This window comes from Oncorhynchus gorbuscha, linkage group LG16, assembly GCF_021184085.1.
Source record: "Oncorhynchus gorbuscha isolate QuinsamMale2020 ecotype Even-year linkage group LG16, OgorEven_v1.0, whole genome shotgun sequence".
Lineage (NCBI taxonomy): Eukaryota > Metazoa > Chordata > Actinopteri > Salmoniformes > Salmonidae > Oncorhynchus > Oncorhynchus gorbuscha.
In genome coordinates this window covers 37,079,836-37,224,014 of record NC_060188.1, presented here as the reverse complement: position 1 = coordinate 37,224,014, position 144,179 = coordinate 37,079,836, and the positions used below count along the sequence as shown (strand labels likewise).

At 42.3% G+C, this 144,179-nt stretch overlaps 4 protein-coding genes and 1 long non-coding RNA gene across 8 annotated transcripts in view; all 5 read left to right on the top strand.

Annotated features, from left to right (window-relative positions):
- Positions 1-19,391, top strand: part of LOC123999757 (BEN domain-containing protein 4-like) — a 21,968-nt gene extending 2,577 nt beyond the window's left edge. The window contains 2 exon segments of the mRNA XM_046305785.1: positions 15,730-15,958; positions 18,759-19,391. Coding sequence (XP_046161741.1) covers positions 15,730-15,958; positions 18,759-18,907 — 378 coding nt within the window. The 3' untranslated portion in view covers positions 18,908-19,391.
- Positions 6,429-12,489, top strand: LOC123999966. The gene is made up of 2 exons (XR_006832526.1): positions 6,429-6,823; positions 12,030-12,489. It is a non-coding gene; the product is annotated as an uncharacterized LOC123999966 (long non-coding RNA).
- A 13,899-nt stretch (positions 19,392-33,290) lies between the features above and the next one.
- Positions 33,291-63,826, top strand: LOC124000625 (rab11 family-interacting protein 5). Of its 2 annotated transcripts, XM_046307142.1 has the most exons (6): positions 33,291-34,049; positions 50,771-51,297; positions 51,559-52,180; positions 53,115-55,793; positions 56,743-56,893; positions 62,714-63,826. In XM_046307142.1, the coding sequence occupies exons 1-6, from the start codon at positions 33,670-33,672 to the stop codon at positions 62,972-62,974; spliced, it is 4,620 nt and encodes a 1,539-aa protein (XP_046163098.1). In that variant the 5' UTR covers positions 33,291-33,669; the 3' UTR covers positions 62,975-63,826. The 2 variants fall into 2 exon arrangements, with proteins under 2 accessions (XP_046163098.1, XP_046163099.1); XM_046307143.1 differs by lacking the exon at positions 53,115-55,793.
- Positions 63,827-80,780: 16,954 nt separating this feature from the next.
- LOC124000586 (sideroflexin-5-like) lies at positions 80,781-111,918 on the top strand. 3 transcript variants are annotated; one of them, XM_046307081.1, is made up of 14 exons: positions 80,781-81,002; positions 101,268-101,336; positions 101,716-101,793; positions 101,987-102,013; positions 103,646-103,700; positions 103,798-103,823; positions 104,113-104,139; positions 104,277-104,333; positions 106,536-106,601; positions 106,912-107,002; positions 107,896-108,011; positions 110,386-110,471; positions 110,769-110,886; positions 111,090-111,918. In XM_046307081.1, exons 1-14 carry the CDS (start codon positions 80,946-80,948, stop codon positions 111,165-111,167), a joined length of 951 nt encoding a protein of 316 aa, XP_046163037.1. In that variant the 5' UTR covers positions 80,781-80,945; the 3' UTR covers positions 111,168-111,918. The 3 variants fall into 3 exon arrangements, with proteins under 3 accessions (XP_046163037.1, XP_046163036.1, XP_046163038.1); XM_046307080.1 differs by having other exon boundaries at positions 80,782-81,002; positions 104,086-104,139; XM_046307082.1 differs by lacking the exon at positions 106,536-106,601 and having other exon boundaries at positions 80,785-81,002; positions 104,086-104,139.
- A 2,928-nt stretch (positions 111,919-114,846) lies between these two features.
- smyd5 (SMYD family member 5) lies at positions 114,847-127,301 on the top strand. Its single transcript, XM_046307040.1, has 13 exons — positions 114,847-114,972; positions 115,731-115,839; positions 116,057-116,196; positions 118,842-118,963; positions 119,229-119,298; positions 119,539-119,643; positions 119,943-120,005; positions 122,544-122,614; positions 122,723-122,829; positions 123,124-123,180; positions 123,327-123,421; positions 123,908-123,978; positions 126,203-127,301. Exons 1-13 carry the CDS (start codon positions 114,880-114,882, stop codon positions 126,333-126,335), a joined length of 1,236 nt encoding a protein of 411 aa, XP_046162996.1. The 5' UTR covers positions 114,847-114,879; the 3' UTR covers positions 126,336-127,301.
- The last annotated feature ends 16,878 nt before the right edge of the window (positions 127,302-144,179 follow it).

The following is a 144,179-nucleotide window of genomic DNA, read 5'->3' as shown; positions in this document are numbered from 1 at the left end:
AGTTTTGCTTCTCATTGTAAACATAAGAGTACATTAACTAATTAGCATTTATGCAACATCAGAAGAATGTTGTTTTTGACATTCCAGAAACCCGGTGACTGGTTTTGATTGGACTGCTCCCATACTGCCACAGGCTTTAGGGTTCGGGAGAAACAAAACCCTGCAGAGGAAAATGACTAGGACAGAGTAATCTACGTTCAGGACTGTTGTTGCCACCATGGAGCATCAGTCAGAATGCAAATGAGGAGATTACACAGGAATCCAGGTTTAGGAGTATCACACACACAGTGGGGAGGGTTTGGAATGGTGATTTTGTAGGGCTAGTAAGGCCGGTGGCAAGGTTACCAAGGATGTCTTAGGAGTTGTGGCTTATAAGGCCTTGAAGATAGGATGTGGATAACAAGGCTGTGGTAGTCTGGTAGAGAGATACAAAAAAGGACAAATTAGGAACATAACATTTAAATGTACAGACATTACAAAGTAGTGCCAGGTGACTATAGGGAATAGGCTTAACATACAGTGATTGCTCCACTAAAAGTTTTGCGATTACGCTGTGCGACTTTGAGGTAATTTGTGGTTTAGTACAGTACCCTGCGTCACCACTTCATTGCTCCAGACCAGCGCAAGGGTGGAGTTAGAGCACTGATTTTGCTTTTGGGTTCTACTGTGTCTCTAACTAACAATGAATGGGCGACATAAACCTAAATTGGAACTGATAATTGTGCACGACTTCAGTATTAATTACTAAAACTTTTGTTACACTAAGATTTTTATTATTTTGTTTTGTTAGGATTATTTTTATCTTACTGTAGTACTGTAGCCCACTCCCGACCACTCATGTTATACAGTGCCTGAGTGACGCAATGGTTTAAGACACTGCATAGCAGTACAAGCTGTGTTGTTACAGATGCTGGTTCAATATCTGTGCCGGCCTCAACTGGGAGACCCATGAGATGACTGTAGGTTTTTGGTTTCTCTCCCTCTAAAAACAGAAAGAAATTATTCTAAATAACAAACTGGCTTTATTTACAAATTAGTAACAATGTCTCACCCCATGTTCAAGAATGGCCTTTTTCACGCTCGTTTTACGTTATTTGAAAATATATATATATTTTTAAACAAAGCGATTATTATTATTATTAATTTAGAATTATATAAAAGCCCCTTGGATATTCTCACAGATATATTATTAACCAAAAGTTTTTAGAATGACACAAATATTCACTTCTTGATGACAGGGGGCAGTATTTTCACATCCGTATGAAATGCATGCCCAAATTCAACTGCCTGCTACTCATCCCCAGAAGATAAGATATGCATATCATTAGTAGATTTCGATAGAAAACACTCTGAAGTTTCTAAAACTGTTTGAATCATGTCTGTGAGTATAACAGAACATATGTAGCAGGCGAAACCCAGAGGAAAAATATATATTTTTTGAGGTCACTCTCTTTTCAATTTGGTTTCATTGGGAATCCAGATTTCCAAGGGACCTTTTTGCAGTTTCTACCGCTTCCAGTGCATGTCACCAGTCTTTAGAAATTGGTTGAGGTTTTTCCTTTGTGTAATGAAGAAGTAGCCCTGTTCAAAACGAGGGTCACTTCAAGTGTACTGTTTGTTAGAAGCGCATGACCAGAAAGGTAGCGTCAGTTTGTTTTCTTCCTGTATTGAACACAGATCATCCCGTCTTCAATTTGATCAATTATTCACTTTAAAACATACCTAAAGTTGTATTACAAAAGTAGTTTGAAATGTTTTGGCAAAGTTTACAGGTAACTTTTGAGATATTTTGTAGTCACAAGTTGGAACCTGTGTTTTTCTGGATCGAACGCGCCAAATAAATGGACATTTTGGATATATATCAACAGAATTAATCGAACAAAAGGACCATTTGTAATGTTTATGGGACATATTGGAATGCCAACAGAAGAAGCTCGTCAAAGGTAAGGCATGATTTATATTTGTATTTCTACGTTTTGTGTCGCACCTGCAGGGTTGAAATATGTTTTCTCTCTTTGTTTACGGATGTGCTACTCTCAGATTATAGCATTGTTTGCTTTGGTATCTTACATGTGTGATTTCATGAAAGTCTTGATTTTTATAGTAATTTATTTGAATTTGACGCTCTGCATTTTCACTGGCCTTTGGCCACGTGGGACACCAGCATCCCACATATCCCAGGTAATTTTCACAAAGTCTGCTGCCTCAGTTTGTATGATGGCAATTTGCACTCAAGAATGTTATGAAGAGTGATCAGATTAATTGCAAAGTCCTTTGCCATGTAAATGAACTGAATCCCCCAAAAACATTTCCACTGCATTTCAGCCCTGCCACAAAAGGACCAGCTGACATCATGTCAGTGATTCTCTCTTAAGTGTTGACGAGGACAAGGCTGGAGATCACTCTGTCATGCTGATTGAGTTGGGATAACAGACTGGAAGCTTCAAAAGGAGGGTGTTTGTAATCATTGTTCTTCCTCTGTCAAATATGGTTACCTGCAAGGAAACATGTGCCGTCATCATTAATTTGCACAAAAGAGCTTCACAGGCAAATTGCTGCCAGTAAGATTGCACATAAATCAACCATTTATCGGATCATCAAGAACTTCAAGGAGAGCGGTTCAATTGTTGTGAAGAAGGCTTCTACCGTCTCCTAAAGTTGATTCAGCTGCGGGATCAGGGAACCACCAGTACAGAGCTAGCTCAGGAATGGCAGCAGGCAGGTGTGAGTGCATCTGCACACACAGTTGAGGCAAAGACTTTTGGAGGATGGCCTGGTGTCAAGAAGGGCAGCAAAGAAACCACTTCTCTCCAGGACAAACATCAGGGACAGACTGATATTCTGCAAAAGGTGTATTGATGTATTGGACTGCTGAGGACTGGGATAAAGTAATTTTCTCTGCTGAATCCCCTTTCCAATTGTTTGGGGCATCCAGAAAAAAGCTCCTGTGTCATGCCAAAAGTAAAGCATCCTGAGATCATTCATGTGTGGGGTTGCTTCTCAGCCAAGGGAGTGGGCTCACTCACAATTTTGTCTAAGAACACAGCCATGATTAAAGAATGGTACCAACACATCCTCCGAGAGCATTCGACTTTCGACTCCCGTGCGTTCACGACAATTGTGAACTCGGAAAAAAACGAGCTATTTTTGAACTGTCATCCAACTCGGAATTCCAAGTTAAACTTCACATCATGACGTAGTGATCTTCAGGTTGTAAAGTCAGAGTTCTAAAAATATGCCAGGTTTCGGATTTGGAATTCCAAGTTGGATGACCGTTCAAATACATTTTTGCCAGTCGAAACTCATTTTCCCAGTTTCCAGTTTCCAGTTGTTTGAAACGCTGCGTTCGTCTCAGTGAAGTTATTTACGGCCACAGTGGTTATCTTAACTAACGTTAGCAGCTTTGCACACTCTTGTCATTCTCTTAACCAGCTTCATGAGTCACCTGGAATGCATTTCAATTAACAGGTGTGCAAAGTTAACAGCTCAAATAAGCAAAGAGAAACAACAGTCCATCATTACTTTAAAACATGAAGGTCAGTCAATACGGAAAATGTCAAAAACGTTGAAAGTTTCTTCAAGTGAAGTCGCAAAAACCACCAAATGCTATGATGAGGACCGCCACAGGAAAGGAAGAGCCAGTTACCTCTGCTGCAGAGGATGAGTTCATTAGAGTTACCAGCCTCAGAAATTGCAGCCCAAATAAATGCAGCCCAAATAAAAGTAACTGACACATCTCAATATCAACTGTTCAGAGGAGACTGTGTGAATCAGGCCTTCATGGTCGAATTTCTGCTTGGGCCAAGAAACACGAGCAATGGACATTAGACCAGTGGAAATCTGTCCTTTGGTCTGATGAGTCCAAATTGGAGATTTTTGGTTCCAACCGCCATGTCTTTCTGAGACGCAGAGTAGGTGAACAAATTATCTCCACGTGTGTGGTTCCCACCGTGAAACATGGAGGAGGAGGTGTGATGGTGTGGGGGTGCTTTGCTGCTGACACTGTCTGTGATTTATTTAGAATTCAAGGAACACTTAACCAGCATGGCCACCACAGCATTCTGCAGCAATACGCCATCCCATCTGGTTTGCTCTTAGTGGGACTATCATTTGTTTTTTTAACAGGACAATGACCCAAAACACACCTCCAGACTGTGAAAGGGCTATTTGACCAAGGAGAGTGATGGAGTGCTGCATCAGATGACCTGACCTCAACCCAATTAATTTGAAGGTGGGCTTTCCCTGTTGCATCAATATGTGCGCCCAGTGACTGGCAAGACATGGTCCTCCTCCTCTTTTTTTAATCAGCTCATGTTTAAAACAAATATAATTTGTAAAATCACCACTGGAGATAACTCACTACTATGACTGTTTCTCTGCTCTAGCCATTTTGTTTGCCTCCCTTTTGTGGTGTTGGCTTTAGGGATGATCAGTGAGATACACCTGCTGGAGCGCGTGCTACGGATGGGTGTTGCCATCGTGACCAGTGAACTGAGATAAGGCGAAGCTTTACCTAGCATGGACTTGTAGATGACCTGGAGCCAGTGGGTCTGGCGACGAATATGTAGCGAGGGCTAGCCGACTAGAGCATACAAGTCGCAGTGGTGGGTGGTATAAGGTGCTTTAGTGACAAAACGGATGGCACTGTGATAGACTGCATCCAGTTTGCTGAGTAGAGTGTTGGAAGCCATTTTGTAGATGACATCGCCGAAGTCGAGGATCGGTAGGATAGTCAGTTGATACTTTGTGGATGGGGCTCCGGAGTGGATGGTGGCTCCTACAGTGCAAACAGATGCAGGTTCGATACCCGTGCTGGCCACCACTGGGAGGCCCACGAGGCGGCTTTTGGTTTTAATTTAGAATCCTCCAATCCTCTATATGTAATTGTTGGCGGAGAGTCACATCATATTTTTCAATATACTGTAGGCGACATGAGTCTCGCTAGTATTGAGTAATGTGCTGTTAAAGTGGTGTAGGTCTTATTTATTTAAAGAGCATATTGCAGTTAGAAGCAATAGGATTTGAAGCAATAGCCTACAACTATTTTAGCACTGCTCTGAGACAAGCATAGGGATTGGTCTTGATAAATCAATTAGATTTTTATTTTCACTGAATCTCTGTTTGGGTATTGGTTAGACTACAATTATACAATTAGGTGTAGAAATGTTATACTCTTACTGCAACTGTTGATAAAAGGATATGTAGAAGGGTGAGCCGGTTAAGGATCGATTCAGACAAGGTGGTAGATTGTACGACAAGCGACAGGTTTATTCAGAGTAAAGATATCTGGTACAGCGTATATACGGGCCCCTCTGTTAGCTCATCAGAGACTAGCAAAAAGGAACCTTGCTAACAGTGAGTACAAGCTTCATATACACAACAGAAAGTAGGTTGATTTCTAGGAGATCGGATCTTCGGATTGGATCAGGCTGGGGTGTAGTCATCCGGCATTGGCTCTGTTGTCTGTCCGTCATCGTAGAATCCTGCCATGCCTGTTCTTGGTCGTCACACCATGTTCAGCTGAAAAGGAGATCTGGTGTGTGCGCTATCTTCAGTCACACAATGTTCGGCTGGGAGGGAGATTATGTGTGTGTGCTAGTTTGTCTCTAAGTCTAGGCTTTCTGCCAGTCTGTGGGTGTCTTATCTGGGTGTCCTCGGCAGCTATGTGTGTACTGTATGTGCGTCGTCCCTGTCTTCTGGGGTCAGTGTGTAAGAGCGTATGCGTCCCTGTCCTGTCCTCAAGAGTCCGTGTGTAATGTGTGTGCGTCCCTATCTTCAGTGGAGTTGTGGCCGAACTGCCGGCTAGCACCTGTGGCTAGGAGTATCCTGTTGTGTCAGTGTTCTGGATGATCTAAGTGAGTGTGTGTGTGAGAGATATCCTGTATGGGGCCCAACCTGTTTTACTATGAAAATACGTTGTCCCAGCTATAGTAGTGTAATGTCACCTACATAAGAATTAGCAGTCCTCTACACAACCTTTATTTAACTAGGCAAGTCAGTTAAGAATACATTCTTATTTACAAGGACAGCATACTCCTTCCTCCCATCAGGTAATTGAACCCTGGTCTCTTTAGCTAAATAGCCAAGTACTGTAGCCTACTCCTGACCGTCATGTTGTACAACGCCATATTTTCCATTCCATCCTAACGGAAACCCAGAGGGTTTTTGTTTTTCTTGGAATAGAAGCACCACAATTTAAATTAAATTAATTAAGCAAATACCAGTCAAAAGTTTCGACACACCTACTCATTCCAGAGTTTTTCTTTATTTTTTAATATTTTCTACATTGTAGAATAATGGTGAAGACATCACAACTATGAAATAACACATATGGAATCAGCTAAGAACAGATTCTTATTTACAAGGACAGCCTACTCCTTCCTCTTTCATCAGGCGGTTCCCGCGTGCGGCAGCCGGGCATTATTTTGCTAAACCGCCCAGACAATGTGGTTTGTAAACCAACCGAATGTAATATAATTCTGGTCACATGTTGACTCAGTGGCGCTTCTCCATGCAGGATGTAGGACGTGGGAAGGGGGAGGGACGCACACTTTGTAAACAGGAATAGCTGCATCGTCAGATTGTTGATGGATAGATACTTTCATATCTAACATGATCTAATGTTAACGGGGCTAGCTACCCTTGTATCAGGATGCATCGCTCCAGTCCGATTTGATTTATTTTACGACGTCAGCATGTCTTAACATGTGTTCTTTCGTTTTTGACCTCGACATTGTTGCTGGATAGATACGTTCATATCTAACATGCTAGCTAACCTCATATCTAGATGCCTCACTCGTGTTCCCGAGAGAGCAGCATACTGGTAAGTCAACTTTGCTTTCAAACTTTGTACTCCTGTAAAGTTGTTTTACATGCAGTCATACAAGCTAGATAGGTCGAAATGTAGTTTAAAGCCTGTTGTCATTCATTGGTTGTTTCTTTGGAGCTAGCTAAGCTATCACTAGCTAGCTAGGTGGATAATAATGTGATGTATAACGTTAGTAGGCTACAGTAACATTACAGTATTACTGAATTACAACAATATAGCTTTGTTACTACTAGTTGGCAAGTTGGTTGATTGTGGGGTGCAGTAGGCTAGCGTTGTTGTTGTTCGTCCCTTGACAAAATTATGTTAGTTTTGACTTGGTAAAATAAGTTAATGGTTGTGTGCACTCTCACTAGAAATAATTGTGTGGTTTGGTGGCAGATTTTCAAAGGAAAATAGGCATACAGTATATCATCAGCAATTCTCAAACATGTGAGATACACAGCTAACCCATATTGAATTTCATTCATAAATGTGGACACTAATTATTGTTAATATTCCAATTTTCTAGGCCCTCCGTTACCAAACCGGAAGCCCCCTGTTCCGAGCAGGAAAGACCAGAAAAAAAGTGTTGTTGCTGGATACTTTAATAGCTAACATGCTGGCGCTGCTAGCTAGCTAACCTCAAATTTGGAAGCCTCACTCAAATCAAACTGTATTTGCCACATGCGCCGAATACAACAAGTGTAGACTTTACCGTGAAATGCTTACTTACAAGCCCTTAACCAACAGTGCAGTTCAAGAAGAAGAACGTATTTACCAAGTAGGCTAAAATAAAAAGTAACACAGTAAGAATAATGAGGCTATATACAGGGGGCACCAGTACCGAGTCAGTGTGCAGGGGTACAGGCTAGTTGAGGTAATCTGTACATGTAGGTGGGGGTGAGGTGACTGCATAGGGAACAAACAAACAACAAGTAGCAGCAGTGTACAAGAGGGGGGGTCAATGTAAATTGACCGGTGATGATTTTTATGAATTGTATAGCGGTCTAATGGCTTGGGGGTAGAAGCTGTTGAGGAGCCTTTTGGTCCTAGACTTGGCGCTCCGGTACCGCTTGCCGTGTGGTAGCAGAGAGAACAGTCTATAACTTGGGTGACTGGAGTCTCGGACAATTTTATGGGCTTTCCTCAGACACTGCCTATTATATAGGTCCTGGATGGCAGGAAGCTTGGCCCCAGTGATGTACTGTGCCATTCGCACTACCTTCTGTAGTGCCTTACGGTCAGGATGCTCTCAATGGTGCAGCTGTAGAACCTTTTGAGCCCCCTGTCCCCAGCAGAAAAGTCCAGGAAACATTGTTGGCTTAAGGTACAACTTCCTATTGAGGAAATGTAAGACAACTCAATATATCGTATTTAGACATGAATAGAAGCATATACAAGAAACCTATCAAATGTATAAGCCCCTATTACATCAGCAGTTGTCACGAAGTGCTTAGACGGATACCCTGACTAAAACCCCAACGAGCAAGCAACGCAGACGTAGAAGCACAGTGTCTAGGAAAAACTCCCCAGAAAGGCAGGAACCTAAGGAAGAAACCTGGAGAGGAACCAGCCTCTGAGGGGTGGCCAGTCCTCTTTTGGCTGTGGTGGTGGAGATGATAAAAGAGTACAGCCATTTAGGCCAGATTATTCTTCAAGATGTTTAAATGTTCATAGATGACAAGCAGTGTCAAATAATAGAGGGTTATAAGAGGGTGCAATAGTTCAGCACCTCAGGAGTAAATTACAGTTGGCTCTTCATAGCTGAGCATTTAGAGCTTGAGACAGTAGGTCCGGTAGAGAGAGACCGGATCAAACAGTGGGTCTGGGACAAGGTAGTACCGCCGGTGAGGGTTCCATAGCTGCAGACAGAAACAGCAGAGACTGGATCAGCAGGACGACCAGGTGGACTGGAGACAGGGAAAGCCAGGAGTTGTCAGGCCAGGTAGTCCTGAGGCATGGTCCTCGAGCTCATGTCCTGCATCCTTTATTGAACTTGAGTGTAGACTAAGCCCTAGAGGTTTGTAACTTCACATGATTTAGCCTACTTGTCATTCCAGATCTGAATATTTGATATTCTTTTTACTGTACACTGTTGATAGTATTTTTTTCCAAAGCTAATCACTGACTGTCCTACTACAAGGATGTGGTCAGGTTGATACTTCTAAGTCATAATGACACATCAGATTCCAAGGACAAGTACAATGAGCAGTTGGGAAAATGAAGTCGGCTGCATGGGTTGTCAGATACACACACACAAACGTAATTACTTTGTTGAATTTATTATGGATCCCCATTATCTCCTGCCAAGACAGCAGTTACTCTTCGGGTCCAGCGAAATTAAGGCAGTTATGCAATTTTAAAAACATTACATTCACAACACATTAAATGTGTGCTCTGATGCCACTACTCTAATACCACATACAGTTGAAGTCGGAAGTTTACATACACCTCAGCCAAATACATTTAAACTCAGTTTTTCACAATTCCTGATATTTAATCCTAGTAAAAATTCCCTGTCTTAGGTCAGTTAGGATCACCACTTTATTTTAAGAATGTGAAATGTCAGAATAATAGTAGAGAGAATGATTTATTTCAGCTTTTATTTCTTTAATCACATTCCCAGTGGGTCAGAGGTTTTACATACACTCAATTAGTATTTGGTAGCATTGCTTTTAAGCAATGCCTTTAAATTGTTTTAATGTGGGTCAAATGTATCGGGTAGCCTTCCACAAGCTTCCCACAATAAGTTAGCTGAATTTTGGCCCATTCCTCTTGACAGAGCAGGTGTAACGGAGTCAGGTTTGGAGGCCTCCTGGCTCGCACACGCTTTTTCAGTTCTGCCCACACATTTTCTACAGTGTTGAGGTCAGGGTATTGTGGTGGCCACTCTAATACCTTGGCTTTGTTGTCCTTAAGCCATTTTCCCACAACTTTTGAAGTATGCTTGGGGTGTGTAATTGGAAGACCCATTTGGTCATTATGGCCAAACAGTTCTATTTTTGTTTCATCAGACCAGAGAACATTTCTCCAAAAAGTATAATCTTTGTCCCCATGTGCAGTTGCAAACCGTAGTCTGTATTTTTTATGCCAGTTTTGGAGCAGTGGCTTCCTTGCTGAGCGACCTTTTAGGTTATGTCGATTACAGAACTCGCTTTACTGTGGATATAGAGACTTTTGTACCTGTTTCCTCCAGCATCTTCACAAGGTCCTTTGCTGTTCTGCGATTGATTTGCACTTTTTGCACCAAAGTACGTTCATCTCTAGGTGACAGAACGCGTCTCCTTCCGGATCGGTATGACTGCTGCGTAGTCCCATGGTGTTTATACTTGCGTACTATTGTTTGTACAGATGAACGTGTTACCTTCAGGCATTTGGAGATTGCTCCCAAGGATGAACCAGACTTATGGAGGTCTAAACTTGTTTTTCTGAGGTCTTGGCTGATTTCTTTTGATTTTCCCATGATGTCAAGCAAAGAGGCACGGAGTTTGAAGGTAGGCCTTGAAACACGTCCACAGGTACACCTCCAATTGACTCAAAATATGTCAATTAGCCTATCAGAAGCTTCTAAGGCCATGCCATAATTTTCTGGAATGTTCCAAGCTGTTTAAAGACACAGTCAACTTAGTGTATGTAAACTTCTGACCCACTGGAATTGTGATACAGTGAATTATAAGTGAAATAATCTGCTTCCAAACAATTGTTGGAAAAATGACTTAAGTGACATTTAAGTAGATGTCCTAACCAGCTTGCCAAAACTATAGTTTGTTAACAAGATGTATGTTATCGTGTGTATGCATGTGTCTCTTCACAGTTCCCGCTGTTCCATAAGGTGTATTTTTATCTGGGGTTTTTTTTTCAATCTAATTTTACTGCTTGTGTGTGTTACTTGAAGTGGAGTTCCATATAGTCATGGCTCTATGTACTACTGTGCTCCTCCCATAGTCTGTTCTGTTTGGGTCAGTGTGTAGTCAAGGCATTGTCATAAAAAAAAAATATTTTGCCAATTTTTCAGATCTGCCAACCTGCTCGGTGGGTGACAGGTAACCGTATTTCCACCAAGCTATACCAGGCCTGGAGTGGCACGCTGGAACTTCCAGAGGCTTGTAGACCTGAAGCAGTGTGATGTGATTGTCAAACACACGTATACTCACTCAGTCACTCAATTTGTTTTGTTGTATAATTATTTTATCACGTCCGCTTTAGCCAACATCCACATAGTTTTTGGTGGTGTCTTAGGTGGAATTGTGTTAGAGCTGTCAAATTCACAAGCGGCTCCTGGCATTATACCTAAAGCTAATATTGCCACAGAGTTGCATTAACATTAATCTCATGCAACCCTGTTTACAAGTTAGAACACTGGAATATGAGATGTAATCTACACCTCGATTAGGCTGATAGAAATCCCAATTATTGCTGCTTACCGATTTGACAGATCCAATGCAGTTACACCTCAGACATCACCAAAACATCATGCGGGTGTTCAGCTATTGACGGTTAACACTTGATCTGGTTGAATCTAGGCCTTACACTCATTCAGGCTATTTTACAGTGCCTTGCAAAACTATCCAATTGAGAATTTGTGATATGACTTAAAGATTGCTGTACATCAGCGGAACCCATCCAACTTGAAGGGTGGGGAAAAATAATGCCTCGAAGAATGGGCAAAATCCCAGTAGCTAGATGTGCCAAGCTTACAGAGACATACCCCAAGAGACTTGCAACTGTAATTGATGCAAAAGGTGGCTCTACAAAGTATTGACTTTGGGGGGGTGAATAGTTATGCACGCTTTCTGAGTTTTATGTTGTTTTTTAAAACCGATTTCTTGTTTGTTTCACACACAAAAATATTTTGCATCTTCAAAGTGGTAGGCATGTTGTGTAAATCAAATGACACAAACCCCCCCAAAAATCTATTTGAATTCCAGGTTGTAAGGCAACAAAATAGGAAAAATGCCAAGAGGTGGTGAAAACTTTCGCAAGCCACTGTAGTAGTATGATTATTGTTAGTTAAGAAAATGGTGCCTCTCACTTTTAGATCTACCACCGCCAGCAGTTCAGCTGCAGTCTTCTGCTTTGGTATTTCATTTATCGGCTGCACCAGTTCCTATTACACAGGCCGTGGGGGGAGAAACTTTTGAGGATTCCCACCAACCAGATGTACACACAGACATGTTGTTGAGCTATATACTTACTGTCACTTTGTGCATTTCTCTTTCAGATCTGCCATGCACTCCTCCACTGACTGACAGCCTCACCCAGAAGTGCATACATTGGGCCTATCAAGACTGACAAAGCAGAGATGGGTGGCTGACAAGGAAAAATAAAACGTATACACACACACACTCATTATCCACAATGTAAATAAGTTGTAATTACTTGTTTATTTTATGTATGCTCCATTTTATTTGAGGATTGAAGATATCTACTCCTATATATCCATGATCAATATCTGCATAATTACTTTAAATATCTATCAAATCAACGTATGATTGATAATATTGTAAAATACTTGCTTAATGTGTACAGTTTTAGGAAATGTTGTGTGCTTTGTTGAAAAACACACATCTCTCACACACACATTAGACCCAATGTAAATAAATTGTAATAACTTGTTTATTTTGTCTATGCTCCATTTTATTTGAGGAGAATATCTGCAATAAAGTAGATTCACAGTTAAAGCAATGTCTTTGCTTTATTGGATATTTCTCAGAATACAATGTGTAACCAGAAGGAAGTTGGCAGACCTGCAACCATCTAGAGCTGAAAAATAGAGAGATGGGGGGAGGAAGAGTGCAGCTTAAAGGTTTATCATTAATAACCGACACAATTCTATAATTGATATATATTAGAATAATAATACATAATTGAGTGACCAGTAGTTACTGTGTTGTGATTGTTTAGTGTTTTATTTACTCAATGAAGTAGTGCCCCAAGGAGGGATTGAACCGTGTCTCAAAAGTATCAGAAAAGGTCACCAAAATTTCAGGTACAGCTATACATGACTGGCCTGCCCACACGACACGGGGATTCTTTAGCTAAATTGACCAGTACTGTAGCCTCATCATACAGCGCCATATTTTCTATTCCATCCTAACAGAAACCCAGAGGTTTTTTTTGTTTTTCTTGGAATAGAAACACTATAATATTAAGCAAATTAATTAAGCAAAATTTCTTAAAATCAGTCCCATATGGGTAGGTTGAACTTCTTACAATAAAATGTTTTAAATTCTGAAGTACAGCCACTATTGAAGGCTATCAAATGCTTCTAAAAGATGCCCTCTGGTGGTCAAACTAGCACTAATGATACCAGTGGTTGACACTTAAATAACGTGCCATAGAATTCTGCGGCACCATGCAAGCTGCGCCGCGGTATGCTGCAACTTTTAAAGGACGAACCACTGTACACTGAACAAAAATATAAACACAACATGCAGTGTTTGTCCCCTGTTTCATGAGCTGAAATAAAAGATCCCAGACATTTTCCATACAAAATGCTTTCTCTTTTTTGTGCACCAAATGTGTTTATATGCCTTTTAGTGAGCATTTATCCTTTGCCAAGATAATCCATCCACCTAACAGGCGTGGCATATCAAGAAGCTGATTAAACTACATAGGTTCACCTTGTGCTGGGGACAATAAAAGGCCACTCTAAAATGTGCAGATGTGTCACACAACACAATGACACAGATGTCTCAAGTTGAGGGAGCGTGCAATTGGCATGCTGACTGCAGGAATGTCCACCAGCGCTGTTGCCAGACAATTTTATGTTAATTTCTCTACCGCTTCAGAGAATATGGCAGAACATCCAACCGGCCTCACAACCACAGACCATGTGTAACCCACTCCAGCCCTGGACCTCCACATCTGGCTTCTTCACCTGCTACCAGCCACCCGGACAGCTGATGGAACTGGGTTTGCAAAACCGAAGAATTTCTGCACAAACTGTCCATCTCAGGGAAGCTCATCTGTGTGCTCGTCGTCCTCACCAGGTTCTTATCCTGACTGCAGTTCGGCGTTGTAACCAACTTCAGGCGCAAATGCTCACCTTTGATGACCACTGGAAAAGTATGCTCTTCTCCAGTTTCAACTGTCCTGGCAGATGGCAGGCAGCGTGTATGGCGTTATGTGAGCGAGTGGTTTGCTGATGTTGTGAACTTTGTGGTAGTGGGGCTATGGTATGGGCAGGCATAAACTACAGAAAAAATAGCATTTTATCGATGGAAATTTGAATGCAGGGACAATGTGACAATATCCTGAGACCCATTGTTGTGTCATTCATCTGTCGCCATCACCCTTATGTTTCAGCATATTAATGCACAGCCCCAAGGATCTCTACACAATTCCTCGAAGCTGAAAATGGCCCTGTTCTTCCATGGCCAGCATACTCACCAGATGTCACCCATTAAGCCTGTTTGGGATGCTCTGGATCAACATGTATGACAGCGTGTTCCAGTTCCCGCCAATATCCAGCAACTTTGCACAGCCATTGAAGAGCAGTGGGACAACATTCCACAATCAACATCCTGATCAACAACTCTATGCAAAGGAGATGTGTCACGCTGCAAATGGTAGTCACACCAGATACTGACTGGTTTTCTGATCCACGCCCCCTACCTTTTTTCCAAGGTATCTGTGACAAACAGATGCATATCTGTATTCCCAGTCATGTGAAATTCATAGATTAGGGCCTAATGAATTTATTTAAATTGACTGAATTCCTTAATATAAACTGTAACTCAGTAAAATATTTGAAATTGTTGCATGTTGCATTTATATTTTCGTTCATTGAGGGTTTGAGCATAGTCTGAAGGTAGGGGGGGACACTTCCACTTGCTGTTCCGTAGGCAAGCACCATGGTCTTGTAGTGGATGCGAGCTTCGACTGGAAGCCAGTGGAGTGTACGGAGGAACAGGGTAACATGGGAGAACTTGGTAAGGTTGAACACCAAATGGGCTGTGGCGTTTTGGATAAATTACAAGCAGGGAGACCAGTCAACGTAGAGTTGCAGTAGACCAGACGAGATATGACGAGTGTCTGGATTAGGACCTGCACTGCTTCTTGTGTGAGGAAAAACCCCAATTTAAATCATTTTAGAATAAGGCTGTAACATACCAAATGTGGAAAAAGTCAAGGGGTCTGAATTCTTTCGAATGCACTGTACTGTATATAGTATCAACCTAAAACTAGTGGCACAAGATGTGAATGTGCCATTCAAATCAGCTTCTCTAAAAAGGTTTTGAAAATATTATCTTGCATCTGTGTTGCATAACACCGCCTTTTCCTGGGAATCACTTAATGTTCTATTGGGCAATGGCTTTACAAATATTGGAATGTGTTATTGTTAGCTATATATCAGATGTGTAACACAAATAATGCTTTTGATTTAATTGAGAAATTGAAAAATATCATAGTTCTCCATTACACATTAAGCATGAAGTTAACGACCTTGTTCTAACGCGTGAATGACTGCACTTCTGAATGCTTTGAAAGTATGAATGCACTTTTCATTACCCTGTTAGTGTATTAGGGTTGGGATCAATTCCATTTAAATGTAGTCAATTCAGGAAGTCAACTGTAATCCAATTCTAATTTTCCTTTTCCTTTCATTGCCTTTCAACGAGGAAAAAAATTGATAATAAATTTCAGTTGTCTTCCTCAATTAGCTGAACTGAAATGGAATTTAACCCTAACCTGATGGCTCTATGGCAGCGTACTCAGAGCTCATAACTAAGTTGTACCATTCTCACCAGTACTGGAAGGTGGCACTTTAAATGGGATAAGAAATGGAATCAAACACATGGTTTGATACCATTCCGTTCAACCCATTTGAGACATTATGCACCGTCCTCCCTTTACTAGCCTCCTGTCATCCTCACCCTCTTCCGTTCTTCGTACCCCTCCTCAGGGCAGTAAAACAGCTCCTGGGGAACTACCCTCTCTTCTTCACCAACAAGCAGTGGGACGAGGCTGTCAACTCGTCCAAGAAGGACGGCCGGCGGCTGCTGCGCTACCTGATCCGCTTCGTCTTCACCACGGATGAGCTCAAGTACTCGTGCGGCTTGGGCAAAAGGAAGCGCTCGGTTCACCCAGGAGAGCCTGGACCGGAGAGACAGCCCCTCAACCCTGTCAAAGTCACCTGCCTCAGAGGTACTGGTGTTATTTCTACTGAAGAGATGTGTGCTAAAGCAACATGTATCCTACTAAAGAGATGTGTACTAAAGCAACAGGTATGGTACAGATATAGGATCTTAATTTGAGCCAGTTTGCTACAAGCAGGAAAATAATCCTGAACCAACAGGAAATGTGAATTATTATGTAGATTATGGACAATTTTGTAGGGGTTCATACAATTTTCATAAGGGAAAATCAAATCAGAAATTTCAAAGTGGAAATTACTAACTTCAAAAGCCTTTTTAAACCTCAAATACAGTACAAGTTTAAAATGTCATGCACTGCAGGAAAGTTCTACTGCAACAGGTGAACAGATTAAGGTCCTACATCTGTATTAACCCTAAAAGCACCAACAGGTTGTTGTTGTTTTTTACCCCAAATTAGTAATAATTGCAGAGACAATGTCTGTCAAGCAGTGACACTTTTTATTTTATTAACCTTTTGTTACACAATTAAATGGTTTAAATTAGCCAAAATAAGCATAATATTTATTTACGTGTGTCACACACATAAATAAAATCACACAATTCTAGTGAAATTTGATGTTGTATTTTTCATGTTTTGAACAGATTTCTTAAAATCAATTTCATCCATAGCCACTTGTTATGAACATTTGTCTGTTATTCATTTAAAAAAATGGTGTTTCTGTGATACTCAGAGGCGGAGAAACTGGCGATTGAGCTAATCTGACATACCGATACGACCTAAGAAGGCCACCAATATGGGCGATATTAGGCAGAGATTGTGGATATAATGACGAAAGGCTCATGTCTCCGCCCTAACAATTGGCAGTCGTTGTCCACAAAGCCGGAAGGCATGCAGGAGTAGGCAAGATCAGGTGGGAACATTTTAGCCAAAGAGAGGGCAAATACAGTTGAAGTCGGAAGTTTAAATACACTTAGGTTGGAGTCATTAAAACAAAATTTTCAACAATAGTTTTGGCAAATCAGTTAGGACATCTACTTTGTGCATGACACAAGTCATTTTTCCAACAATTGTTTACAGACAGATTATGGCTTTAGAAACATCTGATAGGCTAATTGACATAATTGACATAATTTGAGTCAATTGGAGGTGTACCTGTGGATGTGTTTCAAGGCCTACCTTCAAACTCACTCAGTGCATCTTTGCTTGACATCATGGGAAAATCAAAAGAAATCAGGAAAAAATTGTAGACCTCAACAAGTCTGGCTTATCCTTGGGAGCAATTTCCAAACGCCTGAACGACGTTCATCTATACGACGTTCATCTGTACAAATAATAGTACGGAAGTATAAACACCATGGGACCACGCAGCCGTCATAACGCTTAGAAAGGAGACGCGTTCGGTCTCTTAGAGATAAACGTACTTTGGTGCGAAAAGTGCAAATCAATCCCAGAACAAAAGCAAAGGACCTTGTGGAGAAGCTGGAGGAAACAGGTACAAAAGTCTCTATATCCACAGTAAAACGAGTCCTATATCGACATAACCCGAAGGCCGCTCAACAAGGAAGAAGCCACAGCTCCAAAACTGCATAAAAAAGCCAGACTACGGTTTGCAACTGCACATGGGGACAAAGATCGTACATTTTGGAGAAATGTCCTCTGGTCTGATGAAACAAAAATAGAACTGTTTGGCCATAATGACCATCGTTATGTTTAGAGGAAAAAGGGGAGGCTTGCAAGCCGAAGAACACCATCCCGACCGTGAAGCACGGGGGTGGCAGCATCATGTTGTGGGGGTGCTTTGCTGCAGAAGGGACTGGTGCACTTCACAAAATAGATGGCATCATGAGGTAGGAAACTTATGTGCATATATTGAAGCAACATCTCAAGACATCAGTCAGGAAGTTAAAGCTTGGTCATAAATGGGTCTTCCAAATGGACAATGACCGCAAGCGTACTTCCAAAGTTGTGGCAAAATGGCTTAAGGACAATAAATTCAAGGTATTGGAGTGGCCATCACAAAGCCCTGACCTCAATCCTATAGAAAGTTTGTGGGCAAAACTGAAAAAGCGTGTGCAAGGAGGCCTACAAACCTGACTCAGTTACACCAGCTCTGTCAGGAGGAATGGGCCAAAATTCCCACTTATTGTGGGGAGCTTGTGGAAGGCTACCCAAAACGTTTGACCCAAGTTAAATAATTTAAAGGCAATGCTACCAAATACTAATTGAGTGTATGTAAACTTCTGACCCACTGGGATTGTGATGAAAGAAATGAAAGCTCTCTACTAATATTGTGACATTTCACATTTTTAAAATAAAGTGGTGATCCTAACTGACTTAAGACAGGGAATTTTTACTAGGATTAAATGTCAGGAATTGTGAAAAACTGAGTTTAAATGTAGTTGGCTAAGGTGTATGTAAACTTCCCACTTCAACTGTAAGTGTGTGAACATCAGACACAACTCTAATATAAAATATATAATTTTGAGTTACAAGGTTAGTATACACGACTATTATCCAAAGATAGATTCCTCCATATCAAAACAGAAATTATGGTAAATGTTTTTAGTTTGTTGGCAACAAGTTTATTGACAAAGTCCTAACATTTCAAAAGGAGTTTTAAAAAGGGTTTCGAATTTCTGACATTTTTGACCCCTTGGGACGCTTTTAGGGTTAAAGGGCAACTTGGTATGCTAATAAAGGTACAGTATGTTTACTACAGCAACATGTACACTCCCAAAGAGATGTGTGAACAGATGTTTGCAAAATCTCATTGTTGATTATTCATTATAAAAAATAAAATAAAAATCTTAACAAATATTTACTTGTCTCTGTTTTACTCCTCAGACAGAGTTTATCCGAATGCACTGTGCCTCCAACCCTGACTGGTGGTTGCCTTCCGAGGAACAGATCAACAAAGTATTCAGTGATGCGGTGGGTCATGCCCGCCAGGGTCGGTCCGTGGGGGAATGTGAGAGAAATGACAAGATTATGTTATAATTATTTTATTGCATCAAATGGTTGCAACAGAATAGAGGGTTCTTATAACTCTATCGTGTCTGTGTGAACTGAAAGTGGGCCTCTGGGAGATTTAACACTGACAGGAGATTTTTTATGTCTGTTGGGTGATAAAACCTAAAGAGACTGCAGTTAATGTTTCTGTTCTATGAGATACCAAAGAGAGATGACTCCAGGGCCAGACCCTGGTCTCTACACAATTATATTTTTTTTACAGAAGATACTGTCTGCTGTGAATTATAAGTATCTTTCATACACATCTTAACCTTGTGACCCATACCATACATCTGTTGTTTGGCATGTAGACTGAAGGGGGTGTATCTTGGCTATAAAATACCTTTGTATCTTTGTCTTGGGGCTCTCAACGTCGACCAGCTATCATTAACATAGAGCACTCAATAGATTAACTTTATATGTGTGTGTTGTATTGACCTGCTCCCTTATTAATAAGTGAATAAAGATTTAGTTTAAATATAACTCTGACTTGTGTGATAAGTTTGTCTCTCCTCATTTGATAGTAAATAAATTAACCACCACACTGTCTGTGATTTATTTAGAATTCAAGGCACACTTAAATCAGCATGGCTACTACAGCATTCTGCATCAATATGCCATCCCATCTGGTTTGTGCTTAGTGGGACTATCATTTGTTTTTCAACAGGACAATGACCCAAAACACCCTTCCAGGTTGTGTAAGGCCTATTTGACCAAGGAGAGTGATGGAGTGCTGCATCAGATGATCTGGCCTCCACAATAGGTTAGGTCACAAATAGAAAGGTTAGTGTGGTTAGTATGAGTATTCGGATACCGCTCTAGGGTTACTAGCCACATAAAGCCTACAATTAATTAGACTAGGTCAGCACCGGTCCTCCCATAAAACCATGATTAATATAGGGTAGCCAGGCTATTTGCATCCCCTAGCATTAACACTTACTTAGTGTTTTAGTTTTTTCAATTTCAGAGGGATCAGTCTACATCTGAAGACGTTCAACGTGAGAGAGTGGTGGAACAGAGTTGTACAGAGGCCTGTCACACAGGGGGACAGGACCGCCCTTCAGAACAGGCCCTGGTGAAGTGTATCACGCTGCGTTGTACGAAGAACAGTCGTGTGTGTGTGGGCGGCCTCTGATCTCTGCCGGAGAGGAGCGTCAGTATATAAGAGGTGGAGCTGACACAGAAAGGGAGGAATATGAGCTGGCATGCACAGAGGGACACACCACAATCAGAAGGTACGTTGCAGAGGGGACCGTCCTCAGGAACTACGCGGATGTTCTAGCTATGCTGGTCAGGCTGAGACAGTTCTGCTGCCACCCTGACCTACTGCAGCTATGTGGGTGTTACATTTATTGAACATTTTTTAAACCTTCTGGAAACAAAGCTCGTTTTATATAAGGAGGATTGGATCCACCCAAATCATTATAATGCTGTGAAAGGATATTTTGAAACAAGTTTTTTTTGGGGGGGGGAAACAAGTTATTTTTGTTCATTTCACGTCACCAATTTGGACTATTTTGTGTACGTCCATTACATGAAATCCAGATAAAAATTTAAATTACAGGTTGTAATGCAACAATTACAGGTTGTAATGCAACAAAATAGCAAAAACGCCAAGGGGGATGAATACTTTTGCAAGGCACTGTAAAATAGCCTGAATGAGTGTAAGGCCTAGATTCAATCAGATCAAGTGTTAACCGTTGACGCCCACATAAAACGCCACGGGGGATGAATACTTTTGCAGGACACTGTATGATATAAAGAATGATAGTAAATAGCTTTGGAATACAAATTAAATTTGGGGAAATTTGGGGAAAAACGGCAAACTCAGCTCCGCCATTTGTTGAATCAGATGGCTCATTCATCACAAAACCCACTGGTATTGACAATTACTTCAATTATTTTGTACATTGGCAAGATTAGCAAACCTTGGCATGAGATGCCAGCAACAAACTCTGACACTACACAAGTATAACATATTAAATTATAGAAGACAAGCATTGTAATTTTGAATTACATAAAGTGAGTGTGGAAGCAATGAAAAAATGACTGTTGTCTATCAACAATTACAAGCCGCCAGGATCTGACAACTTGGATGGACATTTTCGGAGGTTAATAGCGGATGATAATTCTACTCATATTTGCCATATCTTCAATCAAAGCCTCATAGAAAGTGTGCACCATCAGGCCTGGAGGGAAGCAAAAGTAATTTCGCTACCCAAAAATAGTAAAGCCCCCTTTACTGGCTCAAATAGCTGACCAATCAGCCTGTTACCAACCAACTTTTGGAAAAAAATGTGTTTGACCAGATACAATGCAATTTTACTGTAAACAAATTGACAACAGACTTTCAGCACACTTATAGGGAAGGACATTCAACAAGCACAGCACTTACACAAATGACTGATGATTGTCTGAGAGAAATTGATGATAAAACGAGAGCTGTTTTGTTAGACTTACGTGTGGCTTTTGACATTATGGTATTATGGCTTTACGTCCCCTGCTTTGATAATAGCGCTGGAGGAGATGGCTGCTGTTTTACAGTCCCCAAACCAATTGTGCTATAGTGTGTTTTTTCACGTTATTTGTAACTTATTTTGTACATACTGTTTCATACATAAGTCTCTTATGACCGAAAAGGGCTTCTAGATATCAGGACAGCGATTACACACCCCGTACTGAAAGAATATTTTTTTCTTTAACAAGAAGGACGCAAAGGATTTACTCCAGACCCCCAACAAGGCCCTCATCCCTGTCATTCGCAGGAGAAAGAGACGAAGATATCGGGGACATAGGCCTGGTGCCTTGTAAGGATCCGACGGTGAGTGGGTAATCTTACCAAACCATAAGCAAACAGGAAAACACTCATCCAAAGGCGGAGCTCCTAGTGGACTTTAATGCAGGGAAACTTAAATCCATTTTACCTCATTTCTACCAGCATGTTAAATGTGCAACCAGAGGGGGAAAAACTCTAGATCACCTTTACTCCACACACAGAGACACGTACAAAGCTCTCGCTCGCCCTCCATTTGGTAAATCTGACCATAATTATTTTCTTCTGATCCCTGCTTACAAGCAAAAACTAAAGCAGGAAGCACCAGTGACTCGGTCAATAAAAAAGTGGTCAGATGAAGCAGATCCTAAGCTACAGGAGTGATTTGCTAGCACAGTCGGGAATATGTTCCGTGATTCATTCGATGGCATTGAGTATACCACATCAGTCACTGGCTTCATCAATAAGTGCATCGATTACGTCGTCCCCACAGTGACTGTACATACATATCCCAACCTGAAGCCATGGATTACAGGCAACATGTTCAATCCAAGATGGCGTAGCAGTCAGACATCTTTGTCTTGTCCCGTCCCATGTATATATCTTTTGATATATTTTTCTTCGCATTCCTTTTAATATTTTTCCTAAACCTCAACTTCAAAATACTCTCCTGCAACCCGCCTTACCCAATGTGGTGTGCCTCTGTTTTTTCTAAAGTATTTCTATTTACCTCCAAACTGGAATACCTCAACTGAAGCTAGCTAGCTAACTAGCTACCAGTTATCAGTCAGCTAACCACTGCTAGCTATCATCAGCTAACCTTTAGCTCGGAAAGCTCTCGCCAGTACTTACAACGCGTTTCAAACCAGAGCATACCGGACCGATTTTTCTCTCCATATCCCCGGATTCCTACCACAAACTCTGAAATTTGTCATCTGGGTCATCACAGCTAGCTAACCGCAACCCGGTTTGACTACTCCTGGCTAACATTTCCATCCCGGAGCTAGCACCAACTAGCCTGGAGCTAGCCCATGCTAGACCCATCTCCCGGCTAGGGCTCCTGGGCTACTCCTAAAGCCCACTACTAATATCCGAACCCCTTCCACTGCCGGTACGGGGCACGAAACCCCGCTGATCCTTCACGATTGGAATACCGGCATAATCTGCCCAAGGATCCCAGCAGGCCCCTCAGGCGCTACGTCCCCTGAAAGCCCATTCTGCTAACCGTGGCCTGCTAGCTATCTAGAGCATATTGAACTGTTAGCTGATCCATAGGCAAGTTTCTTGGACCACTATACCCATTTTGCCAATTGGACTTGGACCCCTCTTCTACTTGGAACCCCTACTAATTCCACGACTGGTCTATCGACGTCACCGCACGAGGAGTCAAAAACATTGCGAAGTCCATCTAAGGCCCTTATGCTAGCTTGCTAGCCCCAGCCTGCTAACTGCTAGCTTGCTAGCCTCGGCCTGCTAACTGTCTGAATCGCCGTGTCCCCAGCCAGCCCAACCACCCACTGGACCCATATGATCACTTGGCTACACATGCCTCTCTCTAATATCAATATGCCTTGTCCATCACTGTCCTGGCTAGTGATTACTGTCTTATTTCACTGTAGAGCCTCTAGCCCTGCTCAATATGCCTTAACCAACCATGTTGTTCCACCTCCCACATATGCGATGACATCACCTGGTTTAAACGTCTCTAGAGACTATATTTACATTTACATTTAAGTCATTTAGCAGACGCTCTTATCCTCTCTCATCATTACTTAATGCCTTGGTTTACCTCCAATGTACTCTCTTCCTACCATACCTTTGTCTGTACATTATACCTTGAATCTATACTATTGTGCCCAGAATCCTGTTCCCTTTACTCTCGGTTCCGAACGTGCTAGACGGCCAGTTCTTATAGCCTTTAGCCGTATCCTACTTCTCCTCTGTTCCTCTGGTGATGTAGAGGTTGATCCCAGGACCTGCAGTGCCTAGCTCCACTCCTACTCCCCAGGTGCTCTCATTTGTTGACTTCTGTAACAGTAAAATCCTTGGTTTCATGCATGTTAACATTAGAAGCCTACTCCCTAAGTTTGCTTTATTCACTGCTTTAGCACATTCTGCCAACCCGGATGTCTTAGCCGTGTCTGAATCCTGGCTTCGGAAAACCACCAAAATCCCTGAAATTTCCATCCCTAACTATAACATTTTCTTGCAAGATAGAACTGCCAAAGGGGGCGGTGTTGCAATCTACTGCAGAGATAGCCTGCAGAGTTCTATCTTACTATCCAGGTCTGTACCAAAACAATTCGAGCTTCTACTTTTAAAAATTAATCTTTCCAGAAACAACGTAGGGAGCGGCAGCGTAGCCTAGTGGTTAGAGCGTTGGACTAGTAACCGGAAGGTTGCGAGTTCAAACCCCCGAGCTGACAAGGTACAAATCTGTCGTTCTGCCCCTGAACAGGCAGTTAACCCACTGTTCCCAGGCCGTCATTGAAAATAAGAACATGTTCTTAACTGACTTGCCTGGTTAAATAAAGGTAAAATAAAAAATAAAAAAGTCTCTCACCGCTTGCTATAGACCACCCCCTGCCCCCCTCATAGATATCATCCTAACTAACTCATCCTCCAAATAAACCTCTGCTGTTTTCAACCAAGATCTCAGTGATCACTGCCTCATTGCCTGCATCTGTAATGGGTCTGCGGTCAAACAACCACCCCTCATCACTGTCAAACGCTCCCGAAAACACTTCAGCGAACAGGCCTTTCTAATCGACCTGGCCGGGGTATCCTGGAATGATGTTGACCTCATCCCGTCAGTAGAGGATGCCTCGTTATTCTTTAAAAGTGACCATCTTAAGTAAGCATGCTGTCAAAAAAAATTGAACCAGGAATAGATATAGCCCTTGGTTCACTCCAGACCTGTCTGTCCTTGACCAGCACGCCACATCCTGTGGCGTTCTGCATTAGAATCAAATAGCCCCCATGATGTGCAACTTTTCAGGGAAGTTAGGAACCAATACACAGGCAGTTAGGAAAGCAAAGGCTAGCTTTTTCAAACAGAAATTTGTATCTGAAATTATCTGCCGGAATTGTTGCAACCCCTATCACTGTTTTTCAGTCTCTCAGTCCCAGCTTTGATGCACCTGTACTGACCTCGCCTTCTGGATGATAGCGGGGTGAACAGGCAGTGGCTCGGGTGGTTGTTGTCCTTGATGATCTTTATGGCCTTCCTGTGACATCGGGTGGTGTAGGTGTCCTGGAGGGCAGGTAGTTTGCCCCCAGTGATGCGTTGTGCAGACCTCACTACCCTCGGGAGAGCGTTACGGTTGTGGGCGGAGCAGTTGCCGTACCAGGCGGTGATACAGCCCGACAGGATGCTCTCGATTGTGCATCTGTAGAAGTTTGTGAGTGCTTTTGGTGACAAGCCAAATTTCTTCAGCCTCCTGAGGTTGAAGAAGGCAGGGATCAACAAATTGTGGTCAGCTTTTCCGAAAGGAGGGCGGGGCAGGGCCTTATATGTGTCACGGAAGTTAGAATAGCAGTGATCCAAGGTTTTTCCAGCCCTGGTTGCACAATCGATATGCTGATAAAATTTAGGGAGTCTTGTTTTCAGATTAGCCTTGTTAAAATCCCCAGCTACAATGAATGCAGCCTCCGGATAAATGGATTCCAGTTTGCAAAGAGTCAAATAAAGTTTGTTCAGAGCCATCGATGTGTCTGCTTGGGGGGGAATATATACGGCTGTGATTATAATCGAAGAGAATTCCCTTGGAAGATAATGCGGTCGACATTTGATTGTGAGGAATTCTAAATCAGGTGAACAGAAGGACTTGAATACCTGTATGTTGTTATGATCACACCACGTCACGTTAACCATGAAGCATACGCCCCCACCCCTCTTCTTACCAGAAAGATGTTTGTTTCTGTCGGCGCGATGCGTGGAGAAACCCGCTGGCTGCACCGATTCCGATAGCGTCTCTCCAGTGAGCCATGTTTCCGTGAAGCAAAGAACGTTACAGTCTCTGATGTCCCTCTGGAATGCTACCCTTGCTCAGATTTCATCAACCTTGTTGTCAAGAGACTGGACATTGGAGAGAAGAATGCTAGGGAGTGGTGCACGATGTGCCCGTCTCCGGAACCTGACCAGAAGACTGCTCCGTTTCCCCCTTTTATGAAGTCGTTTTTTGGGTCGCCGGCTGGGATCCATTCCGCTGTCCTGTGTGAAAGGCAGAACACAGGATCTGCTTTGCGAAAGTCATATTCTTGGTCGTACTGATGGTGAGTTGACGCTGCTCTTATGTTCAGTAGTTCTTCTCGACTGTATTTAATGAAACCTAAGATGACCTGGGGTACTAATGTAAGAAAAAACACGTTAAAAAAAACAAAAAACTGCATAGTTTCCTAGGAACGCGAAGCGAGGGGCCATCTCTGTCGGCGCAGGGTTAAATTCCCGGGCCGACTCTCTTCTCTCATCAATGATGTCGCTCTCGCTGCTGGTGATTCTGTGATCCATCTCTACGCAGACGAGACCATTCTGTATACCTCTGGCCCTTCTATGAACACTGTGTTAACTAACTAACTCTCCTTCCGTGGCCTCCAACTGCTCTTAAATGCAAGTAAAACTAAATGCATGCTCTTCAACCGATCGCTGCCCGCACCTGCCCGCCTGTCCAGCATCACTACTCTGGACGGTTCTGACTTAGAATATGTGGACAACTGCAAATACCTAGGTGTCTGGTTAGACTGTAAAATCTCCTTCCAGACTCACATTAAACATCTCCAATCCAAAATTAAATCTAGAATCTGCTTCCTATTTCGCAACAAAGCATCCTTCACTCATGCTGCCAAACATACCCTCGGAAAACTGACCATCCTAACGATCCTCGACTTCAGCGATGTCATTTACACAATACCCTCCAACACTCTACTCAACAAATTGGATGCAGTCTATCACAGTGCCATCCGTTTTGTCACTAAAGCCCCATATACTACCCACCACTGTGACCTGTATGCTCTTGTTGGCTGGCCCTCGCTTCATACTCGTCACCAAACCCACTGGCTCCAGGTCATCTACAAGTCTCTGCTCGGTAAAGCCCCGCCTTATCCCAGCTCACTGGTCACCATAGCAGCACCCACCCGTAGCACGCGCTCCAGCAGGAATATCTCACTGGTCACCCCCAAAGCCAATTCTTCCTTTGGCTGCCTCTCCTTCCACTTCTCTGCTGCCAATGACTGGAACAAACTGAAAAATCTCTGAAGCTGGAGACTCTTACCTTCCTCACTAGCTTTAAGCACCAGCTGTCAGAGATCACTGCACCTGTACATAGCTTATATGTAAATAGCCCATCCAATCTACCTCATCCCCATACTGCATTTATCTTGCTCCTTTGCACCCCAGTATCTCAATTTGCACATTCTGCACATCCTACCATTCCAGTGTTTAATTGCTACATTGTAATTACTTTGCCACCATAGCCTATTTATTGCCTTACCTCTCTTATCCTACCTCATTTGCACATGCTGTATATAGATTTTCCTACAGTATTATAGATTGTATGGTTGTTTATTCTATGTTGTTTTATGTGTGTAACTCTATGTTGTTGTATGTGTCAAACTGCTTTGCTTTATCTTGGCCAGGTCGCAGTTGCAAATGAGCACTTGTTCTCAACCAGCCTACCTGTTTAAATAAAAATAATAAAAATCCTCACTGAGCTAAAGGGTAGAGCTGCCGCTTTCAAGGTGCGGGACCCTAACCCGGAAGCTTATAAGAAATCCCGCTATGCTCTCAGAAGAACCATCAAACAGGCAAAGCGTTAATACAGGACTAAGATTGAATCGTACTATACTGACTCCGTCACTCGTTAGATGTGGCAGAGCTTGCATACTATTACAGACTACAAAAGGGAAGCACAGCCACATGCTGACCAGTGACACGAGCCTACCAGACGAGCTAAATTACTTCTATGTTCGCTTTTAGGCAAGTAACATTGAAACATGCATGAGAGCATCAGCTGTTCCAGACGACTGTGTGATCATGCTCTCTGTAGCTCATGTGAGTAAGACCTTTATACAGGTCAACATTCACAAAGCTGAAAGGCCCGACGGATTCCCAGGACGTGTCCTCCGAGCATGCGCTGACCAACTAGCAAGTGTCTTCACTGACATTTTCAACCTGTTCCTGACTGAGTCTGTAATACCAACATGTTTCAAGCAGACCACCATAGTCCCTGTGCCCAAGAACACTAAGGTAACTTACCTAAATAGACTACTGACCCGTAGCACTCACGTCTGTAGCCATGAAGTGATTTGAAAAGCTGGTCATGGCTCACATCAACACCCTTAACCCAGAAACCCTAGACCCACTCCAATTTGCATACCGCCTCAACAGATCCACAGATGATGCAATCTCTATTGAACTCCACACTGCCCTTTCAGACCTGGACAAAAGGAACACCTACGTAAGAATGCTTTTCATTGACGACAGCTCAGCGTTCAACACCATAGTGCCCTCAAAGCTCATCACTAAGCTAAGGAAACTGTGACTAAACACCTCCCTCTATAATTGGATCCTGGACTTCCTGATGGGCAGCCCCCAGGTGGTAAGGGTAGGTAACAACACATCCGCCACACTGATCCTCAACAGAGGCCCCTCAGGGGTGCATGCTCAGTCCCCTCCTGTTCTCCTTGTTCACTCATGACTGCATGGCCAGGCATGACTCCAACACCATCGTTAAGTTTGCCGATGACACAACAGTGGTTGGCCTGATCACCGACAGGGAGGAGGTGAGGGCACTCAAGAGTGTGGGGTCAGGAAAACAACCTCTCACTCAATGTCTACAAAACAAAGGAGATGATCGTGGACTTCAAGAAACTGTAGAGAGAGCACCCTCCTATCCACATCGAAGGGACAGCAGTGGAGAAGGTAGAAAGTTGTAAGTTCCTCGGCGTACACATCACAGACAAACTGAAATGGTCCACCTACACAGAGAGTGTGGGGAAGAAGGCACAACAGCGCCTCTTCAACCTCAGGAGGCTGAAGAAATTGGTCTTGTCACCAAAAATCTTGACAAACTTTAACAGATGCACATTTGAGAGCATCCTGTCGGTCTGTATCACAGCCTGGTACGGCAACTGCACCGCCCTCAACCGCAAGGCTCTCCAGAGGGTGGTGCGGTTTGCACCAAGCACACCAAGACAGTCGTGAAGAGGGCACGACAAAGCCTATTCCCCCTCAGGAGACTAAAAAGATTTGGCATGGGTCCTCCATCATGACTGGTTGCATCACTGCCTGGTATTTCAACTGCTCGGCCTCCGACCGCAAGGCGCTACAAAGGGTAGTGGGTACGGCCCAGTACATCACATCAGGCTTTACATCAAGCTTCCTACCATCCAGGACCTCTATACCAGGCGGTGTCAGAGAAAGGCCCTAAAAATTATCAAAGACTCCAGCCACCCTAGTCATAGACTGTTCTCTCTGCTACCGCATGGCAAGCGTTACCAAAGCACCAAGTCTAGGTCCAAGAGGCTTCTAAACAGCTTCTACCCCCAAGCCATAAGACTCCTGAACATCTAATCAAATGGCTACCCAGACTATTTGCATTACCCCCCCCCCCGTCTTTTACGCTGCTGCTACTCTGTTTATTATCTATGCAGAGTCACTTTAATAACTATGTACATGTACATATTACCTAAATTACTGCCATCTCAAGAACTACAGTACCTCCTCATGTATACTCCAAATGCTATTATGCTTGGGCTGTACTTTGTTAGATTAATATCTCACGTTAAAATGCGCTCTTTCATCATATCATACATAGGCCATCAAATCACAGATGATTTAATCAGACCTACATACAGGGTATATCACATTGCACATGGTCTCCACCTACATACTGCTGTATAGGAGTTTGACTGACAGGGGGATGAAGGAGGGCTTATATCTGTTCAGCTTACACTGAGGAACCCTGTTGCGTCTGCCTGAGGGGAGAAGTTGAAACTCTGGGTGGAGTACATGGGAGGGGAAATGATTTTCTTGTAGTGTTTGATTGTTTGTTCAAAAACAGACTACAGTAACGGGTGCTACCTCACTCCCATCATCTGTATGGCTTTCTGGACCAGGCGATTGATTTGTGATTTTAAGGTAACTGACAAGTTGCCAAACCAAACCAACCATAGAATGCTCTTTATAACAGCCTGGTAGAATAGGACCTTCTGTTTGACTCCAAAAATCTGGAACCTACACAGGAAATAAAGGCGTTGTTGGATCCTAGAGCATTTGTAATGTTCACATTATAGACCACCACAGGTGAGTGGTAACCAACAGATTTGGGATGAAAAACCATTGGACTAAGCATTTAATTAGGTTTTATAAACATCCTTAGAATGCGCTGGCTAGAGAACGTCTTAGGCTCTGAGGTTTGTATGTCCATGCAGAAGATACAAATGATTTAATTCAATATAGTACGTTCTGATTAATAGCCTATGTATGGCTGTTTTCCCTTTAACTGTCTACATAAAACGTGTATGTTATTGTGTGTCACTCACTGCAAATGCACAATGTTGTCACCTGATGGAAAAGACTGCTCCGTGACTTTAGTGGCCCATACACTGGGGAAGGCTTGTGTTCAGTGGTAAGCAAGGCGGCATTCAACATGTTTTCATCCTGCATGGATGGATCATTGTCAACTGCAACACTTTTCCATTCATCAGAAGAGTTACACAATTGTGTATCTCTTCCTTGCAGGATTCATGTGCTGGCCCCTCACTTTTCCTCCTGCACGCACTCAGACATGGTGTGGCAGAGGGTGTGCTAGAAGCTGCTGGAGAATGTCCCTAGAGTTCTGGCTGGAGAGTGCTCACTGGGCTGCCAGTGAAGGCTGCCAACATGTAAGGGAAGTGGAGATCGCTTGAGGTTATAAAAAGGTGTCAAACGGTCTGCGTCTTTGTCCAATCTTTTTCTCTCATAATGTAAGTGTTATTTCTTCCTCTAGGTCTGACAGAGGTCCAGGGTGATGGGGAACCTGGTGTTGAAGAACAAAAAGGCCCGGTTTGTCGTCGCCCATAAACTGCTGCTGCTCCAATACAAGAATGAGGTGAGACTGTGAGCTGACGTTGAACTGGGCAGTCATTCATTCTGTACTATGCGTCGATTCAATCTATCATTGTTGGAATTGAATAAGCCTCTGTTATAGCTGAAGTGTTTAACTTCATTCCCAGACGGGTGTTTTGAGGATTCTTCTAGGTTACCTGGCTCAGGTCAGGGAGAAACCACTACTTATACAGGTGAGTGTACAACAACATATTTAGTGTTGTGAAGATATATGTTGATGATTGTGTGTGTGTGTGTGTGTGTGTGTGTGTGTGTGTGTGTGTGTGTGTGTGTGTGTGTGTGTGTGTGTGTGTGTGTGTGTGTGTGTGTGTGTGTGTGTGTGTGTGTGTGTGTGTGTGTGTGTGTGTGTGTGTGTGTGTGTGTGTGTGTGTGTGCGTGTCCAGGTGCTGCGAGCGATGTGCCACGCTTGGGCCGACCCCTTCTGGAGCAGCAGCATAGTGTGGGACTACTGAGTGATGCAGAGGTACAGGAGCTATGCTCAGGAACATCCCCAACTGTACACTATTTTCTGACCTGTCCACCTCCGGGTTGTATTCATTTGAGAAATGAAAAAAAATATATATGAAAACAACTGAGCTGGGAATTGTAGGCTACATGGGGCGACAGGTAGAGCGTTGGGCCAGTGTCCGAAAGGTTGCTGGAACGAATCCCCGAGCTGATGAGGTAAAAATCTGTTGTTCTGCCCCTGAACAAGGCAGTTAACCCACTGTTCCCCGGTAGGCCGCCATTGTAAATAAGAATTTGTACTTAAATGACTTGCCTAATTCAATAAAGGTTCAATAAAAAAAATGTAGTCCCTTCTTGTTGAAGAATTCTGTAAATATTAAATATCAAAACAGAATAGAAACCCCTTTGTTTATACTGTATGTATTTGCAATAATTAACTTAATGTTGAGGCATGGCATAATAATAAATGTATATTTCGTCACTCTGGTTATTTAAAATATGAGTCATGCTTCAGTAGTGGAATAATGACAATTAGCACTTGAATTTTGTATATAAATGCTGTGTAAATGTTATGGTAATGTATGATTGTTAAGTTTGGGTCAGTCACAGTGGTCAGGTATTCTGCCACTGTGTACTCTCTATTTTGGGCCAAATAACATTCTAGTTTGCTGTTTTTTTTGTTCATTCTTTCCAATGTGTCAAGTAATTCTCTTTTTGTTTTCTCATGATTTGGTTAGGTCTAATCGTGTTGCTGTCCTGGGGCTCTGTGTGGTCTGTTTGTGTTTGTGAACAGGACCAGTTTGCTTAGTATAATTGTTCATAGACAAATATTTGAGATTGTGTCTGTAACACATTGAGGGATTTGTGAATCTGAAAGTAGAGTGGACGTGGGGCATATTCGTCTTTTCAACAACATTTTGCTAGGTGGGCTTTAGCATTTTCGCTGAATAGCAATTTTTAAGTACTTACTACTTTGAACTACTTTTTAGCATGTTAGATAACTAACTCCTAAACCTTAACCTTAATTCCTAACCCCTATCCAAACTAATGTTAGCCAACTAGCTAACATTAACATTAGCCAATTAGCTAACGTTAGCCACAACAAATTGTAATTAAAAACATATCATAAGAAATGGCCAATGAACATCCACAAATTAATACTTACCATAAAGAAGCTTTTAAGATATCATAATAAATGGAGAGTATCGGATTTATATACAGAATAATACGAAATGCTCTGAGCTTCATATTATTCTTTCTATTTCTATGGCGGATTCGCTGCCACAATTTATGGAAAATTCCAAAACGTTGGAGATAATAATAGATGGATGGCAATGTCAAAGATACAATTTTCCCTTATCCATCTGTGGCTACGTTTTCCCTTGCGCTATGTATCAACAACAGATAACATCAGTTAGCTAAATAAGGTTAGCATGCTAGCAACCTATACTGACAGCTACCGACAGCTGTTATTTCGCCACTACATATGGAAATCACCCACAAAATTCACATCCTCAATTCGTGAATATGTATTAGCAGTCAGCATCATCCTTCAGAGGTGGAACCTGAAGGACAATTTATGCTATAGGCCAGGAGTTACGTCGAAATAGGGTGCCATTGCCCTCTGGTGGGGGCCTTTAATCTATAAACTCTAATCCTCCAGATATGTATTTACATGATTGCACATGTGTCATCTTGATGTGGCAAAACCCCCAATTTTTAAGCACTTGTTTTCAGGTTATAACAGTTTCTGTATGGGACGTTATAATATCTAGTCTACATTGCGCAGTCGCCCAGAGTTGCTTTCCCGCAAGACTAGGACATGATTGCGTGGGATCTTTTTTATCCAATTTTTGCGATATCGACAATGCAAAACTCATATTGTAATTGCATGGATGGTTGTAAAATAGTAGTCTCACAGTCACAATAATGCCACAATAATGATTTTGATAGTTCTAGTTTAGCTATCTCATTCCACCATGTAGGTAGGGAGGGGCGTGTTTCTCTTTCATTTTGCGGTATTCGTACTGTATGCGGGGCTCTTTTGTTAGGGAGGGCGGGCCGCAGGAGCACAATGACTTTTCAGATAGTAAACTAGTAATGCGATGAGGACTGACCAAAGCAGAACAATGACATGCGAGTGCCTCAAGCGCGGCATATCCAGCATTTCCACAAACTGACGTCGGTGACCTGCTTGAGCATTTTGGAGAAATTCTGCCGAGGTCCTGCATCTGTTTGAGCAGTCAAACATAGTAGCCCAAGTAACGGGCGATCCAGGCGCAAGGGCGAGGCGAAGACATTGGATAGCATCGTCGTCAGATGCGCAAACCAGTGGGACAGGTTCCAAAAAAGCAGTGGCAAAGGATGTCTATTTAGGACTTTTTACGCATTCACGCTTCCCCACTCCAGGCAACGGAATTTAAAATGATGTCACTTATAGAGTTGAACGATGACCAGAGATGGGTGCCTACACATGTGAATGTCACTGTCCTTCGTGCAAGGGGTTTGCGGACGAAGGGCAAGCACGGGAGCCGTTATGTTTACACCATCATTCAGGTTGGGAAGGAGAAATACACCACCGGTTTGGTCGAAAAGGCGACTGTGCCAGAGTGGAATGAGGAATGTTGTTTCGAACTTCTCCCCGGAATACTGGAGGCTGGGGGTCGCAGTGCATTTCCTTCGGGGAGCGGCGACTTGGTCCTCACCGTCATGCACCGGGTGCTTATCGGACTCGACGTGTTTCTTGGTCAAGCAATCGTCCCCCTGGATAAAATATTTCAAGATGGAATGTGTCCTAGAGATGAGTAGGTTATTTTCACTTACTAATTTAATATGCTAGTGATGAGGAATATATTTCCACTGATTAGGCTACATGCAGGCCTAGGCTAAATGATCATATCCCACGAATTATAGCCATTTATTGCGATTAATTTGACGTGATTGACAGTAACATTTGTAGGCCAAACTATGGTATGTTGGTAGGGTGGGGAATTCAGACAAGTATGAGAACAACTGGGTGTTTATTTATGGTGAAGATCAGTGGGCCGGGCCACCCCTGGATTACTGGTGCATAGTTGAACTACACTGAACAAAAATATAAATGCAAAGTGTTGGTTCCATCTTTCATAAAACATATTTCATTCAAGTAATTTTGTGTGCACAAATTTGTTTACATTCCTATTAATGAGCATTTCTCATTTGCCAAGATAATGCATCCACCTGACAGGTGTGGCATATCAAGAAGCAGATTAAACAATGCGATCATTACACAGGTGCACCTTGTGCTGGGGACAATAAAAGGCCACTTTAAAATGTTCAGTTTTGTCACACAACACAATGCCACAGATGTGTCAAGTTTTGAGGGAGCATGCAATTAGCATGTGGACTGCATGAATGTCTACCAGAGCTGTTGTCAGATAATTGAATGTTAATTTCTCTACCATAAGCAGTTTCCAATGTTGTTTTATAGAATTCGACAGCACGTCCAACCGGCCTCACAACTGGGGGGATTTCTGTCTGTTATGAAGCCCTTTTGTGGGGGGAAAAATGTATTCTGCTTGGCTGGGCCTGGCTCCCCAGTGGGTGGACAGTATATTTTCATAACATCTCAGAAGTTATCTTTTTTTTTTATTATTAGTTACCTTTTATTTAATCAGGGAGTCACCATTGAGATCATTTTATCTTTTACAAGTGAGCCCTACATATACAATTTCATAACATCCATCTGAAATCCAATATACCATATGATAAACAATATAAAACAAATCAAATACAGAACAACACATTTTGCACAGACAAACATAAATATACACAATATACACAAAACCCCTTACAATCAGAAAGAGTGATTACATAATAATCACATTTAGCCTTTTTGATCGGTCTTACACATTGATTCCTTAGTTGGCTAAAATATTGACAATTCAGGCCTAAGTCTGTGTTACTGGTGACCTTGTATAATTCAGGAATGAACCAGACATACGTTCTACCTTTAACTTTCAGAGTTTTGAAGGGGGGCATGACCGTCTTCAATAGTATTGAAGACACTAAAATAAAGATCATGAAAAAAAGTGTGCTTGTTCACCAAAAAAATGTAAAGTCCCTCTTAGTGATGACACGAGGCATAGATGTATGCCTTTTCACTTCTCTGACACAGACAACTGGTCACTACAATCCAGGGGTAAAAACCCCACTAGAAACATACACTACATTACCTAAAGTATGTGGACACCTGCTCGTCAAAGATCTCATTCCAAAATCATGGAGCTGGTCCCCCCTTTGCATCTGTAACAGCCTCCACTCTTCTGGGAAGGCTTTCCACAAGATGTTTGAACAATCCTGCGTGACTTGCATCCATTCAGTCACAAGAGCATTAGTGAGGTCGGGCACTGATGTTGGGTGATTAGGTCTGGCTCACAGTCAGCATTCCAATTCAAGGTGTTCAATGGGGTTGAGGTCAGGGCCCTGTGCAGACCAGTCAAATCAAATCAATCAAATGTATTTATAAAGACCTTCAAACATCAGCTGATATCTCAAAGTGTTGTACAGAAACCCAGCCTAGAAGAAACCTAGAGACTAACCAGGCTATGAGGGGTGGCCAGTCCTCTTCTGGCTGTGCTGGGTGGCTACGGTGCGTAATTACCCACCCAATATCTGCACGAAGACTAGGGTTAAGTTACTGTAGGATTTGGGGAAGCTCCATATATTATCTCATCTCTCTTCTGTGGTGCCCAGTGTGATTGTCTTTTTTGTTGTGGTCTGGTGTGTTCAGCAGAGGGGAAGAGCAAGATATATATCTTTTTTTAAACTTTTGACTATGGCGTCTAATGTAGATGAGTTCATTCTCTTTCCATCAGAGGAACTGTTAGAATGATGTACTGAAGAACAGCTGTTGTTGATTGCTGAACACTACAAGGTTTAAAGTAGTGATAAACGTCAACAAATGTATATTAGGTTAATATTGAAGGCCAATCTGATGGAGAGTGGTATTTTTGAAGTTATCACTGGGGCAGCCTCTCCTGAGGACTCGCCGTCTCCCCGTAACATTACAATGGCCGCTCCATCTGTTAGTCCTAGTAGTCTTCTTTTTGAACAGCAGAAAAAACTGCTTCTGTTACAGCGAGAGCATGACTGTGTAAAGTATGAAAAGGAACTGGAATTTAACCAGGATTTGGAGCGTGCTAAAATCAAGCTGCAGCAAGAGGCTAGAGCTGGTTAGGGAAGGAAAGATCTCAGGGGAGAGTTTAATAAACAGACTCATGTTTAGTTTCCACGAGAGTTATCTTCACAGTTTAATCGCTGGTGTTCTGCCTCTGCAGTTATAACTTTCTGAGGGCTGTGTGATCTGATTATTCTAGAGCAATTTAAGGACACAATCCCTGATCATACAGCCACGTACATTAACGAACGAAAAGTAAAGACTGTCGCTGAAGCTGCGGTTTTGTCGGACGAGTATGTTTTGACTCACAAAAGTGTCTTTGTAGAGCCCTGCATTCGGAGTGAGTGGGGGCGTTTGGAGAGATTTGGGCCTCGCTCACCGAGATACTTTGGTTGACGGGCAGAGATTCATTCAACTAGGGTTGAGCCTGACAACCGTGGTAAAGTTAATTTTGGTCAAGAGTGTCACTTCTGTCAAGGTTCGGGTCATTGGAAAAACTAATGTCTGTCTGGTTCTCAGGGCTAGGGGTAAATTCAGTGCTTACGTCAAATCTAAGCCTATGGCGTTAGCTGCGCCTGTTCCACATCAGTTCACTCCTGACACAGTGTCTCATGCCCAGGGGCATGTGAAAGTCCATGTTGACGCAGACTATTTACCTTTCATTACATAGAGTTTTGTGTCTGTTAGGAAGTAAGGACCTAGTGCCAGTGAAGATCCTGAGAGACACAGGTGCCTCTGAATCGTTTGTGTTGGAGTCTGTGTTTACCCTTCTCTGCTGAGACTGATTCGGGGGCAATTAGTCAGGTTGTACCAGTAAAGCTTCGTGAGATGGTGTGTTGACAACTTCCTACAACAATGTTGCTGGACATATGGGTGTGAGGAAAACCTACAACTGCATATTAAGACATTTCTTTTGGCCTAGGTTAAAGAGGGATGTTTCTGAGTTCATCAACTTGTCACACCTGTCAATTAACTGGTAACCCTAATCAAGCTATTAAGCCAGTACCACTGTTTCCTATTCCTGTACTCAGCCAACCTTTTGAGTATCTGATTATTGACTGTGTTGGTCCTCTGCCCCGTTCTAAAAAAGGTAGTAGTTACCTGTTCACTGATGTATCACTAGGTTTCCTGCTGCCTATCCTCTCCGGTCTATCATGACTAAGTCTGTGCTAAAAGCTTTGACTCAGTTTCTCACTGTTTGGAATCCCTAAGGTCATTCAGAGTGATCAAGGATCTAATTTCACCTCTAATCTGTTTGCTCAGGTTCTCCAACAGCTCCATATTAACCTCTCTGGGATATGTGGGACGCTAGCGTAAATCCAGCCAACATGTCAGATTTCAAAAAGGCTTTTCGGCGGAAGCAAACGATGCTATTATCTAAGGATAGCACCTCCGTAAACAAAGAGAGAAAACATATTTCAACCCTGCAGGCGCGACACAAAATGCCTTACCTTTGACGAGGTTCTTTTGTTGGCACTCCAATATGTCCCATAAACATCACAAATGGTTATTTTGTTCGATTAATTCCGTCAATATATATCCAAAATGTCAATTTATTTGGCACGTTTGATCCAGGAAAACACAGGTTCCAACTTAAGCAACGTGACTACAAAATATCTCAAAAGTTACCTGTAAACTTTGCCAAAACATTTCAAACTACTTTGGAATACAACTTGAGGTATTTTAACGTAAATAATCAATAAAATTGAAGACGGGATGATCTGTGTTCAATACTGGAGGAAAACAAACTGTAGCTAGCTTTCTGGTCATGCACCTCTATCTAACAGTACAATTGAAGTGACCCTCGTTCTGAACAGGGCTACTTCTTCATTACACAAAGGAAAAATCTCAACCAATTTCTAAAGACTGTTGACATCCAGTGGAAGCGGTAATAACTGCAAGAAGGTCCCTTAGAAATCTGGATTCCCAAATGAAAACCCATTGAAAAGAGAGTGACCTCAAAATACCCTGTCACCAAGAAGTTAAACACAATTTGTCTAGCGCCTATTATGTGTAAAGTGAAGGAGTGCTGGAATGTTTCCATCAAACACTTAAGTCTTTGTTGAGAGCTTATTGTACTGAGATGGATAAGGATTGGGAGGAGGGATTGCCTTGGTTACTGTTAGCCGCTAGGAAGGTTTCACAGGAGAGCACGGGTTTCAGTCCAAATGACCTTGGGTTTGGACATAGAACTCCACGCACCTTATCTGTTCTCCAGGATGACTGGTAGTCTCCCGAGCCCCCTCAGTCCCTGTTATCTTATGGGCGTGATTTCCGGTGACAACCGGTACGCCGCCGGTGAAATGGTTAAAGAGAAGCTATCATTTTCACAGGAGAGGACGAAGGACATATTTGGCAAACTGATCGGCAAACTGAGCCTCGTCACTTTAGTCCAGGTGATCAGGTTCCTACTCTGCTGCCAATTGTTGGTTCTCCTTTTCAAGCCAAGATTCAATGTCCATATACGGTTGTGCGCCAGTGGACTGAGCAAAACTATGTAGTTGCCACTCCAGAACGGAGAAAAGCACACCAACTGTGCCACGTAAATTTGTTAAAACCCTGTTAAAACCCTATTATGCACGTTCCTCTGAGGCTGAACAGTGGGAGTCTACAGAGGACCTGTTCTTTTGGCCGATACCGATATTTCGCTAGTTTCTTGTCATGCTTGGTGCATGAGGAGGAAGATGGTCCTGGTCCCGACGATTGCATACTGCAGGGTAGATTGAAAAATTCAGAGACACTGGATATTTTAAACAACCTTCTCGCTCATCTACCTGTTGATTGGCAGGAAGAGATGGTCGGTCTGATTCGGAGATTTCCAGGTTTGTTTTCTGATACAACTACACACTTAATAGAACATGATATTAATGAGTAGGGCACATGAAATCTCTGCCATTATTACACTCTCTGGTCTATACTCATATTTGGTTATGAGTTTCGGCCTGCGTAATGCACCTGCCATTTTAACCGACTTATGAACAGGGTTGTCTCCGGTCTGGCCGGGTGCGCTGTTTATCTGGACGATGTAGTGATGTATGCAGATACTTGGGAGGAACATCTGTCTCGTATTCAAGGCTTGTTTGACCGCCTAGCTGCGAGTCGCCTTACGATCAATCTGCCTAAATGTGAGTTTGCTCAGGAGACCGTTACATACCTTGGAAAGGTAGTTGGGCAGGGTGAAGTGCGTCCTGTTCGAGCTAAGGTGGTAGCTATTGATGCTTTTCCACCACCAACTACTAAAAAGGAACTGATGCGTTTCTTGGGAATGATTGGTTATTACTGTAGTTTTTGTAGGAACTTTGTGAACACTCCATTGACCCCATATGCTGAAGGCTAAGGCTGTTTACGTATGGTCTTCTCGTTGTCAACATAGTTTTGAAGATGCAAAGAGGTTGCTTACCTCAACTCCGGTGCTAGCTGCTCCTCGTGTGGATTTGTCATTTACCTTGCAGGTGGATGCTAGTCATGTGGGGGCAGGTGCAGTTTTGCTGCAAGCAGACGTGTCTGGTGTTGAAGGGTCTGTTAGTTTCTTTTCCAAAAAGTTTAACCATTATCAGTTGAATTACTCGGTCATTGAAAAAGAAGCGCTAGCACTCATATGGGCGCTACAACACTTTGAGGTGTATGTCGGGTCGGGAGTAGTACCTATTGTTGTCTACACCGACCATAACCCTCTCACCTTTTTGAGGTACATGATGTGTCCTAACCAGAGGATAATGAGATGGTGTTTATTTTTACAAACATTCCATCTTGATGTGCGGCACATCCGGGGGACTGATGTGCTCTCTCGTGCGCCCTGTTCCTGAATGTCCACGTGATTTTATTTTGTGTTTGGTATTGATCTATTTCTCCTGTCTGTTCCCTTCTGGTCTCATTTTCTTGTTTCCTCTTAAAGCTTGCTTCCTGTGTGCAAAGGTTGCTGAGGTCTGGGGAGGACGAGGTTGGCTAGGGCAAGTGGAAGTGTGAACACGTGACCCCGTCATCAATTTGGGACGCAGAGGCTGGGTCAATTTGTTTGTGTGACCAGTATGGTGTTCCGGGATCCTTGTGGCCAACAGACTCTCCCACTCTGTTGGCCATATTCTCTCTTTGCTCTTGTTTTCCGTAATAGGATGTCAGTGGGTGGAGCCTGGAGGGTCGTCAGCGAAATGGGACACACCTGGGCTCGGGTGTGTCCCGGAATAAATACACCTCTTCCCCATTCATTGAGGAGACTCTCTCCATGCAGATACTGATAGATTTTGGTTGTGGCATTTTTGTGGTCTGTTTGTTTGCGTTGGCACCTTTCTACACCCCTCATTATCACATGTATGCACGCAAACACTCACTTACACTACTGACTACACACACACCATTGTTAAATGTATTTAGTTTACTTTAGTTAATAAATATATTTTGATATTCCTCATCTCCACGTTGTCCCCCTTTTTGTTACGAACATTGAGCCGGTTCGTGACAATATATAGTGTATTTATCTGGATTATTGTCAAAATAAGATCACACTGTATATTTAGATGGATCTTTAGGATTTGGCCGTGTAGGCTCAGTTATCAGCTGAGATGGGTTTAGCTCAGAGCAAATCTGACACTGGCGTCCTCCAATTAATATTTTAAAAATCACCCATAATTAATAGTTCAGATTTACCATACTTAGATAGAAATTCAGATAAAGCTTTAAGGTCAAATGGAGTCTCTAGTACAAGTCTGGTATGATCAGTAGGTAACCCCTTATTTGAAAATACCATAGAATTGGTATAGATACAAGATTGTCTAAAACTGAACCATTGGGCCTATGCCTCAAGCGAGGACATGGTTTTTCTAGGCTGCATTGCCCATAATCCCAATAATCATAGCCTACTGTACAATACTATTGTGTACCATAACCTAGTTTAGATCACAAATGAGTGATTCTTGTTGCAAGATGCAGGCCTTGTTGGCTTGCCCTTTCTCCTACACAGTCATCTGCCATTCAGCATAAATAGCGATGATGGTGCAGCACTGCCATAAACCATATCCGGCCATCACAGAGAGCCTGGTCTCATAGACTGAACGTAACATATTTAAAAGTACATCCAGGACACTGTAATTAGTATGATATGTTGTGTTTGGTATGGTTACATAAAACAGATTACTTAAGGCAAAAACAAAAGGAGGGTGGTTGGTCGGAGTGGATGGGTGGGCATATAACTCGAACGTCTAGCCACCCAAAGGTTGCATGTTTGAATCGCATCAAGGACAACTTTAACATTTTAGCTAATTAATAACCTACAACTAATTACTACTTTTTAGCTACTTTGCAACTACATAGCATTTTAGCTAACCTAAAATGCTGTAGCTAACACTATCCCCAAACTCAAACATTTAACCTAACTCCTAAACTTAACCCTAGCTTAGCTAACGTTAACCATCTAGCTAACATTAGCATTAGCCACCTATCTAACTTTAGCCACAACAAATTGGAATTCATAACATAAGTTTGGCTAGTTCGTAACATATTGTACGTTTTACAAATTAGGAACATATCATACGAATTTTAATTCGGAACATATCGATGAAATGGATGATGGACATCCAGAAATTTAATACATCCATATGAACATAACATATCATACTAAATGGGGTGTCGTGGATTTATGTACAGAATAATATAAAATGTTCTGCGACCAGGTTGTCACAGAAGAAACAGGTTGGCTGTAAGCAAGAACAGACCAGTATGCATATCAACCTGAACTCAGGTGTAGACATAACATAGTAAACTAAATCAGGGACACTCCAATTAGTGTGATATGTTACATTTCATATGGTATGTATTAATTTGTGGATGTCCATCCATTTTGTATATGTTATGAATTGCAATTCGTAAGATATGTTACAAACTGCAATATATGCAATATATTAAGAATTTCCAAAATGTATGATGTTTCGAATTCCAATTTGTTGTGCCTAACATAGTTAGGTAGCTAGGTGGCTAACATTAGCTAGGTGTTAGGGTTAAGGTTGGGATTTAGGTTAGCTAACATGCTAAGTATTTGCAAAGTAGCTTAACCTGTTAATCCTACTCCCTACTTTTTCGAACATTCTGTTAAAAATCGCGCAACATTTCAGCACCCTGCTACTCATGCCAGGAATATAGTATATGCATATGATTAGTATGTGTGGATAGAAAACACTCAGATGTTTCTAAAACTGGTTCAATCACGGCTGTGACTATAACAGAACGTGCGTTTCATCGAAAAGCGCAGGAAAATGTGATCACTGAAAATTGGAAAATATATCAATGCGCCACTTGTATGTATTGTTGAATGGAAACCACATTACCTGGAGCCGAGATTGCAATTCCTACAGCTTCCACACGATCTCACCAGTCTTGTCAATTGCCTAGGCTTTGTTTCTTGGTCAAACGAAGAAGAGACAGCCCATTTCCTCCGGTCTCCGACAGGGTGTTTTGGAGTAGAAATGTCTGAACATGATTTGAAGACGTCGAGCAATTGAATGGCCTCGTGATCAATTTGATAGATTATTAACGTTTACTATACCTAAAGTTTCATTACAAAAGTATTTCGAAGTGTTTTGTGAAAGTTTATCATCGACTTTTTTCATTTTAAAAAATGATGTTGCGTTATAAAACGCTGTTTTTTTCCTTGATCACACAGTCTTCATAGATCGATATCTAGGCTATATATGGACCGATTTAATCGAAAAAAAGACCCAATAGTGATGTTTATGGGACATCTAGGAGAGCCAACAAAGAAGATTGTCAAAGGTAATGAAGTTTTATATTTTATTTCTGCGTTTTGTGTAGCGCCGACTATGCTAATTATTTTGTTTACGTCCCCTGCGGGTCTTTTGGGGTGTTGCATGCTATCAGATAATAGCTTCTCATGCTTTCGCCGAAAAGCATTTTAAAAATCTGACTTGTTGGCTGGATTCACAACGAGTGTAGCTTTAATTCAGTACCCTGCATGTGTGTTTTAATGAACGTTTGAGTTTTAACGAGTGCTATTAGCATTTAGCGTAGTGCATTTGCATTTCCAGATGTCTAGATGGGACGCAGCGTCCCGGGTCGACCCAAGAGGTTTAAGAGGTAATTACAATGAACAAAAATATAAATGCAACATGCAAAAATTTCTAAGACTTTACTGAGTTCATATAAGGAAATCAGTCAATTGAAATAAATTCATTAGGCCCTAAACTATGGATTTCACATGACTGGGAATAAAGATATGCATCTGTATACCTTTAAAAAAGTTAGGGCCGTGTATCAGAAAACCTGTCAGTATCTGGTGTGCAGCGTGACATCTCCTTCGCATAGAGTTGATCAGGCTGTTGATTGGGACATTTTCTGCTTCCAGGAATTGTGTACAGATCCTTGCAACATGGGGCTGTGCATTTTCATGCTGACATGTGAGGTGATGATTGCGGATGAATGGCACGACAATGGACCTCAGGATCTCATCACGGCCTCTCTATGCATTCAAATTGCCATCGATAAAATACAATTGTGTTCGTTGTCCGCATCTTATGTCTGCCCATACTATAACCCCACCACCACCATGGGGCACTCTGTTCACAATGTTGACATCAGCAAACCTCTTGCTCACACAATGCCATGCACGTGGTTGTGAGGCCGGTTGGACGCACTGCCAAGTTCTAAAAGGAATTTGGAGGCAGCTTATGGTAGAGAAATGTACATTCAATTATCTGGCAACAGCTCTGCAGTCAGCATTCCAATTTCACTCTCCTTCAAAACTTGAGACATTGGTGGCATTGTGTTGTATGACAAAACTGCACATTTTAGAGTGGCCTTTTAGTGTCCCCAGTACAAGGTGCACCTGTGTAATGAGCATGTCATTTAATTAACTTCTTGATATGCCACACCTGTCAGGTGGATGGATTATCTTGGCAAATGAGAAATGCTCACTAACGTGGATGTAAAGAAATTTGTGCACACAATTTAAGAGAAATAAGCTTTTTAACTTAACCAGCATGGATAGCCATGCTGGTTAAATGTATCATGAATTCTAATTAAGTCAACGACAGTGTCACCAGCAAAACACCCCCATACCATCATGCTGGTTAAGTGTAACTTGAATTCTAATTAAGTCACCGACAGTGTCACCAGCAAAACACCCCCACACCATCACACCTTCTCCTCCATGCTTCACGGTGGGAACCACACATGCAGCGTTCATCTGTTCACATACGTTTTTGGTTGGAACTAAAAATCTCTAATTTGGACCAAAAGACAGATTTCCACCGGTCTAATGGCCCACTTAAGTCGCTTCTTCGTATTGGTGTCTTTTAGTAGTGGTTTCTTTGCAGCAATTCAACCATGAAGGCCTGATTCCTGCAGTCTCCTCTGAACAGTTGATGTTGAGATGTGCCTGTTACTTGAACTCTGTGAAACATTTATTTGGGCTGTAATTACTGAGGCTGGTAACTCTAAGGAACTTATTCTCTGCAGCATAGGTAACTCTGGGTCTTCCTTTCCTGTGGCGGTCCTCATGAGAGCCAGTTTCATCCTAGCGCTTGATGGTTTTTGCGACTGCACTTGAAGAAACTTTCAAAGTTCTTGACATTTTCCAGATTGACTGACCTTCATGTCTTAAAGTAATGATGGACTGTCGTTTCTCTTTTGCTTATTTGAGCTGTTCTTGCCATAATATGGACTTGGTCTTTTACCAAATAGGGCTATCTTCTGTATACCACCCTGTAGTGTCTTTATCATTAAAGGTGAAAACTGTTATTTTATCAAATAAATTCTCTGTAATTATTATTATGTGATTAAACTATTCATGTAAATGTAATTAACTAGGAAGTTGGGGCACCACGGAAAATTTTCAGATTACAAAGTTAGAATTTTCAGAATATAACTCTTCAGATTGTTTAATATCTTCTATTAGTAAATTATTCTTTACCTTATGTCAGTCTCATTTCAAACGTCGTAGAATTCTTGGTTATCTGCACGAACCCAGCCCACCATGAATCATCCATACACTATTTGGCTTAATCATTTATTTACTAACTAACTAAATAATCACAGAAATGCATAACAAACAACAATAGATATTGGTTACTAACAGTAATAGGGAAGATCACCAAGTGGGCTAAATCGATATGACAGCTTGGTATACAAAGGAAAGGGGGTGTGGACTGATAAAGGTGAGGGAAAGACGAATGGATTCATTACACACAGTCTATAATTATATACATTGAAGAGCTAATCCTTCGCACATGAACGGCTGTTCATTCGAGTATGTTGGAATTATGCCCGTATGTCATTGTTGTCTTCTCTGTTGGAATCCGGTCTGTCTGCTCATCAGAGTCTCTCTGTTTGTGTTTCCCTGAAGATCAAAGTATTTCGTGGTTAGAATGGATACTTCAGAGTACCATTCAGAACTTTTCTCATTGATAGATGTTTCGGCTGTTGTCGGTAGTTGCATCCTAGGTTTACATCATTTCTAGCTGCAGTCTAGTAATTAGTATCTAAGATTTTCTCTTATTCTGTAGGGATCTATAGTCTCAGAGTTGAACCATTTCCACCCATGTAGCTAATGCTCCACGTGTTATGGTTAGGAATTCAACAACCATTGCAGCCTTGCATGGTCTGATGTGAATTTCCTCAGGAGTGGGATTTATTCCTAACAATAGAAAAGGGTGGTTCCATGATGCCTGATCCTGTCTGTGCTCACGGGGGCGTGGCCACTGACTAGTTAAACTTTACAGGGAATACAATTCTCTCAAATTAAAGGTTAACCTCACATTACATAATTTCAGAATATTTTCATCTTTTACTCATTCATTTTATACAAGAATTAGATGCAAACATCATAATTGCGGCACCTGTATAAACAGAGTTAGGGTAATGTGGCTGTAGTGTCTTTCATGAGGTGACAAACATGAAACAAAACGGACCGGGTCGTAGCTGGCTTCTCAACCGACCGTTTACACATTCTCCAAAATGGACATATTGTTTAATTCTTCCATTTTGGGGATTTAGGAGTTTGGCCAAGTGAAATCCTTTGTTCACTGTGTGGTCTCTCTCTGCATGACCAGGTGGAGAGAGTCTCCGCCAGGAATTTATGTCCGGAGTTAACAGAACCTGGGTATAGGAGAGAGTGAGAGAGAGGGGAAGCCACGATCTACACCCAGAAAGGGCCACGTCATGACAACCCCTACCTTGTCACAACACAACTGATTGACTCAAACACATTAAGAAGGAAAGCAATTCCACAAATTAACTTTTAACAAGGCACATCTGTTAATTGAAATGGATTCCAGGTGTAGCTGGTTGAGAGAATGCCAAGCGTGTGCAAAGCTGTCATCAAGGCAAAGGGTGGCTACGTTGAAGAATAAAATATATTAAAATATATTTTGATTTGTTTAACACTTTTTTGGTTACTACATGATTCCATATGTGTTATTTCATAGTTATGTCTTCACTATTATTCTACAATGTAGAAAATAGTAAAAAACTTGAATGAGAAGGTGCGTCGAAACTTTTGACTGTTACTGTATTTCACAGCGGTTTAGATGGTACAATGATTCTCTACACTATGCATTGCTTGTTTTGTCACATAAACTGAAATTAGGCAAACTATTAGAATTTTAGCAACCAGGAAATGGCAAGTGTTTTCTGGATATTGCACCTGGATATTGTGGCAGTGAGCAAATTTCAGGTCTGCTGAGTGCAAACTTGAACTTTGTGAAATTTCGGTGCAACTTCCAGCACGCGGGTGTACCACTGAGGGTGTACCTACAGTTTTAAAAGTGGCCAAGTAGGCTACTCTGTCTATTTGATCATAATGTAGGCCTACCAGAGTGGACTACCATCAAAAACCTTTGGAGAAAAAGCATCCCTTGACATTTTAACATGGAAATAGCTGTTCTATCATTCAGCCTACATTAGCAGCCAATGTGTGGTGTTTAATGTAGGCCTACATTCCACGAGACTTGAAAAAACATGCAGGGCTCGACATTAACCTGTTTATTCACTTGTCTTTCAGACAAGGAGGTGACTGAAAATGTTGTTGTGTTGTTTGATGCAAATAAAATGCATTATTATTCCCATGCCATTATTACAGAGAATTAGTCAAATTATGCTACTCTCTACTTATTAGCTAATTTGCTTATTCAAGCCTGCTCAAAATACAACACTGCCCCTTAAAGACAAATAAAAGCTTTTTAGCTGACTCACTTTTCAAAGATGTCTAGAAATGTACACATTTTGTGCTCTTGTAGGAAGCAATCACTCCCTTATTGCTGACTACAAATGTTCTATAACTGAGCTAATAACACACTAACTAGCAAAGGATATGAACAAAATATGCACACGTGGCTACATGCAGCTCTAACTTTGATCTCAAAACAAGCGCATCTACTCACAAACACACATGCTGTAAACCCAGTCCAGTTCCAAGTAAATGCCACAGATCCATATATGGCAATGGTCTATTTGCATATAGGCCTAGTGCAGCTCTGATTGTTTATTCTGCACAGGTATGTGTAGAGTATGTGTAGAGTATGCTGCATTGAAAGTGGCCAATATTGCGTTGATTCAATCACAATTGCCACATTAAAGGGAAGTTTTGATGGTGTTAAGAAGGAAAACTCTAGAACAGTGGACACTTACTTTCTGAGTCAAATTGCAAGCCGAGATCTACCGCTCAGATTTTTTTTAACATGACTTAAAAAACTTAAGCATATGCAAGATTAACCTATTAAAAGCAGTACTGTAACAGTGAGGTTTGTGCAGTAAGTTATAGGCCCAATACATTATCACCGCAAATTGTATTTGTTTGAATTGCTCTGCCGATGCATTGTTGTTCTGGCCATTTATATTTAAACATTTGAGTTAGGCTATATGACCACACCGGTAATAGATCCATTGTTGTATTACTTGTGAGGCACAGCTGAGTGAGCATACATTTAAATAATTAGCTTTTTACTTTTATGTTACTGGGCTGATGGTGACTGCATCTGCTAGTCAGTCTCAGTGGAGAGAGATAGCATCAAACTGAGGATCCGCCTCTCAACATCCCCCTTTCTTCCACTGACACTGACCAAAAGGCCACAGGAGGTTGGTGGCACCTTAATTGGTAATGGCTGGAGCGTAATTAGTGGAATGGTATCAAATACATCAAACACGTGGATTCCATGGTTTCGAAGCCATTCTATTTGCTCCGTTCCAGCCATTATTATGAGTCATCCTCCCCTCAGCAGCCTCTACTGATCTGAGCCATCCGATTGGCCAGCAGTAGGCCTATAGTGCACTTGATTTGCTCTCTGGGCCCGTCGGGAAGGCAGAGTTTGTACCTTCAGACGCGAAATGGTTCAAAATGGCAACAGTTTGCCTACTCGGCGCTCATCGGGTGCACCTACCGCCAATAAAAAAAGTAGGAACATAAGGCTTTATCGTTGGTTTTTTTTACAGAAATGTTTGGCGATCAACTAGGAATGCTTTGGAGATCGACTGGTTGGTGACCACTGCTCTTGAATGTTGAGTGAAATTCAATCTCGTGCTTCTGTGGGTTGGTATTTCTTCTGTGCTGAGTCTCGGGGCTACTGCGCACCCGTGCACAGCTAAGAGGGAACATTGCCCACCATACCATGAGATATCCATGTCTTTATCACTGGAAAAGATAAACGGTTGAGTTTGATATCACTTACAAACAGGATTGTCAAACTATTTTATGATTTCTTGAAAAATATGTTTGGATTATTAAATTGTTGACATTTTCTTAAACCTTTAATGTCAATTATATATGTGGGTTTTTTTCATATTCGGTCATATGTTATAGCTTAGACTCTACTACACACTGAGTGTACAACACATTAAGAACATCTTCCTACTATTGAATTACACCCCCCCCACAGGAATACCGGCCCATGTTGAGTCCAATGATTCCCACGGTTATGTCAAGTTGGCTGGATGTCCTTTGGGTGGTGGACGAATCTTGAATACACACAGGAAACTGTTTAGTGTGAAAACCCCAGCAGCATTGCGGTTCTTGACACAAACCGGTGCGCCTGGCACCTAGCGTACTACCATACCCCCTTCAAAAGGCACTTAAATATTTTGTCTTGCCCACTCACCTTCTGAATGGCACACATACACAATACACGTCGCAATTGTCTCAAGGCTTAAAAATCCTTCTTTAACCAGTCTCCTTCCCTTCATCTACACTGATTAAAGTGGATTTAACAAGTGACATCAATAAGGGATCATAGCTTTCGCCTGGTCAGTGCATGTCATGGAAAGAGCAGGCGTTCTTAATGTTTTGTACACTGGGGTATTTGTCTTGTGCCCGCCATCGGTTGTGATGCAACATGCTCTTGAATACAGGGTGGGTCAATGGGTAGGAGCCCGAAGGAGGCAAATACAACAGTGTCGGTGCTGTCAGTCCTGGAAAACAGAATAAGGAGACACAAAACACCTGAGAAGAGGGCAGAGTTTTAGCCACTGTCAGTCCCATACGATATCCAGTATGTTATAATAGGGTTTCAATGTTTATAATTTATCTTGCACTTGTACCTGAAACATCTCTTGCACCTGAAACATCTGCCCTTCAGACTGCTATGCATTGCTCCCAACATCTGCCACATTCTGAGACATGTAGCGGAAGTTACAGTAGAGGTAACAGGTGGAGATATTCAAAGGGGAATTTCGGTAGTATGCAAACAAAGTCCATAGTCAACAGCTCTGAGTATAGTAGAGAAAAGCAACACCACACATCTGTCTTTAATTGTGTGCCCACTGTTCTTCCAGCTCTCTCTATGCAGTGAAACTCCAATTGAGTAGCAGCTTTGTTTTGGCTCCAGAATACATGGTTTCAAGTCTTCTCAGAAGGGGCCTGGGAAGGGTCGCAGTGAAAGGATTTCCTAGGTGGACCCTTCAGCACGTCACAGACAACAGGAGTGGTGGGTGGGAGGAACCCCAGGAATGTGGAATTAGTTCCCGGATGCTAAAGAAACAGTTTGTTATCAAACTTGGAGAAACACGATGGTCAAATAAAAAATGTAACACCCTCCCCTCTTTGAATTGCCTACTGCCACATTACGCAATATGCTACTACTGGCTGTCAGGCAAAAAAGTGAATGTTTTGTTATTTTCTTTCAGTGGTGTTTTTTGTTTTGTTTGTCTGCAATGTGGTCAGTTCAATCATGTCACTTTCGGTCTGTACTTTGTGTTTAAATGTATCCCTTAACAGTGAAAGTATGCGTTGAATGGTGTTTACGCTGCATGAAACAAATGGGAGGCCATATGCTCTCTTTTATAGACCTTTATATAAAATAAAGTTGGTCACATGCATGTGTGGAGCACTGGGGATGCTTGACCCCTGACAGTCTTCTCTCTCTGTGGCTCCAGATGGCTCAAACTCAACTCCAAGGCCAGCCGGAAGGAGAAGGAGCGTGGCGAGATACAGGTAACGGTCCAGTTCACGCGCAACAACATGACAGCCAGCATGTTTGACCTTACCATGAAGGACAAGCCACGCTCTACCTTCGGCAAACTCAAGGACCGCGTGACGGGGAGGAAGAGGGGCGACATGGAGTCCTCCTCGGCTATTGTGCCGGGACGCTTCGCCGCCCTGTCGAGTTCCCTGGGGCAGCCATTCGGGGAGGGGAGTGGAGGGGGAGAGGACCCCGGGGAGGTAGAGGTAGCCGAGGAGAAGCGGAGCAAGGTGAAGGATTTTTTCCTGGGTAAGGGAAAGCTGCGGAGGTCTTCTGACACGAGGTCGTGTTCGTCGCTGGCCTCAGAAAGCAGTATGTCATCCACGACCAGTGAGAGCCCTTCTCTTGGTCTAGGCCTCCTGGTGGACCCCCCCAGCTCCCCCATCTACAGCAGCAAGGTCAAAGACACCCACCACGGAGATACAGACCAAGCTAAAAAAGGTAAGCCTGCCAGATTTCCTCTGTTTTAGATTAAAGATTTGCTCTATTTTTGTCCAAGGGTTTAATTTTCTTTCGAAATTGCCCTAAATGTCTGTAATATGCACAGTAATTCATTAACTGTATTTAGATTATATGCTGACAGAATGTTTAACAAGCATGGAAAAAGCATTTACTATATCTCAAGGATATGGCATGCTTATGCATTTTAAGGAATTGTTTTGGAATAGAGGTTATTATTATACTTTTCCCCCCTCCAAACAGTGCTTACCACCACACAGTCTTCCCCAAAGATACTGACCCACAAGCGAGCCTTCAGCGACGAGGCGAGTAGGATCACCACGACTGCCATTCCCCGGCCCTGTCCTGCTGTGGCGTCCCTAAAGGGTCAAGGTATGACTCTCTCCCAATCCTCTCTGTGCATCAACGGAAGCCACGTCTATGGATCTGAACCGGTGGGTCCCAAGGGCTCAAGCACCCTTCCATCCAAGCTGGTCCTGCTCGAGAAGTGCTCCCCTCTCTCTCGTTCGCTGCAGAACCTCACAAAGCGGAGCGAGGACAAGGGTTCCGCTGGCGAGGGTCGGCGCTGGTCCTTCGACAAGGTAAAGAAAGACGAGAAGGATGAGGAGAAGGAGGCCGAACCTCCAGTCTCCCAGTTTCAAAGTGCTCGAGTGGGGGGTCGGCCGGTGCAGGCAGCAGCCCCGATGCTGTCTTCTACTACCACGGTGGACTCAGCAGACAAAGGGAAGAAGCTCAGAAAAACGTTATTCTCCGGAGGGAGGAGTGATTCTCTACCTGCCAAGTCCGAGCTGAGCCAGGGTTCTCCTCCCCCTGAGGGGAGACTGCGAGGCTGGTTTGGCTCCAGTGACTCCCAGAACAAGCCAAGGTGAGTGGAGGGTCAATTTCAGCTCTGTGGCTCCATTCTCCAGGGCTTCATACAGTTGTTCCTTCCATCGAAAGCACACAATAGACATCTACATCATGGAAGGTTTTGATTTCCTTGTTTTCAGTGTCTATGCTGCCCCCTGTTCCTTTAAAATGGAAATGTGGCAAGTTCATCCACCATTTTACAGCAATCTCATATAGGCCATAATTGAATGGTCATACTGTCCTCATAACACATAATAGTTGACATCTAGGCCATTTGTATAAAAATGTACTGTACTTCCAATCAAAAGAAAATCAAAGACTCAAAGAGTCTATGTGACTGGAGTTGGAAGGGAGATTTTGGCATATGTATATTTCACTCTTAAAATAGTTTGGGGTTCTGAGGCAAGAGGATCTACCTGAACTTAGGTTTGGTATGTTGTGGAACATTGATCTAGATGTGCACTAATCATCTGAGCCAGTATTCATAATGTCTTGGAATAGCAGTGCTGACCCCCACCCCATGTAACCTCAATCATTATGATCTAAAAGGCTAAACTGGTCCTAGATCAGCACTCCTAATCTCAGATGCTTTATGAATACTGGATCAGTACACTAATCACCTGTTCTTGCTATTAGATCATCCTGCAGTTTTACTGTCTATAATCTGACAGTAATTCCTGAAATACCAAACTCAGTACATCTTGCTCTTCACCTTGCTTCAGTAATTTGCTAAATGCAGTTTTGCTTTTTGTAGTAAACTCCTGTTGCTGTTTTCCATAACCCATTATTGTTTAAATTTTGTTGTCATATTCACAAGATAGTCCTCGAATAGACAGTAGTTGGCTAGGTTGCCTTTTTCTCTCTGTGTTAGACAAATGGAAGCCATATTTTTAAATGGGCCAGCTGGCACAGAATTAACAAAGAGGACTGCTTGTGCCTTCCCTCCACAGGCTGGAAGTTTCTCCTAAGGTAGAAAGCGAATCAGACATCCCTCCTCCTCTCCCCCCTCGCTCCCTCATTCCCCTCCAGTGCTCGTCTCCCTCTGCTTCTTTCACTGGACATTCCTCGCCCGACAGTCCCCATCCAACTAACCCCTTCACTCCCTCTCCCTCTCCCTCTCTGACCCCTGACCCCATCTCTCCATTCAACCCCTTCCTCCCGCGTATGCAGTGTAACCCCTTTTTTGAGGACCTCATTGCAGAAGAGGGCCAGAGGTCCCCCCCTCTTGGTACCTGCTCCCCCGTCACACCCCTCTGTCATTCCACAGCTTTGCCTTGCGTCCCCAGTCCCACCCACGATCCCGCCGTGCAAATTGAAATGGCCGCCATATGGCGAGACCGGCCCAGGCCTGTAGCCAGGCAAACGTCCCTCCCTGCCTTACTTCCGACACCAGCGACGGCTAGCCCCCCCAATCCGTTTACGTCTCGCTCCATATCAGAGAGTGGGGGAGGAGAATGGGATGAGTCCTTTGATGCCTTTGCCTCCAGCAGACTGAATTCGCCAAAGGGCTCTCCTAACAATCACCCTTTAATAGTAACCTCAAGGCAAGCCCAAGTAAGAAGCACTCCTCCATATGAGAGTTACACTATTCCACCCATTGAGGAGATGAGGATGAGTGAAGAAGAAGAGCCTCCACCATTGCCTCCACGGAGGCCCATAATACGGACTCTGGTGAACGGGAGACCCTCTGACAGCTGGTTGCACAGGGGTCAGGAACTGGCGGTGCAGAAAGAGGCCTGTCTCCTGTCACAAACAGGTGCAGCTTCCCTACAGCACACAAGAGAATGGGGGCACAAGAGACACACACCAAGTCCCCACCTGTACCCAAGCCCAGGCAAAGACCTTGTCAGTAGTGACCTGTTGGACTTTCATACCGTACACTCACAACATTATGCCAACATGTCTCCATCTCCATTCAAGTCTGAAGATGAGTTCAAGAAGTTTGACTATGAACCATTACGAGATGAAGATGATAAAATTATATTTACTGAGCAGGACCTATGGCCAGATGCAACAGATTCAATAATATCGTTGGCTTCAGAGGATAGGACGGACGCCAGTCCCACTGTAAGAAAATATGCTATTGTAAAGAACACTTCACATTCTGAACTCAAAGACTTATCTCTGCCAGTAATGCTTCTTAATAGTGAAAGGACTGTTGCCGATCTACTGACTAAGTCTTCCCCAAAACACTCTAAATCAGGTCTTAAGACACTAGACATTGCTTCAACTCCACCAGACCCAACAACGGACTCGTTCTCAATTCACCCAGATAAGCCCAACAAATCCAGGAACAACAATTATGAATCACCTCCGCTAACCTTAGAAGACCTTAATAAAAACAAAAGTAACTCAGATTTTTGTTTTATTGACTCTGCTTCTGATGCTTCCCCATCTCCATCTGACATGATGACAGTGCATACCCTCAAAAGTTTAGGTGGCATTTGTCCTCAACCTCCACAAGATACTCCCATAGCATTATCTCATGAGCAGATGATGCTATATGCAGAAGATATGTTAATTTTTCAGAAGACTAGTACTATAGACGTCAACTCTGCTGTAAAACTGAACTTACCAGAAGTCTCCTCGCTTTGTCAAGACAATTGTCAAGATGGAGGATGTGAATTGAATACATCACGCAGAGATTCTGCAAGCAATATGAAGAGCATTAGCATTTTTACGCCTGACAGTCTTAACATAGAGAGAGAGACTGTAGAATTAAAAGACACTCAATCTCCAATGGATAGAAATGGCAACATTACAAAATCAAAGATAGACAGTTCAAAACTAGACCCTTTATGTCATGTTAGATCTTTTCCAGTTTCGTCCCACGTGGAAATGCAACAGGAAGTTGTATGCAATAAACAGGAAGTGAGTCAGCCTCTGGCCAAACAAACCAATCCTGTCAATGAGTCTTCACCAAGGGGCACTAGTTCTCACAGAAGTCTCAAGGGAATGATACGAGAGCTCCACGGCAAAAGTGGTGCAAATAGCCCTGGCAAAGGATTAGGTGAGAGCCCTCTTCACCAATCACCGTCACCTGGGCAAATAATCTTAGAGAGCATTGAAGGACCGTTCTCATATCAACCCACCAAATCTCCTTTTTCCTCACCTTTGTCACCGAATAGAGAGACAACGCTCAAGGCAGCGTTATTTTTGTCCTCGCAAAAAATACACTCAAATAGTTCCACTCAGTCAATTCCAAAAGAAAACTGCTTAACGGAACATTCCTCATCCAAATATGCTGGGGCGATCAGCTTTGAAGACCTCCACGCCAAAGTAGCCCCAAACGTGAGAAGCCCCATGAGTGCCAGGTTAAGGCCTGGCACCACAGTGCATACTTCCAACCCCTGTGCTTCCAACCCCTCCTCTGCTACCCCCTTCCTGGCAACTGAAACTAATGGCCAGGCTAAGCTGCCCCCCACCCTTGTCCCCCCCTCCATACATCACCCCCCGACCGTGAGGCCCAGTACCGGAGCCAGTGCCACCTTGGCTGTGGCCCCCTACACCTCTTCCTCCTTCTCCTCCTCTTCCTCCTACACCACTGCCCAGCCCTTGGTCGATGCACGGCACACACTTTTGCCTGAGGAGACACAGCCAGCTAGCAGCCTGCCCCGACAGGAGAGCAGGTGAGACTTCTCCTCACACTTAAGCGCTGCAGAGTGTACCCACTCAAACTCCTCTTGAGAAAAATACAAATACCAGGTTGGGTTGCCGGTTTGAGTTACAAAATTGGGTTGCCAGGTTGTAGTCAACAATGGGATGAAATAGTTAGACATAGCTCAACTGCTGGCATAACTTGAAAATCTACATATTGTATTGATTTAATCTATTCAAGTAGCTTCCTTAAGAGGGGTTCTCTAAATTAATCAGTACATCTCCCCTGCCAGTACCACCTGCCCATGCAAACCCATTGTTTGCGACAGTGCATTGTTTTGTGAATTGCTTAATCTTTTATGTTGCTCATCTCACTTCTGTGTTGTTAATTTGTGTCAAACATTTGTGTTGCTGAATGTCCCATCACATCAAGGAGTCCACAACCACAATCAAAGTCATCATAATGAGAATCTCACCCTAACCTTGATTAAACAACTGCTTTAGCTCTCTGTGCTGTCATTCTGACCATCTGTAAATGAAAGCAAAATGGAAGTGCCTTCCTTCACTCTCTCATTAGGTGTAGGATGAAGTTGCCTTTATACGCTGATTTCCCCCACTAATGGTTAAGGTTAGGATTGGGGAGGGGAAGCTGTTCCTAGATCTGTACCTAGGGGAAACTTCCCTCTGGAGCCTGTCATTACCTGATACGGCATACCTGCTCTGTGATACACACAAATCAGACAACATGAGCTCTTTTTACGCTCTCTTGTTGAAACCTGATGCTAAACACATTTTGTTATCATGTAGAGGACTGATTTGAGGTCTGCATTATATACTGAAAATTCTAAATCCAAGCCAGAGCATTATTATGAATATTCCCACATACAATGCCATATTGTACTGTACTGATTTTCATGTGAAAATGTATATGTACACATAATCCAATGCAGTGAACCTTTGATGGTGATGTTTCCTCTGCAGCCCCCACCCAGTGAAGCCCTTGACCACCACAGCCAGTCAGGGGGAGAAGAAAGAGGGCCGGTCAGTTCTGGAGAAGCTCAAGTCTTCCATCCACCCAGGCCGCTCTGCCCAGCAGACACTGGCCGTGGCTGAGACTGAGAAGAAGATTGAGGTATAAAAAGGCCACAAACTCTGTGTTTAGACGGGCAGCCCAATTCTGATATTTTTTCCACTAATGAGTCTTTTGACCAATCACATCAGATCTTTGCACGTCAACTCTTTCTCAGAGCGTATCTGATTGGTCAAAATACCAATTAGTGAAAAAATAGCAGAATTGGGCTGTCTGTCTAAACGCAGCCAAACTATCACTGCAGAAAAAAAAACAGAATAGACCAGCATAAATTTCAAGCTGGTCTATGCTGGTTTATGCTGGTTCATGGTGGTCAGTGCTGGTATGATGCTAGTCAAGCTGGCAGACCAGTATGGTCTAGCTGGTCAAATTGGTCTGACCAGAATGGTCTGGCTGGTTATGCTGGCATACCAGCCTAAGTTGTGTTTTTTATGGTGATTGGCATTTGCTGTATTGCTGGGGACTAGCCTTCACTGTGCTTTTGCTGGTGACCAGCCTTTGCTATGTTTTGGACACTGGTGGAACTTTGGTGCGAAAAGTGCAAATCAATCCCAGAACAACAGCAAAGGACCTTGTGAAGATGCTGGAGAAAACAGGTACAAAAGTATCTATACCCACAGTAAAACGAGTCCTATATCAACATAACCTGAAAGGCCGCTCAGTAAGGAAGAAGTCCCTGCTCCAAAACCACCATAAAAAAACAGACTACGATTTGCAATTGCACATGGGGACAAATATCGTACTTTTTGGAAAAATGTCCTCTGATCTGATGAAACAAAAATAGAACTGTTTGGCCATAATGACCATCAATATGTTTGCAAGCTGAAGAACACCATCCCAACCGTGAAGCACGGTGGTGGCAACATCATGTTGTGGGGGTGCTTTGCTGCAGGAGGGACTGGTGCACTTCACAAAATAGATGGCATGAGGCAGGAAAATTATATGGATATATTGAAGCAACATCTCAAGACATCAGTCTTGGTCACAAATGGGTCTTCCAAATGGACAATGACCTTAAGCATACTTCCAAAGTTGTGGCAAAATGGCTTAAGGACAACAAAGTCAAGGTATTGGAGTGACCATCACAAAGCCCTGACCTCAATCCTATAGAACATTTGTGGGCAGAACTGAAAAAGCGTGTGCGAGCAAGGAGGCCTACAAACCTGACTCAGTTACACAAGCTCTGTAAGGAGAAATGGGCCAAATTTCACCCAACTTATTGTGGGAAGCTTGTGGAATGCTTCCCGAAACATTTGACCCAAGTTAAACACTTTGAAGTTAATGCTACCAAATACTAATTGAGTGTATGTAAACTTCTGACCCACTGGGATTGTGATGAAAGAAATAAAAGCTGAAATCAATCATTCTCTCCACTAGTATTCTGATATTTCACATTCTTAAAATAAAGTGGTGATCCTAACTGACCTAAAACAGATAATTTGTACTCAAATTAAATGTCAGGAATTGTGAAAAACTGAGTTTAAATGTATTTGGCTAAGTTGTATGTAAACTTACGACTTCAACTGTATCTTAATGCATTTTAAAAATATATATTTTTCTATTGATAATGACAACTGTGAATTTATATTATTCTTCAAAGCAATTGTAATAAACCAGATAATTGACACTTGACACGAATGAGAGATTTTCCTGAAACCAGCCAACTTTCTCTTGTCTCATATTTTCTCCTGTTTTACAGGAAACATATGATCTGTTTTCCTGGTCTCAATCCTGGGACTTTTAACAAATACATAATTAACATGATATTTATTTTTTATTACAGGAAATTTTCTTTAAAACTTTTCTCTCAGCCTCATGGCAAAATGTGTAAATAGCATAAGATTAGCTATAAAACTGCACTTTTTTCTCTCTGTCCCATAACATGTTGTTGTTATAATAATGTTATCTGGCTTAGGGCTGGCTGACGCTACCACACTTTCATAGACGTTACCCTGCACTTATTGTGTAGACATGTGCTGGATTTATAACATTTTAGGAGCTTTTTAAATATTTGTTTCTATTTTACTGATGATTTTGAACCCCTGCTCAGATGAAACCTATCTCCTGGATGAAGCAATTGATTAGTCACTCTCCCCCATCCTCACCTACAGATATTCCTGGCTGGCTGTATAGCATATTTGAGCCAATGCAAACACAACACTATTAATGATATTTAGTTTATTCGGTATATATTTAGTTTATTCGGTATACTGATTCGCTTTTGAAAATAAATAAAAATATATAAATGCAGCATGCAACAATTTCATTTTTTTTTACTGAGTTACAGTTCATATAAGGAAACCAGTCAATTGAAATACATTCATTAGGTCCTTATCTATGGATTTCATGACAGGGAATACAGGGAATTCATTAGGTCCTTTAAAAGTTGCTGTGTACTGCGGCACAGCTTGCATTGTGCCGCAGAATTGTATGGCATGTTATTTAAGTGTCAACCACTGTTACCGTTAATGCTAGTTAGTGCTAGTTTGACCACCAGAGGGCATCTTTGAGAAGCATTTGATAGCCTTCAATAGTGGCTGTACTAGAGAATTTCAAATCTTTTTTTGTAAGAACATAGTATATGGGACTGATATTAGGACATTTTGCTAAATTAATTTGATTGATATTATGGTTTCTTTTCCAAGGGGTTCAATTCCCCGACAGGGAGGAAGGAGTCGGCTGTCCTTGTAAATAATAATGGGTTCTTAGCTGACTTGCCTAGTTAAATAAAGGTTACACTAAGAGCATAACAGTTATACACCATAAGTGTTGGCTAATCAATACCAAAAGGGAGATTCAGTGAAAATTACACTGGTTTGAAGGTCTCTGATTCGAGCACTGATTCGGGTTGGAGCGAGCGGTCGCATCGGCACTTCGCTCCGCAGGTAGTATAACTTTTTCATTACATTTCATTACATTTCATTATAGCACAACGGTTTGATTTGTCTAATCTTAGCAATTTCTTCTTAGCTAGCTACATAGCCGTCTTTGTATCAAAGATAATTGCGCAATTATCGTATTTCGCCGTCCTAACGTAGTCTTCACTAGCCAGCTAGCTAACGTCCACTGATTAGCTGCACTGGAGAAACTATTACACTCAACTGAACGACTTGATTAGTGTAGTGTTAGCTAGCTACATAGCTGTCTTTGCTGTCTTCGTATCCAAGATAATTGTGTAGTTTAGAGTGTGTAGTCTTAGAGTGATTATCTTAATTTACCGAGGTTAGCTAGCCAGCTATTTGTCATCCTTAACGTAGGAGACTCTGCTAGCTAGCCAACAGCTAGCCAACAGCTAGCCGACAGCTAGCCAACAGCTAGCCAACGTCTACCGAATAGACTCAACAACCCGGTCGCATTCACAGGTAGTATCACATTTTCATTTCATTTCATTACAGTACAACGGTTTGATTTGTTTGATCGTAGCTAGCTACATAGGCTACGTCCCTTCCGTCTTCAAGAGAGCGAGAGTTGCACCCCTTCTGAAAAAACCTACACTCGATCCCTCCGATGTCAACAATTACAGACCAGTATCCCTTCTTTCTTTTCTCTCCAAAACTCTTGAACGTGCCGTCCTTGGCCAGCTCTCCCGCTATCTCTCTCTGAATGACCTTCTTGATCCAAATCAGTCAGGTTTCAAGACTAGTCATTCAACTGAGACTCCTCTCCTCTGTATCACGGAGGCGCTCCGCACTGCTAAAGCTAACTCTCTCTCCTCTGCTCTCATCCTTCTAGACCTATCGGCTGCCTTCGATACTGTGAACCATCAGATTCTCCTCTCCACCCTCTCCGAGTTGGGCATCTCCGGCGCGGCCCACGCTTGGATTGCGTCCTACCTGACAGGTCGCTCCTACCAGGTGGCGTGGCGAGAATCTGTCTCCTCACCACGCGCTCTCACCACTGGTGTCCCCCAGGGCTCTGTTCTAGGCCCTCTCCTATTCTCGCTATACACCAAGTCACTTGGCTCTGTCATAACCTCACATGGTCTCTCCTATCATTGCTATGCAGACGACACACAATTAATCTTCTCCTTTCCCCCTTCTGATGACCAGGTGGCGAATCGCATCTCTGCATGTCTGGCAGACATATCAGTGTGGATGACGGATCACCACCTCAAGCTGAACCTCGGCAAGACGGAGCTGCTCTTCCTCCCGGGGAAGGACTGCCCGTTCCATGATCTGTCCATCACGGTTGACAACTCCATTGTTGTCTCCTCCCAGAGCGCTAAGAACCTTGGCGTGATCCTGGACAACACCCTGTCATTCTCAACCAACATCAAGGCGGTGGCCCGTTCCTGTAGGTTCATGCTCTACAACATCCGCAGAGTACGACCCTGCCTCACACAGGAAGCGGCGCAGGTCCTAATCCAGGCACTTGTCATCTCCCGTCTGGATTACTGCAACTCGCTGTTGGCTGGGCTCCCTGCCTGTGCCATTAAACCCCTTCAACTCATCCAGAACGCCGCAGCCCGTCTGGTGTTCAACCTTCCCAAGTTCTCTCACGTCACCCCGCTCCTCCGTTCTCTCCACTGGCTTCCAGTTGAAGCTCGCATCCGCTACAAGACCATGGTGCTTGCCTACGGAGCTGTGAGGGGAACGGCACCTCAGTACCTCCAGGCTCTGATCAGGCCCTACACCCAAACAAGGGCACTGCGTTCATCCACCTCTGGCCTGCTCGCCTCCCTACCACTGAGGAAGTACAGCTCCCGCTCAGCCCAGTCAAAACTGTTCGCTGCTCTGGCCCCCCAATGGTGGAACAAACTCCCTCACGACGCCAGGACAGCGGAGTCAATCACCACCTTCCGGAGACACCTGAAACCCCACCTCTTTAAGGAATACCTAGGATAGGATAAGTAATCCCTCTCACCCCCCCCTTTAAGATTTAGATGCACTATTGTAAAGTGACTGTTCCACTGGATGTCATAAGGTGAATGCACCAATTTGTAAGTCGCTCTGGATAAGAGTGTCTGCTAAATGACTTAAATGTAATGTAAATGTAAAATAAAAATCTCATTGATTTATCAAGACCAATCCCCATGCTTGTCTCAGAGCGGTGCGAAACGGTGCTAAAATAGAAGTAGCCTAATGCTTCAAATCCTATTGCTTCTAACTTCAATATGCTCTTTAAATAAATAAGACCTACACCACTTTAACAGCACATTACTCAACACTAGTGAGACTCATGTCGCCTACGGTAGGCCAACAGTACATCGAAAAATATGACGTGACTCTCCGCCAATAATTACATATAGAGGATATTTCTGTAGTAATTCGTTATGGACCCATAACTAAATAAACATTGGCATTTTGAAAAATATTTTTTTATCATTATTTTATTAACGAAAGCATAAAAATGCCATTATTAGTTACATTGTTTTAGTTTGAACGTGCAGACTGGCATTAAAAACCTGCAGTCGTCACAGCATGGTCGAGGGCAGCACGGGTATTGAACCAGCATCTGTAGCAATACAGTTTGCAGTGTCTTCGACCATTGCGTCACTCAGGCACTGTACATTGTGACTGGTCGGGTCTGGGCTACAGTACTACAGTAAGAGCAAATTAATCCTAACAAAATAAAATAAAAACCTTCGTGTAACAATCAGTTATAGGTTTTAGTAAGTAATACTGAAGTCGTGCACAATTTTCAGTTCCTATTTAGGTTTTTGTCACCCATTCATTGACAGTTTTGGTCATGTTCTATTACCTGACAGCAATATATTTTATTAATTGGGTCCCTCCTCTTGTTAATCTGTTTCCACATTCTATGTCACAGATCCAGTCAGATCCAGAACAGTGATTACTTCAAGATATGAATGAATGACAAATTCTCAAAGTATTCATACAGGGCCTGTGTTTGTCTTCTCAGGAATCGTTAGCAGACAGCTCTGCCCAGTACGAGCAGCTGACAAACATGGAGCTGATTTCCCTTCTGCTGCAGCAGGAGATGGATATGGAGAAGCAGCAGGTGGCCTCCGACCAGCAGGCGGTGATGCTGGAGAAACACGAGGCGGAGCTGAAGAAGATCAAGGCACAGGTGCGCGACCTAGAGGACTACATCGACAAACTGCTGGTGCAGATCATGGAGCAGACACCCACACTCCTCCAAGTGCGCTCCCGGCACAAGTGACCACTAGTGCTAGTGTGTGCACATATAATCAGTATAATATAGGGCCATGGTCACCATCAAACCCTGGTCCTGGAGAGCTCCTAGGATGAGCAGACAATTGTTCCAGCTCAGTCCCTATAATAGTGCATTTAACTAGATTTGGTGGTCAGTTGTTTAGCCAATCAGGTCTTATAGTGCAGGGCATGAAACAAAAGCCTGCACATCCAAGTAGTTCTTGCGGACCAGGGTTGGTTACCAATGTTCCAGGGTCAGGTGTAGTCCAACACATCCCTAAGCAAATACTAAATCTCACAACCATCCAGGTTTCACTGCTGATACCCTGCCCTGTTGATATATACACAATATTACCCATGTGCATGCTTGCTATTGCTTTACACTCACTACTTAGGATAAGGAGAGTGACTGCTTTTATCAAATGTACTGCAAGAATTCTTAGAAATGTGCATTGATGAAGAATATAGAAAATGTCTTCCTATTCATAAAGTGAACAGTAAATGTAATATTCAGTGGTATAAATTGTTCTTACGTGATATGACATTGCATAAAATTCAGAAAACATTGAAGTGTTTAAATTAGTATAATAATGACCCAAATTGTCATCATCGCGGTAAATACTGTCATTATTTGGCATACGACTCAAAAACAGACTGACCCGAGGAGAATTCCACTGAACTTAAATTTGTTTACATGGAGAAATGTGAGCTTCAGCTAGTGTCATATTGTGTAAATTATTATAAAAAATATATCAAAATGAAAATGCCTGAAGACAGATGTCTTAAATAGACTGCTTTGAAGGAAATTCCGGCTGAACTCAAATTTGTTAAGGTGGAGAAATATTAACTTGAGCTAGTGTCATATTTTGTAAATGATTATAAATATATATATATATATATATATATATATATATATATATATATATATATATATATATGTGAAAAGAATATATAGGAAAACCATGTGAAACAAAGAGAACAATGATTTCTTATACGATGCTGCTGTATGAAAAGCCAAAACTAACCAGCGCTAATGATTTTTTTCTCCTATTTATAAGAAAAATAATAATAATTAATTTTGCAACATATGCGACGACGCGTGACACCTTTCTCTCAACATGAATTTGAGAATGTATGCAAGTTTAAATATCCTCGGCTTTGATATAATTTACTATTCATTGATGAAGTGTGTGCAAAGAATAAAGTGACAAATGTTCATGTGATAAAGGTAGGTACTCCAAAATGAATTCAAAGGCATTGATTTATGCTAAGTTAGGTATATGTTCACATTTTGGTTTAATTTGAAAAGAGAATGAATACAATTACAGATATTTTTGGGGGCTAATCATTTTTTATATGACATTGTATTATGGTATTATTTAGTGCAGTACATCAATACAGTACTATAATTTAAATGCTATTCATGACCTAAGCACTGTAACATGTAAAATAAAGAAAATTGCTTATCAAATGATTCAGAATTGTTTTTATCCTCAAACTTGTTTACATTATACTTGTACTAGTCCTTATGCATGAGTAGTCTAAATATTGTGAAAGTCCAAGTTGCCCTTGATTTCACAGCCCATATATAATGAAAGGAATGCTGATTGCTGACAGTATAATATTATGCTGACAATTAAGTATGGCAGACATCCTCTTTCTAATGGCAGTGCAGGGCACTGCTATGTGTGCTTAGTATTGATTTCCACAGCATGTAGGAATCTGCATGCTGTTTTACCCCATGCCCTTTGACTTCCATTTTTGTTTCCATCACTTCCATCCAAACTCGGCAGGGAAAGCTCTATGAGATACAATATTATTCATCCCCCCAGTAATTACATGTACAGGTAACTGCCAAAATAATGGGCTAAACAGTCGAGAAAAACCCATCAATGACCCAAATGGTTGCCCAATCAGGCAGGCTTTTGGGAGGTTTTTCAAATGGCATAGGCTATTCACTGCAATGTACAGCCTAGAATATAGTTTTCAACTAACTTGAAAACAATCATTCTAAACAACATGATACATTTTTTGTCCCTAAAAAACTGAAACAATATCACAAGCTTTTTGAGCTGAGTACCCAGGGACTGGAAGGGAGCGCACTCAGCACAGCCTTATGAGCATAGTGTAGGCTACCTATAGTTGCAGCCTGGTCTCATAGACAACATAACATAGTAAATGTAAATCTAGAACAACAAAATGTGTATAATGTTACGTTTGGTATTGGTACATAAGGCATATGGTTATTTAGGGGGGTGGATGCATGGGTGTTTGTATAATATGAATGTCTATCAACCCAAAGGTAGTGAGTTCAAATCTCATGTTTAGCAACTTAGCATCAGTTGCTGGGACCTCTACTATCTGTCCAGTTATCCTGCCGACCAAGGCCGGGTCTGAGGAGCTGCTTGGCGTAGCAATCATTGAGAGAGGATATCAGTTCTGTATGTGAATCCATGATAACAATGACAGAGAAATCAGATTATCTCGAGGGACAATCAAGGTGGAACATGGTTGTGGACAGAATTGCAGAATCTCCACGAGGCCTGGAGTCTGAGGACAAAGTGAGGGAAATCATCTTGGAGAAACTGAAGATGGACCACAGGAAGATTGAGATGGAGCATGCCCACAAGACTGGAAAACCTAACACCGGCCCAGGTGACAGGCCCAGGCCGATAATGGTCAAGTTCCTGAGGTTCAAGGACAAGGTAGCTGTTCTGGAAAGAGCCAATAACTTCAGAGGAACGTAATTCATCTATCCTGAAGCTGTGCGCCAGAAGAAAGAACTTATCCCAGCCATTAAAGCTGCCAGAGCGTGTGAAGACATTGATTACATCTGCTATGACAGGCTCATTGTTCACCATCCCTCCCTAAAGCCTGGAAGGGATAAGTGAGTGTCAACCCCGCAGCGCGTACACACACACACACACACACACACACACACACACACACACACACACACACACACACACACACACACACACACACACACACACACACCCCAACTGATTAATGCACTGCTGAATGTATATGTTTTCTCTTGCTTTGTTTGCTCTTTGCCATATTATGATAATCTCTGATAAAGTACACAGGGAAGGGCTGAAAATAGCTCATATTAATATATGTAGCCTTAGAAATAAGGTTAATGAAATCAATTACCTGCTAACATCAGATAACATTCATATATTAGCCATTTCTGAGACTCACTTAGATAATTCATGTTACAGCAGTAGCAATACAAGGATATAACATTTATAGAAGAGACAGGAGATCCTTTGACTGACGGCGCTGGAGAAGATGACTGACGTTTTACTTGCTCCTAACCAATTGTGTTTTTATGTTTGTTTTGTTGCGTGGTTTGTAACTTATTTTTTAAACTTATTTTGTAAATAATGTTGCTGCTACCGTCTCTTACGACCAAAAATAACTTCTGGACATCAGAACAGTGATTACTCACCACGAACTGGCAGAAGCTTTTTTTTCCTTTAACGAGTCCGATGATCCCGATGTGAACAACATACTGCTTTCCCGGGAACCGGCCCAAATCCCTGTCATATGCATGAAGAGACGATGGAGAAAGAGAGGACGGAGGTTGAGCTTGTTTCTGAGAATTTGTAGGTAAATCGAATAAATCCCCCCTAACTTCCATTCTACTAGCTAATGAACAATAATTGGAAAATAAAATGGACAACCTACGAGGAAGATTAAACTACCAATGGAATATTAAAAACTGTAATATCTTATGCTTCATGGAGTTATGGCTGAACGATGACATTGCCTAGTTAAATAAAGGTTCAATAAAAACATAGAAATACAGTGCCTTGCGAAAGTATTCGACCCCCTTGAACTTTGCGACCTTTTGACACATTTCAGGCTTCAAACATAAATATATAAAACTGTATTTATTTGTGAAGAATCAACAACAAGTGGGACACAATCATGAAGTGGAACGACATTTATTGGATATTTCAAACTTTTTAACAAATCAAAAACTGAAAAATTGGGCGTGCAAAATTCATCAGCCCCTTTACTTTCACTGCAGCAAACTCTCTCCAGAAGTTCAGTGAGGATCTCTGAATGATCCAATGTTGACCTAAATGACTAATGATGATAAATACAACCCACCTGTGTGTAATCAAGTCTCCATATAAATGCACCTGCACTGTGATAGTCTCAGAGGTCCGTTAAAAGCGCAGAGAGCATCATGAAGAACAAGGAACACACCAGGCAGGTCCGAGATACTGTTGTGAAGAAGTTTAAAGCCGGATTTGGATACAAAAAGATTTCCCAAGCTTTAAACATCCCAAGGAGCACTGTGCAAGCGATAATATTGAAATGGAAGGAGTATCAGACCACTGCAAATCTACCAAGACCTGGCCGTCCCTCTAAACTTTCAGCTCATACAAGGAGAAGACTGATCAGACATGCAGCCAAGAGGCCCATGATCACTCTGGATGAACTGCAGAGATCTACAACTGAGGTGGGAGACTCTGTCCATGGGACAACAATCAGTCGTATATTGCACAAATCTGGCCTTTATGGAAGAGTGGCAAGAAGAAAGACATTTCTTAAAGTTATCCATAAAAAGTGTTGTTTAAAGTTTGCCACAAGCCACCTGGGAGACACACCAAACATGTGGAAGAAGGTGCTCTGGTCAGATGAAACCAAAATTGAACTTTTTGGCAACAATGATGAAAATAAAACCTAATATAACTCAAATGGAAAGCATTTGCATTTTTGCACAAAAAGCAACACAGCTCATCCCGCTGAACACACCATCCCCACTGTCAAACATGGTGGTGGCAGCATCATGGTTTGGGCCTGCTTTTCTTCAGCAGGGACAGGGAAGATGGTTAAAATTGATGGGAAGATGGATGGAGCCAAATACAGGACCATTCTGAGAGAAAACCTGATGGAGTCTGCAAACGACCTGAGACTGGGACGGAGATTTGTCTTCCAACAAGACAATGATCCAAAACATAAAGCAAAATCTACAATGGAATGGTTCAAAAATAAACATATCCAGGTGTTAGAATGGCCAAGTCAAAGTCCAGACCTGAATCCAATCGAGAATCTGTTGAAAGAACTGAAAACTGCTGTTCACAAATGCTCTCCATCCAACCTCACTGAGCTCGAGCTGTTTTGCAAGGAGGAATGGGGAAAATTTTCAGTCTCTCAATGTGCAAAACTGATAGAGACATACCCCAAGCGACTTACAGCTGTAATCGCAGCAAAAGGTGGCGCTACAAAATATTAACTTAAGGGGGCTGAATAATTTTGCACGCCCAATTTTTCAGTTTTTGATTTGTTAAAAACGTTTGAAATATCCAATAAATGTCGTTCCACTTCATGATTGTGTCCCACTTGTTGTTGATTCTTCACAAAAAAATACAGTTTTATATCTTTATGTTTGAAGCCTGAAATGTGGCAAAAGGTCGCAAAGTTCAAGGGGGCAGAATACTTTCGCAAGGCACTGTAAATTATCAACATACAGCTGATTATACGCTGTATCGGTAGGATAGAACAGCGGCATCTGGTAAGACAAGGGGTGGCGGACTATGCATATATGTAAACAAGAGCTGGTGCACGATATCTAAGGAAGTCTCAAGGTTTTGCTCGCCTGAGGTAGAGTATCTCATGATGAGCTGTAGACCACACTATCTACCTAGAAAGTTTTCATATGTATTTTTCGTAGCTGTCTACATCACAAAACAGACCGATGCTGGCACTATAAGACTGCACTCAATGAGCTGTATTCTGCCGTAAGCAAACAGGAAAACGCTCATCCAGAGGCGGCACGCCTATTGGCCACCTTTACTCCACACACAGAGACGCTGTTACGCCTTGGTCATTGTATTTTGTGTTTTTGGTATATGTTTGGGTAGGCCAGGGTGTGACATGGGTTTGTTTATATGTTGTGTTTCGTATTGGGATTTGTATTAATTTGTGTATGATTAGAGGTGTGTCTAGTTAGGCTTGGCTGCCTGAGGCGATTCTCAATTGGAGTCAGGTGATTCTCGTTGTCTCGGATTGGGAACCGTATTTAGGTAGCCTGAGTTCGCGTTGTATTTTGTGGGTGTTTGTTCCTGTCTCTGTGTTGTAGTCACCAGATAGGCTGTAATTAGTTTCACGTTTCGTTTGTTGTTTTCTTATGTCAGTTATTTCATGTACCGTTTTCATTCATTAAAGTCATGAGTAACCTACACGCTGCATTTCGGTCTGACTCTCTTCTTACAACAGACAAACGTCGTTACAGACGTGTACAAGGCTCTCCCTCCATTTGGCTAATCTGACCATAATTCAGTGGCTTCATCAGTAAGTGCATCGATGATGTTGTCCACACAGTGACCGTACGAACATACCCCAACCAAAAGCCATGGATTACAGGCAACGTCCGCACTGAGCTAAAGGCTAGAGCTGCCGCTTTGAAGGAGCGGGACTCTAACCCGGACGCTTCTAAGAAATCCCGCTGTGACAAAGTGTCAATACAGAACTAAGATCGAATCGTACTACACTAGCGGATGTGGCAGGGCTTGAAAACCATTACATACTACAAAAGGGAAGCACAGCCAAGAGCTGTCAAGTGACACGAGCGTACCAGACGAGTTAAAGTACTTCTAAGCTCGCTTAGAGGCAAATAACACTGAAACATGCATGAGAGTACAAGCTGTTCCAGACGTCTGTGTGAACACGCTCAACACAGCAGATGTGAGTAAGACCTTTAAACAGGTCAACATTCACAAGGCCGCAGGGCTAGACAGATTACCAGAACGTGTACTGCGAGCATACGCTGACCAACTGGCAAGTGTCTTCACTGACATTTTCGTGAACCCGAACCCTCCAAGATTCCCCCACAGTTCCCCAATAGCTGTCCCTCAACCATTTGAGACCCCTCCCACAGTCCCCCCAGGAAGGAAATATAAAATAAAAAATACAATTATTTCTATTCCCCACCCCCAAGGACCCCCCCAATGCACCAACATCCAAGAGAATGAACTAAAGAGAAAAAAGGAAAAGACAGAAGAAAACAGCAAACAACAATGCAAAAAAATAAAATAAAACATTTAAAACAAAGGACATCAAGGATGTCGTGTCTTTGGCTATGCCGGATTAAGTGATATGACATGCTCTTCTATAAAATCCTTTCTCTGTAATTAATGTTACCTGATTGAGCTAATCATGTAAATCATGAGCTAATCATGTAAATGTAATTAACTAGAAAGTATGGGCACCACAAAATAATATTTATAGAGCTGTTATCTTCCGAATAAACTCTTAAAGGCCTAGTAATATTTACATCAATAGCAGTCAATATTAATTGTCATCATCTGAAAGCTGTAAGTTCATGGTTATCTTCACGAACCCTGGCTAACAAGTTGAATCAGAAATGCAAAATTGGGTTTAATTATTTATTTACTAAATACCTAACTACACACAGAATTACATATACACAGAATTAATCATACCTTGATTACAAATTATGTCATAAAGGAAAGCATCCCTAGCGGACGGAACAGATATGACAGCTCGTTACATAAAGAAAAGGGGGCTGGGTTTGAGTGAAAGAGCGGGAAGACTGAAGAACAAAGGGAGAAGCAATGTCTCTATCGGACCGTAGCCAGCTACTCTATCGTAAATACAGAATCTTATGCAATCTAAATTACCGCCCATTTGGAAAAGGAAAATGCAATAAATATTTACTCTGAGCTGCGCTTCAATAGGTTGGTGGTAGATGGAAGGCCGTGTTGCCCAACAGAGTCCTTTGAAGAGTGTCTCTGGTGGTGAAGGGAAATGTTGTAGTGCCGTCGTTGTGTGGTAGACGGGATACTCTGTCTGTTCTCTCCTAGCCCACGTTTACAGCGGCCTCTGCTAACTCAACGGCTAGGAGGCATCACTTCTGTAGTGAGTAAGAGTTCAAAGTTCATACCATTCGCAACCAAAGCTCACACTAAGGTTGGCTTCGTTCTGTAGTTATTATCTGAATCCTTATGACATCGGATCGTCATCCTAATGTACCTGGAACAGTTATTATCTGAACTCTTCTGACATCGGACCGTCATCCTAATGTACCCGGAACAGGAGGTTACATTTTCGTCAAGGGCTTTTATATAGTGGAGGGAAAAGGGTGTGTTTCATAGTTTATAGCCCATGTCTCTTCACAGGGGCGGCCAATGATTGAGCAGAGCCCTATAACCTTATGAAAACCCAAATCTCACATTTGGAAGCTAAAATTACATTTAATCTTTTCACCAATAATTTTATATATATACATTTGAATTACACAACAATTCCATGTGAATCTGATAACTATAATGTGTAGACTTTCCCAGATACAGTTTAGGTTGTCCTGTCATCAGTCATAATGTCTCAGATGACAACCGAACATACATCATATGTTCTATTACCGAAATATGGTTCCTTTCCCTCCACTTGTTTGATGTCCCAGACTCTCTGTTTAACAAAGGCTATTCAAGAGTCCCTCTGTAGAGTCAAGAGAGAGGGACAGGAGAAAGGTATTTATGGGGGGGGTCATAAACCTTACCCACGAACGTCATGACAAGGACAACTAAAATCATAACAGCAATGACAACTGTATAAGTTTGAGTGCCTGTCTGGCACTATTACATGTATGTGTGTGTTCTTCTATGTGTTTATTTGAATGAGTGTGTGTGTGTATATGCATGTGTACAAACACCTGCACGGCATCAGCCTCAGGCAAACCGGCATTAGTTGTAAAAACACTGCCACTTCAAATGTACCTTTGATTATGATTTATTTTGACTTTAAATTATTATTATTTTTATCTTTTATCTTTGACAATCATTCTCTCTCTTGCACTTGTCTCCAATTCTACATACCAACCCTCAGCTTCCCTCATCCCATCCCATCTATCTCTGCTGGCCTCCCACTTCGGGTTTTTACGCAACACATATCTTTCAACTATACTGTGATGTTTAATGTACAATTTCAATCCATCTGATCGAATAGAATCCACAGATTGCGAGTTGAAGATAAATACTTTTACTAAGAGTATTAGTATATTAGTAATTGACTGACCCGGTCTCTCCAGATCTCCTAACAGTACTATTTCTAGGGTCAATTTTAGATCAATGATATGTATTTTCAGCCATGGGTGAATCTGCGACCAGAAACAGGCTACCTGAGGGTAATACCTAAATAAATGGTCTTTTGATTCTGTATCCTCACAACAAAATCTGCAGAGCTTCGATGATTTCATGGCCCAAATATTCAACATTTTGTTGGTGGCAAGATTTCTATATAATCATTTTAGCTGAAAAGCACAAAGTCTTGCGTTGTTTTATACACTGCTCAAAAAATATGAATGAAATATTCTTATTAAATACGTTTTTCTTTACATATTTGAATGTGCTGACAACAAAATCACACAACAATTATCAATGGAAATCAAATGTATCAACCCATGGAGGTCTGGATTTGGAGTCACACTCAAAATTAAAGTGGAAAACCACAATACAGGCTGATCCAACTTTGATGTAATGTCCTTAAAACAAGTCAAAATGAGGCTCAATAGTGTGTGTGGCCTCCACGTGCCTGTATTCCCTACAACGCCTGGGCATGCTCCAGATGAGGTGGTGCCTGGACAGTCTGTGTTGCAACGTGGCGCTCAATTGGATTCAGGTCTGGGGAACGGGCGGGCCAGTCCATAGCATCAATGCCTTCCTCTTGCAGGAACTACTGACATACTCCAGCCACATGAGGTCTAGCATTGTCTTTGTCTTTGTTGTCTTTGTACCGGATACAGTCTCTTACAACATTCGTTTATCTCCCTTGGAAATTTGTCATTGAGACCAAATTTGGTCCCTTTAAGCTCCCTTCCTCTGCTTTTGATCAGCTCCTTTTGTTGGTAGTCTTCAAATTTTGCGATGATCAGTTGGGGACCCTTGGTCTTGTCGCTCTGAGCTCCAAGTCTGTGTACTCGGTGGACAGCCACCTTGTTTACAGTCTCTATAGGAAGTTTCAAGGCGAATTGCATGAATTCTCTGACCACGCCCACTGGATTATAGGATGCGTCTTCAGAAATCCCAGAAAAATAATATTTTCAAGCATGCTACGATTTTGTATGTCTAGTAGCGACTCCTTCATCACCCTGTTTTCCCTGAGTAGACAGTCCATGTTGGAATCGTGAATTTTTACCTTGGATGTGAGTGTCTTGTTTTCTCTTTGGAGCGTGAGAATTTCACTCTGGCTGAACTCTAAACTCCCCCTCGGCCCTGCTACCTCCTCACACAACCTTTCCAGTGTTGCATGGATTCCAGCCCTGCTACCTCCTCACACAACCTTTCCAGTGTTGCATGGATTCCAGCCCTGCTACCTCCTCATACAACCTTTCCAGTGTTGCATGGATTCCAGCCCTGCTACCTCCTCACACAACCTTTCCAGTGTTGCATGGATTCCAGCCCTGCTACCTCCTCACACAACTTTTCCAGTGTTGCATGGATTCCAGCCCTGCTACCTCCTCATACAACCTTTCCAGTGTTGCATGGATTCCAGCCCTGCTACCTCCTCACACAACCTTTCCAGTGTTGCATGGATTCCAGCCTTGCTACCTCCTCACACACACAACATTTCCAGTGTTGCATGGATTCCAGCCAGAGCACTAGCCTCTACCTCAATGGTAAGTAAATCATCCGTGTCTGTAGATGTATCTTTTTTTTTTTGTTGGGTTAAAGTTATTTTGTGAGGTGGTCGGATCTTTCGATTAAGGAGTATGTTGTTCCTCCATTGCGTAAAGCTGATCTCCTTCGTATCCAGATTGGCTCTTTACTGCAACCAGTTGTTTTACGAAAAGATAACAATGAGTCTTTCCCACGATGATGACAGGTGTCTGTAGTACAGCCAGCTAGCACTCGCGGAATCCACACAAAAAAAAGGAACACAAACTTGCAGTCCCAGCCGTTAAGGCTAACTGCGTAATCCTTAGCAACAAAACTTTAGTTTGGATTAAAATCGATTTAATGAAAATGTTTTAATGTAAACAACAAACAGAGAGTAGACAGTCCAATGTCCAGTTGCGTGCTCTGATGACGTATTGATGCTGATGATGTATTGCCGTATGGCCTTCCAGGGGTTTGCCTCTTCATTAACTCCAACTGGTGTGCTAATTTCGGGGCGGTGGAAGTGTCAACCCACTGTTCCCCTGTCTTGGAATATCTGATGGTCAAATGAGGACCCTTCTACCTCCTGAGGAAGTTTTCAGCTGTTATTGTGTCTGCTGTATACATTCCACCTCAGGATGATAAAAATAAGCTGCCTCTTAACATTTACATTTAAGTCATTTAGCAGACGCTCTTATCCAGAGCGACTTACAAATTGGTGCATTCACCTTATGACATCCAGTGGAACAGCCACTTTACAATAGTGCATCTACATATTTTAAGGGGGGGTGAGAAGGATTACTTTATCCTATCCTAGGTATTCCTTAAAGAGGTGGGGTTTCAGGTGTCTCCGGAAGGTGGTGATTGATTCCGCTGTCCTGGCGTCGTGAGGGAGTTTGTTCCACCATTGGGGAGCCAGAGCAGCGAACAGTTTTGACTGGGCTGAGCGGGAACTGTACTTCCTCAGTGGTAGGGAGGCGAGCAGGCCAGAGGTGGATGAACGCAGTGCCCTTATTTGGGTGTAGGGCCTGATCAGAGCCTGGAGGTACTGAGGTGCCGTTCCCCTCACAGCTCTCAAACTGTACCAGGCTATAAACAAGCAGGAAACCCTATGCCCAGAGGCTGCCTTTATGGTTGCCGACGATTTTAATTTCACGTCACTAAGACACATGATTCCCAACTTCCATCAACATGTCTCCACTGCTATTTTACTTATAAGCAAGCATACAAGGCCCTCCCTCCTCCGCCATTCAGCAAATCAGATCATGACTCCCAACTATTGTTTCCTGTTTCAAGCAGAAGCTGAAAAAATAAGCACCCGTGATTCGCTCCATTGAGAAATGGTCACCAGAATCAGAGGGTATGTTACAGGACTGCCTAAGGATGCCTCTCTAACAGATGCATTTTATGCACACCTTGACATCAACAACATCGAACCAGGTGTGAGGGCCATCACCGTCCTAGAAGACTAGGTGAGCTCGCTCTCCAAGGCTGATGTGAGAACGATCTTTAATCAGGTCATGGGGCCCGACGGTATTCCAGGGCACGTTCTCATGAACAGAACAGCTGGCCTGGCATAATCACAGTAATTTTCAACCTCTCTTTGTCCCAGTCTGTTTCAAAATGACCACAATCATCCCTGTTCATAAGAACTCCGGCTTCATGCCACAATGATTACCGCCCTGTAGCACTCACTTCTGTAATCATTAAGTGCGTTGAGAGGCTGGTTATGGCACACATTAACTCCACCATCCCAGCCAGCCTAGACCCACTCCAATTTGCATACCGCCCTAACAGAGCCATAGATGAAGCAATTTCAATTGCCCTCCTCACTGCCCTCACCCACCTAGATAGGAGGAATACCTATGTGAGAATGCTGTTCATTGACTACAGCTCAGCGTTCAACACCATTATCCCCTCCAAGCTTGTCACCAAGGTTAGGACTCTGGGTCTGAACACCTCCCTCTGCAACTGCATCCACATCGGCAGTGGAGCAGATAACCAGCTTGAAGTTCTTGGTGTCCAAATCACTAGATTTAAAATGGTCCACACACACCACAGTCGTGAAGGCGCAACAGTGCCTATTCCCTCTCAGGAGGTTGAAAAAGTTTGGCATGCTGTACCATTGTGAGCATATTGACTGGTTTCATCACTGCTTGTTATGGCAATAACACCGCCCTCAATTGCATGGCGATACGGAGGGTTGTGCGGACAGCCCAGTACATCACTGGGGCTGAGCTTCATGCAATCCAGGACCTCTATATTAGGCGGTGTGAAAAGAAGGCCCAGAAAATCCTCAAAGACCCCAACCACTCAATCCACTGACTATTTTCTCTGCTGCCGCACAGCAAGAGAAGCCTCTCAAGGCATCAAGTCTAACACCAACAGGCTCATGAACAGCTTTTCCCCCCAAGCAATATGACTGATAAATAGCTAACAAGTTTACCTTGTATATTTTTTTACCTTTTATTTCAATATTTGCACTGTCACTATGCACACTCACAGGGCCCACAGACACTCACTCACACATTAAATGCATATACATTTATGCTGACTCCACACACACACACACACACACACACACACACACACACACACACACACACACACACACACACACACACACACACACACACACACACACACACACACACACACACACACACACACACACACACACTGCTGCTACTCAACACCTCTCCGAATTTGTCAGAAGAAAATAAAAACTCTCCACCGAGAGCTTGTAGTTTTTTGGCTGAGGTAAGTCACAAAATTTTGGCCAAAACTGAGCGCACAGATTCAACATCTGCGAATGTAGTTTTGATTCACCCATCGCAAGTTTAGTAAATTTTGTTGTAAGCTTGCAAACATAATTTTATTTTTTCACTGGCAGGAAGAGCAGTGTGTGCCAAACTACAACAACAAAAAAGGTCAGGTTTCAGATTCTTTTACTTTTAGTGTCTCTGGCGTTCTAGTCCACAAGCCATTCAGGAAAGAGAGTGGTTAAAGATGACAGCCACCAGTAGTCTCTTGCGTCGGCGTGTCCATAACTCTCCTTCTAAGGAGTCTGTGGGAGACGAGGCACGCTGTGTCTTCCTAACTGCTCCACTTGAATGTGCTCCAGCCAGCTAGTCAGTTGATTAAGGAATGCCTTGGTGTGCTTATTAGCAATCCTGCACAGGTGTGTTGGGTGAGCAGCGCTGTGGCACTGTCTTCAGCTGGCTTGGTGCTGAAAGTAGTGCAGCCTTCCACAGTGCTGCTGTCCGTGGTGCTGAAGTGAGCACACCTGTTTCCTGTGCTGAGGAGGGTGGCTCTGTCCATGACCCTGCACTGGGAGTCCTTCAGCCACACCTATGCCCATGCCTCTCAAGGTGCCACATACACACATCGCAAAAGCACAGCCCCCACACCACTGTGCTTTGGAAAAATGGGTGGGGTTATATCATGCCTTGTTGGCCATGTCCGGGGGTATCGTCAGACAGGGCCACAGTGTCCCCCGACCCACCCCTGTCTTTATAAATTGACTCTTTCAAATAATTGACTCTGGCAAGTTTCCCACCAGCTCGTTGCAGTAGGGAAGTAAAGCGGAAGTCGAATCCATCACGTGGGAGTAGATTTTAGCACGCAATGAGAGGCTTTGAAGCCTTATTGGTACTGCTCAGAAAAGCATTCCTCCCTATAGGAATGAATGGAATTCTACAGCATTTCATTTAAATGTTTCAAGGACAACACTACATGTATTTAAATATTTTGGTTGTTATAGTGAGGACAGTAACATTAGTACTTGCTACTTTAAGGATTTTTTTAAATATATATTTTTATTTGAAATGTTTATGTTTAGCTCACACAATATAATAAAAAAGTCTGCATTAAGTGTAATAGAATAAACGTGACAAAACAAAGGTAGACATTTATGAATGCATTTCTATAGCTTCCAAAATATTTTTTACAACGTGTGGGAGTGCCAAGATGGAGGCATTGGTGCAGTGTATAACAGGGGTAGGCAACTAGATTCAGCTGCTGACACATTTTGGCCAAGCCGATGGTCAGCGGGCCAGAACATGATTATAACAATCATTTTCTTACCTTGATTACATTGAGGCACAATCACAAATCTCTCTTTTTTAAATTCATGGGAATACTTGGGAACAGATTTCCTAAATTAAACTAGTTTTTAGCTGAATTTCTGGGGATTTTACAGCCTTTCTTTTACCAAAAACAATAATCGCAAAATTATATTTTTTTCACAAAAATGTTTTGGGGGGGCCCAAAAAAATCACTTGGGTTACCGACGTCAGTAAGATTAAGTAAAACAAAGATTAAGTAAACAAATGTTGTCTTTTAATTCACGTTCTGTTTGCTATTTCATGCAGCAACAGAATAGAAAGAAGCTAAACAAAATGATTTTGTATTGGAATTTCTTATTGTTTAAATTTGAGAGATACTGTATCATTCATGCAAAGTAATATAAAGCATATTAGGCATAATCATTTATCATACTGACCTGAAGGATTGGTTAGCATTTTTTATAGTTTAGAGTACATCACAGTCACTCTAAAGCTAGCGGGAAAGGGTAGCTCTGATCTTGTTCATCTAAACACAAATACACTATATATAGAAAAGTATGTGGACACTCCGTTAAATTAGTGGATTTGGCTATTTCAGCCACACCCGTTGCTGACAGGTGTATAAAATGGAGCACTCAGCCTTGCAATTACCGTAGACAAAAATTGGCAGTAGAATGGCAGATAGCCTAGTGGTTAAAGCATTGGGCCAGTAACCGGAAGATTGTTGGTTATTCTGTCCCTGAACAAGGCAGTTAACCCACTGTTCCCTGGTAGGCTTTCATTGAAAATATGAATTTGTTCTTAACTGACTTGCTTAGTTAAATAAAAATACAATAAAAATGACCTTACTGAAGAGCTCAGTGACTTTCAATGTGGCACTGTCATAGGATACCACCTGTCCAACGAGTCAGTTATTCAAATTTCTGCCCTTATAGAGCTGCCTCGGTCAACTGTAAGCGGCGTTATTATGAAGTGGAAACATCTAGGAACAACAACGGCTCGAAGTGGTAGTCCACACAAGCTCACAGAACAGGACCACCAAGTGCTGAAGCTCGTAGCGTGTACAAATCGTCTGTCCTCAGTTGTAACACTCACTACCAAGTTCCAAACTGTCTCTGGAAGCCACGTCAGCACAGAGGCAATGTCAGCACAAGAACAGAAACTGTTCGTCGGGAGTTTCATGAAATAGGTTTCCATGCCAAGCGTAGACTGGAGTGGTGTAATGCTTGCCGCCATTGGACTCTGGAGCAGTGGAAACACTTCTCTGGAGTGATGAATCACGCTTCACCATCTGGCAGTCCGACGGATTCATCTGGGTTTGCCGTATGCCAGGAGAACGCTACCTGCCAGAATGCATAGTGCCAAATGTAAAGTTTGATGGAGGAGGAATAATGATCTGGGGCTGTTTTTCAGGACTAGGCCTGAAAAATGACAATGACATTCTAGACGATTCTGTGCCTCCAACTTTGTGGCTAAAGTTTGGGTATGGCCCTTCCCTGTTTCAGCATGACAACGCCCCCGTGCACAAAGCTAGGTCCATACAGAAATGGTTTGTCGAGATCGGTGTGTGAGAACTTGACTGGCCTGTACAGAGTCCTGACCTCAACTCCATTGAACACATTTGGGATGAATTGGAACGCAGACTGCAAGCCAGGCCTCATCGCCCAACCTCACTAATGCTCATGGCTGAATGGAAGCAAGTCCCCGCAGCAATATTCCAACATCTAGTGGAAAGCCTTCACAGAAGAGGCTGTTACCAATTTGTAAGTCGCTCTGGATAAGAGTGTCTGCTAAATGACTTAAATGTAATGTAAATGTTATAGCAGCAAAGGGGAGACCAACTCTATATTAATGCCCATGATTTTGGGATGAGATATTCGACGAGCAGATGTCCACATACTTTTGGACATTTAGTGTAATTAATCTCAGTCGGTGATTGACAGTAGCCTAGGTATTATTGCATGTTAAATGAGATTCACACTAGTTTAATCAGTTTAATTTCAGGCCTATTTCATTCAGGTAAACTAGTTTCTTGCCTTGATAGCGTAATTGGTCTTTTTGGTTTGCTAGACATTAATGTAAACTCACCCCATTCCGTACAAATGTGCGCAACTGCAACATTCAAACGAGGCTACAAAGAAAACTAATGGGACTGTAGTGACTGTGTTGATGTCAAAATCGGGGGTGTGAACTAGGCTTCTATTCAAGCGTTGATCAACATGGTAATGGCTCTATAGTATTGGAAAAAAGTTTTAAAAACTGACCCTCCGTTACATCTTGACGTGTCATGTCGAAACGTTCAGCACTCATAAAGCAACTATTTCTGTCTTACAATCTCTATCCTCCAGGTGTAGCACTTCTATCATCCTTTAAAAACAAAAAATGGACAGTGACGGGGGTAAGGGGGGGTTACCTAGTCATTTTTTGCATCATCATTGCATGAGATCATCATTCTCAAAGCCGCTGTTTACTTCTAAGATCACTTTAGCACCGCCCTAAAAACCCAATTCAAATTTGACACAAACCTTCAAATAGCTATGTAATGACACATTATATAAACTCTTTATAGTGTTTTATTTACATTTTAGAGGCGATAAGGTGATAAGTTGTACAGATCGAGTGAAAAAAAGCAATTTTCCCACACAACATCTCTCCTTCTCACTATCACGCATTAGTTTCGCTTCCCCACCTGCCATTTTTAAAAGGACCCTTGCCTGCTTGAATTATGCAGAAACGGGCAGCGTTTAGGTCATGTAATTTATTCTGTTGGAAAGGGGAGAAATTGTGCTTTACAATGGTATTGACATTACAGTTTATCTGGAGGTATTACGTTTTTGGGGAGCTAAAATAAGGGCAATTGTACGGACCAAGGCGATGTACGAGTTTACGTTACACATCGAGGGTTCTTGGTTGAACGTGAACGCAACGTGGACGCACTCCGTGCAGTCCTTGCACACCAGGCGAAATGCAGTGGAAAGAATGTGTCCCTTATTTTCATGGGACAGATTTTGGGCGAAGTAAAACCTCTCGCTTCGCCTCTTCCTCTCTGCCATAACACAAAAACAGTTATGCAACCTATTTTCAACTGATCAATTTTTTGGGATGTGTAGTCATCTTGTATAACTTTCGCTGTGTAACTGGAGATGACAGAAACTACACCTCCCAAATAACATTGCGATTAATTGCTTCTCTAGTTTCACGGAGTATAGCTAGTTCACTACTTAAAAATCCTGTTTCATGATTGACTTTATTTATAAAAAAATACTTATCCGATATCATGGCGGAATCTGCAGCCTGTCCTGCATTCCAGCTTGGAAAACCACGATATGATCAGGTAAAGCATATTTTTTTGCTTTTTTGTATCATTAATCCCATAGTTTGGTATCTCTACGAGTGCACAAAAAACACTATAGATCCGACCTCTGCCTGCGATCACATCATTATGCTCGCTGCTTGTGACTTTGTACGAAAGTTGCCTCTGTTGTCTGCTCGATACATGTTTGTAAAATCTTTGTAGTGCAATCCTGTTTATGTTCTGTGCAAATGCAAAGTATCCTACTTTCTTGAAATTAACAAGTAGCGAAAACGAGGGTTGGGGATGTGTTTCGGAGATGATAGCAGGGTTGGCAGCCCCACTGTAGCTAAATGCTGAGGCTAAAATACTTTGCGAACATCCTATGGTCCTAATAATGGATCCAAACTTTTTGCGTGCCTGATCTGTAAATCAGCATTAGTCTTACTTTTTTTTTTAATTGCCAAAATGTTCTAGATTTTTTTCAGGTTCTTTATTACACTTGAGTAGACTGCACTGAATAGGCATATAGAACAGCCTAAATATAATTGAATAGCTTTATTATAACATTTTATGTGACATCCGGATTATTTGTATCTCTTTGCGCCTTTTTATCTCTCGGCATAATCTGAAACCTTCATGAGGGATAAAAAAGTGACAAGTAAGAATTTATGTAGGCCTCATCATTTTGTTTTTAAAAAACGTGTTCCTTCCAACTAGTGATGCACCGAAATGACATTTTTGGCCAATACTTATTTTCCTTGCCATAAAAAACGATACCGATAAAGCTAATTGATATTTAACATTTTAGTGGCTTTTTAAGCATTCTAATACAGTTTAAATAGTTAACACACAAGAGGCGTTACTACAGTCCCTGGTTCGAATCCAAGCTGTATCACATCTGGCTGTGATTGGGAGTCCCATAGGGCGGCGCACAATTGGCCCAGCGTCGTCCAGAATTGGCTTTTTGTTCGTAACCATTTTGCCTAGTTAAATAAAGGTTACACACACCACACTGACCAAAAAGCTATTTTGTTAGCATTTACGTATATCCCCATTACCAGTAAAACATATTCAAAACAAAAAAAATTCACTTACTTGCTGTGCTGTTTCGTTGATCAGTTGTTCAGTTGTTTCATTCTCAACCAGGATTTCTATGGAACGGCGTTTGGGTCTTTTTGTGTCAAAAAATATACTATTTAACACTATTTGACGTGTCAAATAAGCTTGTTGACCAATCAGGACCTGAATATGACTGCACGTCACATAATAATTTAACTCATTCATAAAAAAATTTACGTAGTGTAATCAAGGTGTAATAACTATCACTTGTATTTTATGTCACAACGATTCATCGATACGTATGCTATGATGTAAAGTTGTCTCGCGCACCTACAGTGCTGGTCATAAAATAAAAGCTTACTAGCTCATGGATGCAAACAATGTTCTTCCCCAAAAACATAGCAAAACGACATAATCTGTTTCAGTAGGTGTCATCGTCTAAAATAACTCAAATTTATAATTCATTATTTATTTGATTAATAGTCATACCCTTCTATGTGAAGCTAGCCACAATAAGGATTAGCCACAACAGTGGACTTTGCAGTTAGCCTTCAAAATAAAAGTGTGGCATAATTTTACTATTTGTATTTATTTGCATCACTGTCAATGATGTACTTTTATTTTGACGGAAAACTGCAAATTCCACTATTGTGCCTAATCCTTTTTGTGGCTAGCTTCACAACACATGACATGGTCCGGCCACGCCTCATTAGCCAGATGAAGCTAGCCGGCTGCTTATAACGTTAGCTTTGGGCAACAGAGTTATAAGTTGCTAAAGCTAGCTACCTCAGAAGTTGCGGTCGAACAAATGATACTTTATTACCAATGCGGTATTATAAACACATCGTTCGTGGCCGGTGTTTGCTTGTTTGCAGACTTTTTTTGTACAGCTTTGCCAGTGCTACTGTATCTTTTTTGACACGCAAAGAACCAAACGGCGTTCCATAGTATGTATGTCGTGAAGCTAATAGCAGTGATGCTATTACTGTGTAAAACTCTGGTAGGGCAACATCTGAAAAATAGAACACTTGGTAGTGTGTACCGATGCTCAACCAGTCGGTGAAAGACAACATCACCCACGACAGAGAACGGTTAATTGTCAAGGGCAATGAATTCCATTATCTTGGCTTTAATGGATTTCGCCTTTGAGTTGTCTCGCTGAATTTTTTTTACTCTTTCAAATGACTGCTCGACTTGTTGACTCCTCGATCCAAATAGCAGACATTGCAGGCTTGTTTAGGAATGCTGTGTTGCATGTATAGTGCAACATTTTACGTGGCGTCATTACTTCATGTATCCACATTATATATGTGTACATGTCAGCTTTGACATCAGTGTTCCACATCAGCGTTAAACTAGACATCGGTACCGATGTTGGCATTTTTAGCTAATATCTTCCGATTCCGATATGTTCACCGATATACCGTGCATCCCTACTTCCAACCATTTGTGTGTCCTTCTGTAGCTCAGTTGGTAGAGCATGGCGCTTGTAACGCCAGGGTAGTGGGTTCGATCCCCGGGACCACCCATACGTAGAATGTATGCACACATGACTGTAAGTCGCTTTGGATAAAAGCGTCTGCTAAATGGCATATATATTATATTTAAATATGCCTCTTCTAATGACCAAAAGTAAATTATTCTGCTGCGCTATGTTTGAGGTGAGGGGTGTTGTACAAAACAAAGTCATCAGTGATTGAATAATCTGTAGCCAATCAGATTATCAAAGCTAATGACATTTTTAAATGGCGCGTTACCCATTTGTGTTCTGGCTCTGGCTCTGGCCCAACCCACCGATTGCTGGGACCAATCAGAATGGTTAGAATGTATTTGCGTTCTAGAAATCGCCAGGGAGGTATTCAGGTCATAAGAAAGAATTCTGAGTCGATATTCAGGTCTTAAGAAGGAATTCCCCTTGACTACTCCCCCAAATTGGAGAAAGCAAACATTCTTTCCCATTGACCTGCATTGTAAAAGAGCCAACTTCTCTGTAGATTTTTTGTTACATAGAAATAACAAAACATACCGAAAAGCTGCTGTCTTGTTCAATGTAACCAGGTCAAAAATCCCAACCTATGGTTCGCAATGCTCCCACATAGGGAAATAGAGCCTGCAAGAAGAGCCCTGTGGCTTCAGGCTATTCTGCATGGGGGACCCGGTGTCCAATTAGGCTACACGTAGCCAATGGGGTAACCACAGGTTGTTTTCACAATAGGCGGCGGGACTTCGACGTTCTATCTAATACCGACTGGGACTATCCAGACTCATTGCGAAGAAGAAACTATCCTCCATGGGCGTTGCGTAGTGTTCGGCTGGAGCAAGGAGTTTGGATAGTCAGGCAAACATCAGATAGTTCAACTCCTAAGAATCTGGGTCATCCTGTTGCAATGTGTGCCAGATTAATGGTCTGTCTACCTTTAGACAGACTATGCCCTTCCCTGGACCACCCATGGCTGTACCCCTGCCCAGTCATGTGAAATCCATAGATTAGGCCCTAATTAATTTATTTAAATTGACTGATTTATTTAAATTGACTGATTTTATATTTTGAGGTTGGACGTTAGCACATTGCGCGTACCACTAATAACGGCCGATTCCGATATGCTCACCCGATATATTGTGCATCCCTAGTCTGAATACTTTCCGAATGCACTGTATGTGAGAATGCTGTTTATTGACTGTGAACTGTGAACTGGCATTGTGGTGCCAGGACAACAACCTCTCCCTCAACTTCAGTAAAACCAAGGAGTTGATTGTTGACTTCAGGAAGCAGAGGAGGTAACATGCCCCGATCCACATCAACGGGACTGCAGTAGAGAGAGTCAGCAGTTTTAAGTTCCTTGGCGTCCACCTCACGAGGACTTGACATGGACCAACAACACCACCACTCTTGTCAAGAGGGTGCAACTGCGTCTCTACATCCAGCTGAAGAAAATCGGAATGCCACCCAGTCCTCTCCAAATACTACCTCTTCAAAATATAGAGGGTTCTGACCAGTTGCATCACGGCCTGATACGGGAATTGCTCCATCCACAACCACATGGCCCTCCAGTGGGTGGTGAAGACATCTGTGCACATCACTGGGACTGTGCTCTCACCCATCCAGGACATCTACTCGAAATGGTGCCTGAGAAAGGCCTGCAGCATCAAGGACCCACACACCCCAGCCATGAGCTATTCACTCCCTTACCATTGGGCAGACTGTATCGGCTCATGAGGTCTGATGCCAACATGCTCAGAGACAGTTTCCATCTACAAGCCACTAGAATGACCACTTGCACTGACTCTCCGCACCTCAGCACCAGGGTTAGGGTGTAACGGATTACAAAGAAAACTAACTGCAATTCATTATCAGCTAAAATATTGTAATCAGATTACACATATTTTTGAAAAACTAGATTATTTTTTATTTTTTATTTATTTCACCTTTATTTAACCAGGTAGGCTAGTTGAGAACAGGTTCTCATTTGCAACTGCGACCTGGCCAAGATAAAGCATAGCAGAGTGAACAGACAACACAGAGTTACACATGGAGTAAATAATTAACAAGTCAATAACACAGAGAAAAAGGGCAGTCTATATACAATGTGTGCAAAAGGCATGAGGAGGTAGGCGAATAATTACAATATTGCAGATTAACACTGGAGTGATAAATGATCAGATGATCATGTACAGGTAGAGATATTGGTGTGCAAAAGACCAGAAAAGTAAATAAATAAAAACTGTGGGGATGAGGTAGGTGAAAATGGGTGTGCTATTTACCAATAGATTATGTACAGCTGCAGCGATCGGTTAGCTGCTCAGCTAGCTGATGTTTTTTGAAGTTGGTGAGGGAGATAAAAGTCTCCAACTTCAGCGATTTTTGCAATTTGTTCCAGTCACAGGCAGTACTGGAACGAAAGGCGGCCGAATGAGGTGTTGGCTTTAGGGATGATCAATGAGATACACCTGCTGGAGCGCGTGCTACGGATGGGTGTTGCCATCGTGACCAGTGAGCTGAGATAAGGCGGAGCTTTGCCTAGCATGGCCTTGTAGATGACCTGAAGCCAGTGGGTCTGGCGACGAATATGTAGCGAGGGCCAGCCGACTAGAGCATACAAGTCGCAGTGGTGGGTAGTATAAGGTGCTTTAGTGACAAAACGGATGGCACTGTGATAAACTGCATCCAGTTTGCTGAGTAGGGTAAGCTTGGCAGCGTGAGTGAAGGAGGCTTTGTTGCGGAATAGAAAGCCTTGATTTGATTTTCGATTGGAGATGTTTGATATGGGTCTGGAAGGAGAGTTATTACTTCGAGGATAACTTTTAAATTCAGAATTATTTTGGGGACACCTTTCTGTTTTCTCAATGACATTCCAATCAGCATTTAAAAAAAAAAGGTGCATGTTTTAAGTTTGTTCTGCCTGAGCGAGTCTGACCACAAATCACAGACCACTGTGACGACACACCAAATGTGTTTGATGGATCGCGGGAAAAGACAAGGATTAGGCTTTTGTAGGCTACAGTCTAAAAGTTTTGTATTCCAATGGTGCGACCGCTGTCGGCATCCAAAGATAATCCTACTTGAATAAACGTTTGGAGATAAGGACTACAACCGTGGTACGTAACCAACGGACGGACGATACTGATATCTCTTATTATTGATATCTAGACTACATAGCACATTGGTGTGAATCACACTGCTGCTCTCATTTATATGCGCCTTACGGATTGTGGTTCTTGTGGATTGCTGTTCACAAATGTATGTGTATTTTAACCCAATTGGTTGAATTGAAGAAGTTTAAGCTGTCCATCAATCATTGTTTTTGCGACCAGGGGTATATTTATTTGAGAAACTGTTTACAGTTTAAGAATCACACGGAAGCAAGAAGAGCAAAACAATAGTTTTTATTGAACAAATTCAGGTAGGTCCCTCCTCGTTTCATTCCGTTTGCTTCTGTTTAAGAAATGTTTTGCATCAGAAGCAGAGTAATGAATATGCCTCCGGTGGATAGCCAGTGAAAAATACACTGTTGCAACAGCTGCATAGTCCGGAATGAAAGTTTGAGTTCCATGCTGTCAAAAACACTTTTAATTTTAAGAAGACCAGGAGTGGGGCTTTTTATTTTCTTAATGGAAAATTACCATTTTGTTTTTCATGTACAAATAGCACTTTTTCAGTGTTCAAGCATGCCATTCAGAGAGCAGCATTTATTTTTCAACTCAAAGCAATGAGCCCAATCAGCCCTCCATGATAAAAGCAGAACTGACCGATTTCTGTTAGTTGGGCCAACTGCAAAGTCAAAATAAGCTATATTGTAAAAGTATTTTTGGTATTAACTTAAGGTTATAGTTAGGCATTAGGGTTAGCAGTGTGGTTAAGGTTAGGTTTAAAATCAAATAGTATGACTTTCTGGCTGTGCCAGCTACTAACCTGAACCTCATAAGGGGCAAGTGATCTAAAAGTACCTGAAAGTAATCAGATTACAATACTGAGTTTGGGTAATGCTAAAGTTATTACTGATTACAGTTTTGGACAGGTAATTAATAACTGTAGAAGATTACATTTAGAAAGTAACCTACCCAACCCTGCATAACACACACACACACACACACACACACACACACACACACACACACACACACACACACACACACACACACACACACACACACACACACACACACACACACACACACACACACACACACACACACACACACACACACACACACACACACACACACACACACACAACACTAGTGCGATTAACCAAAATGTCAATTCGTTTTTTTCAGAGGTCAATGGAAAGCTTCTCTAGAGATATATCAGATCAAACCAGAACTGTGTGATGTAGTAGGGAGTTGTAGATTCCAATAGGCCTATATTCTACATAGTTTTGCACAGAAAATGTGGTAATTAATTACAATGACCATGTCCATTGCGTTCTGTGTTTCTTTTACGCCTGCTATGTAAAAGAGACAGAATGCGTTGATCGAGAGGGATAGACACTGAGGTATAATAAGTGGGTAGAGAGTATTTGCTTCATGAAGTATCTTTACCTGAAAATACATTATCTATGTGATTAATAGATGGTATTCAGCAGTCATAAAAGTATGCCTTATTTATTGAAGAACTACTAAAATAGTGATTTTTGTCAGACAGCATAGCTAGCAGCTCTATAGAGATGATGACTTGGAATTAAATAATAAAGTCATCAAATAAAACACATGTAATATACACAATTTAAATATGTTAAAGTAATGTGAATAAATTAGACTGGAGTTAGCGTCTGCTAAATGACTTAAATGTAAATGTAAATTAATAAGTGATAAGCAGTAATGGGCAGTCACTACCATCACTGGACAAAATCAAAAACCAACCGACACCGAAACGACCTCAAAAAACACCAATCACTCAGCACTATGACACACACACACACACACATATAATCATTTTAGCTGAAAAGCACAAAGTCTTGCGTTGTTTTATACACTGCTCAAAAAATATGAATGAAATATTCTTATTAAATACGTTTTTCTTTACATATTTGAATGTGCTGACAACAAAATCACACAACAATTATCAATGGAAATCAAATGTATCAACCCATGGAGGTCTGGATTTGGAGTCACACTCAAAATTAAAGTGGAAAACCACAATACAGGCTGATCCAACTTTGATGTAATGTCCTTAAAACAAGTCAAAATGAGGCTCAATAGTGTGTGTGGCCTCCACGTGCCTGTATTCCCTACAACGCCTGGGCATGCTCCAGATGAGGTGGTGCCTGGACAGTCTGTGTTGCAACGTGGCGCTCAATTGGATTCAGGTCTGGGGAACGGGCGGGCCAGTCCATAGCATCAATGCCTTCCTCTTGCAGGAACTACTGACATACTCCAGCCACATGAGGTCTAGCATTGTCTTTGTCTTTGTTGTCTTTGTACCGGATACAGTCTCTTACAACATTCGTTTATCTCCCTTGGAAATTTGTCATTGAGACCAAATTTGGTCCCTTTAAGCTCCCTTCCTCTGCTTTTGATCAGCTCCTTTTGTTGGTAGTCTTCAAATTTTGCGATGATCAGTTGGGGACCCTTGGTCTTGTCGCTCTGAGCTCCAAGTCTGTGTACTCGGTGGACAGCCACCTTGTTTACAGTCTCTATAGGAAGTTTCAAGGCGAATTGCATGAATTCTCTGACCACGCCCACTGGATTATAGGATGCGTCTTCAGAAATCCCAGAAAAATAATATTTTCAAGCATGCTACGATTTTGTATGTCTAGTAGCGACTCCTTCATCACCCTGTTTTCCCTGAGTAGACAGTCCATGTTGGAATCGTGAATTTTTACCTTGGATGTGAGTGTCTTGTTTTCTCTTTGGAGCGTGAGAATTTCACTCTGGCTGAACTCTAAACTCCCCCTCGGCCCTGCTACCTCCTCACACAACCTTTCCAGTGTTGCATGGATTCCAGCCCTGCTACCTCCTCACACAACCTTTCCAGTGTTGCATGGATTCCAGCCCTGCTACCTCCTCATACAACCTTTCCAGTGTTGCATGGATTCCAGCCCTGCTACCTCCTCACACAACCTTTCCAGTGTTGCATGGATTCCAGCCCTGCTACCTCCTCACACAACTTTTCCAGTGTTGCATGGATTCCAGCCCTGCTACCTCCTCATACAACCTTTCCAGTGTTGCATGGATTCCAGCCCTGCTACCTCCTCACACAACCTTTCCAGTGTTGCATGGATTCCAGCCTTGCTACCTCCTCACACAACATTTCCAGTGTTGCATGGATTCCAGCCAGAGCACTAGCCTCTACCTCAATGGTAAGTAAATCATCCGTGTCTGTAGATGTATCTTTTTTTTTTTGTTGGGTTAAAGTTATTTTGTGAGGTGGTCGGATCTTTCGATTAAGGAGTATGTTGTTCCTCCATTGCGTAAAGCTGATCTCCTTCGTATCCAGATTGGCTCTTTACTGCAACCAGTTGTTTTACGAAAAGATAACAATGAGTCTTTCCCACGATGATGACAGGTGTCTGTAGTACAGCCAGCTAGCACTCGCGGAATCCACACAAAAAAAAGGAACACAAACTTGCAGTCCCAGCCGTTAAGGCTAACTGCGTAATCCTTAGCAACAAAACTTTAGTTTGGATTAAAATCGATTTAATGAAAATGTTTTAATGTAAACAACAAACAGAGAGTAGACAGTCCAATGTCCAGTTGCGTGCTCTGATGACGTATTGATGCTGATGATGTATTGCCGTATGGCCTTCCAGGGGTTTGCCTCTTCATTAACTCCAACTGGTGTGCTAATTTCGGGGCGGTGGAAGTGTCAACCCACTGTTCCCCTGTCTTGGAATATCTGATGGTCAAATGAGGACCCTTCTACCTCCTGAGGAAGTTTTCAGCTGTTATTGTGTCTGCTGTATACATTCCACCTCAGGATGATAAAAATAAGCTGCCTCTTAACATTTACATTTAAGTTGTCATGCTGGTACCAGAGGACCCAAAAGCGACTTAACAGAAGCAGAGTTTAATAATGTTCAAAACGGAATAACTGACATCCTCTAGATTTGTAGAGGGGAAAACAACTGGAGAAGCGGCCACAGACTGCAGGTCGCTTCGGGTAGGCGCAGGCCGTAGTCGACTGAGACACCTGCTCACCCGCAGCGTCTGATGAAGGCACAAAACACGACAGAACAGGGTGATACACAATCACGGCAAAAAACACGACAGGACAGGGCGAAACGCAATCACAGCATGGTGAATACAATATAAGGAACCGACGGAACAGGAACGGATTACAAAGGAATAAATAGGGAATCTAATCAGGGAAAGGATCGGGAACAGGTGTGGGAAGACTAAATGATGATTAGGGGAATAGGAACAGCTGGGAGCAGGAACGGAACGACAGAGAGAAGAGAGAGCGAGAGAGTGAGAGAGGGAGGGGAGAGAGAGGGATAGAACCAAACAAGACCAGCAGAGGGAAACGAATAGCATGGGGAGCACAGGGACAAGACATGACAATAAATGACAAACATGACAGTACCCCCCACTCACCGAGCGCCTCCTGGCGCACTCGAGGAGGAATCCTGGCGGCAACGGAGGAAATCATCGATGAGCGAACGGTCCAGCACGTCCCGAGACGGAACCCAACTCCTCTCCTCAGGACCGTAACCCTCCCAATCCACTAGGTATTGGTGACCCCGTCCCCGAGAACGCATGTCCATAATTTTATGTACCTTGTAAATAGGTGCGCTCTCGACAAGGACGGGAGGGGGAGGGAAGACGAACGGGGGTGCGAAGAAAGGGCTTAACACAGGAGACATGGAAGACAGGATGGACGCGACGAAGATGTCGCGGAAGAAGCAGTCGCACAGCGACAGGATTGACGACCTGGGAGACACGGAACGGACCAATGAACCGCGGAGTCAACTTACGAGAAGCTGTCGTAAGAGGAAGGTTGCGAGTGGAAAGCCACACTCTCTGGCCGCAACAATACCTTGGACTCTTAATCCTGCGTTTATTGGCGGCTCTCACCGTCTGTGCCCTGTAACGGCAAAGTGCAGACCTCACCCTCCTCCAGGTGCGCTCACAACGTTGGACAAACGCTTGAGCGGAGGGAACGCTGGACTCGGCAAGCTGGGATGAGAACAGAGGAGGCTGGTAACCCAGACTACTCTGAAACGGAGATAACCCGGTAGCAGACGAAGGAAGCGAATTGAGCGTATTCTGCCCAGGGGAGCTGTTCTGCCCAAGACGCAGGGTTTCTGAAAGAAAGGCTGCGTAGTATGCGACCAATCGTCTGATTGGCCCTCTCTGCTTGACCGTTAGACTGGGGATGAAACCCGGAAGAGAGACTGACGGACGCACCAATCAAACGACAGAACTCCCTCCAAAACTGTGACGTGAATTGCGGACCTCTGTCTGAAACGGCGTCTAACGGGAGGCCATGAATTCTGAATACATTCTCAATAATGATTTGTGCCGTCTCCTTAGCGGAAGGAAGTTTAGCGAGGGGAATGAAATGTGCCGCCTTAGAGAACCTATCGACAACCGTCAGAATCACAGTCTTCCCCGCAGACAAAGGCAGACCGGTAATGAAGTCTAAGGCAATGTGAGACCATGGTCGAGAAGGAATGGGGAGCGGTCTGAGACGACCGGCAGGAGGAGAGTTACCCGACTTAGTCTGCGCGCAGTCCGAACAGGCAGCCACGAAACGGCGCGTGTCACGCTCCTGAGTCGGCCACCAAAAGCGCTGGCGAATAGACGCAAGAGTGCGAAACTCAATGGAATAATCCGTTATGGACCGTTCACCTTGGCATAAGGAAGCCAGGGCCCTAGAAGCCTCCTCACCAAAAACTGAACGGTCAAAAACCCGAATCATCTCCTCTTTAAAGTTCTGGAATCTGTTAGAGCAATCAGCCCTTGCCTCCCAGATAGCTGTGCCCCATTCTCGAGCCCGGCCAGTAAGGAGTGAAATGACGTAAGCAACCCGAGCTCTCTCTCTAGAGTATGTGTGGGGTTGGAGAGAGAACACAATCTCACACTGCGTGAGAAAGGAGCGGCACTCAGTGGGCTGCCCGGAGTAGCAAGGTGGGTTATTAACCCTGGGTTCTGGAGGCTCGGCAGGCCAGGGAGTAACAGGTGGCACGAGACGTAGACTCTGGAACTGTCCAGAGAGGTCGGAAACCTGAGCGGCCAGGTTCTCCACGGCATGGCGAGCAGCAGACAATTCCTGCTCGTGTCTGCCGAGCATGGCTCCTTGGAACTCGACGGCAGTGTAACGAGCGTCTGAAGTCGCTGGGTCCATTCCTTGGTCGGTTCCTTCTGTCATGCTGGTACCAGAGGACCCAAAAGCGACTTAACAGAAGCAGAGTTTAATAATGTTCAAAACGGAATAACTGACATCCTCTAGATTTGTAGAGGGGGAAAACAACTGGAGAAGCGGCCACAGACTGCAGGTCGCTTCGGGTAGGCGCAGGCCGTAGTCGACTGAGACACCTGCTCACCCGCAGCGTCTGATGAAGGCACAAAACACGACAGAACAGGGTGATACACAATCACGGCAAAAAACACGACAGGACAGGGCGAAACGCAATCACAGCATGGTGAATACAATATAAGGAACCGACGGAACAGGAACGGATTACAAAGGAATAAATAGGGAATCTAATCAGGGGAAAGGATCGGGAACAGGTGTGGGAAGACTAAATGATGATTAGGGGAATAGGAACAGCTGGGAGCAGGAACGGAACGACAGAGAGAAGAGAGAGCGAGAGAGTGAGAGAGGGAGGGGGAGAGAGAGGGATAGAACCAAACAAGACCAGCAGAGGGAAACGAATAGCATGGGGAGCACAGGGACAAGACATGACAATAAATGACAAACATGACATAAGTCATTTAGCAGACGCTCTTATCCAGAGCGACTTACAAATTGGTGCATTCACCTTATGACATCCAGTGGAACAGCCACTTTACAATAGTGCATCTACATATTTTAAGGGGGGGGGGGGGGGTGAGAAGGATTACTTTATCCTATCCTAGGTATTCCTTAAAGAGGTGGGGTTTCAGGTGTCTCCGGAAGGTGGTGATTGATTCCGCTGTCCTGGCGTCGTGAGGGAGTTTGTTCCACCATTGGGGAGCCAGAGCAGCGAACAGTTTTGACTGGGCTGAGCGGGAACTGTACTTCCTCAGTGGTAGGGAGGCGAGCAGGCCAGAGGTGGATGAACGCAGTGCCCTTATTTGGGTGTAGGGCCTGATCAGAGCCTGGAGGTACTGAGGTGCCGTTCCCCTCACAGCTCTCAAACTGTACCAGGCTATAAACAAGCAGGAAACCCTATACCCAGAGGCTGCCTTTATGGTTGCCGACGATTTTAATTTCACGTCACTAAGACACATGATTCCCAACTTCCATCAACATGTCTCCACTGCTATTTTACTTATAAGCAAGCATACAAGGCCCTCCCTCCTCCGCCATTCAGCAAATCAGATCATGACTCCCAACTATTGTTTCCTGTTTCAAGCAGAAGCTGAAAAAATAAGCACCCGTGATTCGCTCCATTGAGAAATGGTCACCAGAATCAGAGGGTATGTTACAGGACTGCCTAAGGATGCCTCTCTAACAGATGCATTTTATGCACACCTTGACATCAACAACATCGAACCAGGTGTGAGGGCCATCACCGTCCTAGAAGACTAGGTGAGCTCGCTCTCCAAGGCTGATGTGAGAACGATCTTTAATCAGGTCATGGGGCCCGACGGTATTCCAGGGCACGTTCTCATGAACAGAACAGCTGGCCTGGCATAATCACAGTAATTTTCAACCTCTCTTTGTCCCAGTCTGTTTCAAAATGACCACAATCATCCCTGTTCATAAGAACTCCGGCTTCATGCCACAATGATTACCGCCCTGTAGCACTCACTTCTGTAATCATTAAGTGCGTTGAGAGGCTGGTTATGGCACACATTAACTCCACCATCCCAGCCAGCCTAGACCCACTCCAATTTGCATACCGCCCTAACAGAGCCATAGATGAAGCAATTTCAATTGCCCTCCTCACTGCCCTCACCCACCTAGATAGGAGGAATACCTATGTGAGAATGCTGTTCATTGACTACAGCTCAGCGTTCAACACCATTATCCCCTCCAAGCTTGTCACCAAGGTTAGGACTCTGGGTCTGAACACCTCCCTCTGCAACTGCATCCACATCGGCAGTGGAGCAGATAACCAGCTTGAAGTTCTTGGTGTCCAAATCACTAGATTTAAAATGGTCCACACACACCACAGTCGTGAAGGCGCAACAGTGCCTATTCCCTCTCAGGAGGTTGAAAAAGTTTGGCATGCTGTACCATTGTGAGCATATTGACTGGTTTCATCACTGCTTGTTATGGCAATAACACCGCCCTCAATTGCATGGCGATACGGAGGGTTGTGCGGACAGCCCAGTACATCACTGGGGCTGAGCTTCATGCAATCCAGGACCTCTATATTAGGCGGTGTGAAAAGAAGGCCCAGAAAATCCTCAAAGACCCCAACCACTCAATCCACTGACTATTTTCTCTGCTGCCGCACAGCAAGAGAAGCCTCTCAAGGCATCAAGTCTAACACCAACAGGCTCATGAACAGCTTTTCCCCCCAAGCAATATGACTGATAAATAGCTAACAAGTTTACCTTGTATATTTTTTTACCTTTTATTTCAATATTTGCACTGTCACTATGCACACTCACAGGGCCCACAGACACTCACTCACACATTAAATGCATATACATTTATGCTGACTCCACACACACACACACACACACACACACACACACACACACACACACACACACACACACACACACACACACACACACACACACACACACACACACACACACACACACACACACACACACACACACACACACACACACACACACACACACACACACACACACACACAATCCCCCCTTCCCCAAAACATGTGTAAATATTGGACAAAATTGTGCCTTCCTGTATTATACCTATGCTAAAATGTTTATTCTACTGAGCCATTACTTTGTTTTCTTATTTCTTATTGTTGCATTGTCGGGAAGGAACCTGCAAGTAAGAATTCCGTAGGACGATGTATACCATTTGTATCCCGTACATAAGACTAATGAACTTGATACTTGAAAGATAGTAATTTACACGGGCTATTGTGAGTCTCTTCTCACAGCTCCAAGAAGCTTAAGTCTATTTAGACCTCCATTTCGCAACCTCTGATGCAATTGCAAAAACAAAATAATTTTGTTCATGTGAAATATTGAATCATCCTGCAATAGCAATTCTGATTTGCATCATTACAAGCCTCCAGTCATATGATGTCAAACGCTGCATTTATCAATGGATGATGGAAGGTTTCATTGTTTCACGAATAGAGCATCCGTCCATATTTTGTGGCCCAAAAATCTTCAGCGCAGGTTGGCTTATGGTAAAAAAGGCATATGCAGTAACATTTTCAGTTCGTTGCATCACACCAGTTAAAATTAGGCCAGGTCTTGAATCTCACTGACTTCTTTTGCTGCTGCCCGTGAGACATCTCTGCTAGCTGTGTGTTGTGTATTCTCTGGAGAAATGAAGCACATGCATAATTAAAACAGTCTTCTCACATGGAGCCTGTACTCTTCTCCCAGACAAAACTGGAGCTACAGCAGCGCTGCAGATGCAGGAACTTAATTTGAGCCAGTTTGCTACAGCAGAAAAACAATCCTGCATCAACAGGAAATTTGAATTATTTTGTGGGTTATAATTAATGAACAGTTTTGTAGGGGTTGATACATTTTCCGTAAGGTAAAATCAAGTCTGAAATTTCAAAGTGTAAATGACTAACTTCAGAAGCCTTTTTCATCCTCAAATACACCACAAGTTATCCAGCAACAGGGTGATCAAATTAAGATCCCACCTCTGTACACATGAGCTGTGAAGATATTTATATATGGGCTGTGAGGACACTGAATAACAAGGATACACAGACTTACAGAACGGTAGCTACGGCATTCTTCATAATTACATGGCATTAGAGGTGGAGGAGTCTGTTTTCAATTAGAACTGAATGTAGGAAAGATAATGAATATGGAGGGACAAACTCTCCCGTCTTGCCTTTTGTCTCCTGCCTTTCATAAGTGATGCATGGCTTGAAGGCATCTGATTGAAGCTGCCATGTTTCAGTCCATCTGGTTTGCCAAATTGAATCTTGGCAAGCACTGCCATCGGGCCTTTTCAAACTGTTGGCTCACAATGTACGGCCGGGCCCATCTAGTAAGGGGAAGGGAAAAACAAAATGTTTCACCACCAAGTTTAGTTTAGTTCATTAGGATCCCCATTAGCTACTGCACATGCAGCAGCTACTCTTCCTGGGGCCCACATAAACGTACAAATACATTAAAGTTCAGAACAGTTAGACAATGATTTTATATATACAGTGGCAAGAAAAAGTATGTGGAATTACCTGGACTTCTGCATAATCTGTGTATCCTTTTGTTATTCAGTGTCCTCACAGCCCATGTGTACAGAGGTGGCATCTTAATTTGATCACCCTGTTGATGGATGACTTGTAGTGTATTTGAGGATGAAAAAGGCTTCTGAAGTTAGTAATTTACACTTTGAAATTTCAGACTTGATTTTACCTAATGGAAAATGTATCAATCCCTACAAAACTGTCAAAATAATTCCAAAGGGTTCACATACTTTTTCTTGCCACTCTATGTGTGTGTATTGGTTCTGCTCACACTGCCCTACCCTATGCTCTGACCTCTTTCTCCCCTCTCTCTCCAGATGAAATCTCGCGTCTTGTGACGGCCGGCCGCCCAACAACCTGTCCGCTCGACCCTATCCCTCTGGATAAGAGCGTCTGCTAAATGACTTAAATGTAAATGTAAATGTATCCCCTCCTCTCTTCTCCAGACCATTTCCGGAGACCTTCTCCCTTACCTCACCTCGCTCATCAACTTATCCCTGACCGCTGGCTACGTCCCTTCCGTCTTCAAGAGAGCGAGAGTTGCACCCCTTCTGAAAAAACCTACACTCGATCCCTCCGATGTCAACAACTACAGACCAGTATCCCTTCTTTCTTTTCTCTCCAAAACTCTTGAACGTTCCGTCCTTGGTCAGCTCTCCCGCTATCTCTCTAAGAATGACCTTCTTGATCCAAATCAGTCAGGTTTCAAGACTAGTCATTCAACTGAGACTGCTCTTCTCTGTATCACGGAGGCGCTCCGCACCGCTAAAGCTAACTCTCTCTCCTCTGCTCTCATCCTTCTAGACCTATCGGCTGCCTTCGATACTGTGAACCATCAGATTCTCCTCTCCACCCTCTCCGAGTTGGGCATCTCCGGCGGGGCCCACGCTTGGATTGCGTCCTACCTGACAGGTCGCTCCTACCAGGTGGCGTGGCGAGAATCTGTCTCCTCACCACGCGCTCTCACCACTGGTGTCCCCCAGGGCTCTGTTCTAGGCCCTCTCCTATTCTCGCTATACACCAAGTCACTTGGCTCTGTCATAACCTCACATGGTCTCTCCTATCATTGCTATGCAGACGACACACAATTAATCTTCTCCTTTCCCCCTTCTGATGACCAGGTGGCGAATCGCATCTCTGCATGTCTGGCAGACATATCAGTGTGGATGACGGATCACCACCTCAAGCTGAACTTCGGCAAGACGGAGCTGCTCTTCCTCCCGGGGAAGGACTGCCCGTTCCATGATCTCGCCATCACGGTTGACAACTCCATTGTGTCCTCCTCCCAGAGCGCTAAGAACCTTGGCGTGATCCTGGACAACACCCTGTCGTTTTCAACTAACATCAAGGCGGTGGCCCGTTCCTGTAGGTTCATGCTCTATAACATCCGCAGAGTACGACCCTGCCTCACACAGGAAGCGGCGCAGGTCCTAATCCAGGCACTTGTCATCTCCCGTCTGGATTACTGCAACTCGCTGTTGGCTGGGCTCCCTGCCTGTGCCATTAAACCCCTACAACTCATCCAGAACGCCGCAGCCCGTCTAGTGTTCAACCTTCCCAAGTTCTCTCACGTCACCCCGCTCCTCCGCTCTCTCCACTGGCTTTCAGTTGAAGCTCGCATCCGCTACAAGACCATGGTGCTTGCCTACGGAGCTGTGAGGGGAACGGCACCTCAGTACCTCCAGGCTCTGATCAGGCCCTACACCCAAATAAGGGCACTGCGTTCATCCTCCTCTGGCCTGCTCGCCTCCCTACCACTGAGGAAGTACAGTTCCCGCTCAGCCCAGTCAAAACTGTTCGCTGCTCTGGCTCCCCAATGGTGGAACAAACTCCCTCACGACGCCAGGACAGCGGAGTCAATCACCACCTTCCGGAGACACCTGAAACCCCACCTCTTTAAGGAATACCTAGGATAGGATAAAGTAATCCTTCTCATCCCCCCCTCCCCCCCTTAAAATATTTAGATGCACTATTGTAAAGTGGCTGTTCCACTGGATGTCATAAGGTGAATGCACCAATTTGTAAGTCGCTCTGGATAAGAGCGTCTGCTAAATGACTTAAATGTAATGTAAAATGTAATATGTATTTAATATATTAAGGCTATTCCATGTGAGAAATTGCCAAGAAACTGATCCCGTACAACGCTGTATACTAGTCCCTTCACAGAACAGAGCAAACTGGCTTTAACCAGAATAGAAAGTGGCGTGGTTTGAGAAACAGACGCCTCACAAGTCCTCAACTGGCAGCTTCATTAAATAGTACCCGCAAACACCAGTCTCAACATCAACAGTGAAGAGGCAACTACGGGATGCTGGCCTTCTAGGCAGAGTTGCAAAGAAAAAGCCATATCTCAGACTGGCCAATAAAAAGAAAAGATTAAGATGGGGAAAAAGAACACACACTGGACAGAGGAACTCTTGACAATTTGGAATAGTCTTAATTTCTCAGAACAAGAATAGACTGACAAGTTTCAGAAGAAAGTTCTTTGTTTCCGTTTTATTGCTTCTTTAATCAGAACAACAGTTTTCAGATGTGCTAACATAATTGCCAAAGGGTTTTCTAATGATCAATTAGCCTTTTAAAATGATCAACTTGGATTAGCTAACACAACGTGCCTTTGGAACACAGGAGAAATGGTTGCTGATAATGGTCCTCTGTACACCTATGTAGATATTCCATTAAAAATCTGCCGTTTCCAACTACAATAGTCATTTACAACATTAACAATGTCTACACTGTATTTCTGATCAATTTGATGTTATTTTAATGGACATAAAATGTGCTTTTCTTTCAAAAACAAGGACATTTCTAAGTGACCCCAAACTTTTGAACGGTAGTGTGTCTCATTCTAAAAATAAATATAAAATAAGAGCAGTGGTGAAAAAAGTATCCAAACTCATACTTGAGTAAAAGTAAAGATGCCTTAATTGAGAATTACTCAAGTAAAAGTGAAAGTCACCCAGTAAAATACTACTTAAGTAAAAGTCTGAAGGTATTTGGTTTTAAATATACTTAAGTATCAAAAGTAAATGTAATAGCTAAAATATACTTATGTATTGAGAGAGACTATAAATCATATACAATTCTGTATATTAAGCAAACCAGACTGCACCATTTTCTTGTTTTAATTTATTTACGAATAGCCAGGTTCACACTCCAACATAATTTTCCAAAAAACTAAATATTTGTGTTCATTGAGTCCGCCAGATTAGAGGTAATAGGGATGACCATGGATGTTCTCTTGATAAGTGCATGAATTTGACAATATTCCTGTCCTGCTAGCCATTCAAAATGTAACAAGTACTTTTGGGTGCCAGGGAAAATGTATGGAGTAAAATATACATTTATTTTCTTTAGGAACGTAGTGAAGTAAAAGTTGTCAAATATAAAAAGTAAAGTACAGATACCCCAAAAAATTAATTAAGTCGTATTTTAAAGTATTTTTACTTAAGTACTTTACACCACTGAATAAGAGTTATACATTGGAAAGATACCAAGAGACACTAGGCATGAATGTAAACAAGTAAGAAGGACTCTGCGAAAGAGGGGTGACGAAAACATGCTCAAGTGCACTGTGTCTTAAGAGTCAACCCACACATCTGTTCTGTCTTACTTTGTATCCCTCAAATATTTTCAAGTAATTTAACTCTAAACAACAGTTACCAGTTTAACCACTTTTCTTATTTAAATGTTGAATTTGGGTACCCACAAACAACATGTTATTAAAGATCATCTGACTATACGACTAAAATGTATTAAGGCATTCATAAAGTATTCATAAGCCCTACATAGATTCACAAAGCATTTGTAAGTAATATAATACTACGTAAAGGTTGATAGAAATTGTCCTTGGAAAATGTTGCATAACCTTTTTGTCACCCTTCACATAACATGTGATTTGCTTATGGAGGATTTCTGAGGCATCCATATTTGCCTTATGAAGGGTTTATGAAGGCTTCATTGAGCCTTAAAAGTTATCTTTTGTTTAGAGTGGGACTGGATTATTGAAGATGTGCACAAGCAATTTTGTTACTATCGTTAATGGTATACAATAAAGGAATCAATTGGGTGGTTTGAATTTTGTCCTGCGAGGTCCCACCCACTCTGTGCACCACTGATAACGTACATAGCCATTGAAGATGTTCTCTCCCTCTTTCCCCTGATTTCCCCCTCATTCAGTCCCCCTCACATACAAGTGTGCTACCTATTTACAGAGAGATGGAGTGTTAAGATTTGGTATTGCATTAGCTCATCAAAAATTAACTACTTGCTTTGTCTTTTCCAGAGTTCATTTCTTGGCCGGCTGAAACACTTTGTAGAGATCATTGACCCCAGCACACTCTTTGTGTCTGAGGTAAGGTACAGTTGAAAACATCAATCCACGTACTGTTTTACTACTTCAGCAATTGGTTTTTGTAAGAGACCGGACTTATATATGAGACTTGGGAAAGGTGGCAACAGGAAAATACCGTCCAATACTTTAGATCTGGAATCAAGTCAGATAACACAGGGTAGGACTAGGAACAGAAATTGACCCACACATTTCTCATACACCAGCCCATTTTTCCCTCAAAGGCCCCATTGTTAGCCCATTGTTAATTCTGCTCAAAATAATTTTGGGACTGGCCCACTGGGCTAAAGATGCCCGATTTCCTTCTATGAGATAACACATTAACTCAAAACCTACCTATTATTAATTATCTTGTTGACTCAAATGACTCTTATCTCTCCAGAGACGATTGACAGAATGCATTAAGCTCCTGGATGAATTTAAACACGGAAAACTACCACCGGGAGTTTCTGATCTACAGGTTAGCTTTTTGTTTTTCAGAAATTCCTTTGTCAGTGTTACAGAACACATACTTTTCCAAAATGTAATTTTATTTTAAGCATAATGTTTGACACTTTCAACGTGTAGCTGTAACACACTCCATATATTCAGCTGCCCAACATTTTCCTTCACTGCGCTGAACTGACATAGCTGTTTTTTTTATTACTATTTAGCTATGGGAAGCCCAAAAGGTCACGCAGGTAAGTTGTGGCACACGTCTGTTCGTATAAAGCAGTCTGACCCCATTTTGACCCCATGTACAGTTGAAGTTGGAAGTTTACTTACCCCTTAGCCAAATACATTTAAACTCAGTTTTTCACAAATCCTGACATTTAACCCTAGTAAAAATTCCCTGTCTTAGGTCAGTTAGGATCACCACTTTATTTTAAGAATGTGAAATGTCAGAATAATAGTAGAGAGAATTATTTTTTTCAGCTTTTATTTATTTCATCACATTCCCAGTGAGTCGGAAGTTTACATACACTCAATTAGTATTTGGTAGCATTGCCTTTAAATTGTTTAACTTGAGTCAAACATTTCAGGTAGCCTTCCACAAGCTTCCCACAATAAGTTGGGTGAATTTTGGCCCATTCCCCCTGACAGAGTTGGGGTAACTGAGTCCGGTTTGTAGGTTTCCTTGCTCGCACATGCTTTTTCAGTTCTTCCCAGACATTTTCTATTGGATTGAGGTCAGGGCTTTGTGATGGCCACTCCAATACCTTGACTTTGTTGTCCTTAAGCCATTTTGCCACAACTTTGGAAGTGTGCTTGGGGTCATTGTCCATTTGGAAGACCCATTTGTGACCAAGCTTTAACTTCCTGACTGATGTCTTGAGATGTTGCTTCAGTATATCCACATAATTTTCCTCCCTCATGTTGCCATCTATTTTGTGAAGTGCGCCAGTCCCTCCTGCAGCAAAGCACCCCCACAACATGATGCTGCCATCACTGTGCTTCACGGTTGAGATGGTGTTCTTAGGCTTGCAAGCTTCCCCCTTTTTCCTCCAAATGGTCATTATGGCCAAACAGTTCTATTTTTGTTTCATCAGACCAGAGGACATTTCTCAAAAAAGTACGATCTTTGTCCCCATATAGATACTTTTGTTCCTGTTTCCTCCAGAATCTTCACAAGGTCCTTTGATGTTGTTCTGGGATTGATTTTCACATTTTGCACCAAAGTACATTCATCTCTAGGAGACTGAACGCGTCTCCTTCCTGAGTGGTATGACGGCGGCGTGGTCCCATGGTGCTTATACATGCGTACTATTGTTTGTACAGATGAATGTGGTACCTTCAGGCATTTGGAAATTGATCCCAAGGATGAACCAGACTTGTGGAGGTCTACCATTTTTTTCTGAGGTCTTGGCTGATTTCTTTTTATTTTCCCATGATGTCAAGCAAAGAGGCACTGAGTTTGAAGGTAGGCCTTGAATTACATCCACAGGTACACCTCCAATTGACTCAGGCTAATTGACATCATTTATCAGAACCTTCTAAAACCATGACATCATTTTCTGGAATTTTCCAAGCTGTTTAAAGGCACAGTCAACTTAGTGTATCTAAACTTCTGACACACTAGAATTGTGATACAATGAATTATAAGTGAAACAATCTGTCTGTAAACAATTGTTGGAAAAATTCCTTGTGTCATGCCAAAACTATAGTTTGTTAATAATACATTTGTGGAGTGGTTGAAAGACAAGTGTTAATAACTCCAACCTAAGTGTATGTAAACTTCCAACTTCAACTGTATGTATTGCCATACATACATTTTCCCTCTCCGCTTGGAAGCATGATGATGATGTCACACTCTTTCTCATATCTGAATGCAGGCCATCATTCATCCTGACACAGGAGAGAAGATTTTCATGCCTTTTCGAATGTCAGGTATGACTTCCAAGTGAAGATTTTCACCAGTGTGACTTTTATTTTGTTAATGGTAATTTTTACACTGATTGTATATCTTTTTTTCACGTCTAAACAGGTTATGTCCCATTTGGAACACCAATTGTAAGTCTTATATGAAATTATTACTGTATTTCATATGTATCTATGGATACAATATTCAACTTTGTCCTGAAGATAATATAAATAATAATAATAATAAAAGATGATTACTGTATGTAAATACGTGTAACATCTGGTATGGTCACTTGTTTAATAATACACTGTTGGTTGTACTGACTTTTTGGTTTCGAGGAAAGCAGTCATTCTGGAGACCTTGCAAGACTAGAGCAGTTGCACTATTGTCTCCCTGTCTGGCCTAATCTAGGTTGTGGGCCTTCTTCTTCCAAATCAGACTGTGGTATCCACCATTTTCTGGCAGGTAAAGACATTACAAGCAACCTTTTCAGCAATAATGGTCCCATGCTGTTAATATCCACACTGGATACGTTCTCCTTCCCAGTGAGGTAAAGTGATGTAATTGAATTTCACAGAATGTTTTTCTTTTTTTCCTTTCAGTGGCTTAACCAGAGTCACAATGCCTGTGTCAACTACTCAAACCGCAATGCTACTAAGGTAGTGTATGATTTACATTTACATTTAAGTCATTTAGCAGACGCTCTTATCCAGAGCGACTTACAAATTGGTGCATTCACCTTATGACATCCAGTGGAACAGCCACTTTACAATAGAGCATCTAAATATTTTAAGGGGGGTGAGAAGGATTACTTTATCCTATCCTAGGTATTCCTTAAAGAGGTGGGGTTTCAGGTGTCTCCGGAAGGTGGTGATTGACTCCGCTGTCCTGGCGTCGTGAGGGAGTTTGTTCCACCATTGGGGAGCCAGAGCAGCGAACAGTTTTGACTGGGCTGAGCGAGAACTGTACTTCCTCAGTGGTAGGGAGGCGAGCAGGCCAGAGGTGGATGAACGTAGTGCCCTTATTTGGGTGTAGGGCCTGATCAGAGCCTGGAGGTACTGAGGTGCCGTTCCCCTCACAGCTCCGTAGGCAAGCACCATGGTCTTGTAGCGGATGCGAGCTTCAACTGGAAGCCAGTGGAGAGAGCGGAGGAGCGGGGTGACGTGAGAGAACTTGGGAAGGTTGAACACTAGACGGGCTGCGGCGTTCTGGATGAGTTGTAGGGGTTTAATGGCACAGGCAGGGAGCCCAGCCAACAGCGAGTTGCAGTAATCCAGACGGGAGATGACAAGTGCCTGGATTAGGACCTGCGCCGCTTCCTGTGTGAGGCAGGGTCGTACTCTGCGGATGTTGTAGAGCATGAACCTACAGGAACGGGCCACTGCCTTGATGTTAGTTGAGAACGACAGGGTGTTGTCCAGGATCACGCCAAGGTTCTTAGCGCTCTGGGAGGAGGACACAATGGAGTTGTCAACCGTGATGGCGAGATCATGGAACGGGCAGTCCTTCCCCGGGAGGAAGAGCAGCTCCGTCTTGCCGAAGTTCAGCTTGAGGTGGTGATCCGTCATCCACACTGATATGTCTGCCAGACATGCAGAGATGCGATTCGCCACCTGGTCATCAGAAGGGGGAAAGGAGAAGATTAATTGTGTGTCGTCTGCATAGCAATGATAGGAGAGACCATGTGAGGTTATGACAGAGCCAAGTGACTTGGTGTATAGCGAGAATAGGAGAGGGCCTAGAACAGAGCCCTGGGGGACACCAGTGGTGAGAGCGCGTGGTGAGGAGACAGATTCTCGCCACGCCACCTGGTAGGAGCGACCTGTCAGGTAGGACGCAATCCAAGCGTGAGCCGCGCCGGAGATGCCCAACTCGTAGAGGGTGGAGAGGAGGATCTGATGGTTCACAGTATCGAAGGCAGCCGATAGGTCTAGAAGGATGAGAGCAGAGGAGAGAGAGTTAGCTTTAGCGGTGCGGAGAGCCTCCGTGATACAGAGAAGAGCAGTCTCAGTTGAATGACTAGTCTTGAAACCTGACTGATTTGGATCAAGAAGGTCATTCTGAGAGAGATAGCGGGAGAGCTGACCAAGGACGGCACGTTCAAGAGTTTTGGAGAGAAAAGAAAGAAGGGATACTGGTCTGTAGTTGTTGACATCGGAGGGATCGAGTGTAGGTTTTTTCAGAAGGGGTGCAACTCTCGCTCTCTTGAAGACGGAAGGGACGTAGCCAGCGGTCAGGGATAAGTTGATGAGCGAGGTGAGGTAAGGGAGAAGGTCTCCGGAAATGGTCTGGAGAAGAGAGGAGGGGATAGGGTCGAGCGGGCAGGTTGTTGGGCGGCCGTCACAAGACGCAAGATTTCATCTGGAGAGAGAGGTGCTATGATGCTACCAAGGTAGTGTATGAGAGGATCATTTATATTATTTACGGCTTGATTCTCAGGAAAGCTATTGAATTACAATTCTGTGTCAGTGTTTTTGGTCCACATACTGTGCTGCTCCATAGCAACTAGCACTGCATCTCCTGCATCTGGCGCTGTAAACTTCCTTCATTTTAGCCATGGCTCATGTCCATTAGGCACCAAATAGATGAAAATGGACTGAAACAGCGAGGGACTACCTGGACTTGTGCAATAAGAGATACACATGTTTGTTTTCCGTTGTAACACGATTAGCTATGGTTTGCTCTAATTAACACCACCCAGATGTACAGTATAGAAAGTGTTTTGAACATGTGACTGATGTCAAACTGTACATTTTCCATTCAAGGTTTTGGTATTCAAGAGAGTGATTTTAGCCAATGTTAGTTAGCCTTACGTAAGAGGCTGTGAGATACTAAGTCATTTGTGTTGTTGTTCATATTAGCCTACACCGACATCCACGTTTCTTCATGGTTACTTCGGAGCTGTGACCAGTGCTGTCTCTCTTGCGGTCAGTTGATGATTATTATACATGTATGGGAATGAATATTCAGTTTCAGCGTTTCTGTCCGGCCTATTTCTGCTATATGTAACGTGTTGAATGGGTTTAGAGCACAGGCGGCCAACAGCACCTTAATTGGGGAGGACAGGCTCATAGTGATGGCTGAAACGGAATGAATGGAATAGTATGGAACACATCCAATACATGGTTTCCATGTGTTTGATACCATTCCATTCCAGCCATTATTATGAGCCGCCCTCCCCTCAGCAGCCTCCTGTGGTTTTAGAGTGTATCCTAAACGTTGTGCTGTGTTGTTCAGGTAGGACTGAATGTACTGATTCAGAAAGCCAACAGGTTGAGTCCAGCGACCCGAATGATAATACAGAGACTCATCCCTTTCCCAGCTGTGGGTAAGTATTTGTAAATCATTTGAATAAAAACACATTAATATAGTATTAATGTGAACATCTAGACTTGATTTAAAATCAGTTTGTCACAAAGTAATATGAGCTACAGGTGCAAATGAATAGGCTGCACTGCGTTTACTTTTGGGTTCATTCTCCGTCTGTCCTGTATGTAGGTCTTCTCCTTTTTGTTAATAGAGCTTTGCTATAAATGCATCAATCACAGGGATAAATCACCTTTAACAAGAGCTGCAAAACATTTGGTGTCAGAGGAGGCAGAGCTTTGCTGCCGGTTTCTTCTCTATAAGCTTTGTATGGTTAGCATTGTGTAGCTAATAGCTACCCTCCTACTACATAGATCTCTGTTCAATATTGTCAAGGTTGTACTATAAGCTCTCCCCAGTTGTAAATGTGAAACCTATGTGCTTACTAAGGGCCTGTCTATAGACCTCACATGCTGAAGCGGAATACTCAAAACAAATCAAGATGAAATAGATACATTGGCCCTGTTGGAATACTCTTAAAATGCATCCTTCCTTCCTGCCTTCCCTAAAGTAGTTGGCGGCAGGTAGCCTAGTGGTTAGAGCGTCGGGCCAGTAACCGAAAAGTCGGTGGTTCAAAAACTGGAGCTGACAAGGTGAAAAATCTGATGTGCCTGTGAGCAAGGCACTTAACCCTAATTTGCTCCAGGGGTGCCGTACTACTTACGGCTGACCCTGTAAAAAAAATCAACATTTCACTGCACCTATCTGACTATTCTAGTAGTGTCAGATCAGTGATTACTTCAAGAATGGGAGGAAGGAAAGATATGTTTTTAGAGTATTCAAATGAGTAGGTCTCAATCTCCGCTGAATGTCAGGCATTGCCACTGTCACAACCAGTATTCTCTGCTTACTCAGCCAGTGCCAACATTTGCAACGTGGGCCTCATGAGGCACAATGAGCTGTCGGAGGGCGTCGACGTGCTGGACGAAAATGGGAACATATTGGGCTCCTCAAAGATTGCTGCCAAACATGTGAGTGGCTGGTCATCAGTGAGACCTCTCGCACAAGCCTTTATAAAAATACTGTTTCCTTCCTGGCCACAGAGAGAAAATGAATGGAGTCATTCCACTCGCTAGCTATCAAACATACTGTGCAGATACAGTGCCTTCAGAAAGTATGCATACCTCTTGACTTATTCCACATTTTGTTGTGTTAAAGCCAGAAAAAAAACGGCTAAATCGGTCCGCTAATATACAGCATCAGTCAAAGGTTTTGACACACCTACTCATTCAAGTATTTTTCTTTATTTTTACTATTTTCTACATTGTAGAATAATAATTATGGCAAGAACAGCTCCTAATATGGACTTGATCTTTTACCAAATAAGTCTGTCTTCTGTATACCAACCCTACCTTGTCACAACACAACTGATTGGCTGAAACGCATTAAGAAGGCACACCTGTTAATTGAAATTCATTTCAGGTGACTACCTCATGAAGGTGGTTGAGAGAATGCCAAGAGTGTTCAAAGCTGTCTTCAAGGCAAAGGGTGGCTATTTTGAAGAATCTCAAATCTCAAATATATTTTGATTTGTTTAACACTTTTTATGCTTACTACATGATTTCATGTGTTATTTCATAGTTTTGATGTCTGTTATTCTACAATGTAGAAAATAGTTAAAATAAAGAAAAACCCTTGAATGAGTAGGTGTGTCCAAAATTTTGACTGGTACTGTATATTTATATTCATATATTTTTTAAATTGAGATTTTTCAGGGTGTGCCCCTACTATGACAATATTTGTACATTATTCTTGAAAAAAATGTTTAACCTCTGTCAAGTTGGTTGTTGATCATTGATAGACAGCCATTTTCAAGTCTTGCCATAGATTTTCAAGACGATTTAAGTCAAGACTGTAACTAGGCCACTCAGGAACATTTCATATTGTCTTGGTAACCAACTCCATTGTACATTTGGCCTTGTGTTGTAGGTTATTGTCCTGCTGAAAGGTACATTTATCTCCAAGTGTTTGTGGGAAAGCAGACTGAAACAGGTTTTCCTCTAGTATTTCCCTTAGCTCTATTCCATTTATTTTTATTTTTTTAAACTCCCCAGTCCTTACCGATGACAAGCATACCCATAACATGATGCAGCCACCAACATGCTTTAAAATGTGCAGAGAGGTACTCAGCGATGTATTGGATTTGCCCCAAACATAACACTTTATATTCAGGACATAAAGTTACTTTCTTTGCCACCTTTTTTGCAGTTTTACTTTAGTGCCTTATTGCAAACAGGATGCATGTTTTTTTTTTAAATATATTTTGTATTCTGTACAGGCCTCCTTCTTTTCACTCTGTCATTTAAGTTAGTATTGTGTTGTAACTACAATGTTGTTTATCCATTCTGTTTTCTCCTATCATGGCCATTAAACTGTTTTAAAGTCACCATTGGACACCTGTATCTTTGTAGTGACTGGGTGTATTAATACACAATTCAAAGTGTAATGAATAACTTCACTGTTCTCAAAGAGATATTCAATGTCTGCTTTTTTATTTTTACCCATCTACCAATAGGTGCCCTTCTTTGCGAGGCATTGGAAAACCTCCCTGGTCTTTGTAAACACAGATTCAACCTGTGTTTAACATTCACTGCTCGACTGAGGAACCTTTAAAATTGTCTGTATGTGTGGGGTACACAGATGAGGTAGTCATTTAAAAATCATGTTAAACACAATTATTGCACACAGAGTGAGTTCATGCAACTTATGTGACTTGTTAAGCAAATATTTACTTATGAACTTATTTTGCCATAACATTTCAGCTTTTTATTTGTCAATCATTTATAAAAAAAATTCTGAAAACATAATTCCACTTTGACATTATGGGGTATTGTGTATAGGCCAGACAATTTTTAATTCAGGCAGTAACACAAAATGTGGAAAAGTCAAGGTGCGTGAATACTTTCTGAAAGCACTGTATATCAAATTAATTGTTTTAGCATATTCAATCAGTATTTAGAATGAAAGATACCCTGACCAAGATGGCCATCCTGTAATCATGTCCATTCTAGTGTTCTATTTTAGTTCTCTGTTCCTGGCAAAATATTTTGTCTGCAAACTGTCGACATTTTATATTCGATGCAAAATGTGTATTTTTAATGTGTGGAGAATCAGTTTCTGAATAGTCTGTCTGTGACTGACGTCAGTATGATTCTTCATATGAGGTTCAATAAAGTAAGAACAGGTTTATTTTATAATTTATTATTAGTAAACATAAACATATTTATGTGTTTTTCCTCATATGTCCATATGCTGCATCCTTCAAACCTCAGAGGGGGAATTTAATCCAACATGTTGCAATATTTTGAATTGAAGCATGTGCACAATATTGTTCTTTCCCCCCAGGCAATTATGGAGACAGCCTTTACCAGAGTGGTCCTCCCGATGCCAATATTTGTCCTTCCTCCCATCATTATGTCCTACCTAGAAAAGTAAGTCTTGCTTCTAGATGGGTCAGAAATATTTAGTGTACTGCCTTGTCTGGTCCCTGCATTAATATCAGAATAGTGTCAGTTGAGTTATGGTCATCCCAATACCTAAAGCCTGAAAAATAGGGTCCTGGATAGGACAATGTTTTCAACATATTAACATTCTGTGGCATTTCATTTTTTGGAAGGGTGGAGGTGTAATCATTTTGTAATCATGTGTAAGAAATGTTGTATTAGTGTTGAGATTGTACTCAATACAAATGCCAATATCAAATGTGTGCTTCCCTTCTTGTCTGTTAGACTTCCATTGCTGCAGATGAATCGGAGGCTGTTGCTGCCCATCCACAGCCTGGTGTGTCTGGCTACCTTCAGCCTCTCCCTGCCCCTGGCCATCAGCCTATTCCCACAGATGTCTCAGGTACCACTGCTGCTGCTATCCCTGGAGGCTGGCTGGACAGCTGGGAGGAATTAACCTCACACACACTTCACTTGTCTCTCTTGTAATTAAGAACGAACGATAAAGGTTCTGGATTTAGAGGTACTGTGACAGGCTATTAGGTGTTGCAGACGGTTGGTAGGCGTATTGTGTGTTTACATGTTTCTCTGGTTCAACTTCAACAGATAGAGGTGTCTCAGCTTGAGCCGGAGATCGCAATGGCAACAGATTGCAAGGTGGTGACCTACAACAAGGGACTGTGATGACTGGCCCCCGAGGAGAGAGTAGAGGACAGGGCACTGAACAGAGGTGCAAATTAGCCTCCTATTTGACTGGCTGTAACGGACACTCCAGGTCTCTCTCTGGTGTAGGGTGAAGTTGCCCCTAGACGCTGATCTTGGCTCAGTTTTGTATTTTCCCACTAATGGATTGGGGAGGAAAAGCTTATCCCAGATCTGAACCTAGGGGAAACTTCACCCTGGATCACTGTCTCCCATAGCATGGTAACAGCTCCAGGGACTTTTGGCTGCATTAAAATAGTGTAGCATAGATAATGTACTGTCTTAATCAATGGTTTTAATACAACACATTCCATGGAATGTGAAAATTATGCAAATCAGTAAGGATTGAGAGGGGTTAACAGAACAATATTGTTGTCATATGTAATATGTTGTAATATGTTATGATGGAACTTTATAATGTAATGCCCATACCATACCAGCTATTTCGCAATTGGTCATGCTGATCAACCCAATTGTTTAAATTTTTATGAGATGTTTTTATTGTTGACCTGAAGTAAAAAAAAAAATGTTTAAGTAAAAGATACAATCTAAAATAGTTTTACAATCACATGAATCAGTGTTGAGTGATAGATCCTGACAGACTGTTACATACCCCTTGACTTATTCCACATTGTTTTGTTACAGACTGAATTCAAAATGTATTAGATAGATTTGTTTTCTCTCACCCATCTACACACAATACAGAAATATCTAATTTGCATAAGTATTCACACCCCTGAGTCAATCACATGTTAGAATCACCTATGGCAGTGATTACAGCTGTAAGTCTCTACGAGCTTTGCACACCTGGATTGTACAATATTTATACATTATTTTTTAAATTCTTCAAGCTCTGTCAAGTTGGTTGTTGATCATTGCTAAACATCCATTTAAGTCTATCCATAGATTTTCAAGCCTAATTAAGTCAAAACTGGAAGTAGGCCACTCAGGACCATTCAATGTTGTCTTGGTAAGCAACTCCAGTGTATATTTGGCCTTGTGTTTTAGGTTATTGTCCTGCTAAAAGGTTGTTGATCCATCCTCCATTTCTCCTATCACAGCCATTAAACTCTGTAACTGTTTTCAAGTCACCATTGGCTGGCCTCATGGTGTAATACCTGAGCGATTTCCTTCCTCTCCGGCAACTTAGTTAGGAAGGACACCTGTATCTTTGTAGTAACTGGGTGTATTGATACACCATCCAAAGTGTAATTATTTATTTCACCATGCTCAAACTGATATTCAATGTTTGCTTCTTTTTTTTTATTCACTGCTTGGCTGAGGGACCTTACAATTATCTGTATGTGTGGGGTACAGAGAGGAGGTAGTCACTCAAAATCATGTTAAACACTATTCTTGCACACAGTGAGCCAATGCAACTTTATTATGTAACTTGTTTAGCAAATATTTTCTCCTGAACCTATTTAGGCTTGCCATAACAAAGGGGTTGAATACTTATTGACTCAAGACATTTCAGATTTTCATTTATAATGAACTTGTAAAAAACTCTAAAAACATTCCATATTGACGTTATAATGTGTGTAGGCCAGTGACACAAAATGTGGAAAAAGTCAAGGGGTGTGAATACTTTCTGAAGTCACTGTATATCAAAAGATGGCCATCCTGTAATCATTCATCTCCATTCTACTGCATTTACATTTAAGTCATTTAGCAGACACTCTTATCCAGAGCGACTTACAAATTGGTGCATTCACCTTATGACATCCAGTGGAACAGTCACTTTACAATAGTGCATCTAAATCTTAAAGGGGGGGGGGGGAATACTTATCCTATCCTAGGTATTCCTTAAAGAGGTGGGGTTTCAGGTGTCTCCGGAAGGTGGTGATTGACTCCGCTGTCCTGGCGTCGTGAGGGAGTTTGTTCCACCATTGGGGGGGCCAGAGCAGCGAACAGTTTTGACTGGGCTGAGCGGGAGCTGTACTTCCTCAGTGGTAGGGAGGCGAGCAGGCCAGAGGTGGATGAACGCAGTGCCCTTGTTTGGGTGTAGGGCCTGATCAGAGCTGTTCTATTTAATTCTGTGTTCATGGCAAAATATATTGTCTGTAAACATCATCTCTATTGAATCCATTTTAAATTCAGGCTTTACCATAACAACATGTGGAAATAGTCTAGGGGTGTGAATACTTTATGAAAGCACTGTATAATCTGCTAAATGACTTAAATGTAAATGTAAAGAGCAGGCTAGGCTTTTCTGTAGGCTACTTGAGTCTGATGTAAAGATTACATAGAGGCCCCTGTCCAGAAACGGCCCCTAGCCTCTACACCCCGTACTACAGGCTATGGTTGAATCCCAGTTCTCCACCCTCCTCCCTAGGAGTGCACCATCATGGATTTAAAAGAACTGGATTGGTGTAAGATTCCACCACTATTATGGGGAATGTGCAAGTGCACACTTGGGGAGAAGGGTGGAGAATCGGGATGCAACCTAGGTCTGGGATGAATCTAGGCGCAGGCCGTGATCAACTCTGAAGAAGGCACAAAACACCGGGACAGGGTTGGAACCGCAAAAGGGAAAAAATAGGGAGTCTAATCAGGGAAAGGATCGGGAACAGGTGTGGGAAGACTAAATGATGATTAGGGGAATAGGAACAGCTGGGAGCAGGAACGAAACGACAGAGAAAGAGAGAGCAGGGTGATGACTAGGGCCATTCTAGGACATTCTAGAGGAAGTCGGTTTGTGGACCATGGTTGCTAAAAATAAAGTTTTCTATTCTACGTTTGATATTTTTGTACATTCCTTTCCCAATGATAATTGCATGAGAAAGGGTACAATACAGTATTGACTGATTGAAGAAGTTATATAACTGGTGCACAGTTATATTGCACAGTACAATGTTTTTGTGTGTATATAACATTATTACCAGAATACATTGTACTAACCGATGTGTTATCCATTACCTCCTCTACATATTTAAAACTGGAATCCTTAGTTGCTAAATTCATTTTTGGACTTAATTTAATGATATATATCCATTAATTCTTGAAGAATATAACTTATAAATGCCTCATTAGTTTAGTTCAAATGTACCCCCATCAGAACCCAAAATATAAGATTATTTTACTCCAATGTTTGTAAACAATGTAAACAAATACTGTGTAGCCTCAACATGGTTAAAACTATAATTGGTATATCATGGATGGTCAGTCCTTGCATCAATAGCTTTGTCTATGAATTTGAAAGTGGTGATATTTTTCCAGACGCATCATCACTCAGCTTTTAACCAAATCAGAGGTAGAGTGACTACTTTATTGTTTCAATTAAGGATTCTATTCTATGTATTTTCTGCTATTCAAAATGTACTAAATGTTATCTATGATTAAATTGCTTATCAAAATGTTTCGTAATATTCAAAAATATATAAACTTTTATTTGTCTTCTGTCAAATGCATGTATGCGTGACAGTTAGCCATTTACCTTTGCGTGACAATGAGGGTCAGCTTCCGCATAATTAATTCAGGTGCTGTAAAATATTGGAAAAAGTTTGGCGTTCATGATATGATTCATTACATTTCATCGAAGATAAAATCATGTCAGAATTTTGGAAGGCACTAATTGTAGTCAATCTGTATACAAGAAAAATACTAGCTAAATCAACCGCTAGAGGCCACTAAATGCCTACGGGTAGACTCTTCTAAAAACGTCAGAGTTGAAAGGTCGAAGGTTGTTTTGAAGATGGCTGCCCCCCAAGATGACATGTTTTCTCTCTGCGTCGACCCCACTAAAGTTAGCAGTTGTGTGGAAGTCCGATTTATTGACAAGATTAAGGTAATGAGCAGACAATGATTATTTTGAAAAGGCTCATTTCAAGGTTATCGGATCTAGCACCGTTTTGATGCCAAATTCATTGGCACGCATGCTGTCAATCTGTAGACTGGCTGGGCAAATCAAAAAATTATTCGCAGGACATAATTTGTTGTCATTTTTTTTGACGTTTTCTAGCAGGCTATAGCTACGTAGTTACTTGCTAGCTGTGTTAATGTTTTAGATTCATCATGGTGTAACCGATGTGAAATGGCTAGCTAGTTAGCGGGGTGCGCGCAAATAGCGCTTCAATTGGTGACGTCACTCCCCTTGCTCACAGCAAGGGCCGCGGCTTTTGTGGAGCGATGGGTAACGATGCTTTGAGGGTGGGTGGCTGTTGTAGATGTGTGCCGAAGTTCCCTGGAACAATCCCGGGTAGGGGCGAGGAGAGGGACGGGAAGGTATACTGTTAAAATGGCTTATTGTAGTTAGCTAGCAACTTACGTTCACCACCAATTACAGTCACCACCGTCATGCCACATGGATTGCTATCTGATTCCTTTTAAAACTAGCTAAGCTTTTTGTCTAGTTAAACAACTAGCATCTTGAAACGTTAGCTATCTAAGTATGCACAAAGATACCTTTTGGGGGGCTAATAAAAGTGCAACGGCTAGCCTGTTCTGAGTCAATAGGATACACTTTGTGTGGATAAAGTATGGGTAGGTGCATGTTACTGTAATTGACAATGCTTTTTATATCTAAACATTTGGTTTTTATTTTAGGGCAAGGGATTATTCGCCAAGAAGGCCATCAAGAAAGGAGACACCATTTTTATTGAGCGCCCTCTTGTCTCTGCCCAGTTCTTGTGGAATTCCCTGTACAAGTACAAAGGTGAGGTGTTATAGTTTCAAGATTTAGGTGATTGACAGACTGAACACATCCTCCTTCCTAAAATCGTGGAGCAAAAATGTTCCAGCATGCTTTGCTTTTTAGATTAACATAGGCCAAGGGGGAAACCTCACATTTTGAGTCTTTTGAATGGTCTTTAATATTTAGTGACATGGCCCTTAGTTGTCTCATTTATCATCCATCCCTGTCTCTTCTCCAGCCTGTGAGTTTTGCTTGCGTGCTCTGGAGACAGCCGAGGATAATGCCCGTAGACTCAGTGGCATCCCTGACCTCAGTCTACCCCACCCCGAGCTGTGCAAAGTGCATCCAGAGCTGCACCAAGCTTGCCCACAATGCCAGGTGTGTGCCTTTCACAAGTCTTCCTCATCTGCACTTCCAATTAAGGACTGGACCGTACTGATCGAAAAACACATTGTAACCCATTTTTGAAAGTGGGTTTTAGCATATATTTTCGTTTGTCTCCTGCATCTTCGCAAACTGAAGTTTAATTGTAAGGATGTTTTTTCTATTAATAGCGTAAAATTAAGATGTACAGAAAGACTCATGTGAAGGCCAAATTACAGAGGAGGAACTTCTTGATGCAATTAAAGCCTTTAAGTCCAGTAAAACTCCAGGGCTGGATGGCATACCAGTTGAGGTACATCAAACCTTTTTCCATTATTAGCATGTTTTGATCACTTCTATAAAAATGGTAGACTATTGAATACTCAGCAAGAAGGTCTGATTTCACTATTACTGAAACCGGACCCAGGTGGTAAATCCAGCCCACCTTAAAAAACTGCCCTTTACACTTCACTGTTGTGATGCAAAAATTCTAGCAAAATGCATAGAATAAAATAAAATAAAAACTATTGTCAGACAAGTTTTTTTTACATGGATGATACATAGGAAATAATATAAGAGAAGTACTGGAAACAATAGAACACTATGAAAAATCGGGGAAACCGGGCCTGGTGTTCATTTTGAAAAGTACGACTAGGAGATTTATATATAAATGGAGTATTTTAATTTTGGAGGATCTCTTATACAATGGGTTAAAGTTATGTATAGTAACTCGAGTTGTAAACGAGTAAATAATGGCTACTTCTCAGAAAGTATTAAACTTTCAAGAGGAGTGAAACAATGTTGTCCACTACCAGCATATCTATTAATAAACACGTACCATATATTGTAATTATGGCCTATTTATTGCCTTAACTCCCTTATCTTACTTCATTTGCACTCACTGTGTATAGACTTTCTGTTTTCACCACAATGCATTTTAATAGAAAGTTAGCAAAATTAGATATATTGCGCCATGAAAAGGTAAATACCTGTCTATTTGTTGGAAAATCACCCTGATTAATTATTTAGTCATATCCCAGTTTACGTATTTACTCATGGCCCTGGCTACATTGAACGACTTGTTTTTTAAACTGTATGAGCAAATTATATTCTACTTTATTTTTAATGGCAAGCCAGACCAGACAAAATTAAACGTGCCTATTTATATAATTAATATGAATTCAGAGGGCTGAAATGTAAATATTAAAGCATTGAACCTTTCACTAAATGCTTCAGTCATACAAAAGTTGTACTTCAATCTGAACTGGTTTTCCAGCAGATTAGTAAGAATAGCTCATCACACATTCAAAAAAGCCTTTTTTCCTTTTATTCAGATTACAACACCTTTCGGTTATTTGAAAATGAAATAATCTCTAGAATATCCCTATTTTTGAAACAAGCCATGGAAAGCTGGTTGCAATTTCTGTTTAATCTAAATTAAAAGACAGAACAAATATTACAACAAATATTATGGTTAAACTCCTATACTAATTGATACAAAAAATATATATTTTATTTTTGGAAAAATCATATAATTATCTAATCTTTGTTAATAATATCATAAATGCAGCTGAGGGAGTTATGTCACACATACGGCTAACATTAATGTACAGAAATGTCTGCTTTATTCAGAACTACAGCCAACTGATTGCAGCATTACCACTGGCCCTACATTAGACCAAAATTGGTTAAAGAAAAAATAAATATACCAGTTTCAATTAAGGACTAAAAAATGGACAGCTGCGCCATTAAAGGTTGCAAATTAGTTGGGAAGAGATTTTCAATGTGCCGATTCCATGGCACGTGGTTTATGAACTGATGGATTCAAAACGTATAGTTGTCCCATTTTAAATTATTTTGCTAAATTATTGCAACCATTAAAATGTTATGTATGTGGGGGAAACATCCATCCCAGCTCTGTAGATTTTGCTGTGGGGATACAGAATCATTAGATCACTTGTTTTGGTACCTTCCACATGTAGTGTGTTTTTGGTCACAGGTTCAGAAATGGCTTTACAATGTTTACCTGGAGATAGCACTGCAAATAGCACTGCTGGGTGACTTGAAAAGCCATAGTCAGTCAGTCAATCAATCAATCTAATAATACTCCAAGTAAAAATGTTCATCTTTAATTTCTTTCTATGAGAATAGAAAGGTTCAGGACTTTTATGAAACATTACAGCAGAGTTGAAAAATATTTGGGAATGAGATTGATGGGAGGATTTGAGGGTAACAGAAGGGTGGTACAAAAAAAGACAACTAATGTCAAATATTCTGTGACTGTATATTTTATGTATAAGCTTTAAGTAGAGGCCTAAGTATTGTTGTCCATTAGATTACTCCTATTAGGGGAATAATAATAAAGGGGAAATTATAAAACATATGGGGGATTGGAAATTATGAAGACAATCTTCAATATTCAAGCTGTTCTACTCCCTAAAAAATACAAATAAATACATACATTGTACTGGAAAGCAATATGGAAGATTCCTACTTTGCCTGTGTTTTCAGATCAGTAAAGATGAAGGATTAGACGCCATTTAAATGAGATGTACCTACCCAATGCCACATGGAAATGTGTTGATATCCTGTAGCTACTTCCTCCAATCTAGTCCAGTGTCTCGTTTTGGGTTTCAGTGAGACTTTGTTTTCCCCTGCAGGTGATGTACTGTAGCAACGAGTGTCGGCAGGCTGCGGCAGACCAGTACCATCGGGCCCTGTGCCTAGGCACCTCCCAAGAGGACCCAAACCACCCCATCAGCAAACTAAAGGATGCCTGGAGGTGAGAGATGGATTTTCTGTTTAATTGAATACCACTAGATGGGGCCCATATTTTTCTTGGGCTGGATTTAATATTTTTACTAGCTGTCAAATCCTTGCTCACCTCCCTCTCAAAGCACCCTCCCTTGCAACTAATTCGATTTGTGTAAACGAGGGCGAGAAAGCAAGGATTTGACAGCTAGTAACGTTTTCAGATCCAGCCCCAGTAATATTTTGTCTGTGATTTCTGCAGTATGAATTGACATTGTTCCTTATCTGTCCCCTAGGAGCATGCACTACCCTCCTGAGACCTCCAGCATCATGCTCATGGCCAGGATGGTGGCCACTGTCAAACAGGTGTGCCTCTGCCTCTGCCTTTTTTTGTTGAGCTTCTCCAGTTCCAAAGTGGGTTGCACTTTGTATTTGCATTCTGTCTTTGTGGTGAATGTTAGTTTGAGATTTGAAAGATCTTCACAATGCCTGGAGAAGCATTTAACCTGTCAGTTTGATATAATAAACCTATATTCTTCGCATACCTGTGCATAATATGTATTTCTCAAACATAATAATAATGTTTGAATAATTTGTGTCATGCAGGCCCAAGACAAAGGGCACTGGCAGAAGCTGTTCTCTCAATTCTGCAGCCGTGCGGCCAACGAGGAGGAGGAGATTGCACATAAGCTGCTGGGAGAGAAGTTCCAGGTAAGCATAGAGATAATGACTGTGTCTACAAATGTTAGCTACAAGCTGTTAAATCCTTGCTTCCCGCATCCTTGTTTCCTAAATTCCCCTTAAGGCTCATTGGAGGAGGTCTGAGGAAAGGACCTTGGAACACTCTTCCAATGTGCTTTGAGAAGAATTGAGGAAACCAGGTTTGAGGTTCAAAGTTGGTTAAAATAAAATGTGGTCAGTATTACCTTTGAGTCACCATTGGAATATATTTTAAAACGCTTACTTAATGACTGTTACCTTCATTTTGACATATTGTATTGGGTTTGTAGGGGCAGTTGACCGTACTACGAACCCTGTTTACAACGGCACTTTACGACGATCATCTCAATCGGGTCAGTGCGGCACCATTTCCCCTTTCACAACCAATTTATTTATAGGCATAAAGTCGTGGCCAAAAGTTTTGAGAATGACACAAATATACATTTTCACAAAGTCTACTGCCTCAGTGTCTAGATATTTTTGTCAGATGTTACTACTGAAGTATAATTACAAGCATTTCATAAGTGTCAAGGGCTTTTATTGACAATTATATGAAGTTGAGAGTCAATATTTGCAGTGTTGACCCTTCTTTTTCAAGACCTCTGCAATCTGCAGAGGTCTTATTGCAAGGTGCTCCATCATGCTGGAAAATGCATTGTTCGTCACCAAACTGTTCCTGGATGGTTGGGAGAAGTTGCTCTCGAAGGATGTGTTGGTACCATTCTTTATTCGTGGCTGTGTTCTTAGGAAAAATTGTGAGTGAGCCCACTCCCTTGGCTGAGAAGCAACCCCACACATGAATGGTCTCAGGATGCTTTACTGTTGGCATGACACAGGACTGATGGTAGCGCTCACCTTGTCTTCTCCGGACAAGCTTTTTTCCGGATGCCCCAAACAATCGGAAAGGGGATTCATCAGAGAAAATAACTTTACCCGAGTCCTCAGCAGTCCAATCCATGTACCTTTTGCAGAATATCAGTCGGTCCTGATGTTTTTCCTGGAGAGGAACCAGGCCATCCTCAAAGTCTTCGCCTCAACTGTGTGTGCAGATGCACTCACACCTTCCTCCTGCCATTTCTGAGCCATCTCTGTACTGCTGGTGCCCCGATCCCGCAGCTGAATCAACTTTAGGAGACGGTCCTGGCGCTTGCTGGACTTTCTTGGGCGCCCTGAAGCCTTCTTCACAACAATTGAACCGCTCTCCTTGAAGTACTTGATGATCTGATGAATGGTTGATTTATGTGCAATCTTACTGGCAGCAATATCCTTGCCTGTGAAGCCCTTTTGTGAAAGCAATGAAAGCAATGATGACGGCACATGTTTCCTTGCAGGTAACAATGGTTGACAGAGGAAGAGCAATGATTCCAAGCACCACCCTCCTTTTGAAGTTTCCAGTCTGTTATTCCAACTCAATCAGCATCACAGAGTGATCTCCAGCCCTGTCCTCGTCAACACTCACACCTGTGTTAACCTCTTCAGTCGACCCTCTACTTTTTCGAACATTCTGTTAAAAATCGCGCAACATTTCAGCGCCCTGCTACTCATGCCAGGAATATAGTATATGCATATGATTAGTATGTGTGGATAGAAAACACTCAGCCGTTTATAAAACTGGTTAAATCACGGCTGTGACTTTAACAGAACATGCGTTTCATTGAAAAGTGTAGGAAAATCTGATCACTGAAAGTGGAAAAATATATCCATCCGCCGCTTCAACCCATTGTTATGGGCGAAAGACATTAAATAGGGCTGAGGTTGCAGTACCTACAGCTTCCACACGATGTCAACAGTCTTGTCATTTGCCAATTCTTTGTTTCTTGGTCAAACGAAGGTCTTCAGGTCTCCGACCGGATATTTTGGTTGAGATATTTTGGTTGAGAAATACACGGACAGTATTTCAAGACGGACCCCTATAGAAAACACTTCGTCTCGTGATTAATTTGATCGCTTATTAACGTTTACTAATACCTAAAGTTGCATTACAAAAGTATTTCGAAGTGTTTTGTGAAAGTTTATCGTCGACTTTTTGAATTTAAAAAAATGACGTTACGTTATGAAACGCTATTTTTTTTCGTTTATCACACAGTCTTCATAGATCGATATCTAGGCTATATATGGACCGATTTAATCGAAAAAAAGACCCAATAGTGATTATGGGACATCTAGGAGTGCCAACAAAGAAGATGGTCAAGGGTAATGAATGTTTTATATTTTATTTGTGCTGTTTGTGTAGCGCCGACTGCTAATTATTTTGTTTACGTCCCCTGCGGGTCTTTTGGGCTGTTACATGCTATCAGATAATAGCTTCTCATGCTTTCGCCGAAAAGCATTTTAAAAATCTGACTTGTTGCCTGGATTCACAACGAGTGTAGCTTTAATTCAATACCCTGCATGTGTATTTTAATGAACGTTTGAGTTTTAACTAATACTATTAGCATTTAGCATAGCGCATTTGCATTTCCAGAGCTCTAGATGGGACGCCTGCGTGCCAGGTAGGAGCAAGAGGTTAACGAGAGAATCACTGACATGATGTCAGCTGGTCCTTTTGTGGCAGGGCTGAAATGCAGTGGAAATGTTTTTGGGGGATTCAGTTCATTTACATGGCAAAGGGGGACTTTGCAATTCATCTGATCACTCTTCATAACATTCTTGAGTATATGCAAATTGCCATCATACAAACTGAGGCAGCAGACTTTGTGAAAATTAATATTTGTGTCATTCTCAACTTTTGGCCACGACTGTACATGTTTTTCGAGCTGGTACTTAGCTACTTCTTCGCTCCCAGTAGACAAGACTGTAAAATAATGTCTTTGATTGAACAATTTCTTATGGACATGTGTGATTATGACGCAGATAGTTTATGCTATAAGGTGTGTCCTTGCATGTTACAGTGGTTTACACCTGAGGGATTTCGTTCCCTATTCTCCCTTGTGGGGACCAATGGTCAGGGTATAGGTACCAGGTAAGGTTCATCTCTAAATCTCCAACTCATAAATAATGCACTGTGCCATTAGTCTGTATATTTTTCCATTTAAAGTGCTGACATTGTTTCTTATGTCTCGTTATCTAGTTCTCTCAGCCAATGGGTTCATGCATGTGATGCTTTGGCGCTGACTAGCCAGCAGAGGGAGCAATTGGATTCCTTCATTGACCAACTATACAAGGATATCGAGAAAGGTCACAATTCCCTCCCTACACTCAAATACAGTGCCGTTTCCTGTGACATCTGTACCGTTTGAGGAATACTGCGGAAAACTGTCTGATAAATAGATTTGAGTCTAAACCTACATTACCAAGAAAGTTCTTCAGAGGCTTTGTACAGCTCACATTTTTATGAAAGATAGTAAATAATACTTGGCGCCTCTGAATTGGGGTGGCTTGACTCAGGCATATTTGAAATCGTTAGTAATATGGAATGAATCTCCTCTACTGACAATGTAGGTCAGAGCTGAATTAGATTTGTCTCCGCAGAGACCGGTGACTTTCTGAACTGCGAGGGTTCCGGGCTCTTCCTACTGCAAAGCGCATGTGAGTCGTCACTATCGGATGGTTTCTAACCCCAGCTCCCAGAATCCTCAAACTTGCTCAACATACAGAATCAATTAAATGAACTAGAAATACTTTTTTTCACTGGTCAAAAGTTTGATTGTTTGATTATTTTGTCTACTCTCTAGGTAACCATAGCTGCATACCGAATGCGGCAGCATCTTTCCCGAGCAACAACTTCTTGCTTCATCTAAGTGCCCTAAATGACATCAGCCCTGGAGAGGTCAGAAGAGGATGCTGGGGTGGGGGGGGGTGATAAATTCTGGCCGTGGATAGATGGGACAGAACATCCTGGCTGGCTATGTTGTCAGCTGGTATTAGGGGTCTGAGGCTTTAATGATTAGAGCGGTTGTGTCAGGCTGTCAGAGAGATTGAGAAGGTTTGCATCTGCCCGTTACAGAAGCGTCAGAAGGGGCCAGAGAAATGTTTTGCCAGCCGATTGAATTCTGGCAAAAAATGTGAGCGCTTTAGTGTCATTCTAATGACCATGACAGGATAGTGACAAGATTTGGCGCCTGCTGCTGAATAAACATGAAACAACCAGATAAAGTAACAAAACTTGAACAATAACTCTAGTAGTTTGAAGTGGCTAACTGTCATTCAGTGTTGTGTAAATGAATCCCTATATAGTAACTGTAATGGGAGGTCTTTTGATGTGAATGTCCTCATCTGCTAACATGTTATAAACTCTGTTTCCTCACATCTCCAGGAGATCGGTATCAGTTACTTGGACTGCTGTCAGCGTGACAGGAGCCGTCATAGCAGACACAAAATCCTGAGGTAAACAACTGAAATCCCCTGTGTACCAATCCTTTTGACAGACTCAAACTGTTACTAGTTCAGTCAAGATCAATGGCCACCCTCCCAGGCAATAACGGGCAGTCCTGGGCCAGCACAGCCAAGGGGTTCTGGCAGTTATTCCGGGGGCCTACCTATGCTCCGGTACTGATTTTTACCCCCTTAAACCCAGGGCTGGTTTGCTCTGCGGGAACCGATTTTGGATTCATATTCACTGTATCCTGTTGAAAGGCACTTCACCTTTGAAAATCTGCAACTCCCAGAAACTGAAGGTAGTGAAGCATGAACAAAGACTGGTCTCGGTCTCTTTTCTCAGAAAACCAAAGCTGGTGGATAAATTAAGATGGTTCACTCAGGTGGTTTACCGTTGAAGAAGAAAAAAGAAAGAAGTCAATTCCAGTCTACTTAAAGGCCCAGTTCAGTCAAACATTTTCTGTGCTTTATATACACTTTATATACAAAAGTATGTGTACACCCCTTCAAATGAGTGGATTCAGCCATTTTGACAGGTGTATAAAACCGAGCACACAGCCATGCAATATCCATAGACAAACATTGGCAGTAGAATGGCCTTATTGAAGAGCTCATTGACTTTCAACTTGGTACCGTCATAAGATGCCACCTTTCCAACATGTCAGTCCGTCAAATTTCTGCCCTGCTAGAGCTGCCCCGGTCAACTGTAAGTGCTATTATTTTGAAGTGGAAACATCTAGGAGCAACAATGGCACGGCCGCAAAGTGGTAGGCCACACAAGCTCACAGAACGGGACCACCGATTGCTGAAGCGATTTGCGTGTAAAAATCATCTGTCCTCAGTTGCAACGCTCTCTACCGAGTTCCAAGCTGCCTCTGGAAGCAACGTCAGCACAGAACTGTTCGTCGGGAGCGCCATGAAAGGGGTTTCCATGGCCGAGCAGCCACACACAAGCCTAAGATCACCATGCGCAATGCCAAGCGTCGGCTGGAGTGGTGTAAAGCTCGTCCCTATTGGACTCTGGAGCAGTGGAAATGCGTTCTCTGGAGTAATGAATCATGTTTCACCATCTGGCATTCCGACGGACGAATCTTGGTTTGGCGGATGCCAGGAAAACACTACCTGCCCGAATGCATCGTACCAACTGTGAAGTTTGGTGGAGGAGGAACAGTCGTCTGGGGCTGTTTTTCATGGTTTGTGCTAGGCCCCTGAAGGGATATCTTAATGCTACAGCATACAATGACATTCTAGACATTTCTGGGCTTCCAACTTTGTGGCACTAGTTTGGGGAAGGCCCTTTCTTGTTTCAGCATGACAATGCCCCCGAGCACAAATTGAGGTCTACGCAGAAATGGTTTGTTGAGATCTGTGTGGAAGAACTCTCATCCCCATCAAACACCTTTGGGATGAATTGGAACGCCGACTTCGAGCCATGCCTCATCACCCAACAGCAGTGACCAACATTAAAGCCTTCCCAGAAGAGTGGAGGCTGTTATAGAATCGATGGGGGGACCAACTCCATATGAATGTCCAGATGTTCGACGAGCAGGTGTCCACATACTTTTCGCCATGTATTATATATTCCCACACTGAAGTTGGAATAATACTTTGAAATGTTGAAAATTATGATAATGCCCCTTTGGTATAAGAGCTGTTTGGAAATGTCAGCTTGTTTTTGTAGACCAATACCAAAGAGTTCTAAACCTCTGCCAATAAGAGGTCGTTTTCAACTCCCAACTCAGACCCTCCCAGACAGTCCTAGCTAAATTATTGCTTAAGAAATTGCTCTTTTTGCTTCTTCTCAACTGTTTAAATTTATAACAATCACAGTAACCTACTTAATTTTTACCCAGAAATGATTTGATATTGAGATTAAAATGTCTGCATTAGACCTTTAACTGGTTGTCTCCCCTATAGACACCAATGCAATAGCAGCTGAGTCTGTTCTACTTAGTTCATTGACTTTCATTGAACCAGAACAAAACAGCGAGTAGGGTGTCTCGCTTCCTCTTCCTATTCAGACCCACATTGTATTACGCTTACATAAACAGTAAGTTTACCGTGTGGAATCATGGCATTTATTTTTGAGGAGCTTGCAGATTTGATGCAAATGTATTTTATCAGTCTGCGTTATATTCTTTATTCTTCCTTTTGCTCTCTCGCCAAGGCAATCTTTGTCCAGAACGAGACACGCAGCCATGTGACTTATGTAACATCGTTATTCTCTTCCCAGGGATAACTACCTGTTCATCTGCTCGTGTCCAAAATGTGTGTCTCAGATGGATGAGTTGGATCTGACGTCGGACGAGGAGGAGGAGGAGGAGGAGGAGGGGGATGACATGGAGGACGAGATGACGGACGTCTGAGGGGGTAAAAAGACTCGCTCTGTTCCCACTCACCCCCTCCCTCCCTAATCCACTCACTCAGCCATGCTAGCTAACTGCACAGTGAAAACCAACCTTAAAGAAGACCTTGCATATCACCAAACATATCAAATTCGTTATGTAACTAAATATTTTTTTCAAGGAAATTAAGTCACTCACTGGCCCTACTCTTTGGATCTCCCCCTTGAAAAGCGTTTGCTCACATTACTGTACAGTAGCAGACGTTTTGGCTGTCACCTCTCGTGTATCTTCTGCTAATTGGAAAAGTTTACATGGAAGACGTCCAGTTCACTAATGTTTTTCATTTATCACCGTTTTTAGTACATCTAGAATGGTAGAAACCATTAAATTTGCAAGATGTAATTTATTCCTCGTGTTGAGTGCATTAGGTGTAGATTAATTCAGACAGAATTATATGGTGCCTGTTCTGCCAAGGATAATTCACTTGGCAAACCAAGTAGTGATAACATTACAGTATGGACAGTATAGAAGAAGTAACTGACCCTAATTTAAGTACATATATTTTCATATGAGATTAGAAACGGTCATTGCAAGCGATGAGGTAACCATCAGCCAGGATATTACTCTGAGACCTTGAGCTGTTGAAAGCTTTTGTCAGTTAACTATTTGCTCTTTATTGAGTAGAGCAGATTTTCACTGTTATTTGACGAATGAAATTGCTGCTACTGCCCACACATGAATCAATACAACCGCAATGACTGTAATCTTCAGTGCCAACATTTTCAATGTTACCGGACAAATATGGCTAACATCGAATGACTAACTTCAATTATCTCAGTTGGCATTTCAGAGCAGTGGTGCATGAGAACAAATAGCTTTTGATGCCACACAATGAAATGCTGCAATGTAAGAGCAGCAGTAAATAATGTATGAGAATCCTAGAAATTATAATTTTTATTGCTCTGGCATAAACCATTGAGATTAAAATGTCTTGTCTCTTATTTGCTTTATTTGTATTCTCAGTACAATTTTGATTAAAGCAGAAGTTAAGCCAACTGGCAATTTCTCAGTCTTCATCAAATATGAACCACAAGTCAACATTGTTTGAAGCAGACTGATATCCTGTGGATAACTAGATATTCTGAAGTCATTAAGTCTTATTTGTTAGTTGTCGCCAACATCTTTGAGAGCATGAAGATTTGACAAGTAATTCCTTTCTAGTTATTTTCTACTTCATTAGTGGGTCTTTTTAATAATGCTTTCATTTGTGTGCCTGTTATAGGCTATCTATTTGCCTGATGACTCAAAACTGAATTATTCTGCTGCTCTATCGTTTGATACATAGGTCAGACTGCCATCATTGAAGTTGTTTGTGGTGACGTCAAAATGAGGGGTGTTGTACAAAACAAAGAAATCAGCGAGTGGATCATCTTTAACCAATCAAGAGTATCAAAGCCCATTACTAATTTTCATGTGATCTTGCTCTGGCCCAACCCATCATTTTTTCTATTATAATTGATTTCCGTTATAAAAATCTTCAGGGAGGTACCCGATCCAGACTCGGAGAAGAAACTTAACATAGTGTTTGGCTGGAGCAAGTATTTTTGGGTAGCCAGACAAATTATCTATTGATAGCCACATTTTCTGAGTGACCTATTTTGTGACTTCACACAAGCTCCCATTGTTTTTCAGTAACACACATGTTCATCAGTGTCAGCCTATTTTCCCTATGGGAATGGTTTAGATGAGTCAAATGCAAATTTCCATTGGAAGAGAACGCATGTTTTTCTTCCATGAGAGGATGCACATAGCTGGAGCCAGGCATGGTGGGAGGCTGGACCTCTGAACAAGTCCAACACCCATTGGTCGTCATCCTCAGAGCTCATGCCAGTATCCCCACGGGACTTCAGCTCTGGAATGAGGCCAGGCTTTTGGCAGAGAAGTCCATTGAAGGGGTCGAGGGCATGCAGTCACACACATGCACAACACTAATTGCTTAGTTTGTTCTACTGTATAGAAGTCATTTAATAACCCATTCATAGACCCTTACTACCTTTAGCGCCTATTGATAATAGTATATTCTGGTCAGGGGAGTTTTATGAGCCCCGATGCTAGTTCTGAACGTTAAACACATCGCTTGTGGTAAGGTTTTCATATCCGCGACAAATATTTTTTTTTTTTAAGGTTAAATTACTGCATACCTTTTATAGGGTTAGTGTTCCCGTACAGCCATACAGTGGGGCAAAAAAAAGTATTTAGTCAGCCACCAATTGTGCAAGTTCTCCCACTTAGAAAGATGAGGCCTGTCATTTTCATCATAGGTACACTTCAACTATGACAGACAAAATGAGAGAAAATAATCCAGAAAATCACATTGTAGGATTTTTAATGAATTTATTTGCAAATTATGGTGGAAAATAAGTATTTGGTCAAAAAAAATAAGTTTATCTCAAAACTTTGTTATTTACCCTTTGTTGGCAATGACAGGTCAAATGTTTTCTGTAAATTTTCTGCAACACACTGTTGCTGGTATTTTGGCCCATTCCTCCATGCAGATCTCCTCTAGAGCAGTGATGTTTTGGGGCTGTTGCTGGGCAACACAGACTTTCAACTCCCTCCAAAGATTTTCTATGGGGTTGAGATCTGGAGATTGGCTAGGCCCCTCCAGGACCTTGAAATGCTTCTTACGAAGCCACTCCTTCATTGCCCGGGCGGTGTGTTTGGGATCATTGTCATGCTGAAAGACCCAGCCACGTTTCATCTTCAATGCCCTTGCTGATGGTAGGCTTTGTTACTTTGGTCCCAGCTCTCTGCAGGTCATTCACTAGGTCCCCCCGTGTGGTTCTGGGATTTTTGCTCACCATTCTTGTGATCATTTTGACCCCACGGGATGAGATCTTGCGTGGAGCCCCAGATCGAGGGAGATTATCAGTGATCTTGTATTTCCATTTCCTAATAATTGCTCCCACAGTTGATTTCTTCAAACCAAGCTGCTTACCTATTGCAGATGCAGTCTTCCCAGCCTGGTGCAGGTCTACAATTTTGTTTCTGGTGTCCTTTGACAGCTCTTTGGTCTTGGCCATAGTGGAGTTTGGAGTGTGACTGTTTGAGGTTGTGGACAGGTGTCTTTTAAACTGATAACAAGTTCAAACAGGTGCCATTAATACAGATGATGAGTGGAGGACAGAGGAGCCTCTTAAAGAAGAAGTTACAGGTCTGTGAGAGCCAGAAATCTTGCTTGTTTGTAGGTGACCAAATACTTATTTTCCACCATAATTTGCAAATTAATAAAAAATCCTACAATGTGGTTTTCTGGGGTTTTTTTCTCCTCATTTTGTCTGTCATAGTTGAAGCGTACCTATGATAAATTACAGGCCTCATCTTTTTAAGTAGGAGAACTTGCACAATTGGTGGCTGACTAAATTTCTTCTTTGCAAAGATAATCTATCTACCTGACCGGTTTGGCATATCAAGAAGCTGATTAAACAGCATGATCATTACACAGATGCACCTTGTGCTGGAGACAATAAAAGGCCACTCTAAAATGTGCAATTGTCACACAACGCCACAGATGTGTTACATTTTGAGAGAGCGTGCAATTGGCATGCTGACTGCAGAAATGTCCAACAGAGCTGTTGCCAGAAAATTGGATGTTCAGTTCTTTACCATATTTATTTATTATATTATTATAAGCCGCCTCTAACATTGTTGTAGAGAATTTGGCAGTACATCCGACCGGCCTCACAACTGCAGACCACGTGTCATCACGAGAGCCCAGGACCTCCACATCAGGCTTCTTCACCTGCGGGATCGTCTGGGAGGGCTCTTTCTGTCTGTAATAAAGTCCTTTTGTGGGGGAAAACTCATACTGATTGGCTGGGCATGGCTCCCCAGGCCCACCCATGGCTGCACAACTGCCCATTCATGTGAAGTCCATAGATTAGGGCACCGAACACCTGTGTGTAACCCACAGACGGCACATTAATTGGGGAGGACGGGCTCATAGTCATGGCTGGAGCGGAATAAATGGAATGGTATCAAACAAGTGGTTTCCTTGTGTTTGATGCCATTCCATATACTTCATTCCAGCCATTATTATGAGCTGTCCACCCTTCAGCAGCATCCTGTGGTGTAAGCATAACTGGGGAGGAAGTGCAGTTCATCAACTGGAGGCACACATAGCGTATGGATCTGTGTAAACCTGCTACAGTAAGTATCTTTCTCGCTGATATGAAAAATAAGGGACATATCAGCATATGTTTTGAAAAACATTTTGCAAGCCAGAATTATTTACATTTCTAAACATTAAAACACAGCATTGGGATTGTTCACATGCAGACAACCGTGGGCAAAGCTAACCACTGAAAACCCTCCGGATTAGGTTTTTCGTGATCGGTGTGGCAGCCACACACATACACAACAGCATTGCCACTTTGTTTGAACCTCTATAGGGTTTGAGTGCAGGCAGTGCCACACATTGCCATTTTGGAATGTGGGCTTTTGGCAGTGCGGTCCAGTAGGGTTCGAATTCAGGCAGCCACACACATACACAACACACAGCATTGTCCCTACAAATGGAGAAAGTGGGAAGGTCAATGGACACGCCACAGGAGAAAGGGGCTGACCCAGATTTTCATTTGAAGATAGAAGGGGACAGGAAGTGGGTTGAGGTGGGTGGAGGAGGATGATGAGGGGGTGGTGGTGTCTAAATAAAAGGCAATTTTATGCACACAGAAAGAGGCCTTTATTCTATCTAACCAAGGCCAAAACACTAATAATCTCCATTTCAATAAGAGATTGGAAAGGAAGAGAAGTGGGCACATTATAATCATTGCCAAGCCATGCAGATGGAAAGAAATTATCAAATTAACATCTCATGATGGTTAAATCAGATAAAATTATGTCAGACTTACATGTGCAGGCTTGCCATTCAAATTATAATTCATAATATAAAACCTTTTTATCTGATTAAATATTCATACATAGAGGCTCATCTTTTCACAGGTAACTATGAAACACATAGCCAAATTCCATAACACGCATCACTTATATGAAAAGCATGGCGTTATGCTGATTGTCACAGTGAAATGTGTTTTCTCTTTGATGGAGATCAATGGTACATCTAAATGACTGACATTTTCAATGACCAGGAGTCCCACACACAAGTAATCACAAACATTCAAATTCATCACTTACAGATGTAGGTTTTATGACTTTTTTTTACTTGAATTTGGACCTACTTGTGACATTTTGGATTATGTTCAGATTGGATTAGGCATCAGATTACTTTTTCTTATATTATTGGACAACATTTTCTCTTTTGTCAGTCCCTTTCCTCTAGGTGGACAGTGATATGAGTAATAATTGCCAATACTATACATTTCTACCAAAACTTGTTTGAAGTGGGCACACCATGATTGACAGGTCAGTGCTGAAATGGAAGCTGTTTTGAGACCAGAACGAGTCACTGGGCTTGTAATGGGTACCGTATAGAAACAATCTACAATATATACACACATTAGGCCCATCCAAAAATTGGTTCCCGCAATGGATACCATGACTGCCTTGGAAGGCTATTCCATGGGTGAGTGATAGATGACCAGTCGAGCTGGGACCAGCCAACCTGAAGGAGGGCGGTTGCACCGTAGCTCACCATGTATGAATACAAACATGATGGAGAGCAATATCAAGATCACTGTCAGTACCGTAGTAAAATAACACCTTTAGGGTTTAGATAGAATGCTTCAGATACAGTTGAAGTCGGAAGTTTACATACACCTTAGCCAAATACATTTAAACTCAGTTTTTCACCATTTCTGACATTTAATCCTAGTAAAAATTCTCTGTCTTACGTTAGTTAGGATCACCACTTTATTTTAAGAATGTGAAATGTCAGAATAATAGTAGAGAGAATGAAATATTTCAGCTTTTATTTATTTCATCACATTCTCAGTGGGTCAGAAGTTTACATACACCCAATTAGTTTTGGTAGCATTGCCTTTAAATTGTTTAACTTGGGTTAAAAGTTTCGGGTAGCCTTCCACAAGCTTCCCACAATAAGTTGGGTGAATTTTGGCCCATTCCTCCTGACAGAGTTGGGGTAACTGAGTCCGGTTTGTAGGTTTCCTTGCTCGTACATGCTTTTTCAGTTCTTCCCACAAATTTTATATTGGATTGAGGTCAGGGCTTTGTGATGGCCACTCCAATACCTTGATTTTGTTGTCCTTAAGCCATTTTGCCACAACTTTGGAGTCATTGTCCATTTAGAAGACCCATTTACTACCAAGCTTTAACTTTCTGACTGATGTCTTGAGATGTTGCTTCAATATATGCACATCATTTTCCTCCCTGCGCCAGTCCCACCTGCAGCAAAGCACCCCCACAACATGATGCTGCCACCCCCGTGTTTCACTATGGGATGGTGCTTGTAAGCTTCCCCCTTTTTCCTCCAAACAACATTTAACATAACAATGGTCATTATGGCCAAACAGTTCTACTTTTTTCATCAGACCAGAGGACATTTCTTCAAAAAGTAATGTCAATAGAGAGCGATACCACAGGAGGTTGGTGGCATCTTAATTGGGTAGGACGGGCTCGTGATAATGGCTGGAGCGGAATCAGGGGAATGCTATCAAATACATCAAACACATGGTTTCCATGTCTTTGATGCAATTCCGTTTGCGTCGTTCCAGCCATTATTTTGAGTCGTCCATCCCCTCAGCAGCCTTCTTCCCATTAATGAAAGCACCGGCACCACAGCTGAATCAGTTGGGGTCTCGCATTTTGCCACACACTGTTTGAAAAACCATATGATCAAACGAAGCTTCGGATGTCATTGATCACGTGGTAGCGTTTGAAACTATCGTGTATGCTTTGAAACGTGTTTGAAATGAGTAACCTAGATTTTTGAAAACAAAAAATACATTAATAAAAGACTGGCTGCGGTGGTCACGAAATTTTGTCAGCCGGTGATTGTCCAGCAAATAACATTAACACATTCTGGCTTCCACTGATGCAGACCTTTGGAACATCTACATTTGAAAAAGTCTAATAAATCCATGTAATATAGCCTACACCTTGACAATAAATACATTCATTATTTTGGTCAGGTCTGAAGAAACATGATATGAAGAAAATGTAGTTTATTTAAGAAGAAGAGAATCGCATACTCTGAGTTGTCCTTATGTTAGGTGTCCTTATGTTTGGCTATGCCAAATGGCTGTGGGGTACACTAGTTCATTTAGCAGATAAAGATTTTCTAAGAATGAATTCTGTGGCATTATTTGATATTATGACGAATACAATTGAACAAAGCTGAATAAAATAGAAAGGGCATTTTCTCCAAAAGATTTGAGGGAGTGCACACGTGCTGCTATTCTGTGTTGAGCGGTTAACAAAGGAATAGGTACTCCTATATGCTTAATTTACAGTTATTAATGTAACTTTAGTTGTTCTACAAACGTTGGGCTATATGTTTTGATTTTCAATACATTGTAAGGCTGCATGATGAGACTCTAATGATGATTTGAAAAAGTTGATTGAAAATTATGCTTGAAAGCTTTGTTGTACAGTGCAGGCTGTACACTTCATCATTCTCTCATTCACAATTTGACTAATGCCTCAAATTTGCCAGCGGCATCCCCTTTCTGTGGCCGAAATGCACCCTAAAAACATCCAGGCCTTTTGCGGCCAGTGGCTGTTGTGCTGCCTGCTCAGTGCCTCTCACTCACATGGCTCACTCACCTGGCTCACGGGTCTTTCTCACAGGCTACAAGTAAAGACAGACACATCGCGGACGCAACTGCATGTGTCCTTATCCAATTCCGAGGTGCATATTGAAGATATTGGAAGAACTGTCCATATTTACTTTTCGGCAGCCAACAAGATAAGTAGGCCTAACTAACAGCAAAGCACTAGCCTATGTCGATCTACTCTCCCCCATAGTACAAAAGCTGACCTATTCTGTGCAAGAAATAAATATTCCAAACATAGTCTGGGACAGTCATGGATGTGATAGATCCCAAATTATTACAACCTTGAGCATCAACATGCTTTATTTAAAAAGGTGCATTTTTATGGTGAACTTTAAACTCCTTGTAAAGCTGATTAATGGGCTTAGTTTTAATAAGTTTTTTGGCCACTTTAGTTGTGATACAAACCTTATCAAAACATATAGGCCTATGGGCTAGGCTACATGAGCTGTGCGACTATGATTAGAAAACATTTTTTTTGTAAAGGAATTGCATCTTGCCTTATGCAGGGAATCATTCAGAAGACCCTTATCATGCACCTGTCTCAAAACAGGGACAGGAGAATAAATACATGTCACCTATGCACTTAAACAACAAATGGAGCATGCGTTTCCCATAGTTCAATTTCATGCCAGCCAGGTAGGCTATACTCCTGTTGTAAGGATAAGCAATGTGCTTAATATTAGGAAAGTTGAGAAAGAAATACAATAGGCCTAGCCTATAGAAAGCTGATGGGATCCCCCACTTTTTAATAGAGGCCATCACTCACGCAATTGCATTGCCTATAGAAATGTTGCGCAACATGAGCTCTCAATAAGTGTTTGATTAGATTTTCGATTACATTTGCATTGATGTCAGAGTGATTAGATGGACAATAGAATGCTGAGTACCAGGCAGTTAGCAAGTTTGGTTGGCCACTAATGACCATCAGCAGCATCAGAACTTGGATAAGCTTATTTACCGTGACTAAATTGTCAGGTGGAATTTGACTGCCTTCATGACTCGTGACCTCGGTAGTACAATTACTCCAACAGCCCTAACTGTCTGTCCATTGCATGATTTAGGATGTTAAATTTAAAAAACTGAACAGCCTAGGCTTTGTTTCCAGAAAACAGGATTCCCCATTATAGTAAATGGAGAAATGGCGATCTTGATGGTCAGTGTTCGTGGATATATATATATATATATATATATATATATATATTTAACACAATTATGGTACAAATAATTGTTTCTATTTTACCAGGACGTATGTCCTTGAACCAATTACTTTAAAATCACACACAGACGAAGTTATAAGGATCATTTAGATGCTAATGGTTGACTGCAGTACCTCGGTCGGCCTTCAGTTTGAGATACTCCATGAGAAAGGGCAGCACTGAGCTAGCCTACAACGTAACTTCCTAGAGTAGCTCAAACTGCTCATGCAATGTTTCCGAAAATTCCTCCATGTAGCAAGATGGCGATACTGAAATAACACTTCCTGATCATCAAATGCGCCACTGAGCATTCTCATAGAAAACAATGGGGTGATGTCAGATGGCTTCCTCCATATTTTTAACAGTCTATGGTTTAGGATTGTATAATCTTAGTTGAGCAACCTCTTACATGGTGGAAACCAGCTAATCAGAAGTCAGGTACAGGTCTTGCACAAGAACAATAGAACAGGAGCATTCAAGTAGGACCATTTACTGTATTAATCGTTGATTCTACAGAAGATGGAGTACAGGCTGCAGAACTGGAAAACAAACATTTGTTTATCAACAAACAAGCCATATTTTAACCTGAAATAATATTAGGCCTATGATGTTGCTGATGAAAGACGGGTGTTTCTTTGTATTAGGAACTGGTTTGATGCCGAGTGTTTTTAATTCCTCAACACTGTCACACCCTGATCTGTTTCACCTGTCTTGCTTGTCTCCACCCCCCCTCCAGGCAGTGGCAGTTCTAGTTTGTATGTCTCCCTGGGCAACCCCCCCCCCCCCCCCAACAAAAATAAGCACCATTTTGCACTAACTGTCATTTTTATTCAGACATTTGGAACAACACAAATAAATAATCATAACATTTAACATTATAATAATATAGAAATCGATACAAAAAAAGTAACAAAGACAAATAGAAACAAATTGTAGTATAGAAATAAATCGCACAAATCCTATATCACACAAACACACATATAGAATAACGCACTTATAAAGAAGAGAACCTGATTATTACACTATTGCACTTCAAACAAGAAACACAAACTAAATTGTACAACCAATTGCATTAGTACTGTACAAGTAGCCTAGTGGTTAGAGCGTTGGACTAGTAAACGGAAGGTTGCGAGTTCAAACCCCCGAGCTGACAAGGTACAAATCTGTCGTTCTGCCCCTGAACAGGCAGTTAACCCACTGTTCCCAGGCCGTCATTGAAAATAAGAATATGTTCTTAACTGACTTGCCTGGTTAAATAAAGGTAAAATAAACAAAGTTAGAGGTGCGCTATTTAATAGAATTCCCGCTCCCCCTACCTCGGGCTTCCAGTGGGGAGACCTGAGGTCAACCTACCCCCGCCCCCTCCCCATCTCGTACTTCTGAGTGGGAGACCTTCCCAGGCAGTTATTTATTTTTTTACTTTACCTTTATTTAACCAGGAAGGCCAGTTGAGAACAAGTTCTCATTTACAACTGCAACCTAGCCAAGATAATGCAAAGCAGTGCGACAAAAACAACAACAACACAGAGTTACACATAAACAAACGCACAGTCAATAGCACAATAGAAAAATCTATGTACAGTGTGTGCAAATGTAGAAGAGTAGGGAGGTAAGGCAATAAATAGGCAATAAAGAATTACAATTTAGCATTGAACACTGGAGTAGTAGATGTGCAAGTAGAGATACTGGGGTGCAAAAGAGCAAGAGGATAAGTAACAATATGGGGATGAGGTAGTCAGGTGTGTTATTTACAGATAGGCTGTGTACAGGTACAGTGATGGGTAAGCTGCTCTGACAGCTGATGCTTAGTTTGAGAGGGAGATATAAGACTCCAACTTCAGTGATTTTTACAATTAGTTCCAGTCATTGGCAGCAGAGCACTGGAAGGAAAGGTAGCCAAAGTAAGTGTTGGCTTTGGGGGTAACCAGTGAAATATACCCGCTGGAGCGTGTGCTACGGGTGGGTGTTGCTACGGTGACCAGTGAGCTGAGATAAGGCGGGGCTTTACTTAGCAAAGACTTATATATGACCTGGAGCCAGTGGGTTTGGCGACGAATATGGACCAGACAACGAAAGCATCCAGGTCGCAGTGGTGGATAGTATATGGGGCTTTGGTGACAAAACAGATGGCACTGTGATAGACTACATCCAGTTTGCTGGGTAGAGTGTTGGAGGCTATTTAATAAATGACATCGCCAAAGACAAGGATCGGTATCGCCCTGTAGCACTCACTTCCTTCATCATGAAGTGCTTTGAGAGACTAGTCAAGGACCATATCACCTCCACCCTACCTGACACCCTAGACCCACTCCAATTTGCTTAACTCCCCAATAGGTCCACAGACGACGCAATTACAATCACACTGCACACTACCCTAACCCATCTGGACAAGAGGAATACCTATGTAAGAATGCTGTTCATCAACTACAGCTCAGCGTTTAACACCACAGTACTCTCCAAACTCGTCATTAAGCTCGAGACCCTGGGTCTCAACCCTGCCCTGTGCAACTGGGTTCTGGACTTCCTGACGGGCTGCCCCCAGGTGTTGAGGGTAGGTAACAACATCTCCACCCCGTGGATCCTCAACACTGGGGCCCCACAAGGGTGCATTCTCAGCCCTCTCCTGTACTCCCTGTTCACCCATGACTGTGTGGCCATGCACGCCTCCAAAGAGGGTAGTACGTTTTAAGTTCCTCTGTGTACACATCATGGACAAACTGAAATGGTCCACTCACACAGACAGCATGGTGAACCTCAGGAGGCTGAAGAAATTTGGCTTGTCACCAAAAACACTCACAAACTTTTACAGATGCACAATCGAGAGCATCCTGTCGGGCTGTATCACCGCCTGGTACGGCAACTGCACAACCGTAATGCTCTCCAGAGGGTAGTCAGGTCTGCACAACACATCACCGGGGGCAAACTACCTGCCCTCCAGGACACCTACACCACCCAATGTACTTTATCACTCCACACTGGATTATTGACCTCTGCCTGCCCTGACCCTGAGACTGCCTAACGTTCTGTACCTTTTGGACTCTGATCTGGATTACTGACCTCTGCCTGCCCTGACCCTGAGATTTTGCCTGCCCCTGTTATAGTAATAAATGTTTGCTACTTCGACACTGTCTGCATCTGGGTCTTCCCTAAAACGTGATAAACACGGGTAGTTGAAGTTCTCATTAATTTCCCCCCCACTGATGGTTTGGGAACTTTTGATTTTTTTTACATTTTCAGAATTTCTCCAAACTTTTCAATTTTTTGTTGTAGCAATCAAAATAAAACCGTCCAACTTTTTTTGTGAAAGAAGCGAAGCCTGGATGTCAAGATGAAGGTCGTCCCAAGGAGTCCAAAATGTGGTCTGGCACTCAAAGTGCAAATCAGACTTGAAACACTCTGGCTATTCAGGTTAATCTATTCTTGATTTCCGATCATTTTCTGTGGGACATTCTACACATCCTTTCTGGATGAAGCCAATTACGTCAAGCTAATGCTAGTAGTCAGAATATTTAGCAGGCTAGCGAGATGGCTCTGCTAGATAATACATTTTTCAATGTCAAGAGCTACCCTCACATCCAGCGGCTAGCTTCCTGATGGGATATTCATCCTACAAAATGTCACATTCATGAAACAATTATAACAGAAGTATTTTTGGGACTTGGACAATCCTGTTATTTTAATAGCACATCTATGATTGAAATGAACACCATTGTATCCATTGAGATATATGATTGCGTTAAATTACAGTACGGTATTAGAGTGGATTAGCCAATTACACCTCTGGCATTTGGGAATGTTGGTGATTGAAAATAAGTTTTTATAGTCTGCAAGTTTATTGATACTTAATTCCCAGCGGGCAAATTTGTTTTGTTGTTAAGTTGTAAATGCACATCTTTTTTGCAACCAGAAAAGTGTGGCTTTAGCTGGTTTACTGAAAGATAACAATGGAAATATGAAACCTCTCCATGATGTCTTTTTGATATCATTAAAAAAGTTTGAAGTCTCTACAACCAGAACCAGTTTAAAACCAAATCTTGCCCACTGGGTTATCTTTGATCTTTTGATAAGATCTGTGCATCTCTCTCCAAGGGTCACATCCTCACCACAAAGGCTTGGAACTGAAACCAAGAGGAGAGGCTAAAATAAAAAAGAAAGTGAATTTGAAAATCAAACATGTTCATTACCTGGTCTCAGTGGACCAGAATACTTGGGCCCAAACAATGTGGGCCTAAGTATAATTTCAATACCCGTTTATGAGCTCATTAGAGAAAGACTGGCTGAAAAATAATAGCCACTCAAAAGTAACTTGATTCCATTGCATTTTCTCTGGATTTACCACTGATTTAATTGCACTTCAGTGATCTAAAGACATGACACTGACTGAATGTTCTAACTTTCACCTTAATTAGCATGGCTTTGTGTTCTGTGAAATGAGTTCAGTGATGGCAAAGAGCTAAAGTGGAGATGTGGTGGTGATGAGCAACATTAATGAAAGTGGTTGAGAGATTTCTTTAAAAAAGGTTTCCATGGCACTGAAAGCCACAAGCTTTTTGCCATGAAATTACATTTACATTTACATTTAAGTCATTTAGCAGACGCTCTTATCCAGAGCGACTTACAAATTGGTGCATTCACCTTATGACATCCAGTGGAACAGTCACTTTACAATAGTGCATCTAAATATTAAAGGGGGGGGAGAGGGAATACTTATCCTATCCTAGGTATTCCTTAAAGAGGTGGGGTTTCAGGTGTCTCCGGAAGGTGGTGATTGACTCCGCTGTCCTGGCGTCGTGAGGGAGTTTGTTCCACCATTGGGGGGCCAGAGCAGGGAACAGTTTTGACTGGGCTGAGCGGGAGCTGTACTTCCTCAGTGGTAGGGAGGCGAGCAGGCCAGAGGTGGATGAACGCAGTGCCCTTGTTTGGGTGTAGGGCCTGATCAGAGCCTGGAGGTACTGAGGTGCCGTTCCCCTCACAGCTCCGTAGGCAAGCACCATGGTCTTGTAGCGGATGCGAGCTTCAACTGGAAGCCAGTGGAGAGAACGGAGGAGCGGGGTGACGTGAGAGAACTTGGGAAGGTTGAAAACCAGACGGGCTGCGGCGTTCTGGATGAGTTGAAGGGGTTTAATGGCACAGGCAGGGAGCCCAGCCAACAGCGAGTTGCAGTAATCCAGACGGGAGATGACAAGTGCCTGGATTAGGACCTGCGCCGCTTCCTGTGTGAGGCAGGGTCGTACTCTGCGGATGTTGTAGAGCATGAACCTACAGGAACGGGCCACCGCCTTGATGTTGGTTGAGAACGACAGGGTGTTGTCCAGGATCACACCAAGGTTCTTAGCGCTCTGGGAGGAGGACACAATGGAGTTGTCAACCGTGATGGCGAGATCATGGAACGGGCAGTCCTTCCCCGGGAGGAAGAGCAGCTCCGTCTTGCCGAGGTTCAGCTTGAGGTGGTGATCCGTCATCCACACTGATATGTCTGCCAGACATGCAGAGATGCGATTCGCCACCTGGTCGTCAGAAGGGGGAAAGGAGAAGATTAGTTGTGTGTCGTCTGCATAGCAATGATAGGAGAGACCATGTGAGGTTATGACAGAGCCAAGTGACTTGGTGTATAGCGAGAATAGGAGAGGGCCTAGAACAGAGCCCTGGGGGACACCAGTGGTGAGAGCGCGTGGTGAGGAGACAGATTCTCGCCACGCCACCTGGTAGGAGCGACCTGTCAGGTAGGACGCAATCCAAGCGTGAGCCGCGCCGGAGATGCCCAACTCGGAGAGGGTGGAGAGGAGGATCTGATGGTTCACAGTATCGAAGGCAGCCGATAGATCTAGAAGGATGAGAGCAGAGGAGAGAGAGTTAGCTTTAGCAGTGCGGAGCGCCTCCGTGATACAGAGGAGAGCAGTCTCAGTTGAATGACTAGTCTTGAAACCTGACTGATTTGGATCAAGAAGGTCATTCAGAGAGAGATAGCGGGAGAGCTGGCCAAGGACGGCACGTTCAAGAGTTTTGGAGAGAAAAGAAAGAAGGGATACTGGTCTGTAATTGTTGACATCGGAGGGATCGAGTTTATGACAAAGGACGTCGGACATCTCACTGACTTTGTAGGATATGAGCGTGCTCCTTCCTGGCTATGAATATTAGCCAGTAGCTACAATGTAGGTAGGCGTTGATTGAAGTCAAGGCCGTTGACTTCAGAAGAATTGGTGATTTTCCATTAGACAGTAGAAATAGTCAATATGGACGAATACCATCTGTTTGGGAGTCTTATTGATTTCAGGAGGTTTCTATTCAGGAGGTTCCTGAGTGGTGCAGGTTTCTAAGATAGTGCATATCAGTGCAAGAGGTGTCACTGCAGTACCTGGTTCAAATCCAGGCTGCATTCACATCTGGCTGCAATTGGGAGTCCCATAGGGCAGCACACAATTAGCCCAGCGTCGCCGGGGTAGAATACAGTATGCAGTTGGTGTTTTACACTTCAAACACCATGTACGATGTCGCTTGTGTTGAATATGGTTTATTATTATTTTATTTACATGTGAATATTCTGAAATCTGGGCCCACATCTCAGATTAGGGGTGCTGATCTAGGATTAGTTTTAGATCGTAATGAACATGATTATATTCACGGGGGTGGGGGGGGACATGATCCTAAATCAGCACATCTACTCTGAGATGCTTTATGACCACGGGCCCTGATCCATAGCAGTGAGTTGATTCTAATGTTAGGGGTGTAAATTCAACTTCTGTTAGTTGTGTGTACCCCCACTCACTTTTCCCACTCAGGGGGAACCTCTTGTTACTGTCAATCTGACTTGTTGCCTGGATTCACAACGAGTGTAGCTTTAATTCAGTACCCTGCATGTGTATTTTAATGAACGTTTGAGTTTTAACGAGTGCTATTAGCATTTAGCGTAGCGCATTTGCATTTCCAGATGTCTAGATGGGATGCCTGCGTGTCGGGTAGGAGCAAGAGGTTAATGAATATGATGTCAGTTCGGATGTCATCTCATCAATGATAAGATGACAAACTCTATAGTGGAAAGTCTACACATCAGAGTTATCTGATTCACATGGAATTGTTGTTCAATTTAAATGTTTGAATATGAAATTATTCGTGATGGGATGAAATTTGATTTTAACATCTAAAATGTGAGATTTGGGTTTTCACAAGGTAGGGCTCTGCTCAATCAGTGGCCCGCCCCTGTGAAGGGTCAAGGGCTATAAAACTTTTCAAACACTCCCTCCTCTCCCTTCCTATATAAAGCCTTGACGACAATATCCTGTTCCGAGGATGTGAGGACGACGGTCCGATGTCAGAATGGTTCAGATAATAACTACAGAACGAAGCCAACATCAGTGTGAGCTTTGGTTGCGAATGGTATGAACTTTGAACTCTTATTCACTACAGAAGTGATATCTCCTAGCCGTTGAGTTAGCAACAGCAGCTGCAAACGCAGGTTAGGAAGGAACAGACAGAGTATCCCGTCTTCCACACAACGACGTTAATTCAACGTATCCAATTGACCACCAGAGACATTCCTCAAAGGACTCGATTTGGCAACACTGCCTTCCATCTACCACCAACCTACCAAAGCGCAGCTCAGAGTAAATGTTTATTGCATTTTCCTTTTCCAAATGGGCGGTAATTTAGAATGCATAAGATTTTGTATTTACAATAGCACAGCTTCGCCCTTTGTTCCTCAGTCTTCCCACTCTTTCACTCAAACCCAGCCCTTTTCTTTTGTGTAACCAGCTGTCATATCTGTTCCGCCCCCTAGTGACGTTTTCCTTTATGATGTCATTTGTAATCAAGTTATGATTTAATTATGTGTATATGTAATTCTGTGTGATTAGTTAGGTATTTAGTAAATAAATAAACCCAATTTTGCATTGATGATTCAACTTGTTAGCCAGGGTTCGTGCAGATAACCAAGAATTGACAACTTTCAGATGAGACTGAATTAAGGTGACAATTAATATTGACTGCTATTGATGTAAAATATTACTAGCTCTTTAAGACGTCCTCAATTTATTGGAAACAGGAGTCTCATTAAATGTCCATGTCCAGTTGCAGTGGTCAGTTATTAAAAATATATTTTTTTTGCTCCATGAAGTAATCCAACAATGTGTACGCTGCCACCGGCACTTCATAGTGGACACCCACATATCTCGATCAATGAGAGAAGACTTGAAATAGACAAGGGTGAGCAAAATAGTATTTTCTTTTAATAACTGAGCGTTTTCTAAATTCAAGCGGGCCCCCTGCAACTGGACATAAACATTTCATGAGTCTCCTGAATCAAGGACGAAGACAGTATCGCCAAACTAAAGTTGGTTGAAAATTCTCTGTGCTACAATCAATCACATTTATATATAAAGCCCTTTTTACATCAGCTGTTGTCACAAAGTGCTGTACAGAAACCCAGCCTAAAACCCCAAATAACAAGCAATGCAGGTATAGATGCACGGTGGCTAGGAAAGGCCAGAACCTAGGAAGAAACCTAGAGAGGAACCAGGCTATGAGGGGTGGCCAGTCCTCTTCTGGCTGTGCCGAGTGGAGATTATAACAGAACATGGACAAGATGTTCAAATGTTCATAGATTACCAGCAGGCTCAAATAATAATAATCACAGTGGTTGTCGAGGGTGCAACAGGTCAGCACCTCAGGAGTAAATGTCAGTTGGCTTTTCATAGCCAATCATTCAGAGTATCTCTATCGCTCCTGCTGTCTCTAGAGTGTTGAGAACAGCAGGTCTGGGACAGGTAGCACGTCCGGGGAACAGGTCAGGGTTCCATAGCCGCAGGAAGAACAAAACTGGAGCAGCAGCACGGCCAGGTGGACTGGAGACAGCAAGGAGTCATCAGGCCAGGTAGTCCTGAGGCATGGCCCTAGGGCTCAGGTCCTCCGCGAGAGAAAGA

Coding starts and splice junctions, on each gene's coding strand:
- LOC124000586 (XM_046307080.1), top strand. CDS start 80,946: ATGGCGGAATCTGCAGCCTGTCCTGCATTCCAGCTTGGAAAACCACGA. Junction 81,003..101,267: donor GAAAACCACGATATGATCAG/GTAAAGCATATT, acceptor TGTCTTTTCCAG/AGTTCATTTCTTGGCCGGCT. Junction 110,887..111,089: donor TATTCCCACAGATGTCTCAG/GTACCACTGCTG, acceptor CAACTTCAACAG/ATAGAGGTGTCTCAGCTTGA.
- LOC124000625 (XM_046307142.1), top strand. CDS start 33,670: ATGATGTCACTTATAGAGTTGAACGATGACCAGAGATGGGTGCCTACA. Junction 34,050..50,770: donor GGAATGTGTCCTAGAGATGA/GTAGGTTATTTT, acceptor CTGTGGCTCCAG/ATGGCTCAAACTCAACTCCA. Junction 51,298..51,558: donor TACAGACCAAGCTAAAAAAG/GTAAGCCTGCCA, acceptor CCCTCCAAACAG/TGCTTACCACCACACAGTCT.
- smyd5 (XM_046307040.1), top strand. CDS start 114,880: ATGGCTGCCCCCCAAGATGACATGTTTTCTCTCTGCGTCGACCCCACT. Junction 119,299..119,538: donor TGGTGGCCACTGTCAAACAG/GTGTGCCTCTGC, acceptor TGTGTCATGCAG/GCCCAAGACAAAGGGCACTG. Junction 122,615..122,722: donor GGTCAGGGTATAGGTACCAG/GTAAGGTTCATC, acceptor CTCGTTATCTAG/TTCTCTCAGCCAATGGGTTC.